The 144179-nt window shown below is 39.1% G+C and overlaps 2 long non-coding RNA genes across 2 annotated transcripts; both read left to right on the forward strand.

The window, feature by feature from the left end:
- Positions 1 to 10881: 10881 nt before the first annotated feature.
- On the forward strand, positions 10882 to 69791 carry LOC121662354. Its single transcript, XR_006015260.1, has 4 exons — positions 10882 to 10941; positions 60330 to 60464; positions 63413 to 63607; positions 68135 to 69791. It is a non-coding gene; the product is annotated as an uncharacterized LOC121662354 (long non-coding RNA).
- Positions 12635 to 16540, forward strand: LOC121662355. The gene is made up of 2 exons (XR_006015261.1): positions 12635 to 12714; positions 14531 to 16540. It is a non-coding gene; the product is annotated as an uncharacterized LOC121662355 (long non-coding RNA).
- Positions 69792 to 144179: the final 74388 nt, after the last annotated feature.

Below are 144179 nucleotides of genomic sequence, written 5' to 3' on the forward strand. Positions count from 1 at the left end.
TGATTTGAACCACCTGTCTGAACAACACAGCTTCACAAGGTGGTGGTGTCCAAATTTGAGATACCAGTTTCAAGTTCAAATGCATATATTCCGAATTCTTTATAGGTCTTTATTGTTAAACCTGGTTTTCTGTAATTGGGAAAGATTGAAAACTAGCTGGGTCTGGGAGGAGTCATTCAGACATGAAGCTTGGTTCTGCCATGGTTAGCCCAAGAAATAAGCTGTCTTGGACTGTAAAAAATTTTGAGGGAAAAATCCTCTATTCAGATACCCTGGCTTACTCGCTGAAGTTCTCAGTAAATCAGCCTTTCTCTGCAGTTTCTGGTCAGATTTTGTATGCAAAGGTGTGCTTCCAAGATATTCACATGAAAGCCAATGGCTTTCTGAACCTGGTTTTCAAACACATTGCATCCCATCTTTCTTGAAAAAACAATTGCTCGACAAGTGTAGCACCACTGTCTCCTCTTCCTACACCTGTTGAAAACACCTTTTCAGTGCTGTTTCATTTGGTTTGTTCTTTTTTTTTTTTTTTTTTTTTTTTGGTTTTTTTTTTTGTTTCTACCTATAAATTCTTATCTCTGCTTGTTTGATCAACTTTCAGTGAAAATAGGCATAGTCTTTGGGGACTCACTAGACAATTCAGGAACTTGAGTCTTTACCTCTGAGAATCCCATCTGACATAGCACACAATAGATACTACCACAGCAATGAAAGACTCCAAGCTTCTCCTACAGTAGTCTGAGGTATTTTTCATGCATTTGAAAATGACTAGAAGACAATTTACAATTTTTAAACCAAAATTGTCATACCTGATTTCCCCTTATCCTGGAGTTTTGCTGTCACAGCGTTAAGAAATAAATCAGTGGTATAGCTTAGATGGGTTTGATCAATGACAGGGAAATAATTAGAGCACTTCACTGCAGCACCAAATGTGATGAGCGTATCATCTGGATGTGGATGCAGTTATAGGCAGGATCTGGTATGAAAGCCCCAGTCCAAGTCCTGTGCTTGTGCTCTCCCTTCTGTACCTCAAAATGTCTTGACTCAATTTCAGATTAGATCTGCTATCTGGGTTTTTTGTATTATCACAGATGAAATACTTAGCAAAAGCTTTTTCATCAGCTTCTGATAGTCATCCCTCCCCAAGCCACCAGGAGCTGCTGGAGCTTTTGCTAAGCTTGTCTCTGCTGCAACTTTCTTTTCACTCAGCTGTATATCTTGCAGCATGCCTGCAACTTCTTATCTAAAAACAAGGTATTGTCAGTAAAAAAGATGGACCAGGATGGTTAAATCTTGTGAAGATTTTATTACATCTGCATCTGCAGCTTGCAGTTGATAGAACTGAGGATTTGTTTTTGATTTGAAAAAGGTAGTAAGTTAGAAGACTCTACCACTTTTTTCCTATCACTGATAAAATCGTGATTGTTTTGTCTTGAACTCATTTCTATGGCTTTTAGAAGACTAACATAGTATATTGTCCCCAAAAGGAATGAGCTCAACAAACATAATCAGTTAAAATCAAATAGAAAAGAAAGTCTAATAAAAAGAGGCTGCTTTCAGCCTTCCTGTGAAGAAAGGCTGTATCTTAACCCCTCTGATCAAAAGTTTTCAGCCCAAAGGCCATGTCTTCCTTATGTAGTGATGCTCAGCTCCTGCGTTGGGCTATTATTTTTACCTTTTACTGTTTGGATATACTCTTTATTCTCATCAGGTGTCAGCATTTTATTGCCTGCATTTATATATTTATTGGAGATAGCACAACTATAAAAAAGTTGACAGAAGAGATTTTAAAGGTTATATTTAGTTTAGTACCTGAGAAACATTCTTCAGACTTTCTCTGAAGTCACTGATCCCCAAATCACCTCAACATTTCACACTGCTGTTCATCATATAGTCCACAGCGGTGTATAATTCTGTCTGCGCCTGCTTAATAATAGGGACTTAAGAAGATACCATTTTGGTAGTCTTCTTTCCTCTCTGAATTACTACCTATTTGTTTGGGGCTTTTTTTTGAAATGCATAAGCTTACATAATCTTCCTTCCCCATGCTTTTTGTCAGTGTTTTCATTTTATATGAAAATACGAAATGCAGCTGTGAGTACCACTTTGACATCAGGCTATTTCTTTTTTTAGTGTCTAGCTGTTATTTCCTACTGTCCCCTTTTTTTCTTAACAGCTGTCTCCTAAAATAACAATATCCTTTATTCAGCTACTTGTGCATGGTCTGCATGATAGCTGTTTTTCAATTTCTGTAATAATAATATGCCTGACTGGTGCCTTCCTAATCTTCACAGCATTATTTTTCAAGAAAATATTTTCTATTATGTGTGAAATGTGTGAAGATTTCCTTCTGAAGACGTTTCATTTGTAAATGAGTTTCTGTTTAGTGTGTTTTTCTTGTCTCTGTTCCATTTCCTACCATCAACAGCATAGATTGTAGATGTATTTGTTTGTGTCTTATGTTATCCCTGAAAAGTTAACTGCAGTAAAAGTGGTCGTGGTTGTTGTTGTTGTGGTTGTGTTTGCTTTTTTTTTCAGTTGAAGCATTTTAAAGTATCTGAAGCATTGTAGGTCACAGAAGGAAAAGATGGTGCTGGCAATCTCATTTGATTGATAATTCTGTATTTATCTCCAATGCCTTTTAATCCATTTATCTTTAAAAGATTATGTCACCAACATCATGTTGAAGAAAGAATGCCAAACATCTGATTACACAGCAGAGTTAAAGGTGCTTTTGATATCTAAATTTAATTTATTTCTGGAAGTGATATAGATTTGCCATAATTTTGCAGAAAAAACAGAATTGAAGTTTTCTGCTAGGAACAGAGCTTCAACTTTAAATATGTCAGTAAAACCTAAGAGATGGATGTAGGTGCCTAACAGCAGTATTTGGGATCTGGATTTTTTGATTCCTTTTTCTTGGATAATTTTCAACTTTTCCTTCTACCAACGCCCATTCTCCCTAAGTCTCTTAATGCCTCTTTCTGTGGGGCCAGAAAGGATCCTAAACACCTGTCATGCACTTTTCCTTGAGGTATTTCTGGTCCTTGATTGGCAATGGCTTTTGAAATTGTTTGACAGTTATGCTGCAAACTCACTGGCCAATGCTAAATCTCTCTACACTAACTTTGAGGAAGTGTATCATGACTGCTGGAGAACATGTGCTTAACTTGATAGTGACCTGAGACAGACTAGACCATTCACTCTAAATACTGGGCCATTTTAAAGATGCAGTATGGAGCAGAGAACATGAATGGTCCCTCTTTCTCTTTTCTCCTCTTCATTATGTGAGGCTTATGTATTAACTACCCCAAAGGATGCCTTGGCCACAGGTTTTCATTTTGATATCATAGGTGTCTTATGTCCAGCCCCTAACATCAAGACTCTGCTGTTGGATTTTCTTGCTAAATTTCATCTAAATAGAATTAATATTCTTACTTTCTAGTTTTACCTTTCTCCCCTCCCAGTTTATTTTCATCAATATTGTATTTATACTGATTTTTACAAAGTTCAGATCTGTACAGTTATTTCAGTTGTCAGCAGTATCTGTTAGTTCATTACTTCAACTATGAGTATGCGGTATAATCTAAAGCCTTGGAATTTATCCTAAATGTCATGTTGCATCCTTGGGTTCATTCACAAAAATGAATTGAAAACAAATTTAGTTGTGATCATGACTCCTGTCCTTGAATCGTAATATAAGCCTCAAAAAGATCATCTGATCCAAATTTTCATGGATAAGGGAGCCTAGAGGAGATTACATAGCACCCTGTCCAATTGCATCTTGAAGGCCTGATGTAATGGGGACTCCAGGACATCCCTGGGGATATTGTTCCCTGAAGTGAAGGATTTTTCTCAGTGCAAATAAATTATGTCTTAGGTTGAAATGAAACCTGTACCCATTGCACCTTTTCGTGTCTCTTTCTTTGTAAAGAGGAGGCTTATGCTGTCTTTTTAATGTCCTTTAAATACTGAAAGACCCTGATGAGGTTCCCACTGTGTTTCCTCTTCTCCAGGAAGATGAGACCTGAATCCTTCAATCTTTCTTCACAGGCCAGGTTCTCCAGCCCTTTGGTTATCTTCATGGCCCTACTTTCGAACTATCTCCAGTCTGTCTACATCTTTCTTGAATTGTGGGGGCCAGAACTGAACACAGCACTCCAGATGTGGCATGATAAGCGCTAAGATTAGGATGATCATGTTTCTGTCTCTGCTAATAATGCCCCTGCAGATGCATCCCAGGATCTGATTTGTCTTTGCTACCGCTACTCTGCTGACCCATGTTCACCTTGTTGTCCACCAGGGCCCCCAGCATGGCTGCTGTGTCTCCCCAGCCACACGGATCCAAGTCGGTACTGGGCTCTTTGGTTATCCTGACCCTGGTGCAGGGATTTGCTCTTGCTTTTGTTAGATTTCATGCAGTTCTTTTCTTGCTAGCCTGCTGTATTACTTTCAGCCCGAGCAGATCTCTCTGTAAGATGCCTCTCCTGATATGGCCATCTCAACACCCAGTTTTGCACCATCATATATAGTGAGGATGCTTTCAATCCCATCATCCAAGTCATTCATGAAGATGACGAAGATGTTGAACAGTGTGGTACCCACTACTGATCCGTGGGGAACTGCACATGACAGGCTGCCAACATGAGAAAAAATCCAGTATTATTTCTCAACCTATACTTCTAGAAGTCCATATCTAGCAGAGTTGGTGTGTTGTTTTGGTGTTTTTTAACCCCCCTAGCATATTTTAAATATACTCAGTAAGTAAAATAGAGTATAGCTTTTGCTGGTAGAAGGCAAGAGAGGGGAGGACAGATCTCCTCCTATGATCTCTCAGCAATTTTGAAGGTGGGAATAGTTGAGAGGATTAAAACTCAGTGTTATTTTCTTTCAATTATTGGCTGGACAGAAGTATTGATGTAAGATCAAGATTAAGGAAATTTAGTGTGATTTCCCAATAAATCTCTGTAAAGAGAGTGGGTGTTTTGATTGGCTGCTGTATTGTCTTACTTTATTTTTCAGACCAATGTGAGGATACAAACTCAAGTAATGCAAATTCTTGGGCCAAATATTTCAGTTGAAGGAGAAATGGAGAGTCCCTCTGCTCTCCTTTCCCTCCCACATGTCCTGTGTGCCCAGGCGGGGCTAGGAGAGGGAGTGTAAGGGCCTGCAAAGCTTTTGAACAAGCAGACAAGTGACATCCTCAGAAGTATCCTGGCACCGTGGCAGTGTGTGTGGGAGAGATGGTAGGGAGCAGGGAAGTGGTCCAGAGGTGCTTCCACTTTTTCTGTGAAGAACCTTGGGTAACTCACAAACAGAATTATTGGTTATCTGCTTGTGACTGGGAGGCAGTATTGCTCATGTGGTAGTTCATTCAGCACACAGTTCATTCTCCTGCCAGTTAAGGGGTATAATAAACTACTTCATTCCCTCCCTCCCACAGAATTACAGAATAGTTTAAGTTGGAAAGGTCCTCTAGAGGTCCTCTAAGACCATTAAGTCCACCAATAAACCATGTTCATCTACACATCTTTAAAATACCTCCAGGGATGGTGACTCAACCACTTCCCTGGACAGCCTCTTCCAGGATTTGACAACCCTTCTGGCAAAGAATTTTTTCCTAATATCTGATATAAAACTCCTCTGGTGCAACTTGAGGCCATTTCGTCTTGTCCTGTTGCTTGTTACCTGGGAGACCAATCCCCACCTGGCTACACCTTCCTTTCACAGAGTTGTACAGAGTGATAGGGTCACCCCTGAGCCTCCTTTTCTCCAGGCTAAACAATCCCTGCTCCCTCAGCTGCTCCTCGTAAGATCTGTGCTCCAGACTCAGGGCACTTTGAAAAGATCCCTGGAGCATTTCCCATCTGAGCTGCCCCAGCTCTCTCAGCCTCTCCTCATATAACCATCTGAGTGGCCCTGCACTGGACACTTGCTTCAGCATGCCCACTTTCCTCTTGAACTGGGGAGGCCAGAACTGGACACAGCACTCCCGATGTGATCTCACCAGTGCTGAGTAAGGGGAAGGGTCTCTCACTGGACCAGATGGTGATGCTTTTCCTAATTTCCTAACCCATAAGGATGCAGGTCTTCCTTGCTCTTAGGGTGCATTAGAATTGTTGTTTCATAATTGAAAAGCAGGAAGGCCTGCCCAGTAGTCAGTCTTCTGACCAGCTGTTGAGAAAGCTGTTCCATGGAGTTGAAAGCATATTCTCCTACATGAGCTGATTTTCAAATGCACTAGTGCTTACAGTCTTTCATCTTCCTGTCAGGACATTGTACACAGCACAGAAAGCAGCTCAGCAAGCAGAATATAAGCTCCAGGTGGCAAAGCCTGAATAATGAGTTAAATATAACTTTATGAAGTAGCTCTAGTGGCCATGGCAAATAGTACTCTTATGTTTGGGTTTTTTTACTTACTTGCTTACTTTTTTGTTTTTACTTTTACTTACTGTCAATAAGACAAAATGCAAAGAAAGAGAACCATACATGTGGAAGCAGATTGCTTTTCCTGGCAAGTGATAAACTTAGAATTCTTCTCTATAACTGAGCCATGCCCACACAGATGCATCATCATTTCTTATTTTTGCATCTTTCCATTGCCAATAGGAAGTATAAAAGTGCTGCTGTACAAATGCCTCTGTCCTCACACACTTCTCGGGCAGCAGAAGTATAGGTATTCTAACATTGCATCCACTGTAACTCAAGATATAACCAATCTCTTCTCTGTTTCTAGATGTGGTAATTATGACATACAGGAAATAAAAAAATTCTCAAATCTCGTCCTATTTGGATTACTGAGTAGCAGGAAGGGCGTAGTAGAATTTTTAAGATGTGTTTTAACATAAATAATATTTAATATAAAAAAGAATAAGAAAACTGAGAAAAAAATAAGGGAAAAAATAACATTTAGGAGAAAAAAATGTAGAGGACTGTCATAACAAAAGACCTGAAAAAAAATTATAATTAATTTTTGCTGGTGAAATGATGGTTGTGTATGAACTTGATTTGTCCTAATGTATTCCAGCCTTGTCTGAGCAACTAAGAGTATGATGGCATTATATGGAAATGTGGCTAAATACAGAGCCTTTTTTTCAAAGGTTTAGTTTGTGTTATAGCATTATAAAAACAATTGTTTTTATATTTGTTTTCCTTGTGGACTGACTGAGTAGTCCTTAAATGCCATCCTTTAACTCAGTTCTCAGATCAGAGGGACTGATTTAAGATGAGGGATGGATCTGTGCTTGGAAGATATGACGAGCCCACCATGGGAAAAGCCTTTCAGAGCACCAGCCAGGGAAAGGATAAACCAGACAATAGCAGAATTTAGAGTCAGCTGTCAGCTTACTGATGACAGCATATGGGAAACTAATAACACAGAGCTGAAACACAACCTTCAGCAAAGCCTGGTCTACTCTTAGTTTCGGAGTTCAAGTTGTGAGAACATGGATTGTCTATGGACAAAAATAAATGACTTAGACTTTAAACCTGAGAAGAATTTTCTCCTTCACTGGCCTCTGATGAATTAAAGGATCTTGGAAGCTCAGTTCCAAGGAAATGGTGATTGCTGTAACCTGTATGTTTGCATTTTAAAAGGAGTAGCCCCAGAAGAGTCCATGCCAGAGTCGTTCTTCCTTACCTGTGAGGTATAGAAAAAAGTGCCACATTGTTTCTAGCGTCAGTTTTCTTCTGCATTAAGGGAAGATGAGCTGATGAAAGTGGGAATAGAGAACTGGTTACAGATTGCTATGAAAGGACACATTTTGGAAATCACAGCTTGGATGTAAAAATGGTTGAAGACTAAAGGGTTTCCCTGATACTAAGAACCATGTTTGTGGAAGGAACATATCACCAAGCATTACCAATTTCATATAGATCATGTGTGTCATGGGTTTATAAGTTTAGTTTAGATTAGCCAGAGAACACAATGAGCAATTATGCTTCCTCTATGCCAGTTTCATGCTGTCTTTGAGAAAATGCATGATGCTGATCGCATAGAGCATATTGTATGAAAATACCTTGAATAAATATAAAATAGCGGAATGTATTAGAAAGGCGCAGTATTTTTAATTCTCTGTTGGCAGCCTTAAATATGGATTTGTAGTGTTCGAAAACTCTGGTGTGTGAGCAGACGCAGATTAGCAGATGGAGCTGAGGGACAGGGGATACACGTTGGGATATTTGGCAGCTTAAGCCTAGTGATAAAAAATATTCATTTATTTATATATTATAAATGAATAGAAAGTTATTTGAAACAGTCTTTTGAAACCCTGTTGCACACAAAGCACTGAAAACCAGGATAACAGTACTATGTAGCACTTTAAAAAAAGTTTATTTCAACATGAACTCTTTTCTTATCTCTAAAAGCCCACTTATCCTGAATACATAACTAAGACAGAAAACCCAAAGAAAATTACATAATAAGAAGAAAATAAATTGAATTATTTTGAAGAGCAGTTCTTGTTACTATCTTTCTCTTTCATCTTTTAAATTCTCTGTGACTTAACCTCATTTCTCAACTTCTGATTTGTCTGATTCTTGCCTGACATTACAATGAAGTGGACAGAGTGTGCATCAAATACCAATTTTAACTTTAGCTGTTCTTTATGTAAGAAAGGATCTTTTTGTAGGAGCGGTACAGAAGCTTGGCAGGAGCTCAGACATAATATCCGCGGCTCCAAAGAGAGGCTTAGGCTTCGTATTGCCAAGTCCTTGAGGCAGAAACATTGTCCCAATTTGTGCCCACCCAAGAGTGGTGGAGGCTCCTTCTGTGCTGGAAGCAATTTGAGTTTGCCTCTAGGAGTATTAGTCCATGTATAGGTTTTCAAAGAAGATGATCTTTCTGAATATCTAATAAACCTAATTTTTTTCTTGTCTGAATTAGTATTTCTGTTCTATGTTTAATGCCATGTACCTGCCCATATGTGGGCACAGAAGTGTAGGAACTGTATTTTTGCCATAGTGTTCTGCAATAGTTTCAGTTTATGTTCCTGTATCTTCAGTTAGTTCCTCCCTTGTCCTGATGTCCTTGTAACAAAAAAAATTCCATATTTTACAGAAAGAGAAAGAAATATTTTAATTCTTCAAGAATGCACAGTCTCTTACTGAATCCCTAAATGAAGCAAAAAATGATTCTAATTAAAATTAGCTGAGTTACTGAAAATTATGAATTATTTTTGATTGCCTTGTTTTTCATTAACTTTTTCCTCAAACTACAAGTCATTGTGCAACTTAGGACGATCTGGTCAGTGCTCAGTGAGCTCCCTTTCTGCTTCCTCTAACAGGTAGCCCAGCAGTTTGGTCAAGGATGACTGTGAGAAAGAAGCTACAATTCTACAACCATGTGAAAATGACAAGGACCCTGTGACATTGTATCACAGGACAGAGAACAGCAGTTGAGGACACAGGCAACGATCAGCATGGGGTGAAGTTTGAAAGGAAAGCATGCAGCAGTGGGTAGCAGTCTCAGAAGAATTTAGGATCTTTAAGCAGATCCTTTGTAGATAACACTAAATGAATTAATGCTTAATGTCCTGTATAGTTTATTTGTTATGATTTCCTTTATAGCTTAGCAATTATAAAGCATTTAATTAGTTATTTGCTACATCATTAGACCTCATGTCAAATGACCAAGTACAGAAATAAAACATTAGCTTCATTTTACACTTCTGATGCATTAAATAGAAATGGTGTCACTACAAAGCATAATTTCTGTGCAATGATTATATCCCCTTCAAAAAAATAGTTTGAAGTCTCAAAACCTTTGTGAGATACCTTCAGGAAAGTAAAGATAAGTTTTAAAAATAGGTGCAAAGCTAATTAAGAGTTAAATGCTGTGGGAGTAAAAGGTCAGTTCTGTCTTCAAAAGTTCAATAGCAGGACACCATATGGCTCTGTACTTAGGCTATTTATTGTGTCTCTAGACATATTAGTAACCTCAGTCAGTCTGAAGATTAAAACAGGGGTCTAGTATGACCAAGTGGCACATTTTGAGGAATTATCCCTGTCTCTGTGCAGAAGCCAGCCAGCACCTGGTATGAGTGAGTAATGAACAGAAGTGTCCCTCAGGTCTGGGCGAGTGCCATCACATCGGCACATGAGAGCTTTGCAGTTGCTTGGGTGGGACACGAGAAGGCCAAAACTGGGTCACTGGTGAGAACCAGCCACATTTTTTGAAACCAGTACTAAAATAAGTGCAAGTATTTACTGTGGGCATAAAACAGCACGTAAAAAGTGCAAAGATAAAATGCAATAGAAGGTGCAAAACAACACATATAGTTGGTAAGCCTTGGTACTTTTAAAGATGACTGTGAATTCAGTTTTGAAGACAAGGCAGCTTTTTGCATCTCTGTTTTCCACATGGATTTTACATAAGAAATGTCTAAGCTTTATGTTAGTAATATTTAGCAAAGAGACTATTCAATGCTTACCTGTATTTTGTCTTTTTAAATGAGCAAATTATATTTTCAAAAAACAATCTTTTATACAAGGTTGTGTAATACAAGATACAAGATAAACATTGACCACATTTTAAGGTAAAATTTCTGAAGTCCTCATATTTTTATTTACTTCTTATTCAGGTTGCCTCCTGAATTACAGAAAGTATAGAAAATAGAAGATACCAGGAAAATACTCCTCTCCAAAGCTTTATTTCTCTTTTTTTGCAAAGGTATTGAATGAATTCTGCAAAGACCTTGTCAAGTTCCCAGTATATTACATGTTAGTCAATCTATAGTTCTTCCTGCCCCCCATGTAACTTCTTCATGAAATCTCTGGTGCTCCTCAGGCAATGAGAAAGGTGACAGTAAGTTCAGCTCAATAAAATCTGCAGCTCTTCTTATTGCCGCACACTAAGGAAATTGAAAAATATCTGTCTTTCAGATGTGTCCTGGTTCCATTTCCTGTTCATTGTCCTGGGGTCTGCAGTGAGCATTTTTGCATGTGAGTAATTCTCTCTTTTTTGTATACTTTTATTGTTAATATTGTTGCTGGTACTATTCATTGTCTTATCTCATTGCTGTTTCCAGTAAATTGTTCTTCTCATCTCAACACATGATATTCACCTTTTTTGCCACCAATTCTCCTCTCTGGCCACCTATGTCTAGGTGGGAATTGAAGAGGGAGAAGGGGGAGCGAGAAAGTAGCAGTGTGGTTTGGAGATTCTCAGTGGGAGAACTAAATTGGGGAGTACCATTCCTAAATGATGACACTGCAAAGAATAATATTATCTTAAAGTTATTTAAACTGTGTTTAAAAATTCCAAGGAAAGTCGCATTTATTAGAAAGTCAACTGAATAGTTACTGTTTAGGATTAACAACACACCAGTCAGACACGAACTGTTAAACTGAGTTTTGTATTTCCTCTTAAACTTGACTGGTGTCGTAATTCCTTCGTGATTAAATTAATTTCACATTTGCATAAAATTAGTAGAAGATCCAAAGCTGTTTCTACTTTCTCTTTCTTTGCAATTTTTGAAATACAAAATATTTTTAATCTTGGTTATTTGTAAATGATTTTTAAAAAAATTTAGTGTCAGCTGGCAAGCTGACTGTGAAAAGTCAAGTGTTCAATAAAGTGTTTAACTAATGCAAGAGGAACAAGTCAGGCTGCAATAACTTTTCAAATGCCTGCTTCCACAGAAAAAGGGAGAAAACCCAAGATATTTACTGTCAAAACAATTGAGGTTTTTTTGAAAGATCACTGAAAATTAAATGTTCCTAGGTTCCTGATGCCTTTCTTCTCTTGCCCTTATATATGTGAATGCCTCAGCTATCCCCATGAAATCCATGCGCTGTGATACCTGTCCTTGGATAACTAATCATGTCATCAGTAACACTGGGAGAATAGTCAGCAATTTCCCACAAAGTCTAGATGGTCACATTGAGTTGATGGAGGTGAGCTTTTGGGCAACTCGGACATTTCCTCTCTCTCTCAAATGCATTTCAACAGCCTAAACAGCAAGTGTAGCATTGGCTGTGAATAAGCACTTCAGGGATGTCAGGCAGTAATTATAGGCATCCTAGGTGGTAAACTTTATAATTTGCCTCTGCATAATTTAATTTGCCCAACAATATCCTTTGCCATATCCTTTGTCTTTCCATCTTTCCATCTTTTGCGACTGTTACAGTTTGCACATTGCAGGGCTCTTACCTAGTGGCAAGTAAAACCCAGCATGTTTACATAGTGTATTTGCTGCTCCTTCAGTGGTTAGCCCTGTTAAAACCAGTTGTTCACTCATCGAATCACACATGTGTCTGCAGCCCCTGCTTCTTCTTTGGGGAATCACTAAATGCCTTGGTGATGGTAACCTTTGAGGGCTGGGCATACCCAAGCATTAAGGAGCTCTTCTCTGATGCCAGCTGAATGGCCTGTGCAGCTTAATGTGTTCTTAAACTCATCAAAGCGCCTGAAAATGGCCTGCTGTTTTAAAACAGGAATCTGTTGCTTGACACTGGCCTTTCAGTAGTAGGGATGTTAGTACAGTGTTTGGAAACAGAAATGTACATTAAATGTGTAACTGTGGACCATATACATTTGTACCAAATATAAATAGTAGCAAGGACTTGAATTCTGAACTGAAACTCATCTTAATTACATCTTAATATGCATCAAAGACATGTCAACATAGACTGTCATTTCTCTTTCACCATATGTTCCAATGCTTGTGGGGAGCACCCTGCCTTGTTGTCATATGCCCATCTCAGTATCTCTGGGTTTGTGTTGGTGCTCACATGTGTTACTGCATTCCCAAATCCTTTGTCCTTTTTCCATCTCCAGCTATTCTTTCCCTGTTGTCCTTGTAAACCCTCTGTGGATATCTTACCCACAGCAGCTCCCAGGCAGGTGCTTGGTGGTACAAAGGTGAGCTTGGCAGTTTCAGCGTGGCTGGATCATCTGACCTCACCTCCAAGCAGAATTACCACTACTGTCAAATCATAGTCCATGCTGTTCAGTAAGGGTCTCTCTTGCATGCATTATGTAAGAATATTTCCCAGCTGAGCACTTTCCAGTGAATTAAGATGTATTGTATAATCATAGCTAAATAATTCTAAATGTGTACTTTTGGGGGGTTATTTCATAATAGGTTAAAAACATACTAGATGAAGCATGAGGAACATGTACAATGGTAATTTTAAACAAAACAGAGACCTTCTTTTGCATGATTTATCATCCATTACTTTTGTCTAGACTTTTTTACAGTGGAAACTTAAAACACTTTTTACTTTAACCAGTAAAAATTCTTGGGTTAGTACATTAATGATTTCTGGGCAAATTTAATATTAAAAGCAAAGTCTGTGAAGTGTAGCTTAAAATATCTGAAGCTAAGATTCAAAAAGAGAGATCTTATCTGTGAGGTGTCTGTGTGGGGGTATGTGTGTGTGTTTGTGCAAGCCTGCCAGCACAAATGATTCAGGCTCGTTCAAGAATGTGCAAAATATTAAGAACAAAGAAAGGGCTGAGGAAAGATTTGTCAGTGGTGATAAATCAGAAGGACATGTATTCCTTTATTGAAAGGAAATAATTCAAAATGGCAAGAACTGACCTCCAGCTTTCAGTCCAAACCTAAAGAATTAGTCCTAAAATACCAGCACAAGGAAATGTAATTATAAAGAACCACCGCAGATGCTACAGAGACTTTTGCAGAGTGCTGAACACTCTCCAGGCAGAAAAAAAATTTACATCAGAAGAAAATGAGACGAGAGATGGAGAGAAAGTTGTGTCTTGCAGAGAGGGTCCCTGTAGGCTGCTGTGCAAATGTAAGGCAACAGATAAAAAATTCACTCTTTCTTGGAATCATTAATTTGTTTACTGAAATGAACTTTTGGCTCTTAGTTCTTGTGAAATTTTAGTAGCAGAACTGCCTTTTAATTCTTTTTAGACAGAGCCTTGAAAGGCCTTCAAGAAGTTCAAGAACTTCTTGCCTCAAAGCAATGTACAGCAGTTCTCAAAAGAGGTGTGTTGCCAGCTGTCTTCATACAGCAGAATGGTAGCATAAAAACATTCACTGATTGACGGTTGCAGATCTGAGAATAAAGTGAGAATAAGTTTTATTCATGTTTAAAATGCCAAATTCTTTGTGTTAGTAAAAAATTGTTTTCCTCAGGTGTCTATTTTTGTACATTCTTTTGTTCTGAGGACAATGATGTTGAAATAGAAGAGGTCTAACCTAGGGGTTAAAAGACTGGCAGTGCTCTGTGTTAACTTTACTGTGTATCCCTGAGTAAGTCACCTAGGCCTCTAGTCTAGAAAATGCTTGCCAATGGTCTGGGGCAGAACTCAGTTTTTGGAAAAGGAATAATGCAGAGAGAGGAAATCTTCTCTTAGGCAGGCAAACCTCAGATTATCATCCTCAAATGATGCCTAGATTTAGGAAGCCTTTTTAAAAGGAGGAAACCCCAGTTGTTCTAGCATTCTTCCAAGTACTTTCTTGTTGAGAGGGGTTAAGTGCACTATGGCAGCACACTGTTAGCAAGGGAGATTTCTTCCTGTTTGCAGTAAAGTTACATGTCCGTTTCTTGGCCTTTGCAGGAGCTTGCACAGCAGGAAGCAGCTGAGAATTGGCAGGAAGCACTCCTTTGGACAATTCACTGAGGTCAGGAAATCCATTACAGTGTTTTGAGGAGCAGTATGAAATGGTATGCATAGTAAGCTGTGGAACAAGAATGTTAACTCCAGCAGGATTAAAATAAACTGAGTTTGAGAAGATGGGTGTTCTTAACCTCAGTATTTATTTCAAGAGCAGGAGCCTTGTAAGAACTGTATGATTTGGATTACATGCATCATTCCTTCTCTTTAGCATTGTGCATGTTCTTCCATGCTATTCCTGATCTTCAGCACCATGCTCTGCAGCAGTAGGAGTGCAGGACATGCTGCAGAGTCCACTGGTATTTTATCCTGAAAATCAGTCAGGGATGTCATGAGTCAAAGTATCAGTTAATTTCTTCCTAAAATGGATGTACTCCCTCAAGCCTAGGAAAACACAGCCTTTCTACAAGCTACCTTCAAACTGAAATGAAATGTCTTTCAGATGTGATGGTGCCTGTTTTTATATCTGGACCCATGTGGCAGGCAGATACAAGGGGAACAGAGGAAGACCATGAGGTGTGGCACCACAAGAAATCTACCATGTGCTGTGGGATCTCCTGTTTTTTCTCTAATATACACATATGGAACAGTTTCTCACTCTCCACTGTAAACCTCTCAGAACGGCTGCCAGCAGGGAAAAGCAAATGTAATCTGGTTCTGGTTTTGTACTCCCCTGCACTGCCCCTGTTCCCTTGTCAGAGACTGCACCTGAGTAGTCAATGAAGAAATGTTCAGAGTCCTGGGGCTGTCTCTGTTCTTTTCCTCACTCAGTTTGCTAACTCAGCAGCAAGTCTATTTTAACAGAATCACAGAGACCCACAACAATCATCAAGTCCAAGTTCTGGTGAGTTTTGGGCTTCTTTATGCTAGGAATCTCCGAATGTTTCGTGTACTTTTCTATTTACTGATGGATTTAAAGGAAGATGGGGAGAGAGGGTTCAGTTGGGATTCCCAGGGTGTTTGAAGTCTGTGCTATGGATCTTGTGCAGTAGCCCTGGGAAAATGTTGACAAGGCAGGGGAAAGCAAGCTCTTATTCTCTGCTTTATCTCAATGCCCATTGCTGCTGCTCTTATTCTTTTAAAAAAGAAAGGTATTTTACCCACACCGAAATGACCTTTCTGCCTGACCCTTGTTATAATCTGTGTCATATGAGACTTCCTAATGCTAGGAAGGCCTGGAAATGAAAAGTCTCATAATTCCTTTGCCTCTGTCCACAGCTCTGCTTCATGGTCTTCCTTTAGACTTTCTTCATCACCTGTAGTCTCAATATTTCAAGGAAAATAATTAATGCTACTGGTAAAAAATGTAAAGTTCCTCTTCTTACTCTTTTCTGACTTCATATTTTATACATGTCTCCTGTATTGTTCAAAGAGCGATGTCAGAAAGAGGTTCAGGGTGGATTGTGTTGTTTCCTAGCTGTCTGAGCCAACACAATAAAGCTAAATCCTCTGAAGCATTCAGCATCATCAGTCTTTGGGTATGTGTATAGGAATTCCATATGAGTGGTTAGCTTTATAAATATATGGCAAAACCCTGTCCTTCAAGAAAGACCTCTGCCACCCAGCATCTCATTTGGTTTCAGAAAGAAAATATAGAGTGAAAACCAAATTTCAAGCTGACCGTTTCCCGTCCTTTTGGGAAAAGTCAAATGTTTAATTGTATGAAACATATTTGATGTACACTGGAGTTTTCCAGATTGCTTTGGGTTTTGTGAGACAGAGCTTGTGCTTCAGACTTCTCATTTCTTTCATGCTCTTCTGAAACATTAGAATATAGGATTAAAAAAATTTATATTACTTTTTTTTTAAATGTTCCTGTAAATGAAGTTATAAACTCTAGCAAGTGGAAGAGCAAATTGTGAAAAGAAATATAAAGCACAATATAAACATATTGTGTATAATGGAATAATAAACATAACCCTAAGCCTTACATTAAAAACCAAAATGAAGTAAGAAGTGATTTGTTGTCTGGTGATTTTGTGGACCTGTTCGGCATTTGTGTCAGAAGAGAATTCAGCTGATGAAGTGCAGCATAAGCATTAGGCATTACTTATTAGGTGGAATTTTCCAAAACCTAGTGAAACATAATCTGCATTTTAAGGAGATTAGTCTAGAGCTAGAAATATTCAAGTATAGCTGCAGAGGAAAAACTACCACTTCACCTATTTTTACTTACAATCATTTTTTTTCCTCAGAATTGTTATTTAAACACTGCTTAGACATCTGTAATGCTAAACTAAAAGTCCAAATGTTTAACCAGTGATGTCATAATGAGTTTTCAGTGAAAAGTTGAGTACATCAGTATATAAGTAGGTTTTCAAACCACTGAGTTAATATAGTCAGATCTTTTTAAAGAAGAGCCATGTCATCCATTTTCTTTACAGAAAATACCTATGCTTATTATAGGCAATATTACTATATCATTGAGATAAGGGACAAAAAATAATGTTATAGTGAGAATACACAGGGAAAAGATGTCCGAAGGAAAGAAGGATGGTGGAATTATTGCCTGTAGTTCTCTATTTATTCTTTTGCATACCATCCGGCTCAGATAATCCTAACTCCATTGTTTACAGTGCTAGTAGTTGTAATATCTGTGCTGTGTCACAGCTTCTGCATATTCATAGGCCTGGAAATCCTTTCCAATCAGTTGAGGGACTTAGGTGACATGGGAGGTGTTTTCATACTGCTTATGGGTGCGTAGCCATTATTTACAGTTCCTTTGGTGTGATATGGCTGCTTTTTAGAAACCAGGAAGAATTTGCTCAAAGGAGCTGTAGAAATAAAGAGTACACATAAATCTCAGCCTGAGATGTGTTAGTTGCTATTGAGGGACTCAAAGCAAAGTGGATTAGCAAGCACTTAGTAGTAAGCATGTGCCCATGGCCTGACAACCTTCACATTTAAGATTGTATTTAGGGATTATTGCCTGTATTAACAACAGAAGAAGAAGACAGTTTTAAACAATGTCCAGAATGTGTTAGATGTGATTGTTCCCAGGTCTACTTTATCCTTGATGAAAATGACTCTTTTGACTGCCTTGCCATTTTATCAGGGCAGATTTTGTACCTGTCAGAAGGCAACCTGAATGTCTGGGATTAGCAGCAGACAGGATCTGGGTGAAGTGCTTCCTTTGCTCCTATGGGAAATATGGTGGCTTGTGGCATGTCTTACCATCACAGGGAGAAAACATGATGTTTTTAATGTTTTAAATCCTCTGATGTGGTGAATTACTTCAGTGACTGGAATTCAGAGGTCCTAGCCATGGTTGAGAGGTGGTTTGGATGATAAAGCTGGTGCTGTCTACTGTGAAAGTACTTCAAATAGGAACATTCTTTTAAGCTCAGTCATTCCTTGGGCTTGAACCAATTTTAAAGAGGGAAAAGGAGAAGTTTTTCCATGGCTGCACTGGGAGCAAGATCAATACTCTGAACTCTGCAGACCTTTCAATTCTTTCTGTTTCCTTCAAGCTTTTTTCCCCACCCCACTTTTCCTTTTTTCTAAGTTGCATATAAAAACAAATTTTGGGACACTTCAGTGAAAAAATCTTAGAACCACACAAAGCAAATTTGGCTCTAATGTTCATTTATCCCAATAGATGAAAAACTTCATTTATAATCAGGAAGCAATTTGCATGCATGAGGAAATTCAGGATTATGCTGGTAGAGGGGGTACTTTTCTTTCAAGTCTGCTATACTGTTTTTCTAATCAATTGTTTTAGCCTTTAATCAATCACTTTTGATTTAATTGACACTGACTGCAATCCTTTTGCTCTTTGCTCTGATGCAGTTGTAGCTAGCACAAGTCTGACTGTATTTAGAGTGGGCCCATTCATTTGTTTTCCAGGAATGCAAAGCCTTATCCAAAGCCCTCAACTTTTCTTTAAATTCTCTCACTGAATATTATGCAGGAGTTAGAAACACCGGGACATTAATTTCATGGCCAGCAGGTCATTTGTTTAATTAAAAAAGTAAATATCTACCATTTGTGCTGCTGCATCTGCTGGCTGTGGATATGAGTATATCTAATATTTAAATTAGTTGTGAAAATGAGACTAGTTAATTTTAAGTATTAATCTCTGACTAATACCTCGCAAGTCTCAAGAGAAAAGGTACCATTCTGCCTTACATTGCTTAAGAAAGTAAGGTAAAGTGCAGCAAGGCAAGTTGTTTTGATTTAAAAATACTGTAATTTATTTTATCCTGACTTTGAAAATGACCGAAGCAGCATTTGGCTGTACCATGGGAGTGTGGTGTGCATCTTTAGCAGTTGTTTAACATTAAAGCCCTTCTGACAAATATCTAAGTCTCCTGCATAGCTTATTGAAATTCTGATCTTCTGAGTTATATTTGAGCTTATTGTCCAGCATCTATGGCTTTCAAAGCTGTTAAGGCTGAAAATTGATGATAGTAATGCTGAGCTCTTGTACTTTTCATAAAAAGTGTCTCTTCAGTTCATTGATAAAGAACAATTAGCACTGAGGTGCTAAACGATTTATCCACCCAGTATCACCTGAGAAGTCACGAGCAGAACCTAAGAGAGAAGAGGCTCAATTCACTTTTTCTAACCACCATACTTCACTTGACTTCTTGCATCTGTAGCCATCCATCACTGTGTCAAATTTGTATCGGTATGGTAAGGAGTCTGAAAACACAAAAAAGCATTCAAAACCAATGTCGGAAATCAGTTTTGTGGCTTTGCCACACTTTTTTTCCTACACTTCATTTTTGTTAGTGAAGTCAAAGGTTATTTACTTGAAGCAAATATTGTTCCTCTGGATTTTTTTCCCAGCTGTCTTCCTCCTCTTTTGCATGATACTTTCTCTGCTTTTGACATCAAACTTTTTCGTTGGAGCCAATTAAGAAGTTCTCACCTTTGTTGCCTGAGAGGTTAAAATCGCAGTTGATGTCCCCCAGTATGGTACCTCACCCAGAATTGTATCTTGAGGGTGTTTACTTTCTATCAAGTTTAGATGAGAGTAAAAATCATCATGATTTTTGAGTTTTACAGCAGACAGTATCAGCGGTGATGCCTCCTTTCCAGCTTTTCTTTCCTCTTACTTTCCTTTAATCTCCTAACTTGGCATTCTTCTCTCTGAGAGGCTTGATCTCATTATTTATCTCTGTGTGGGCTGGCTTTCCACAATGACATTTTAGTAAAGCTCTTATATTTGTCCAGCTGGTGTTATTGCTCCAGGTGCTTCTGAGCAAAGGAGCAAACATTAACATTCTGGGTTACTTGCTCTCAGTTCTGCTACCTGTGTTCCAGAGTCTTCAAGGAAGCCAGCAATGTGCATCTTCTCTGGAGAGGGCAACAGTGACCAGGTTTAAAAACAGAGACAGGAATTTTGTGGGACTTTCAAGGACCTGGTATGAGTTAAAGAACTGCACTGACTCTGAAGCTTCCATAAAACCCAATGCCAGCATTTTGTACAAGGTCTTTTTTAATGCAGAGGAGGCTTAAGTGTGGTGTTACATGATGGGTGTACCGAGGCATTTCATGCATGTGATACATGTGTGAAGGTAATTTGAGTCACGCAGTGAAGAGATACCCTAGTGCTTCCCTAGTGCCAGGTAGACTGTGTAATGTAGCAGAGCATGCTGCAAGGGAGCACATCTTGACTTTGCCAGAGCCTTTGTGGTCCCTGCCGGAACAGATGTCACAGAGGGCTACGCCAGCTATATACATGATGGGGGATTCAGGTTCCACATAGAAACAGTGAAAAAAAGGAGGAACTTTTAGGTGGGAATGAAGAGGACTCATTATTTTGTTTTGTAATGTATCAGCTGAACTCAAACAAAGGGTTAATTTTCTTGTAGTCTATAAAAATAGCAAAATGTGGTTTAATTTCTAAATGACATCATTTTGATAATGGAATTTTACGCTGTCAAGTACTTGAAGGGTTAAAGATCCTTTTTCTTTCCACATTGAAGGATTTTGCTGTTTGAAACCAAATCGAAGACTGCTCTAGTAGTTCCATTTTTTATTTATGTATTTGTATTTGTTGATATATTTACTGTTCACTGTACTCCTGAAGTGGAGAATGCTCTGAGTATCGATGAGGAAACCAGGACATGAGAGGAATCTAACTTCATGGTATTCCTTTTCCCTTTCTTAAAGACTTCTTTCCCAAAATATACTGCCTTGTGTTCAGCAGAGTTTTCATTGTGTTTTGGCAAAACCTCACTTTTTCAATTATTCTGCAGTCTGTGGCAAAGCCCTATTTTAAAAACATTTCTATGTGTCAGTAAATAGCACAAAAAAGATAGTTAATACTGACCTTTTTGTGCCTCCTTACCCCTTCAGTCTGGAGCAGACTCTGTGATTGTGAAGTTTTTACCACTGAAACTCTTAAGTAAGTTGCAGCCAGCATACTACCCTCAATTTTCTGGGAAATATCTTTAGCTGGATGTGTGTGCTTCTGTTTCTTTCTCAAATCCTTCCTTTTATTGTGTTTAAATGAAGGAAGAAATTGAGACCCAAAGAAAAAAAAGAAAAAAGGAGGATTTTGCTAGGTAGAGAGTAATCATCTGCGTAAGAATCACTGCTGTACAAAATGTAAGTGGAGCTATGGACAAAGCAGATGTTGTGAAGATAGAGAAATAATAATTTGGAAAAATTTTCTTTTCCTGACCCTTATGCCTCCTCTTCTTGTCATTTTTCTCTCCCAGAGGTTGTTGACATAAGTCCTGAGGATCTGATGAACTGTTAATAGTGCTTGCTTTAAAGTCATGAAAATGTATCACAGTAAAGATGGGGTGAACAGTAATATTAAAAGTACATAAGATAAGCAAAATTCTGAACAGAATGAACTTTAAAAACTTTCTCCAAACTACTGATGAGTTCCTTAAAATGCTGTAATTGTGAGAGATAGGATAGTATATCCTTCAGTTTATAGCACATCTGACATCAAGCAAGGTTGGCTTCATGTGCTATTTTTCACAAAGAGTCACTGAATTTTGCATGCAATCTTTCATTGCAAAATATTCAGACAATTTTTTCCTGCCAGCAGTATCAGAAACTGAATGAAGTGTTTCTTCCACTGATCTTTGTTTATTCCTGGCTTAAGAGGTCCGCCATTATGGAAATTGCACTTAATTTTCATGGTTTTGGCTCTTGGAGCTTGTTTTGGACAAAGCCTTCTAGGCTCTGCTTAGGTAATATATTACCACAAATGTCATATCCCAAAGCATGTCAGTATGTCAAAACAGAGGTACCCACAGGAGTGAGGTTAGGCGTGTGCCTCAGTAGTTTACCAAGTGGGAATCATGACATCAGTGAAGGTAAATGAGGCTGCAGGGAAGATCAGGTCTCTACTGGCAGCATTTTGTGCTGATTGTATGTTCTGTTGTTTGAGGACAAAGCTAAGTTCTACAAAAATGAAGAGAATAATTTAAAGGGAAGACAAATCCCAAGAACAGATTGAAAACTAGGTTTTTCTTTTCCTATTTTATTTTCCCCAGACCTTTACTAGTTTATTGGAGAAGAATAAAAAGAGGGGAACATTCAAATGTTTGAACTCTCTCTGGTAATAAAAATTTTAAACATCACAAGCACATTTTATGTCTGTCCACTCAGAGGGCAGGTAAATATGTTTTAGAATTTCATACCCTACTTTGCTGCTCCAGTTTATGTTCTAGTTCCTGTGCTACCTAACAGTCTATTATAACTTGTTTTATTACTTGGTGACTTTTGTTGTATAGCTTGAAATTATATATAGCACTTGAAAAAGAAATGCATTAACCATGCAGTGTAAGTCCTTGTTTCTTTTACTTCTTTTGCTTTTTACAGTATATGGCAGACTTTTGCTTCTGCTATTCAAAATCATACAGAACTGAAATACTGATGAAGAGGAGATTATCCAGTTCCAACAGTAGATAGCGAGGGTTTAAATTCTTATACCCAATCCTAGTCCTAGCGTGACTTTTGCATTCCAGAATGAAATGTTAAAGTTTTTGGGAGCTATGGCACTCAACACCTCCCTGCCATTGGTCTTTTGGCAAGCACGATGGTGTTTTAAAGAACTTCCTCTTGTCCTACTCAGATTTTCACAGTTTTCTCACCGTTATTATGATTATTTCCCAACGTCTTTGAATTAAACAAGTATTTCACAGGAAAATAGCTACTGTAAATTTTATTTGAAACTGTTTTTTTTAAATACTTGCTCCTAATAACTGGGTCTGCTGCTGCGCTATCATAGTGAACCCACTTGTTGCCCTCTTGTGTCCTGGAAGTGGTCCTGGGGCAGGTCAGTGCCATGCAGGAGCCACAGGGATCCTTGAAGGCAGGAACCAGGGTGAAGTGTTTTCTGGGTGAAGTGTTTTCTTAATTCACTGGACACAGCCCAAAGGAGTATATTGGGGTGACATTACTCTGGCCTCATGTGGTTGTTGTCTATAGTTTTCCTGAGTAAGCATCAGCCCTGGACAATGTCAGCCAGCTCCCCATAGCTTCCCCAAAATGCTGATCTTTGCTGCCTGGAGTTGCTGTGATGAAGGAAAGAGAAGCAGTGCGTGAGTCTTCTGTGTATTTCCTTCTTCACCATCAAATACCACAGCCGAGTGTCTCTATACTTACAGTTTCAACCCAGTAGACTTAAACACATAAAGGACAACAGCTTCTTTGTCAAGTTAAAAGTCCAGCAACTGGAAGGGCTCACTTGAAGGTGCTGCTACTGCTTTTTGGGTCTGCGTGGTCTACCTGCAATCCTCCAGAATGAAAAAAAGTTGGACTTCTTCTTATGAATTTAGTTCTTAGAAAAATCTACTTTGTCTCCAGGCCAACAGAATTACATAAAATTACACTGTAAATATAATTTTTTTTCTCATAACAATAAGTTTTGATAATTTTAGACAAATACCCAAACCAAGCTGGTATGCTCCATCACTAAAAAAAGCAAAAGAGCGAGGGAGACATCGATGTAGGGATATACACATTTAATCTGATATCATTAGATTAGTGATCTTTAACTGGAGTAGAAAACTCAGCAAGTCAGCATAGACATTTTCTCATTTGGTTTTAAGAGATGCTGTTCGATTTCACTTTATCTTAATTGACTGAATGATGCTTAAGATGGTCTAAGTATCAAAAAGGGGCTGAAATGAGAATTCTGGCAAATATAGCTACTTTGGTATAAATCTCTTTGTGGACCCATTTGCTTCTTGGTCAAAGTTTAAAAAACCCAATTTACTAAAAGTCAATAGCAAACTGCCAGGATTAATTTTTTGTTCTTATTTATTTTTTTGCTCTTGAAGGCTTATAAAACCTATTTGCTCTTGCTGATATTCCATCTGGATTAAGCCTTCTATATTTAGAACCTTAAAAAGCATTATTTTTTTATTTTATTTTTATGTCTCAAAATAAATTGCACAAAGTTCAAACAGGGTGCTAAAAGTTATTTTAGTTCTTCACTGGTTCAGAAATTGTCTAAAAATATGCTTGACTTTGTCTGGAGGGCTATAGAATTTAATGTTGCTGTTGAACTTTTGCGTCTCCAAACTGAATATTTTTTGTTCTTCAAAGTAAAGCGCTGCAGACCTGAACTCTGTGCAGTTAAATGCTGCTGATTCATTGTGCTTACATATTTTTACATAAATAAGAGTGACTGCACACATCAAAACAGTTCTTGCTATATTGCTGTATACTGTGTACAGATTATGTTATTTTGTATTTGAGGTTAAACTCTGGGGTTTTATCTTCTAACTATCAAATCCTATTCTTGAATTTCATCAACAAATTTTATGTGCATTCAAATGCAATTATAAATTAATTTTCTCCACAGCTTTCATGTTCTCAAAGAGAACAATTTGCCAATTTTCTGCATTCAGTTCTTGAAGTCAGTTTGTGTCACCAGATGCTTTGCCATGGTCCTTGAAATTTGGATGCAAAGTAAATAGAAAAGCAAATTCTTAAATATCTCCCACCCCCACAATTCATGTTTTACAAAGAGGTGGAACTACTTCTTTCTGTGAGCCATATCTGGTTCATATTTTCAGACCACTGCTGCTGAAGAACAAAAATACTGCTAGAAAAAAATGTAGTATAATTGAATTTTAAATGGAGAATACACACATAATCAAGAAATAGTTTAGATAGCAAAGTAATTTTCTGAGTTTATGCACGAGTCTATGCATTATTTCTACAGGACTTGCTGTCCATAACTAACCATTGGATATAACTCAAATGAAGCTGAATAACTGTGGAGGATAATTTAGTTTTTTTAGACTCAGATACTGTGTTCTTTACCCATCTGCTCAGAAGTAAATGTCATATCTTCTCTAAAAGCCTTTCCCTGCCTGTTATTTAAACCTGTCAATTTGTCCGATCTGCTCTGGTGTTTTGTTTTCCCTTGACCAAGTGAGGACATGCTGTAACTGCACTGATGTTCCTTCTTGTGTGACAGCTACCTTTAACTCATAGAGCTTGTGATGCAACTGAATCCTCAAGTGGACAGTACTGATATAATTTGGTAATATCCTATGGTTCAATAAATACTTCCATTTTGTCATTATGCCAAGTGTGGTAAGTAGGATATCTCCAATGAGAGAAGTCTCCTGAAAAAGTGTCTGGATGTTCTGATGGAGTTTTCAGAATTTGCTGAACCACTTTTGATGAAGCACTTTGTTAGCTGTGCCTGACAAAGAAATGAATATACTAATCATCCCAGAGACAAACCTTTCCCTAATGGAATTGTACGGTCACTACAGGGTCCTTATGGAATTTCTCAAAAATCACAGCCTTAACTCCAAATTCGGGGTGGGAGTGGTGGTAGTAAAAAGGTACTGTTTTACTTCAAAAGGCTGTCAGTAAACTTTTGTGGCCATATGTTAACTGGTAAGGGACTTCAGCAGCTGTGCAGGTCGCTGTGTGGGTGAAAGCAAGAAGGTGAAAGTACGCACTGTGGTATTGCATGTATAATTGAAACATGTCTCATCTGGGACTACACTGACAAGAGATGGATGTCACAATATCGAAAGATTTCAAGAATTTATCTGTTTTTTGCTGATTTTTTGTGCCAAATTTTTAAGTAAAATTAATCTTTCACTTCAGTCTTTAAATCAAAACAATGGAGTTTTACTAAAAAAAACCAACCCCAACTGCATTAAAAAAAACCATTTAATATCTTCCAGATTATGCTTGATTTGATTTGCTTTACTTTCCTCAACTTTTTAGTTGACAGAAAAAGGCAAAAGATAAGTTATTCACGTGCTTTTCGTTGCAAATGTATTTTTCTGTATATGCTGTAATGGAGGCATGTTTCAGCTGAGATAATCCTGCCTGTCAAGTGCAGGGATTTCAGCAGTTAAGGACTCTTAAGTGCATTACCACTCAGTCCTTACAAGCCAAGTTATCTCCAGGTTTCTGGGGGCAGGAGATGGTTATGTGAATTAGAAACAGGAAACGAATATATTTCTGTGTATGCTGTGAGATCTGTGATTTCTGCTATCACCAAAACCTTGCAGGAGTAAATTTCCTTGTAATTCCCTACAGGTTTATCTGTAACTCATATGCATTGGTCTGACCTCTCCCAGTCTAAATTATCCTTCCTAGTGTCCTTCCAAGTGTTAAATACTACCTTCTGCTTATTGGTGTTATCTCACTAGGTTTGTCTTTAGCTTAAACAACAGACACTTATGCAAAATAAGCTCACTGGCACTGGAGGAAAAAGTTTAAAAGAGGACTGGGTTTAGGGGTAAGACTTCCCAATAGTTTCAATACCAAGCCTGCAGTCTGGTGTCACTAACTGCCTTATCCAAGATCATCGAGGCACAGCATCATAACAGCACAGTAGCTGCACTACAACAGTGGGCCTGGAGATAAGTGGAATTGAAATATTCCAAAAACCTGAGTACAGTGGCAATTCGTTCTGCTTCCAAAACTGCCTCTGCTGCTCTGGGCTCTGGTTAGGCAGGAGTGTTCCTTCCTGACTAATCCCTATTGCTTCCCTTCAGTTCAGTTTTTTAAGAAAAGCAAGGAGATGTAATGTGGTAAAGAGATGGCTGTGGCTGGGTGCTGCGGAGGGCTGGTGACCTCCTGACATCCGTGCACCTGGTCTTGAGGCATGAACTGGTCCTTATGGTCCTTCACACAGCATTCTCTTTGGCTTTGTCTCTTTAAAACATGTGCTCAGATGTTACAGACCAAACCCAAACCAAAAAGGTCGAGTAGTAATTCAAAGCTGATTCAACTTCACTAAGAATTTTCCAGTCTCTCTACTTTTTTTTCTTTCTTTTCTCCTTTTTTTTTTGTTTTTCTTTTTTTTTTTTTTTGCCTTTTTTTTTTTTTTTTTTGGCCTTACTGATTTTAAGGAGTTTTGAGTCAAGGCCATAAGGCCTTTGATTAATGGATGCCAGAATTTTGATACTGCACTATGCATCAACTATTGCTTAATCATGCCAGACCTTGCAAGCTATCTAAACTTAGAGCTCAAAAATCAGCTCTCCAGTAATAGCAGTAATGCTCTTTAATTTTATTGTCCCCTGTTAATGTGCTGTCCAGAACTTGCTCATGGCATTTCCACAACCAGCTACACGTTGAATATATATAGCTGAATTGGTGCTGAGTCTTGTCAGAATGGGAAAGATAACCTGTTCTGTATATTGTCGGCTGTCTTGGCTGTTCCGAGTGTGAGGGTGGCTGTCCTTAGCATATGACCAGATTGTCAGTTATGTTAAAATGTGCAACTGCTTTGCTATAGTTGTATAAGCCCATTTCTTTCCTTGTTCCGTTTTGTTCCATTCACCCAGGATCCATCATCCCTGCCTGTGTCTTTTTGTGTGTGTCTTGCTGTCACTTGATCTGGTGCACTTTGTTTATTCGTTGTCTTGGTACAAATTAAAATGACACTCTCGCTGTCTCCAAGCTGACCTACATGATTATTTGTTTCAGATCTCAGCAAATTTGCTCTGTCTAAAAAAAGTTATCTCTGTGATTTGCTATGTAAGTGAAAAGATAAGGGCTGTTTTTAATTTCGTACTGCCCACTGTCCTACCTGATCACTTGCTTTGAATATAGTCAAATGCTTTCTGTGCCCTTGATAGCTTTTATAGTCAAGACTCAGCCAAAAAGGCTGAAAGGGTTGGGTTACTTGTTTAGAGGTACTTTAGCACTGCACTGTGCTTTGTCATGTTGATGTGAATGGACTTGCTCTGAAATACTTCTAGGCAATCCAGTCGTTTTATGTAACTTGCAGAGGTGCATGGGGGGATGAAACATCCTCCAAAATGACATCCATTATTTTGAATATGTCTGTACAGTTGTGACTAGAGCTTCTGGAGTAAACTTTTGTGACTTGGTTTTGTATCCTTGATGTAACAAGAATTCAATATTTTCTTTTCTTTTTTTTCACCGCTCAGTAGTTAAATTGCTGGTGAGGAGTGATAATGACCTGATACCAATGCACTTAGGTGTGAGCCACAGGATTTTGGGATGGAGCAAGGAACATTGCAAAGTGATATGTATTTCTGAAAGGCAGATCCAGAGCTAAAGAAAGCAACACTAAAATATATTCAAAAGACTTGCAAATACTTAATATATATTTCCTCAGTATATAAGACGCTATCAGTGGATTATGACAGACTTTATCAAGAGAGTTTTTATCCCCATAGAGACGGTGCCTTCTGTTTGCTTTTGAGTATGCCTTTTATTTGCTTATCAGTAGATTACTTCAAATCACTTTGAACACTAAAACGTTAATTTTCTAGTTCAGAATAATAATGTCCTGGTTTCAGACAAATTTGGAGGAAACGTTCAAAATGAGCTTCCTCTGATAGAAGGTAGGTTTCAGCAGCCCATCCCCCACCAGGTTTGGAAAGAAATTCCTTGGAGGAACGTGAAAAAAACCTGTTTATTTAAAAAGCAGGGTGCACGCAGACACCAAAAAGAATGAATAATATTAAATAATAAAACCCCTCACTGTGGAGAAAACCTGGTTGGATTCAGAGTCCTTTGTGTATGTGTGACTCTCTCCAGAGCTGGGGTGAGGTGTGGGCCCCTCTGGACCGTGCTGTAGGGTCTCCTGGTGCTGTTCTGGTGTTGCTGAACTGTTCCAGAAGGAAAAAAGAAGAAGCCACCATCCCAGGAAAATTCCTTGCTTCAGCTAACGAACAAGAAGCTAGCTAAAAAGCAAGAGAATGCAACTCCCTTCCCTGCTGTGGAGAGCCAAGATATGGGGAGGAGCGTGAGCGAGTTATCTGTGTTTTGAACATAGCTGCCAAAGGAATTCCTCCGGCTCCCCCTCCTCTCCTGGACCTAGCTTTAAAGGCAGAGAACTCATAGCTGGCATAGGGCAGACAACAGGGAATACAGTATCATATAGTCACCCCAGGACAAATAAGAAAAAGGATTTTTTGATATTTTATATTTCATTTAACAGCTATTCCATTGACTTTAGCAAAGACAAAGCCTTGATCTTGGATGTAGACCTACTGACATAGTGAATTTTTCCAAATTAGAACATGATTAGAAAAAAAGGCCTTCTAGTGAATAGCAGGCCTCATAAACTCCTGAAAAATGCTTTAGACTCTATCCCTTTGTCTGTCCAGGATTAGATTTTGGCTGGCTAATCCTCTCCTTGATAAGTATCTGCTAACTATACTGCAAACAAGCCAGTGGTCTAACTTGATAGACAATTTTCTGGTAGAGGTTTCACAGTTTTCATGAGTGCCTTCAGAGGCTCTCTCCCAAACACATTTTTTGTGCCAACCATCTAACTAATGCCTATGTCACGTCAATAACACCTATTTTAATTTCTGTAGGGTAGAAACCTGCATGACCTTTAACACACAACAAACCCTCACTGATGCAGTGTAGAGCGCATTTACGTCTGACCCAACGTATGTTACAAGGAGATGAGATTATTTGTTAACTTTCATGGATGTAGCATTCAATTCCTAGTAAACTCTTTTGCTGCTTATTGACCACCACTGTCAATACACCGTCTACAGCCTGAGTGAATCATTCATCCAAACGGTGATTTTCTTCCAGTGCCAGAACCCCATCTGATAGGACTAAGTGTTGCCTGTGGGGCCATGCCAATTTCCAATTTATAGCCATAGGTTGTTTTTTAGGTAAAGTATCCTCTAAAAGAGAAGACACAAGCAAAACTGGGAAATGACTGTACACCTTTTTTTCTAGAAGATAACCTTTTTCTTGGAAAAAACTCAAGTCCTCCCAGTGAGAGAGAGATTTATTATTTTGGCTGTCTTGTCCAGGAAACTGGCCTGCACCATTATGCCTGGGACTATGTCTAGGCTGTAATCTGTACTTGTGACTCCACAGTCTCAGCTATTTGAAGAACTTAAATTTAGCAGGATATTACAAGACAGACATCTGATTGTGGTGGACACAAGAGACATTCAGAGGAAAAGCACGCTTGATTTGCGTCTGGAACAGGTCACTGTGCTGGGACTTCCCAAGTCCTTCTTTAAAAATTTCATACCAACACACAGTCCTTGCTCTTTCTGCTGCACTCTCATGTTTCTCATTGATTTAGGACCCTCTTTTGTCATCTTTGGTATGTTCTTGTTATTACTGACAGCAATTTTCTTATATTTATATTTCCAGCTTTGAAGCTGATGAGGGAGAACAGCAAGGAGGAGGGAGGTGTCTATGGATACAAGAAGGCAGAAATGTAAAAGAATGATGAAAAAAATAAATAACATTGCAGCCTTTTCTTTTCTGAACTGGAAAGTCAGAATATCCCAGATATGTTTGGGCTGAATTACCCCACATATTGAGATATGGATATGTGGGTCATTATCTGTACAATTATGTATTTCCTTATGATGTAATCCTTGAAGATTTTTTAAAATTTCAGAAATAAAAATGTAATGTGCTCCAGAGATTACTACTTCACATCTCTCTACCTCCAGGCATGAGAAAGCAAAATTATTCTTTTTTCATGAAATAACTGATGCTGTTGTATTTGCCTTCCATGGCTCATTAATATGAACTTGTTTGGTCTCAGTAATTTTCTCTTGACACAGTGCAGCAAAATACACACAGCTTCACTATGGATGAAAAGACTCTCCAGAAAAGTAAGAGAAAGCTAAAACAAGAAGCCCAATTTGACATTATAAAAGCAGGCATGTGTCTGTTCTCCCCAAAACACTTCATTAAAGAGCTGAGTGTACTGTCTGGGAAGGATAGAGAGAAACACATTTTGTAAGATACAGCAGTACATCTTGCATCTTCACTGCAGGTATCTGGTGCTCAATTGGCGATCCAATTGCTATCATATAACTAAAGGGCACTAGACTTTTCCCTGGCCTTCTTATTTATCTGGAAATACTTGAAGTAAAGGGGAAAGCTACTGCATTTTAATACTATTTTGATTGTACTGTAATCTGTAGATTTCTGTCATGTTAAGATCTTTCCAGAGAACGTGCTTCTGGCCAGCATTCTGGTGGTTTTCATGCCAGAAATAATGTCTGCAAACAAGAGAAATTCTCTGATGCTCTGTGAACTAGTATAAAATATTGACTTGATAATTTTTAGGTTCTTCAATGCTGTTTTGTATGTGTGCTGATACCACTCAGTATTTAGTTTGATTGCAATGCCTGAATTAATTTATATCCATATTTTCTGCAAAATACTATGGGAAACTGAATCAGTAACAAGCTGGTTGAGACTAATTTTTAAGATACTTCGGTGAAAAATTTCTTGGGTGTTAGTTGTGTGCTTGTTCTGGAACTGGATAGTAATGGGAATCTGTAATAACCAGTTACCTATTTTAATCATATAATCTCATCAGTGACACAGTGACTAATTCAGGTGGTGGCCCTTATGAAATCTTTTGACAGTGTCAATAAATTCACTGGCATAAATTCACATTAGGGAAACCAAGACAAAATTACCAGATGTGAATGGGTCTCATTTTTGGCAGACTTTGCATATGAATCTGTACTACAAAGTCTGACTCACTTTTCTAGGTCCTGGAGAGACGTAGCAACTGAAGGATGAGACAAACTGGTAAAACGAAGAGCTCAAATTAGTGCTCTGCAAGCTGTTGCTGGTGTGTGGAAATATGAAAAATTCTCTTTTCAGAATAGACAGTCTTTTTCAGGAATTAAAAAGTATTTTTAAATTTAGGGAAAAATCCCATATTTCTAGGCAGTAATGCTTTATACAGCTTATCTGTGCTCTGCTGTGGGATGTCCTCATCATCAAAAAGAAAGCTAATCCTGTATCATCTATGGAGTTAAAAATGGTGCATTTTAATTTGAATTGTTGGCCATGAAAACTTCATCTATGCATAAGAGGGGCAAAAATTTAGTAGCATCATGAAAGAAAGAGACTTCTTTAACATCCCGACAAGTGTCTATAGCTATTACCATTAAATGGTGTAATTTATATTATTTAAATATAATTTTTTATAACCTTTTTTATTTACCTATTTTGTTCCAGAACCAGGAAAATAACCTTATCTTTTAGAAACTGATCAAATAAATCCTGACCTACTCAAGCATGTTTTACAACTGTTCCGGATGTTTGATGTTCATTGAGAGGAAACATTAGGAGAAGTAGTGCAAACAAATTAAGTTGAAATTGCTGAATGAAAATTGAACCTTGCTTGTTGTTTACCTGGGAAAGAAAGAATGATATGAAGCAGTGATTACAGTTGCACTGGTCAATTCTGGATTTGTTGCAGTTAATAGTAACTTTTGTAGAGAATTTTGTATGAGAGAGATGAAGCAGAAATTTCCCTCCTCTGAGTTGAATTTGTTCAGTTGCCAAGGTACAGTTGGGCTTTCCTTCAGAACAAAGACGACCAAGGTCAATGTTTGGAAATCACTGTGTTGTACTATGATGGTTGAAAAGGCATTTTATGGGACCACATATTTTTGGAGATACAAAGTCAACAGCCAAGAGAATTAGAGGAATTAGGAAGCAGTAGAAACACTCTGACAGACAGTATCTTCTTGCTCTATGCTGTGTTGTGCATAGCACATAATTTACCACTTCTGAGCACCATTGCAACATAAGATTTCTTTTAGTAAGACATGTAGTTATCATCATAGATACTGGATGGTAAGGTAATGTAATATCTTCCTACAAGAGGTCATCAATTGGCTAAAACTTGGTGAAGTTTTCTTACTGTAAAGAATATTATGTAAATCTCTATTAATCTAACAGCACAAAGAGGAGGTCTCTCTGTCATCTCAATTTCTTTGCATACCTTGGTTTCTTTAGAAATAGCCACTGAGATCAACTTCCTAATTTACAGCTTATGGTTTTGGGGCCTGCAGGAGACTTTAGAGTGGTAACAATAGTGAAAGACGAGAAAATAATTAGTTTTAAAATGGGACACATAAAAAAACAACAAAAGAAACATTGATAATCCACAGCCATAAAGGCTCCAATTGGACTTCTTCACATCTTGTCAAAATCAACTCTTGTTCCTGTGTTTAAAAAGAGTACCCTTCATTCAAAGTTGCCAGTGTAGGTATAGGAGGCTTCTGTGATTGTGACATGCCTCAAGTATCTGTGTGTAGGCCTAGAAGCAAAGACACGTAGATGGATAAGCACCTAAGCTTTTTGAGCAATGAAGTCAAACTGTGGTCTGATTGTATGAACATTATGTGCAGTTTGGTTTCTCTTAGATCCAAATGAAAAGTACAGCCCTAGAAATGTCAGGAACCTCTCCTTCTCTGTGAAATACACAATCACATTTAATAGCGGGAAAGTCACGGCTATAAAACCAGAAACATTACTTTAGAATTTGAATAACTTTATTTTAGTTTGTCAGATAACATCCCTGTCATGTTCCACTCATTTGCCCATGCTCATCAGGGAAAGGGAGATGAGCATTTTTTTCTCACATCTTTTAATAGAATTAATTGAATTTAAAAGAATCAATTTGATTAAAGTCCTGAGTGTGACTAATCACCAAGAGTGATGAGGTAAAAAACCTAGAAAGTGGCCACTATTGCTGGGGGTCAATGAATCAAATTTATGTGTTCCTATGTCATCAAACTCAGGTGTGCTTGAAGGTGGATCCAGCTCTTATATTTGAACCTTCTCTAATACTTCTGTTCTTGTGCCATTTTTATCAATAGGCAGTGTATGAGCACTGTGTTCACCATAGAAAAAGGAATTTTTCGACAGATTTTAACAGCTTTTATAGGATCTACTGCTGGTTGGAATCATCTCATAAAACAATGGATGAAAGCCAATCTAATTAATTAGTCTGCAACTGTGCTGTCCAGGACTTTGTGTCAGTATTTGTTGAGTGGCAGGAAATCTGGGCTTCAGTATGGACAGGTGTACTGTAGCTGTAAACTTCCTCAGGCCGGTAATAGTTAAAGGGTTCAGATGTCCATCTATGGCACCTAAGGTGAAGACTCTGCATTCTCAATGTGGTTTGTAGGAAAGTCAAAAAGGATGAAAAAATCAAAAAATATGTCTGAAATTTTCCTGGCAGCTTTTTGAAAAATTATTCAAAAACTATATGGGTTTTTGAATCCACGAAGTACGCTCATCAAGACTTCACTGCAGATGCCCTGAGTTAGTTCAAGGCATGCCAATAGACCAGGCAAAATGGATTTTGCTTTTTCAAATCCCTAGCTTGCCTCCTGTGAAACAAATTTAGTTTTGTAGCTGCAGAATGCCTTCCCTAGGCCTCCTTTTACTGCATGTAAGGTGGTGATGCAAGCAGACAGAGATGCAAGAAGTGAACATCTTTCATTACATCCTGGAACATCTGCCACTGAAAAGACTTGCTGAAGGTATAGCAGTGAAGACAAAAGTTCTCACTTCTTCATGGTGAGAGGAAATTTATACCCATGTCTTTTTCTGGCCTGCCTCTGCATCCCTGAAGGCACATTTGTGAGATATCTACATGATCCCCTTCTGCAAGGACCCATCCTTGGATGGGATGGTGTATTTCTGCAGCAGGAGCACAGTGGATGTTATTTACCCCACTCCTAAGATGGCTTCACGGCCACTCTTAGTGGAGCTGCCGTTTGCACCTTTCACTGTGTTCCTCTACAAGGAAGCAGGAGGGGATCAGCCAGGGCGCTGTCTATGGCTCCTTGAAATGTGGGAGTCTTACCTATTCCTATGCTTCCTTCCCTTTGTCTTCCCCAGCCATCCACTGTTGTTCTGTTAGGGGTGTGAAAAGTTAAATCTCTGTCTGTTTCCTGTAACAGCTTTTTATGTATGTGACATACAGAGCCATGATGGATTCCTTTGTGAACCTGCTTGTGCTGCCAGTCTCCATCAGCCCCCCCAGCTGCCAGTTTCAAAAGATGACAAAAACCTCCAAATCCCAAAGCCCTGACTGCCAGGATGGGGACTCCAGCTCCTCTCTCCCGCACATTTTCTGTCTTTGGGGTATAGAGGCCACACACTTAAAATTTCTCCTACTCCTTTTTAGCCAGAATTTCCAAGAAGGTGAAAGGAAAATGCCACACTAACAGGGCACAAGAGAAGGAATGAGATCTAGGGTGTATTTTACTTGGAATCTATTTGGCTATCCAAGTCATCTTTGCTTGTGCTTAAAATTGACATTACAAACATACTATTGGGGGCACTTATTATTTGCAATCACATCTTGGAGGAGTCTGTTTTTAAAATGGATCTGCAAGATCCATTTAGCCATTGTTGGTATGGAAAAATAATTGCACTCATACATTATGAGTCACATTAGCTTCAGTAGGAAAGACAGCCCCTTCTCTGTGTAGCACATTACTCTGTGCTGCATGTAAGGGCTCCTCCTTTACTGCTACAGCTGGAAAAGTTCTTCTCAAGGTCAAAGGCAAAAGTATATCCAGCACAGGCATGGCTAGTCATTTGTCATTTCCTACTTCATTAATCAGGAACATGCTGTTAGAAATCTACAGAACTGTCAGTTTTGGAATGTAACATTTTTTGTAGTCTCTCATTTGACTATTGAAATTTACTTTTCAGTGAAATTGTCTGAGATAAGAGAAGTGAATATTATAAAAGTACAAGCCTGTGCAAAAATCCGAACAGCAGTCAAATACACTTAAAGTAAACAGTAACTGCTTCACACTACAGGATTTATTTACTGCTTTGCTAAACTAGCATTCCATATCTCAAGCAATTTCCCCTTGAGTTACCTGCTCTTTTACCCACTACATTTAATGGAGGAATACCCACCAAAATCAATGAGAAAAGGATCACAAGCACAGTATGCAAAGAACTCTGTAATTAAACAAACACATAAACAAACCTGCCATCTCCAGTCAGTCCTAGGCTTCAAGCAACTAGCACTTGGAGATGTTTATTTTTGCTTATGACAGTATGATGAGTTTAAAAATTTTTAATCTCCTTTTCACTTCAGTCTGTGATAGCATTTGCTGGCAGAGGAATTCCTACAATGAAGACAATTATGTTTGGTTTTGGTTTTTAATATGCATTTTCTAGTAGAAGTGTGTATGTCCTAGAGAGCACAGCTGGACAGTGTATCCTGCTCTGAGCCAGCTCAAGGCTTCCTTGGGGTGCAAAGCAAGCTGGGAGCCCACCGGAGGCTGGACTGCACCTCTGCAGCCACTCATCACAGGTGTTCTAGGATGGACAAACAGAGGAGCAGCTCTGCATAATGAGTCTTCTGCTCTCAGGAGAGAGAAACATCCTCCCTTTCACAGGACTAGCCAGTCTGCCTCACTCTTTGGCATCAAAGTAGGAGGTGGGTCTATTTGATGCCCCTCAGTAATTAACTCCTCTGAGGTAAACTGTTTGCCTTACTGGACCCTAGATTTGGCCCATTTCAGATAGCTGGCTTTGTGGCAAAGTAATAAAATTCATAATTAATCTCACTTAATTTGCCAGCTTTCCTTTTTTTGGGGGCTGCAGCAAAAGAAGCTTTCAGCACAAGGTTCCTAATGGGAAGAGCAGGATCTTATATGAACCATTAAAAGAACAGAGTGCACAGTAGCACAAACATTATAAGAATAAGAACATTGTATCACGCTTCTAGCTAATTTGAAGATCACAATTTGCTCAGTTAATACTTAATACTTATTTAATGTACTTGCTAATGTCTGAGGCTTTATGTAAGTTCAAGTAAAAAAGTGTAAGAAAATAATAAATTAAGGTCCACCTTGTACAGCTGAAAGTTCAAGAAATTTTGAACTCAGTCTTGATACTTGAGAAAGCCCTCTGTGGATATGTGTCATCATGTCCTATACCACACACAAAGTGTGACTAGCTTCCCAACCATAAATTATACTATCAGTCTTTTTTTTCATGAAGATGGCTTCAGCTCTTTCTTCACAAGCACTGTACTGCACTGATATCTTCTGCAGTAGTGTGTGTGCTCTGGACACAATCTCTTAAAATATCTGCAGTCATTTTTCTAAGCTGATGGGCATGGGGTGCTATGTTGTCTCACCAGACAGATTTTTTTCTAAAGTAGACCAAAAAGATGGACATGTCTGTAATTCTGTATTAACTAACAATAGGTCTTGAACTCACACCTCTTTATTAAAGATACGTCTCTAAGATCCAGTTAATTATTCAATGTAGACCTAAGCTCTGTCAGGGTGTAAGCCTGTTAAATAAGTAAAAGCTCACTGGTTTTGAGGGCTTTTATGTCAGCACTGCTTTATGTCTTTTGCTGTACCTGCAGAGCAGGTCAAACATTGATGCTGAAAGCTGAAGATGATGGCCCCATTTCATGTGCGGTTTATCTCAGGGCATGTTGCAATTTCAAGGCAAAACACTTGAGCTTAGGCCTCTTGAAGAGATGTTTACCTAGATCTTTACCTTGTCTTACAAGGGCTTAATGAATTTCTGTGTTTTCTCAGCAGCTTGTATCTGTAAAGACAGTCATTTAGTGCATTTAATGATGCCTGATCCCACAGTAACCTTGGTAAGGTCTGGAGCTTCTGGAGCTTCAGGCACTGCCACTTCCCTGAGACGATTCATGTAGCAATCACTTTTGTCTTTCCATTTTTTTGACAATCCTCAGCTCATTGTGACTTCTGGCTCTGCCATCTGCCCTGAGTCAGGGACACTGGCACAGGAATGAAAGTGCTTTAAATTGTAGGACTGCTCAACAGCTTTCAACTCTGCCAAGACTGAAGTGAATTTTAGGCTTTATTTTGGCTTGATGCTAAAGGGCATTTTGGATCAAGTTCTTACTTTATAAGAAGTGTGTCCTACGGTCCTGTTCATGCAGCCTGCTGCTTGGTTTGCCAGCCAGGACTCATTTGTCACCCTGTGACTGCAAGTGGATGACAAGCAGTCTTAAAACCCTGCTTCTGTGTTACAGCAGCTTTGCAGGAACCATGTATCCTAGCAAAAAAATAAATAATTTAGACAGACACATATGGATTCATGTGTCTGTTATATAACCACTGTGAAACTCTTCTGCTGGGCACTACAAAGTAATAAAATATGCCAAAACCCATTTCTTTTTAGTTTAAAAAAGCCTCTCAAACCACAGTTTCACTGGAAAATTCTTGACTAGTTGTATCACAGACCAAGCTTGGCTTCCTCGGCCTCAGTGGTCCTTAAAGCAAGTAAGAAATGGTCCTCAAAGCATCCTGTGTTAGTGGAGAATCATGAGTGCCTTTTCCTATTCTCAAGTTCTCTAATATCCCTTACAACAGGAGGGAAGCAGACATCAGTGTAAGTCTCTGAGTGTTGTTCAGATATTTGCTTCTGACAGGGAAATGCTCCGTTGGGAATCTTTACATGTAAGTGGATTGTAAACTATTTGTATATTTGCACGGGCCACATATTTTAACCCATGATCTTGGTCATAACATCTCTGCTGGTGAATGTATATGCAGAAAGAAAAATTTGCCTTCAGACCAATGAAAAGTCACTTATAAACCCCAGAAAGCCACTAATAATCCAAATGTGCACATATGTGTACTCTAAATGGATATTGGTGGAATGGGAGACAGGCCTTGCATATCTTTCTTCATCAGATTTCCTGACTGGATTAAAGATCAAGCCCTGCTTACCTGTTATTAACAGAAGTAACTGTCTGAGCAGTTAATTTCTTCTCTGGAAAATGGTGGTGTTGCATTGGAAGTTTTTTATTTCTTAGATAAATACAAAGGAAAATGAAAAATTTCTTGGAGGCTGCTTCAGTTTACTGTATATATAGAACCTTAAATACAGAAAAGCTAAGGAATAAATTCTCTTTGTCCCTAGCAAATCAGAGAGTCACTGGGAGGTAGAAAGCATGTAGCAGTGTCGTTCTGTGCCCTTGCTAAATGGGACTGAAATGAACTACTTTATTTTGGTGCAGAGAGTTATTGATTACTACCTGTGCTTTCCACCCATTTGGCTGGTGGCCTACAGGAAATGTGAGCAAAAATGAAGAATTGAAAACATGTCCTAGTGCAAGGGCTAAACACACATCTCTGTACAGCCTTGGCTTGTGCAAATGACCACAATGAAAACTGGAAAGACAGGAAGCAAGGAGGCTCCTGTCTCATCAGTGCCAAAAACTGCCAATATCGAGAGTGATCCTGTGGGTCATCTGTGTTGCACGGGGGTTGTGAGCATCCCTCTGCTTTCCCTGGAGTTAGCCTTCTCACAGAGAGCTCTCTGTACGAGCCAAGAGGGTAAACATTTTGTGCGTATGTCTGGGTGTGTGCTGTGGACATAGAGAGCCATTAGCTCTTCAGGTATGAAACTGATCTTCCTTGCATAACTTATTTTAGAGAAAATCATTCATTTTTAGGCTCATCCCAAAAAGTTTTGATGATTGACTATGATGATATCTCTTCATTCAACATAAGGTATAGTCCTCCCATTTAAAGACAACACCATGTGTGAAATTTTGCAGAGTGAGGGTCATTGCATAAAGCAAAATCAAAAAGAGAGTTCATATTATGTCTTCATCTCCCTTCCCATTACATAATCCAGCACGTTGCAGCCAAGTGTCCCGGTGAGTCACTGTCCAGTAACTAATCTCTGCTATGTGAAAGGCATTCAAAACCACGGAATTGAAGCACTCCAGAGAATACTATATTAGCTGGAAATTTTAAGTTTAAAAGGTGCCGGTTGTTTTGTTTCTCTTACAGCTGCTACTTTAAAAATACTTCTAAGTGGAAAATGGAAACTTGCTAATATGAGGACTAGGGAAAAGGGGGATAGACTATTCCTCTGTAAGTTAAAATGTTTGTTGGACAACAAGTGCAGGGACACTTGTAATGCACAAATACATTAAATGCCTCTAGAAAATTAACCCCTTATTAGGCAAAGAAGAAAATGTTATCCCTATGTAATTATTAGAAACTTGTCCAAACAGGTGAAAATATCACCTAGGTAGTTTTATTGCATTTATGGCTTTCTTAATAATTTTTTTAAGGAGTGGACATGGAAACTCTTTGAATTACCAAAGCTCAAAGCAAGATAGCCTATCAGATTTTCAGATTTATGCTGTGATTCTCTTGGATGTATTTCAGATAGGCTATAAATCTGTCTTGTCTGCAGGCCCTCTCTGCCAGGTGAAAGAGGTCCTGCATGTTCCTATTCCTAGTTCCTAAGTGCAGGAATACCTTGGCAGCACATCTGAGTTATGCCCTGAGTTTATTGCTCTAGAGGTAACCTCTGCTGTTTGTGTGGATCACCAGAGATGCAACATAAATGTTTTTGTGAGAACTGGGTCTGTCTGCAGAGGTTGTTCGAATATCCTGGGGAATCTAGATCCATCCTTACGAATATATCCTCTGCCTCCTTCCTTAATTACGAGTATCACCCTTTGTTTCTTTTTGGTTTCCTTTGCCCTCCTCAGGCATGGCTGAGGAGAGCTGTATGCTTTTCCACAATCACCTGGAGTCCGAGAGGTTTTTGTTCACCACATAGGTTTCAGCTGGATGGCTCATTGTAGCACAGGCCACCCCCTCTGCCCTCACCCCCTCAACATGAGCCTGGTGCCACCTGTGCCTTCCTGTGGTGCCTTCCAAAATGGTCAGCTCCCTGTCTACTCCTTTTCAAGCAAACTAAGAGCAGTAATGAACAATAATATGTTTAGTTTAAAAATCATATGAACAGCTTTCTAACTACCAGTGTGTGTCCTGAGAGTGCTAGAACAGATTGCATTGTACTTGGGTTTATGTTTTTTTTAACTCATATCCTTAGTTTCATGAACCTTGGCTCTAGCTTTCCCTGCTATTTCCGTAGCTCCTCCTTAGTACTATTACCAGTATTTCTGGCACCACATTTGCACATTTTCCTGCAGTCACTTGGACATGCATGAATTGATTTGCTTGCCAGCTACTGGAAAGGTTCCTCTGACCTCCCAGTGTGTGTTGTTGCCATCGCCTTTGCCCGCATGGTGGTGTTGCATACTCTGTTACATAGTGCCGTAATCCTTTACAGCTGTATTACTCTGCAAATGCTGGGCATTTCCTTGGCCTGTGCTGCTTGCCAGAGTGTGTGTAGGCCCACATGATATGTTTATACGTTTGTCTAACACGAGCTCCACATTCTGTTCTGCCTGAGGGTTCTGTTTCATTTTGTTTTGTTTTGTTTTAATGGACATTGTTAAAACAGAAACATAAATTTCAGCAGCATAACATTATCAGTCCTCCCATTGCACATCTTAGGGTACCATTTATGTGATGCCAGCCTCAGTAGCAAAGTCAGTTTAAAGTTTTGTGATACAAATATTCGGATGTTTTAAGAAAAAAAAGGAGTTACTCCTTACATTAATTCTTTTAATGATACTGTCCTGGTGCATGCTCTTACTCTGCCCAGGCTGTTTTTAATATGCTTAGCCTAACACCATGTCCTGGTCAAAGCCTACAATTTTGACACTAGTTTACTTCATCCTTTGCCTGAGCTCAGGCTTTGAGCACTGTTCCTCAGCTAAGCACAAACACTTATAGTTGGCTTCTGTAAAAAAGAATTCAAGGTACAGTTCAGTGAAGTTGTGGACAAGTCTCCAGAGAAAAGGAGTGGAAACTTCTTGTGCCAGATTTATTCTTTGAGACAGCAATTCAGGAAATGATGTCTTCTGTCTGGACTGGGCAACTTCTGTTGGTTAGCAAATCTTTTTACTTTATGAAAGAATAGTTTCCTTTCAGGAGCCTCTGTCACCTTCAGAGTGCAGCAAAATCCTGTCTTCTCCTAGTCTAAACAAGAGTTGCACAGGGAACCCAGTCAGTGTTTGTAGCTCTAACTTACCTCTTCAACCCTGGATCATGTAGCACAGGCTCTTCTGACTTTCACATTTTTTCTCTCTCCATCAAAGAAAATGTTACTATTTATTTCTTTTTTTCTCTTTCTCTCTCTCTTTCTCTCTCTTGTTCCCTTGTTCTCTTTCTCTCTCTTTCTTTCTCTTTCTCTCTTTCTTTCCCTCTCTTTCTCTTTCTTTCTTCCTTCTTTCTTTTTCTTTCCCTCTCTTTCTCATTGTAAGGGCAGCTAACCACTCTCTGGGGCTGCCTGGGGTTTTAACATCAACTGTTTTCCAGCCATTGGTTTCCAGCTGCTGTTGTTGCACACAGTCACTTGGAGACTGCACGAAATGCTGATGTCTTCTCCAGAGTGCACTTTCAGTGATGCTGTTCTTCCTTTATGTAGCATGTTAATTAGTTTTCCTCACACCATGTCCTGTCCAGAGGCAGTTGGAAGCAGAGTTTGACATTGCTTTGCTTCCTTTTCTTTGCTTTTATTTTCCTCCTGTCCAAATGCAGAGTCAGCACAGCAACCAGCTTCATCTAGCTGCTCCAGGTACTTCAAGATACAGTTCTTTAAGACAGCAAAAAGTAATTTCTTGGAGGCAGCTGAGACCTTCTTAAGGAATGCATGCCTTTATTATCACTTCCTCCTGTGAAATTTTCAAAATACTTCCACTTCAACTCTCACTCCCAGCCAAATATGCAAGCGAACAAAATTCACTCATTGGCTGTGCATGCTCATGTTCCCATGGAAGTATGGAGTGTGTGCTTGCTTTCTGTGCCATGAAAGTGTCACCTGGCCCTACCGGTGATGATTTTAGCTGGGCCAGGGACTCTGCACAGGAATATAAATAGTCTAATGCAGGAAGTTGGCTGCTCTAAACTGTAGGTGTAGCTCAATGCTTAAAAGTAAATCTGAGAGATAGTATGACTTATGATAACTTATTATAGTTAAGATTTCAGAATTTGTCTCCCAAGTAATAGTTGAACACAATAAAAATTTTGTCTTGAGGGTAGTCTGTGCTGTTCAGGACAAATGGAAAACAGAATCTAGGCTTATTTATAAATAGGATGTGAATCCTCTGACGGAATTCCTCTGAAAGTAGAGATGAACATGCTAAACCTTTTCCAGAGATTTCTACTGGTCCTAATCTATCAGGTACGGTTCAGCCCTTGCCTTTTGTTGCTCTGCTTAGTATTGCCTCCCAAAGCATGCATGAGTAGGAGTGCATGAAAATATGAGCTGTACGGCAAATCAAGGAAAAACTTGTTTCATGTGCTTCCACTGTTGTTTTTATTTTCCTCTCATTTCCCTGGGGAAATGGGCCCTATATTTAGAAAGGAATAAGAATAATTGTCTGAGAAAGTTCTCTTGCCTCCCTTTGTCCCTTACCATCAGGAGCAGGATGGAATCTGTGCTGTGGCCTGGCTCCGGTCCCTGGTAACAAAGCAAAGCCTTGGGTGGCAAGCCAAGAGAGCCTGTGAGAGAAGCAACATGAAAGGCAGAAAAATACATGCTCTTGTGGGTGTCTTTGCATCCATTTTTTCTGCAGAGTTGTGACACCTTGGTGTGAACATCTCTGAGCACTGTTACAATTCCTCTGATTACGAGAAGGAACCTGACAGAAGGTGGGGTGTAGTTTGGCTCCCAGGGTAAACTTGCCTCACAGTGAAGAGGGGTGGCAAGGAGCTACCTCCAGAGGCAATGGCTCACACCTTGCAGTTCCAGGGGTGTTTGCTCCCACTCCAGCCCTGACAATCTGCTCTCCAATGCCCTGTTGGTCATGAATGCCTGGATAGAGTTCCTCTTCCTCCTGGCACTCAGCATTTCATCTACACCCCTCTCCCTTGTTCACACCTTGGGGAGAAGCATCACTCCCTTTTGGATGTAGAGACACACCCTAACTATCATCTGGGTACCGAGGTCCTATGGGAGCTCAGCTGGAAGAAGTCTGGGCACTGCATTTCTGCTTGTAATTTCATAGAAATTGAAATCTGCTGTAGGCTTGATGAGGCTTGAATCAGGCTGTGAAAGTGCCGAGCACTTTGAAATTGATAAAGGAATCTGATTGTCTTAAATACATAACATTCCATTACTGATGTTGGTCTTGCTGTTGTTTTGGGGTTTTTTGCAGAAATTAAGTCTCAAGAGAAAACCAGACCTCATGGGTAAAGCATCATTAGTGCTGTGTTCTCTCAGCTTGTAGCCTCTTCATCTTTCCTATTCTTAAGTCATTTGTATGACTGTCACATTCCTGCAGCTCTTTTTTCTTTATTGTGTTTTCATGTTGGCTAATAGCTTATGCTATTGTCTTCCTTGAGAGTGTCCAAAAAAGTTGGAACTGAAGTAAATATTTTTGGGCTCTCTCTCTGGAAGATCATCCAAGTACACATCCTTTATTAAGAGCTTCTTCCTTTGGGTTACAGGACCTTGGGACTTTCCTCATGGAAGGGCAGGCATTTAATTCCTTGGGTCTATCTTCAATCACTTGACAATTTCTTGTATAACATGAGAGATGCTTTTTGCTTGCATGAGGAGCAGTTATGAATAGATCTGCCTTCTCCCTCCTGCAAGCTACACCCTTTCTATCCCCAGAGGCAGGCTGTATGCCCTTAGACAATTCAGTAGCAGATCACTCATTTTGTCCCCTCTCCAACAGGATTTTGGTGATTCAGACATTAGCAGTATCTGCACAGCAGGGAGACTGGGCAGAGTGGAAACCTTACACAAGCTTTAATCATGAGAATTTGTGAGGTCTGCTATCCTTACATGTTTATGTAGGAACATCAGCATTTCCTATATCAGCGCACAGCATAGAAATTTGTCAGCTGATTTTTCTCTCTCAGAGTTGAGAGAAGGGGAAATTGTTTGTTTGTTGCACAACACAGCTACTCTCCTTCCTTGGATCATATTAATAAAGTTTGATTCTGATTCTAATGGTGTTTTGCTCACAAAGCTCTTTTTCAGTATCATGCAATGTATTTCTTCAGTCATCTCAATCTAATGATAAGCATCAAGGTAGAGGGCTTCTGCTAGTCTGAGTTTTCTATTAAAAATTGAGAAGACATTGATACCGATATGGGAGTACAATTGGATGTGGGAACAGTATACAGCCTGTGTGAGGCTACGTGCTATGCTGGCACCTGGGTACAAAAATGAAGGGTGAAAGTGTCTTTGGTGCTCTGCAGGTGTCTGGCACAAACGAATGAGGAAATCTAAACTTTTCTCGTGACCTCTCTAACATGACTGGGAAACAGAGTCCTGTTAGGTTCTCTGGTTAAATGCCGCACCACCACTGTACCATGTTGCTGTAATATCTCTTCACTCCTGTCTCTTTCAGGAGGACACAGACGAATGGGTAGGCCAAAGGACTTTCTTATTGGTGAGAAGAATTGATGCGCCATGTATTGCTTTCATTCATTTTCTTCCATGAGCTGATTTATCTTAGCATTTCCTCTCTGCTGCTTTCAATGTAGCAGTGAAGTAGGCCCAGATTTGCTCTTCTTTATGGCTAGCTGGCAGCTGCTCAAATTCTCTTTGGTGAGTGAAGTATTTAAACCAAGACATAAACCAGCAAAATTGGTGCTTGACTCTTTTCCTGTTGATAAATGAGAGAGAAGTTCAGAAGTTCAACAACTGTCATCTGGTTAGGAAAACTCTATGTATTGAGACCAGTTAAGCTGTGCTGGTTGCTCACCTCCATTTAGCCACATGTGATACTCAGACAAAGGTACTGTAGACAAATCCCTCCTGGTGCAGCTCTTGCCTGTTCTCATCCTTTGCTGTCTGGCCACAAACCCTCAGCCCTAGCTGAGAAAAGATATAACGAAATTAAATGTAAAATACAACTTTCTGATTATTCAAATGCACCCATTTAAATTACATTAAAGTTCTTGAATTTGCATTTCTGATACCAGGTACAGAATCAGCTGTCACCTGTTCATGCATATGGAAAGCTTCCGCTTATGTGTTATCTGTCAGCAATTTTGTTCTGTTTGATTTTAGCATCTAAAACTGGCCCACAGTTAAAAACTGGTCTGGCTGAGTAAACTCAGCCTGTTGTAGTACATCTACAAGGTGAGCTTTGCTAATAAACCAAGTTTTAAATTATTTGGTGGGGCATGGAGTAGGAACATAGCTAGTAGTCTTCCCAAAACCTGCTTTTGGATCTTATTAGAGATGTCATGGGCCCTAAAGCTAGAGGACTGGAGTTTAACACCCCACAGCTTCTAGTGTTCTTATGCATTCACTTCTACTCGAGATTGACCAGCGTGTGACACAACTCTCAAAACCACTGAATAGACAGCAAAGTGTTGGGGCGGTCTCAGATATGTGAATAAAACTATCAAAATGGTGCCAGCCAGATTACTAGAATTTTGTAGAAAATTATTTTCAGCTCTGTAAATTACGCTTCTGCTTGGAAAAAAAAATAGTGGTTTCAATAACTCAGTTTCCTAACAGGGTCAAATCTCTGTATTATGGTAGGTACATCAGCTATGGATTTACATGTCAGAATTCAGTATGGTAAAATCTGGCAAGCTGAGTTGTCTACTTACTCCTAATATTCTGATAAACACCACAACATTTCTTGGGCTGCTGACACCTGCAAATACTAATGATGTTTGCAGAGAATGTAAGATAAGTTCTGGTACCAGAATTGCTCATTGTACTGAGCACTCCAGAGTGATGAGCCTGTATGGTTTTGTTTTGCAGAAGAGGCTGTCTTGGAAAAGATGAATAAAATACTTCTGTAGAAAAATCTTCTGAGACAAAATCATTCTTAATATTTTCAATCCTCTGGAGCATTTTGTTTTACAGAAGAAAATTAAAATAGCTAGTGACACTTTAAATGCTGCCATTCAATGGAATGAAACAATACCAAATAGTTGAGTATTAAATATATTAAAGTGTTATGGCATATCAAGATTATATTTTTTAATTTGTAAAACATTAAAACTTTTATGTTATTGTACATATTTTATTAACTTTAACTGAATAAAATATGAAATTTACTTCAGTTGCATAAATAACTCTGGAGATGAAATAATCAAATCAGGACCCAAGGCAATTATATTTAATCAGGTTAGAGTATTATGTGACACAGAAAGCAAAATTCAGTTCATCACTAGTTGTACCAAAGAATGGGTAAAAGGAAACAACTGACTTTTGATCTTCCTTACAGCATTCAGCTGTGCTATGATTCAGACATTTATTTATTTTGATACATTTAGTGTCAACCTGTGCTGTGCTGGTATTCTAGGAATCAGTCTGCAGATGGGTCCATCATTATTCATTTATGCAAAAACTTTCTGGTAAGGTAGCTTAACTGACTGAGCACTGGAAGCCAAGGACAGCCTGGGTAATAAGTACTGAGAGTGTAGGAGTACCTTCCTGAGGCCATGCTCTCTTAGTCTCCTTATAATTTTGAGTAAGTTGCATGAATGAGTGTTGTGCTTTGCTTTTGATTCTGTTGGAAGTGCTGGCCAGCTGTTTAGTGGAGGTTAAAAACTGCTGCTATTACCTTGGAATGCAAAGTGAAAAGCTCTTTTTGAAGGTTAAATTATACAGCCAAAGAAATACTTTTAGTTCCTTCATTTTGAAACAGGACTCAGCTTAAGATATGACTAGTTATAAGAAATTTGCCTAGAAGTAAGACTCTTTCCTCGATCTTCATGCTTGGACCTTGCTTTTGAGATGTTCACATCCCTCTCTCTGTGATGCTATGATGCCATACATACCACAGCACACAATACAAGTAATACAAATCAAGCAATCAAACTATAGAATACAGCATGCACAATACCTAAAATATAGTACCTAAAGTACAATCCTAAAATGTAATAGCTACATATACCAAAAGAAAAAAACAACTATACACAATACACTACATAACAGCCCCCCAGAATGAACAATAAACACCATAGAATGGATAAAGGCAATAAAAATATAGAACACAATGCATTAAAAGATATAGAACACAATGCAATCCATGTAGTATCGACAACAAAAATAATAGCCATGATGCATGCAGTATGTACTGGACAAAAGATACAATACAATACTGTACTTTAATAAGACCAAGTACAAGGTGCTGTACCTTGGTCAGGGCAACCCTTGCCATCAACACAGGCTGGGCAATGAACAGACGGAGAGCAGCCCTTCTGAGAAGGACTTAGGGGCGCTGGTGGGTGGGACATGGCCCAGCCATGTGCACTCACAGCCCAGAGAGCCAAACGTGTCCTGGGCTGCATCCAAAGCAGCGTGGGCAGCAGGGGAGGGAGGGGATTCTGCCCCTCTGCTCTGCTCTGGTGAGACCCCACCTGGAACACTGCATCCAGCTCTGGGGTCCCAGCACAGGACAGACATCAAGCTCTTGGAACAAGTCCAGGGGAAAACAACTACTTTGATTAGAGAGATGGACAACCCCTCCTGTGAGGAAAGGTTGAGAGAACTGGGGTTTCTGAGCCTGGAAAGGAGAAGGATTTGGTGTGACCTGAGTGCAGCCTTCCAGTACCTGAAAGGAGCCTACAAGAAAGACAGAGAGGGACTTCTTACAAGGGTATGAAGTAATAGGAGAAGGTGGAATGGCTTTCAAATGAGAGTCAGTTTACAGTAGATATTAGGAAGAAATTCTTTACTGTGAGGGTGGAGAGGCACTGGCAGAAGTTGCCCAGAGGGGTTGTGGATCCCCCATCCCTGGGAGCGTTCAAGGCCAGGTTAGATGGGGCTTTGAGCAACCCGGCCTAGTGAAAGCTGTCCCTGTCCACAGCAGGGGATTTGGAAATATATGAACTTTAAGGGCCCTTCAAACTCAAACCATCGTATGACTTTATGATACTGTACCATACAGAAAACACCAGACTTTACAACAGTTGAATGCAAGGCATTCCAAAACGCAGTATTTTACAAATAACATAATTGGAACACTTTCCATACACACGCACACACACACACACCATGGAAAGGTTTTTTTGTAGGAACCCAGAGTGCCGAGAATATTTCTCTGTTTTTAAGGGTTCTTACCCCCCTGACCAATACTGTTTTAGCTTCAAACCTTGGAAAAAATTACCAACAGTCGGACAACAACTAGAAAATACAGTGGTGTGAATTAGGTGATAGACTACTATGTAAGATTGTCACAGGGTGAAAAATTTAGAGGTTTTAGGCTTCTCTTTGTAGTAAATAGATAAGAGTAAAAAATATCAAAATGGAGGATTGCTGTTCTCTAAACCTTCTTCTTCTTCTTCTATTACTCCATATTCTGCAGTAAAAGTGGTTTGGAATGACTAGATAGAAAATGCCGCAGTTCCTAGTTGTGTTACTGAATAATTGGCAAGAAAGTGAAAATAATGTACATTTTTAGTAACTATTGGTTAAAATATCTTTAAAAGGCTGTGTAAATCTTGATAATGAGTCTCACTCCTACTTTTCTTCCTTCTGTGCTGTACCTGGGTCATGCTAGTGGCTCTGTTCCTCTGATAAGACTTAATAAACAACTATCTGGAAGCATTGAAACTAAAAGAGACGTCTCAGTTTATCTCTCAAACTCCTTGCAAGGTCTTTCAGTAAATTCTCTCCCATCAGGAGAGACTTGATTTATGGCATGGCAAAGTGTCAGTTCTTATTGGAGGCAACAGGGGCAAATGGTGATGGACACCAGCACTGTGCCATTGCGTAGATCTGGAACAGCAGCAGGGCCAACTGGTTGCCTGTGCTCAGCAGTGGTGGTTCCCAAGAGGTGCTCTGTGTGTGACCCTGCTGGGAGGTGATGTTGCACAGTGCCAGAGCTGTGATGGGGGGTGCTCTACAATGCAAAACATTGAACAATATGAAATTGCAATACCAAACCAATGACAGTACCGTATAAGTCATATAACAAATAAATGCATAAAATAGAGTGAAAAAACCTATACAACAAATTCTGTATGACACAGTATTACTGTACAAATTGCAAAAGGATCTACAATACAACACTATATGCAAAATACAAAATACAAAACACAAAATACAAAATACAAAGCACAGTCCAAAACATAATGCGTAAAACACAATACATGCAATACAAGAGGCAAAATAGAATGCAGTGTGAAAAAAAATCCCAATACAACACAACACATCACAGTGCATCCATAAGTAACATACAGTGCACAATGTGATATAAACAATTCCATAAAACATGTAGCACAATACAAAAGAGAAGACAAATTGAGACACTGTACACCACAATACCAAAGAAACTGCTGCACAAAACACAACACCGAATGCAGTAAAATACATACAGTTCAATAGAATATGTGCCTGGGGTTGATCAAAATTTAAAGTGCATTGTGAAGGGCATCGTCCAAGTGCCTCCTTTTAAGATACTCTCAGGCATGGGGTATAAACCAACTCTCTAGGATGTTCCAGTGTTTGACCACCCTCTTGGTCAGGAAGTGCTTCCAAATGTCACAAGCCAGTTCCTCGCCTAACAGAATGTGCACCTGATCATCTCACAGATGGACAACTTATCCAGAAGGATGCCGTAAGGAACAGTATCAAAGGAGTTAGAAAAATCCAGAAAAGCTGTGTCCAGCCTGCCCCTTCACTCACAAGGCAGATGGTCTTATCCCAGATTAGTGAGACAGGGCTTTTCCTTTGTGAACTCATGCTGAGTGTGCCTGATGATTGCATTTCCTGTCTGTCAGAACCACACAGTACAATTTTTATAAGTTTTCCAGGCACTGAGGTTAGACTAACAGATCTGGATTTTCCCAAGTCTTCCCAGTAACACAGTGTGGAAATGGTTCAAAATTGTGTCAGCAGAGGTTCAGACTTGACATTTGGAACATTTCTTTTGCATTTTAGAATTTATTATTTTCTTGACATTTTATCATCTTTTCATCTCTTTTATATATTATTATGATTTTGTATTTTCTGATTGCTATGGAGATATTTAATACTCCAGCTTTCAGGGCTGCATAAAACAAATTCCATGCAAATCATGCAATATGTCTTCACTATGTCTACATAAATATTTTATTTTTTTAAAATACATTAAATATACCCCACAGCATGTATGGTAATGGATATCAGTATCATATTGGGCTGTGTCTTGTATGGTATTTATCATCTTAGTTTCTTAGTCCTATTGTGTGCGTAGTATTCTATATATTGAGTAGTATTTTGTACTTTATTTGTATTGTATGGCATGATACTGTTTGTATGGATGTATTGCAGGTGTCGCATTGTACTGCATGGTATGGGGTTGTGTTATATCGCACATATTGTGTGTTGCACTGCATTTCATGTCATGGTACATGTGTACGAAATTGTACTGTGTGCACGGCATTGTCTGTTATTCACTGGACTGCAAGGTGTTTTGTTTTGTGTGCTGTGACTCACGGGGCATGTGTTCCATGAGTATCAGCATGGTACTCTCTTGGATGGTGTTGTAAGGCTCGGTATTGGATGGTGTTGTATCGTATGGAGTTGCATGTCTTGTACGTTACGCGTGTATTGCATTGAATAGTACTTGTGATATTGGTACTGGTACTGGTACTGGTACTGGTATTGGTATAGGTATAGGTATTCAGCTGAACCTCCGTCTCCTGAACGGACCAAACCACTGGGTTACTTTTCTTCCCATACCCCAGAACTGCAGTGATAAAATAAGACATAGGCTAATGCATGCCCATCTGTTGTACTCTCCACCATTAACACTCAGCAAAGAAAAACTAGGCATCATATAGCTGTTTCAAATAGTCACATACTGCTTTTACACCCCACTATCATAAATTAGTCATCCTTTGTAGTGACTTCTGAATGCCATTAGTCCCATATTCAATAGAATGAACTGATACTGTGCTGCCCCCCATCCCCACCCCCTTTCTCCCCACCCCATAAATTTTGTGCTCTGCTCACTTTATTCTGTCTAGTATTTAATTTATATTTATACCATCTGGATTAGACTGCCTACTGGAGACACTGATACAATGAGAACAAAGTTCTTTTTAATGTCAATGCTCTTTAACTAAATCTTCTCAGAACTTGGATTGTATAATAAAGGCTAATGGGGAGACCGTGTTCCGGAGTGTCTTAAAGCAGTATTTAAAAGCCTGTTCCATTTCTTTGTTCCATTTTTGAATAATAACAAGCTCCTACAAAAACAAAATGTCTGCCACATAAATCTTGCTATGGAGTTACTGGCACCAAAGAGTGAAATGAAAGTGATAGAAATTGATTTAAGATGGCTGTGACTTTCACAGACCATACATATTTCACATGTGTTTTATGGCATAAATATAGCTAGTATGCAGATTTTTGAGAAGTTGGTGTTACTTGATTTTTGTAGTGTGAGTGTGTGTTCAGCTCTTGGTCATCATTCATTGTCCCAGAACAGCTTTCTGTTTCTGGGACTTATTAATTTTAAACAACATATATGTAATGTTCTGGCTGTGCCTTTTTCTTTTTGAAAGCTGGATTTCAGAGGTGTGTAGTCAAAGATTTTTCCCAGCTTCTTTTGAACTGTCTTGGGCCTTGGAAAATCAACTTCTTACCTCAATTTTGCGAAAATTCAGTTGCTAAAAAAATTCCAAAGGAAGTGTTGTTTGCAATTTTATGGCTGCCTTACTACCGTTTATGAACACAATATGTAGTGCATTCCTCTGTTCAGTCATGGCTGTCTTTGTTGAAGCAGTATCTGAAAACACCATGTGCCGATAAAGTGCAAGCAGTATTTTTAAAGCATGTGGGGGCTAGTACATACCTGCCAAATTTCTAAGTCTCCAGCATGAGAAAAGGAGATCTTGGTTAACTAGTGGATAAAACAACAGTATTTTGTGGTGATGTGGAAGTTCAACAACCTAGAGTGAAATTCCATGGTCTCACATCTTCATGAACAGAAAGCAAAGGCCTCTATGAATTCTAGCTGACTGAAATGTATGTAGCTTGCTTCTTCCTTATGTGAAATCTGTCAGCTGTAAGCTGTGTTCACTCATGAAGTCCAGCTTACTTAGATTTATTACTCCTTTCTATTAGTAATTTAACTGGCTAGTTAAGCTTGGTTTAGGACTTCAGTAAGTGCAGAACTTAGCTGAGGAGAAATGCATTTCTCAAAAAGGTATTGCTGCTATCCTTTCATTGTGGCATAGTTGAGACTGAAGGCCAGTTTACAGATCACATAAGGTTGTTAGATTACAGTATGAAGTTTTAAGTGGACTACTATAGGTCTAAGACAGGAAAACAGATCTGAGAAGCTCAGTTAATTCTTATTACAGAGGAAGCTGAGAGGCGACTTGTACTAATGCAGAAAAGCAATATTAGGGAACTTATAAGACAAAGGAATAGTGGAATTCAGTGGCTAGAAGCTGAAATTTGGCAATTTCAATGTTAAAATAAGAAGCAAATGTCTAGCAGGATAATTAAACATTTAAAGAGCCTATCAGAAGATAGTGAATTTGCTATTATTTTACAGCTTTATAAAAGACGACCTATCTACAACATTAAATTGGATTCTGCAGCTTGAATATGTGGCTCAGACTTTGTTAGTAAATCCTGAAATCACATTTAAACATAAATTATGTATATTCAGATCACTACTTCAGTAAACTGATATATCTACACATAAAAGTAATTTTGGGCTTCATACAAATATTAATAGTATCTCAACATTTAGGCAAGTCAAGGTCAAAACATTTAGATAGCAATAAGCAAGCAATAGAAGTGCATATACAGTGCATTACAGCATGGAAATTACCTTCTAGGGAAAAAAATTTTATGGTGTGCTATCTATACTCTAAATATGCTGAAACTCAGAAGAGCAATCTTGTTCATTAATGGCAGTTGCAGGTTGTGCAGGTATTGGACAAGAGGCCTTCTAGACAGGAATGTCTCTGGCAGCTCTCAGTTCTGTATAAAAATAAAAAAGAAGAACTAGTGGAGTGATGGATTATAATAGGCTCCTGGATACTTTCCTCCATATTTTCCTGGATATTTTTTTCATTGCCCCTGTTTAGGATTAGGATTTGTGAAGAGAAGAGAAAAAAGCAATCCCCAAGTTTTGGGGATGTATGTGGTCTGGTAGGACAAAGAAACACAGAATATTTCTTCTTAGCTAACACTTTTGCTGTGATCTCTGCTAGTCACAAGGAAAATTTTCATAATTAATAATTTTAATAATAATACTTAATACAATATTCATAATTCTTTCCAAAGTTTCTTCCAAACGTGTTTGCTTTCTTTGCTTCTGATTCTGTAGTTTTGCTTGGTATTTTGGGAATCTTGCATTCAGGAAAACCAGGGAGGGGACATAGGAGGGAAAAGACCACAATAATAAGATATAATTAGGAAGTTCTTGGCCTGATTGTGTCATGAAAAGAATAATTGCTCTGGAGAGTAACAGTTCAAACACTGCAACTTACTCAGCAAAGAGAAAAGGTGAAGTGTTTATCTTGTGCATATACTGTAAAGAAGGTGGTGAACTCTGGATCTGTAGACAACATGCATGTCATCATTTGCTGTGGCAGTGTATTTTGTGTGAATCTGCTAGACTTCCAAAGCTTCAGCAAGCTGCTAAGGACTCTTTACAATAGAACTGCTTCTATTTAAATACCAATTATCTAATGTAATTTAAATGGGACATAGAACACACAGCTTCTGCTTCTTTTGCTCTACTTGATTCTGTGGCTATTACATACACACTGTATAGTCCACAATGATTGCTTGATAAACTTATTAAGTTATCAGCAGGGCACATTTGCAGGGCATATTCACTCTAGATGTTATTGTTCAATTCAAATAAAGGTGAAATGGTTTTTCCAGGGTAAAACCTAGAACCTGTTTCCCACAGAAGTTTAAATAATGATAGCATGCTATAGCAAACATAGAATATGCCAGATGGGAAAGTAGGATACAGAAATCCAAAGAACAGGCAAAATTAGACCGTGGTGCTGTGTTTGGGCTAGCAAATAAAGGTGCTATTAAAACACTGGGATATAATAAACAATAGAAGTGGAAGCTGATGCAACTCAACTGAGTGGATTAACTGCTACTAAATTCAGGGCTATGCAGGCAGAATAATCCTGGAATAGGTTGTTCTGGTTTGGAATTAAAGGAATTATCTGCAGATTGTTCTTTGTTCTCCTCAGTTCTCCCATGTACTTAACTGAATCTCTCTGGGGAATGTGTTGTTATGGCAACCTGCAAGTTAATCTTGATGTTTCAAACTTAGAAGTTATGTTACTATTAAAATAAAGTTCAGGTAATATATGAATACAATTTTGTTCCCTAAACATAATTATAGATTTCTTTTTAGATCAGGGAAGTATTGTGTTCCAAAGAGAAAAGTCAGGTACACAATACTATTGTCAATTATGTGTACACAACTTTGCCACTGCTGTAAGAATGGGAGATTTAGGTGGAAGGTGTGCAGGGAGGGTTCTTAAATGAGAAGGAAGAGAGTAAGGAAAGCCTTGGAGACTATGAAAAATGAAGACTAATGCTGCTGAATGAGGCTACCCAATCTAACACTGCTGCTCCCAAATTCACACCCTTTGGTATTGTCTTTTCTTGCTGGAGACAACCTTGCCTAAAAGCCAGGATGTCTGATCCTGTCACAGGTAAAAGTAAGCAAGGGGCTCATGCAGTTTATCTATGCTGCACATGTGTAGGCTTTGAATTTACAGGGCTGTCTCCTCCTCCCAAGATCTCATTGCATCACTCTTTATTGTTGCAACCTGCAGAGGTTTCTCTCTGGAATAAGGCCTCCATCATGGTGTAGGTCTCTATATAAAAGCAGAGGCAATCATCACCTTGGCCTGAGTTTTCTAGTGCATGTGCTAATGACATTCCTGAATGAATAAAATCTTGTATTTATTATTGTTGGGCTTAAAATCTTGTCTATGTGCAAAGAGATAGTACACCTTCTGTAAAGCCAAGAGTGTATTTTTAATGCAATTGAGAGTCTAATGATTGGGTGTGAGGGGGAGAGGAATAAAAACAAGTTAAGCCCAAATTATTAATTTTGTGCAATTTTTCTCAGTGATTTCCTTTCTCCTGGAAGTAAGGTTGGTAATTTCATCCTGGTGGTGGAATGTTGTGACGAGTCATCAGTATGTAGATCCTTCACTATTAATAATATGATGTTTCTGTGATCTTTTTCTCTAACTTTCACTTGAGATATTTTTTCTTTCACGAAATCACAGAATCATTTAAGTTGGAATAGACTTCCAAGACCATTGTGTCCAACCTTTGACTGATTACCCTCCATACCACCTTGTCTACTAGACCATGGCACTAGGTGCCATGTCCAGTCATTCCTTGAATACCTCCAGGGATGGTGGGTGACTCCGCCACCTCCCTGGGCAGCCCATTCTGACGTGACCACCCTTTCAATGAAGAAGTTCTTGCTATGTCCAACCTGAACCTTCCCTGGTGTATCTTGATGCCATTTCCTCTCATCTTGTTGCTTGTTACATGGGAGAAGGGACTGACCCTTTGCTTGCTGACCTGCATTTTCAGCTTAGCTATTTTTTCATTGGTCTGCAACCATTATGTCTGAATGTACACTTTTATGGTGCTCATTCCAGAATTCTTTGTTCTCTTTATAACACTAAACCCAGTTTTGTCTGGGTCCAAGGTATTTCTTTTGGTGACTGTTGGCAAGTTGCTTATACCCAAGAGGTACGAGTGCCAAGGCTCTGCCCTATGTTTTCTCATTCCGTGCCTGTGAACTCTGCACCACTTCCTGTGTCTCCACTTCTGAAGCCTCCTCCTATTGTACCAGGTCTTTATTCCTATACACAATCTCATTATGCTAGAGCCATAAATTTCACATTTTATTGAAAATAAGGATTTGTTACTTCTACTTGCATGACGTTACGGCTGTCCTGTATGAAGAAAGTAAAATAAAACAGCAAACTTGCTGGAGGAAGACTGGCAATCCTCAGTCCTGAGGACTTATAAATTAAGTACAAGATTTCTGACCTGTAGCCAGCAATGACAACATTATATTACACAGACACACGGTTTTAGAATGCTTGAATTATTGCACTAAAAGTCTATAGAAAACAGTTCCTCCTGTTCATCTGCAAGTTTATTACCACTAGCATTTCAGTCTTGAAGCTGTTATCTCATGATTCCATGATTCTGGGAACTGGTCATCCTTTTTTTTGGAATTTGTCTGGTGTGTTCTTGAGTCTATACAAAATACTTAGTCTTCCTGGAAATATTTATTCTTAGGCTTTTTCTCTCTTCACCTGCTCAGAAGAACAATTTTTACTTTGCTATTTCATTAAAAAACATTGCTCACTCTCACAAACTATGTCCAGTGGTTTTTCTAGTCATACAGGAATACAGCAAACACTGATGCTTTGAAGACTTCAGATCTGCTGAAAAAAAAGTTACAATATGATATGTTCTTACAGCATAAGTTGCTCATTTTCCATTAAATCCTCTGACAGCTGAAGTTAGCCAACTATTTTGGTGCAGGCTGTGCTTTGCACCCAGTTTTCCTTTCCATGGGGACAATGAAAATTCATGCTTCTTTCCTTCACTGAAAGAAATCTGTTGGATTTTTGCATCAATTTCCAGGACAGGAATACATTTTTGTCACGCAACAGGAATGATTTATGTAGGTCTGTTTTTAGAGCTGGACTGTTCATGCTTGAAGAGGAGTGGGCCTGCTGCATCTCTACTCTGTCAATAAAGAACCTTGTTTTGAGTATTCTTCCAAATATTTGTGCAAAAGAATAAAGCCTCTTTTCCCACTTGTGATAAATTAAAAAGAATGCTTGATAATTTGCTGATTTAGTTCCCCAGTGAACCTGCCATGTGCTACATGGATTTTTCACACTAGCCCTTGGACTACGTTGTGTCTTGCCTTTAGGAGACTCTTCATGTTATTCATATCTGCTCTAACAGGATTTGGCAAGTTATATTTCACGTACACACTTCATGATTAGGAGGAATTGACGTATGGAAGTAAGAATGAACTACAAAAGAAGATCTTATTCTTGTACCCCAGGTGTGTGCTTTGAGAAAGCTTTGAAACTGTTCATCACTGTAGGTTCAAAGATTCAGTTTGTGCTTCTCAGCTTATTTCATCAAAATTTCCACCTATTAGATTGCGGAAGAGGAAACTAAAACACCAACATGAAAGAAGCTTCAAGTTGCATCTGTCACATTAAAGAGACTTTGTTAAAATAGTGGGAAAGCATCCCACAGGGGACTTGTTGGATTTATCCAGGAAAGGATAGCTTTCCTCTGCCTGTGGAGAGGATGATTAGCAAGCCATGAGCACATGGAGGCAGTGAGAATTCATTAGATCCAGGCCCCGAGTAAACAGGATTCTGCAAGATTAGATCTCAATTTGTGGCATACAGTGATATTAGCTGGTTATGTGATAAACTTGGGCAAACTCAGTTTTTAAAGCTCCCTGTATGTGATTTCTTAATTTTTTCCTTTTTAAAAGATCTTGGCACACACACTCACCCCACTGTTTTGCCATTCTTGTATGTGTCCTTGGTGGAAGTGCAGCTATATGTAACTGCATTTTCATCTTCGGGGTTATACTTCCTTAAATATAGCAGCTAACCCTCCTCTCTGAGGGAAACTAACTTGGCCTGCAAAATGCCTGTCTCCTATGTAACTGCACTTCCATATGTCAGAGGGATTTCACCCCTTTCTATTTTGCAACCAACTAATTGCTACATTTTCTTGGTATTGTTTACCTGAACTAGTTTTCCCAAACCCAATGTTTAAGGGTTCCTTTTCTGTGTATTTATCTCTGGACAAATTTTCTGATTCTCTCATGTGTAAGAGAAAGATGTCTTAAGAAAAAGGAAAACCCAGCATTTCTTAACTTGGCCAAATTTGAGTCCAAGCATGTATGGTTTAGCTGATTTTCAAGGCTGCCTTCAGTAACTTATAATGGGCAGTAGCTTCGCAACAAAAGGGGCTATTAATTCTTCTGTTAGTAAGTTACTGTGGTTAAGCATGAAATGCAATGAATCCAGTGCTGATATTATAGAACTATTGTTATTTTTAAATACCACGAGAACCAACTGTGAAGTTCTCCCACTAGCTTTGACAGGAATTGAACCATGTTTCCAGCATGCTGACTGGCAGAGAGGCAAGATAAATTGTTTGGTGAGTTTGACGGCTTAAGTTTTCAGAGGTTACTGTAGACATCAGATCGGTATCACAAAAATTTTTGTTTCTGGAATTAGAAGTGTAAAGAAAAGTACTAAGAAAGATACTGATTTTTTATCTGACATTTGGGGAAAGTTGAAAAAAATCATGTCTCATGATGTTGCTTAGAAATTGTTCTGTATTTGCTCACAGGACTGCATGGACCATCTGACACCATCTTAAGCCCAGGGCAGCCTCTAAGAGCTGAACAGTCCTCAAAACTGGCTTTGCCAAGAGGCCTGCCAGCTTTTGTATGCACCAAGAGAGGATTCAGAATGCAAACCAGCTTGTTTGTTCTTTTTTTTTCTCCTCCAAAGCACTTCTGTGTCCAATGACTTACAGGCAGCCTTGCATGACTCCTGCGCTGGGGCAGAACTCCTCCCTCCTACAGTTCCTGGAGAGAATGCTTTACCACAGAGACAACAATCAAACAATACATTATTTATGGATCTTGATATGTGAATTTGGGGGTTTTGAAGAAAGTAAAGGTTTTGAAGCAGGATCAGTTTCATTTCTCTTCTCACCCTTAGTCTTTGTCTCCTTCTATGCTTGAGTCAGACCTGAGCTCCAGCTCACTCTACACAGTGTCAGTGAGTCACAGAATCATGGAATATTCTGAGCTGGCAGTGACCCATGTGGATCATCACCTCTGACTCTTAAGCATAAGGCCCATACAGTGATCAAACCCACAACCTGGATGTTATTAGCACTGTGCTCTGACCAGCTGGGGTTGGTTCAGTCTTCATGCCTAAGATGATAAATTGGATGCTGTAACATATCCAGCCTTAATAGCTAAATTCTTCATCCCTTGCACGTCCAGTTAATTAAAGAATTGTTTTAAGATTTAGATTGCTAGTTCACTGCTTCCAGGACTATGTGAAATGTTAGGACTGCTCCAGGCTGAACTTTCTCTGGGTACTGAGCAAAAGCCACTTTTTCATGACTGTTTAGTCTATTTAAGGATATATGCACAGGTCTACAGCAGAAGTGATGCAAAACTCAAGCTTGATAGACTTAGTATTATTTAGGAGACCCTTCTCAGTTTTGCCTTGCTCCAACAGCTCTTATATCTGGGGATGTACTGGGTTTATTTAGGGAGGAAAAAAATAAAGACTCAGAAGTTTCTTTTGCAGAATCCTCCTCATGCCCTGGCATTTTGACTAACATTAAAGTCAGCAGGGCTGCATCTTGGTTATTTACTGGGACAGGTCATATATTCACTCTGAATTGCTTTAGTATGAAATTTAGATCTTGATCCTGATTGAAAGGGGGATTATCTATAAAACTGACTGCCATATATAATGATGAATAAACTAAAACTGCATATATTAATAAAAAAATTAACAATAAATTCACCTAAAACAGCAGGAGGAAGATTTTGCTTATGACAAAATTATAAGGAAACATTTGTGATTGCAGAGAATGAGGCTCATTTTATGTCTGGAAATACCTGGATATTTTCTAGATATCTCCTAGCCATGGCCGAAGAGTATCAATCTCAAAGTGACATCTACTGCAGAGCATTTGTAATGTATGAAGAAGTATTTGTTGTTGGAGAAGCAGAAGCAGGCTAACGTGAGAGCTGTGAAGACGTTTAAAGGTGAGGTAACAAATGGGTGTCTCTGGATAAACACTTGAAATGGAAAGATTAAGCAAGCAGTCAGCCAGTAAAAACCTGCAAAACTGTATCTTTCATTTGAATGTCTGGAAGAAAGTCAGTTTGGGAAATGATAATACTTCTGCATTCCAATAATGACTGTGCTATGTAGTTATATATGGTGGTGCTGCTAGGATAAAACTGATGCAAGATATTCAGCACTGTGCACTAGGTATGTAAAATGCACTGCTGTGCTGACCATTAGGAAGCACATTTTGGCTGAATCTGAGAAACAAGTAAACAGTAATACCAGGTTAGACACATGTTCACTCAGCTCAGGTTTTGCTCTGATTTTGACTAACGCAGCCCACGCTAAGGCCTGATGTGTGCTCAAAGCAGCACCATTAGGTCAAAGTGAGAGCACCAGGTAAGCAGGACAGGAGCCATTGCACAGCCACGACCGCCTACAGCTTGCTGGCCAGACAGAATTTGTTGGTCTGGTTTATTAACACTAGAAAAGTCTGTGGGTAGACATATTCATCAAAGGTAAGGTGCTCCATGTGATAAGAGCAGTAACCATAATGACTGCTTCTACACGGTTAAAAGGGAGAAGATTTCATTTTAGTGAAACTTTTTTCATAAACCAGTAGCTGCAGACATGGTCATCTGGGGGATGATACCTTGTCACTGTAACCCAGCTTAATCTTTAGCCTAAATCCAGTCCGTACTTCCAGTAATGAATCTCCTAAAGCACAAAGCAAGGTCTCATCTCACAAGCTATCCTCCTTGAGAAGAATTTCATGGCCTAATCATCCTCAAAGCCAGTGCTGAGACCTCTGTGTACAGCTAGCCAGTGCTATGTCTAGATGCCTTCATTTAACTATAACAATTTAATTATTTGGGGAACATATGGCATTTAAAGCTGAAAGAAAATGGGTAAGATGTGCATATATTCCTTGTTGGTGACTCTAATAAATCGTTGATACAGACACAAGAATAGCACAAGCCAGGGGATAACTGCTGCTCAAAGTCCTCATTACACATGTTGCCAAAAGTCTGACTGGACCTGGGAGAAGTCGCATGCCACCATTTCTCAAGCTGTGTTGTTCTACTACATCTATGTCTCTTCCAGGGCCAGGCTTGCTCTCCCAATTTAAGAAGGCTCTGACTAAACAGGTTCTGCTCTCCCATGCTTTCTTTTCCCATGATGGGTTTTCCGTTTAACATGCTAAGGGCTGAGAATGTTTTTATATAGACAGATAAAAATACAAATATATTTTTATATCTATATAAAAATTGTATATAGATATAAAAATATAAATTGTTTATATGTATAAATTATTTTTTGAATATGTTGAGGACATCTTGAAAGAAGTTGCACGCCTATATTTAGAAAGCTGAAATAAAACTTAAATGAGTATTTTTGATCATCCACTCCAAAATTTTCTCCTACAAAAAGACTTTCTACTTGTCACTGAAGGTTACTGTTATCCTACATTCATAATACAGAAATGGAAATAATAATAAAAAATTTACATAGTTCCCTGAGGTTTTGCACTAGAAACAAGAAGGGCTTTTTATGGCAGTGGAGGCAGCTCTGCTTGGGTTTGCAATAGCTACTTTGAAGAAAAAAAAAAGGAAAATGAGAAAAGTAGCAGACAAAGAACAAGGGAATATCAATGAGGGTGAAGTAATGCCAGAAGTAGCTAGGGATTACTTGAGACTGAACTGAAGTGATAGGCAAGTATTTGTGTGACAGACTTTCTGGTTAAATTATGAACTTTTGGACCCTCAAGGATTAAAGTTTGGACACCGACTATATAACCTTGATGCATTATATTGGTTGTACCCAAGAAATTATTGATGTCAGTGACTGCTGTAGATCTCTCAGTCACAGAAAGGATTTGTGCAAAAACCTATGGAGCTAAATTTCTCTTCTCTGGAAACGAAAGGAAGGCAGGATGTTAAACTGACATCTACCGAAAATGTTAAACTGACATCTACTGCTTTTTAGTAGGCATTTATCTAGAAGAAAATTAGACCATGTGTGGGAACAGGCATGGATAAGGGCCAGTTTCTTTCATTCTGGAGAGAATTAAAAAGAATCTGCCCTTATACCTGTGGTCCATTTACATACATGTGGCACATTCAGGAAAATTTTGGTTGAGTCAGTTGAAGTGGGATTCAGGTTATGTCACTTCTAAATTAGAGCCTTAAGATGTGATTTAAAAATTGGTTCTCTGCTTACAGAAATAGAGAATTTGTGAATATTTTGCAGACAAGAGAGAGGTCAGCTGTCTGGAAGAACGTGGGCTGGCAGCCTCATTGCTGCAGAGCCTTGTTACTCTGTCCCAGGAGCCTCTGCCAACCTCCTCTTGTGCCACAGCTGCTCTGCAGTAAAAAGAAGCCCAATCAAGGGCTTAGCTGCTCACAGAGATCATGAGTTACCTTCTGCTGTTCTCGTTGCAATAGGCTGGAATCTCAGTCCAAATGCTTCTTCATTACTGTGTCAAGACATGTAATTAATTATTCATTAACTTTTCATTCATGTAAAATTGGTTAACACTTGAAGACTGTTTAGATGGGCTACTCATTCTGGCTTCTGTGCTATGCCTTGGGGAAGAGAAGTAGGTGTTTATCAAACAGAATGACTGTGTATGCTTCAAAAGGAGGTTTCACAAAAACAGGTTCATTGTCTCTATGCGGATGATCTGCTCTCTGAGGAGTTGTCCACTTTGACATGACTTTGCAGTGAGGCACTGCTAGCTGGGGAAAAAAATTCATGCTGTAAGGAAAGCATTTGAAAGCTTTTCAAGATAAAAATACAGATGGAACACATATCCTCTGAAGACATTTGTAAGGTATGAGAAATGCAAACTTAAAGTGTGCAATTGTTTCAGGAGTTCAGAAGATGCTGTGGTTACTCTTGTGATTTTTTTTCTTCCTTTTAGCTAGCTCTGTAGAGCAGCCCATCCAAACTTATCCTGCTGAGCATCTGCTTGTGAAACAAGTCCCTGACTAAATGCCATGAAGGGAGTTGCAGACTTGAGACTACAATTTTTACTGTTTTTAGCCCTTGTGAAGGCTGCCTGCTCTGCTGTGGGTGACATCTGGAAGCACCAGACCAATTGTTATCATATTTAGAGGTGAGTACTGGGTCCTCTGTGCTTTAACAGTACAGCCCAAAATCTCTTCTTCCAGCTGGATGATTATTCTCTAATGAGAGAGATTATCCTTATTGCTACATTAGGATGGAAACATTAGGCCTCATGTTTGCAGAGAACATGTGGGAATGAGCAGGAACTTCACATTATATGTAGACGCCTTGTTTTCCCAGCTCCTTAACAGAACAACCTCTTTGTTCTGTCAGTCTGGAAAGTCTGATGTGGCTGATTTAGAGCAGAAAGAACAGAGTAAAGTTTGAAGGATAAAACCAGAAAAAAACCCCAGATGAGTCAACTGCAGGAATGGACGCATATTCTTTGTCACATCGTCTCTAAACTGTGGTTGTTTAGCCTGGAGAAGACTCAGAGGTGACCTTATCACTCTCTACAACTGCCTGAAAGGTGGTTGTAGTCAGGTGGGGTTGGTGTCTTTTTCCAGGCAACAACTGACAGAACACGAGGACACAGTCTCAAGCTGCACCAAGGGAAATTTAGGTTGGATGTTAGGAAAAAGTTTTTTACTGAAAGTGATAAAGTTCTGGAATTGTCTGCCCAGGGAGGTGGTGGAGTCACCATCCCCGGATGTGTTTAAAAAAAGACTGGATGTGGCAGTCAGTGCCATGGTTTAGTTGAGGTGGTGTTAGGGTTGGACTCAGTGATCTTGAAGGTCTCTTCCAGCCTGGTGATTCTGTGTGTGTGATCTCTTTGCATCTCACATTGCCACGTTTTACTTCTCAGCACCATTACCTTCAGGTTGAATCAATGCAGTGTGATTTCGATCAGGATCTTTTTTACTCATGAGTTCAAGACTTGTTCCTTGACTTTCGTGGACTAAAGAACTGAACTTTGCAAAAGCTGTTGTGAAAACTTAGAAGAAAAATAACTGACAGATAAAAAACCTCTTCCAGTCTAAGTTCTCCATTTTGCCTTTTTCAGTATGTTTCTTTAATTACATTCTGCCAGCTCCTTGGACCATGAGAACTACTGATTTTTAAATGCAAGAAATATTTCACAGACAAAAATTCTATTAAGATTTCTGGACATACCAGACCAAGAGCCAAACAGTCCTTTAATTTAGCATTAGGAATTTGTTATAAAAGCCATGACCATGGTGAACTTGTCCGGTATTAATGAGAATATCCTGTGTTCCCACAGGAGACCCACTGCAATTCAGCAATAATTAATGTACCATTGCAGCAAAGTGTCAATGAGAGGTCATACTTTTTAGTGCTTGTCTTTTCAAAACAACTAAGCAATTAATTACTGTTCTCTAACCTCCTGCTCAGTTAAATATCTTTCTGACAAAAAAAAAAAAGATATTTCTTTATATCCTGTCATTCCTGTCAAATTACCTACCCATTCTCTAAGAATGAACATTTTTCCTGGTATCACAAAAGTCTCATGTGGAAGAAGGTAATTGGAATTAACACACAAATAATTCAGCCTGCAAATTTTGCTGTTAGCAGGTCTTTGGTGGTCGTAATCTAAAATAGCTGTCATTTACAAATGGCAGATATTAGTAAGCCTGTGATGCTGCAGAATACTTTCTATGTATTCTTGTGTGCAGTTCTGCAAGAACTTGCTTTTGAATGAATGTTTCTTTTTCTTTAGTTTTGTAACATGTTTTACATAAATGTTTTAAGCCAATTATTTATTATGAGTTTTATCTTAAGCTGATCACTCCAGTTTCTACAGTCAGACAGGATGAGAGTGTTCCTAAATGGGCATAAACAGCCACTCTTCACTTTAGTGTAGAGAAATTTGGAAGTGACAGTACAAATCTAACCACCATTTTTTATTCACAGTTTTTGTCTTTGGGGTACGTTTTTTGCATACCCTGAGAAATGTGGATTTGTCACCTGCCATGCATATTTTGTTGCATACCACATAGCTGCAGCTGGAGGAGAAACTTTCTTGCAGCTCAATCAGAACTTTAAAATTATGCAAATTCCCACCAGGAGCAATGTGGAGTGTTGCTGTGGTGGAGCAGGATCAAGCTGCCAAAGAAAAAGCTTCTGTTTTCAAAAAAACTGAGGCAGAAGGTATTGGCCAGGAGAGAAGACTGCTTTGCACAAGAGCAGTGGATCTGTTGGAAAGCTGCTGATGGAGCAATAACCTCAGCTCTCGAACAGTTTATCCACTGAAGTAATTTTATGGTTGCTTAGCATTTAATCAGTTAAAATGACTAACCTGTGGAGGAAATCTGAGGTCACTAGACCATGGTATTCTATAAATGGTCTTGGCACACCTTGTAATTTATCCCAAAAAGAAATGCACTTTTTATAGAGAAATGCCTCCTTTGTGGCAATACATTCACAGGTTTACCTTTGTCTTCAAGGGTATTTTAGCATGGGTCCTTTTTCTCTTTTGGCATTTTTTCCCATTTCATGTTTGAAATGTGTATCTGTCTGGAACAGAAAGCCAAAAATTATCTGTCACTGGAGAGGTTTGGTGCAGTAAATGATTATGGAGGCCCAGATCTTCTTCTAGGCAAGTTATTATGGTTGAGGAAGACTCTTCAGTATGAAGAATCTATAACTAATAATAAATTTTACTAAGCCACAGCTCAAATTTGAGAGTGAAATAGGATTCCCATGAAAATTTTTTCCCTGCAGCACTTTTTCTGCCTGAGTAAATGCTGTCTCCTGTCTTCTCTGTTTCTGTCTCTGGCAAGGACATTTGTGCAGCTGGATACCTGAACCGCGTGCAGTACCCAGCATTCATATGGATATCTAACTGGGGGAGAATGGACAGAACATGCTCTGCAGAGACATGCAAATATTTACTTGAACCATCAATGTGCTAGATTTTATTACCAGAATAAAGTCTATATGTGTAGGATACCTGAGTCACCAGCAGTAAGAATGCAATTTGCCTAAAGTGAAAATATTTGTAAAACTGTGCTAATTGGATATGAACATACTGATGTTTTTAAAATATATTTAAATTTATTGATGCATGGAGAACAGACTCTTTCTCCAGAGCATCCAGAATAACCAGAGACTTAGACACACGTCTTAGGTTTAAGCTTGTCAATTTTGGTCTTCACACTGGGTTACCTGTGCTTGGGGTACTGATATTTGAAGTATATAATTGATTTACCTGCTCATTTTCTCTTTGAAGCAGCAAGTAGTAGGGACAGGACACCTAGCTTTTCATCTGTCTTTCCTGTATTTGTGGGTTTGTGTGGCCAGGTGTTGGTAGCAGGGTCTAAAGGAGTGTCTTCCATAAGCTGCTGCAAGAAGCTTCCTCCATGTCTGGCACAGCCAGTGCCAGCCGGCTCCAGGACAGACGTCCTGCTGGGAAAGGCTGAGGCAATCAGAAATTGTGCTAATGCTTCTGTGATAACATATTTAAGGAAAAGGAAAGGTATTGCACAGGTGTAATTGCAGCCAGAGAAGACCAAAGTGAGAATATGTGAGAGGAACAGCCTTGCAGATGCCAAGGTCAGTGGAGAAGGAGAGACAGGAGCTGCTCCAGGCACCAGAGCTGAGATTCCCCTGCAGCCCTGGTGCAGTCCATGGTGAGGCAGCTGTGCCCTGCAGCCCCTGGAGGTTCATGAGGTTGCAGACATCCACCTGCAGCCCATGGAGAAGCCCCATGCTGGAGCAGGTGGATGCCTGAGAGGAGGCTGAGACTCCATGGGAGGCCTGTGCTGGGATCTGCAGACCCATGGAGAGAGGGGCCCATGCTGGAGCAGATCTCCTGGCAGGTTCTTTTCTGTGTCAGAGTTAACCAATGTTTTGATCTGGTCACAGAATGAGCATATAATCTACTATTACAGCACTTTGTATAATTTCTAAATTTTGTTCATCTTGTTTCTCAGATTTCTGTATTTTAGTATTTGATTTTTAGAAACTGTTAACTTTCCAACATTATTTTGGTTTATTTTTAAAAGGCGCATCCTAAAATATATTAGAACACTGGTTTCATATTAAATATTACCTTATTTATTGTACCTGTCAGGTCAGTGACACAGCTTAGACTAAGAAAAGATTCAGCTGAAGGAAAAGGACAAGAAGTCTGCCTCAAGATTTTTAGTTCTCGAAGGATACCAGACAATCACATTTCTTTCCCCAGCTGCTTAAGTTAGAATCTGTCTGATCAGCGTGCAAACCAGGAGGGAAAGGCTGAATGGATAGATGTTTTGGACAGCCCCTTCCAGGCTGGCTGAATTCTAGATTTGTTTACTCAAAATATGAAGTAATGGTTGCAGTTATTTGTACAACGAGTCATAAATCTCAAAATGTATGTGCCATCTCAGTACAAGTGGTACAGTATACTTGTGATGAGGTTTGCCCTTCCACCTTGTCCTGTTTATCAGTATTGACTGCAGATGCAGATGCCTGAATCTTGCTGCTTTTCACAGTTCAGGAGTGCCCAGAGCAGCTTGTAGACTGTTTTGTTTCAATGAGGTAAAATGGCATGGATTCTGTTATGCTAACAAAACAGTAGGAATAGTTACATCTGTCATAGTTAATACAATGTCTCACTTGCCTGTCTTCACAGGACCCAGATTTGTAAATCTGCCTTCTCAAGGGATGTAAAACCACCACTTGCAACAGCAGGTGCTGGACATGTGCAAACCTTGTTGATGCTCAGTAAGGTGCCTTCATGGACAATAATGTAGCAGCCACACTTGACAAGCCTTAAGCCCCGTTATGGGCATTTATATACCATGTATTCAAAATCTGTTGTTCTGCACAATGCATAAATGTTGCTATTTGTTTCTGCTGCTCTGCCAGTAAGAGTTTTTTTTACATATAGGTTTATTTTCCAGTTTAAATGAGTTTTCATCTGTCTTTTAGGGCTTTTGCCATAATGTTTTGTGGTTCTATTGGAAAGAAATTACTTTCTTCAGCAAATACCTGTTTCCCTGATGTTTTTGCTCAACCATAGTTAATTTTACACAACAGAGATATTTTTCTAAATGACATGTGAATTCTGGATCTTTCTGACCATTTATTTTCTGACAGAAGGTGATTGCAACTTGCAGAAACTGGTCTGCAAGAGGCTAAGATTAGGCAGACACCAACATCTCTCCTGATTACTATCCCTGCTTATCAGGGACACACAGTGTCTTAACCATCATGTAGCACCTCAGCCAACAGTCTGACTATGATGATCTTGTTTCAAAGGGAAAGCATTTCTGAATACTATTAACTTGGACTTCTTCATATTTTTAACAACCCAAGAAAAAGGAAGGGAACTATTTAGCTGATAGTAAAATTGGAATTGAACACCTTTAATTACAATGCTGTAAAACAAAGATGACATGATATGAGACTTCTGATTTTCTCTTTGTATTTCTTTGAACTTTTCTGGTTTTGCCTGATAGCTCACTGCTCAGCTGCTGGAGTTGCAATATGGAGATCTGCACATAAAATTGTACTAAATGGAAATTATGTTTTCATATATTCTCTTTCATATACTGAGCTCATGAATTTTACATATGCATGAAGAGTGGAGAAGTGGAGAGTACCTGAAGAATATAAAGTACTTCAGATACATCCATAGTTGCAAACACGAGAACTGTAGGACTGTTTACTGCTGATAAAACAAACAAAGCAAATGTGTTTGGCTTTCATGAACTGTTACCTTGATGACTGTATTTTGAATAGCAGTGGATGGCTCTCAGGTAGCTCTGAACTCAGATAAAAAGCAAACTTCTGTATATGGAACAAATCTGAAACTTTTTTTAGTTAATTATCTAATCATGAGTTGTTAGAGGGAGGAGAATGGGCTGTAGGCTTGCAGCTGATGGCAAACATTTTATCTAATTTTTTTTTCTACATTTTTGGTGGTTTAGGTAGGCTTAGAGACAATATGTGAAATTTAAAAAGCTTTCAAGGTTCAAAATTCTTAATATGTAGGAGTTTCACAGGGAACTGTGCTAATCAAGCCCACTTGCTCCCTTTACCTTACACCTTTTTCTTAGGAGCAGTTTCTCAAAAAATGCAGGTAATAAGTTTATGCAAATACTAATAAATTAGATAATCATGTTGGCATCACTTATAATCAATAAAGGAATGTTTGCAAGGGTGTCATGGGTTAGCAAGCATAGTCCCGGACATGATGTTCTGGCAAAGGGGCGCTTACAGCTTCCTCTGTGACCTGACAGAACCTATCAGCTGGCCAGTTTGAATATGGACAATTCTTTAAGCCACTTAAAGTTGTGACCACGTCTGTGATGCACACTTAAGAATAGAAACCCTGAGGCAGAGGCTCTCTCTCATTTCTGGCGCTGGGACAGGTGGCTGCGGGCCCCGTGTGGGGGCCAGTGGGCCCTGCCCAGGCCCTGCTCAGGCCAGGTCGGGCCGGGCCACGGCCATCCTGGAGCCGATGGGCCCTGTTCCACCCACGGAACCCCCCCACAGCCCTGCTGTGGGCAGCCGGAGCGGCTCGGCTCCCCCACCCCACCTCCACTGCAATAAGCCACATTCCAGCTGCAAGGCCTAGGTGAGATTAACCCTTTTAGTGCTGTGAAGAGCTGAAAACCTGAGGGAAGAGAAAGAGGAGATGCTTAAAGCCAAAATTCTGTTGTAAAGCTATGATATATCAGAGTATCCTGTTGGAGAATGGTTAGAGGATCAGGGACATGGATCATTGATAAAGGGTACAAATCAATAACAGAACTGTACAAGCAAAAGCCTGCACAAGAAAATGCCTCCATGAGAAAATGCCTGTGTGAGAAACAGGCCTGAGAACCAAAAGGGAGTTTTAAGGAGGTACAGTCGTGTGCTGATAAGATGTACTGACCATGAGAAGGGAGGAAGATCTTTGATCTCTCAAGTCAAAACATAAATAATAGAAGCTTACCAAATGTAGTCTTTTATCTAACCCAATTATGTAGAAGTAAGAATGCGTTTTCGTAAGTTTAAACTAATTAAAGAACTGATAAGCATGTACTTTCACACTATATAAGTGCCTCTGTATTGCTAATAAATGAAGCTTGCTTTATCAATCACATTGATTGTCTGCATGTCTTCCCCCACCAAAAGTCAGCAGTATCCGTTATAATTTCATGACGATATGGGGGGTGGAGTGTTCAATTCAACTCGTGAGCAAAAGCACCTGCGCTGAGATAGGCAGAATCTGACGCAGCTGTAATTTCATGAGAAGTTGAACAGGGAAAGATGGAAGCGATGAGGACTTTTGCTCCAAATGGGAAAGGAGAAAACCTCAGTTCCTAGAGATGCTCCCAAAGATTTCTTAGAGACGAAATGCTCCCAGAGATGGGTGGAAAGAACTTTCGTTTCTGAACAGCTCAACCTTAAAATTGTACCCCAAAAAACTTCAAGAGCGGACCCTCAAAAGCAGTTGTGGGAAAAGCTGCAAGTTGTGGGAAGGGACTCACATGCGAGCAGAGAGACTCCTCCTCCTAAATGGACTGAACAAAGTTATTTGGAAGTGGGCGGCTGTCTTGTTATGATAATGTGTTCATAGCATGTGCAAGAGAGACTCCTCTTCCTAAATGGACTGAACAAGGTTATTATGGCAGTGGTAAACAGACTGAACATCTCAAGGGTTGTCTTTTTACATTGTCAGTGCGAGAAGGGAGGAAGGTGGGGGGAGGAGAAGAGTTCTGAAGGTGTGGTATGATTTTTTTTTCTTTCTTCTTTTAGGTCTGTTAATAAACTTCTTTATATTCTTTCAAGTTTGGTGCCTGCTTTGCGTTTCTCCTAATTCTTATCTCACAGAAGATAAACAGTAATGAGTATTTTGGATGAAACCACTACATGAAATTGGTGTTTCTGCCCGGTTACAAACCCAACCCGCTACAAAGGGACAGAGCTTCAATCTTCTCTCAGTATGTCTGCTGGAGAAACTCTTAATTTGTTCATCTGTCAGAGGAACTAAAAAATCCTCTTCCTAAGAAGCCCAGGTGTGTTGTGGACTGGAACCTGGTCTCGGTGGGAGTGGTTGTGCTTGAGAGGGGTACAAATGCTTCAGCTCTCTGGGGCTGATTGCTAACTGCCTCCGGGGGTACATTAGTGGAATTAAGCACATCTCAGAACTATTTCAGTTCCTTTTTCACCTATGTCTAGCGATATTTTAAGCTTTTTGTAACTGAAATGGGAAATAGTTAAGAATTTTTCAAAGTGTCTTCTTTTTCTGTTTTTCCTTACAGCTCTCACTTCAGATAAACTAGTATTTTTAACTGAGTTTATTGTCCTGCTGGTTTGCTTTTTGGCATTTTCTTACACTGCTGTGAAGTCTCTAGCTTTAAGTGGTAATTTGTAACAGAAATACGGAGTTAACTATCAATTTCCATCTATATGAAGTTCAAGTGTTAATGATCATTGTATGTGCACAGAAAAAGTGTGAGTTTTTTGCATCTCAAAATATGATTAGTACTCATTTTTTTTTCAACAATTGGCAATGAAACGTAGTTTGAAATTTCAGGTGCCATGAAAAATGCATACGCCAACTTTTAGAGAATTACCTTTGATTTAACCTACTTGAAAATTTTGCTGTGCTGTAATGTAGTTAACAGAATTATTAAAAGATAAGTAATCAAGTCACTTATGAAATACTTGAAAACAGTTAGGGAGGACTAGGGAGAATGGGTTTCAATAGAAGCTGGAGGTTTCTGGCAATTCTGTTTGCATTTACCACACAGTCCATGCTAGCCATGAATTTGTATTTTTCATTGAGAAATATTTCTTCACACATTTTTTTACTTCAGAATTTACACCCATCACAGTTGTCAAGATTTTCAGCATTCCAGTGCACATCTGTCTCAAGATTCAGAGGCTAGACTTCAATGCACAGAATGTATGATGCTCCATTCTTGCTGCAGCCGCAAGACTAGAACATTTATGGTTGCACTTTAACGGCTAGTTGCAGGTTGATTGTGAATGCCCAGTGCACCACCTAGTAAGGAAAATAGCAGAATAAAAGTATTTTTGCAAATCCATTTTTTCGAACTCTGCTGCTCTGTAAACTTTTAAACTCTGCTGCTTTCGCAGCAAAACAGTCCCTTGAATTGAAGATGGAATTCTTGAGTGAACTGCATTTCCTACCTGCAGTACTTTATATAAACCTAGTTGTCCCTTTGGTTGTGGAAGATACTGATGCAGAAGTTGAGAGATTCTGATTTCCTTCAGACTCCTGACATCAGACAATCAGCTTAGATTTTGTGATTCTGTAACTAGGTCAGCCTGAAAAAACATAGTATTGATTCTTCCTGGGTGGACAGACTAATATGTGAATGTTTGACTCAGGAAAGTTAAATTAAAACCTCTGTGCAAAGGAAGACCTTCCTTGCAGAATGGTGGATATAGATGTTGTGTGGTGGCTTTGAGTTTTCAAGTAAGATGCTGTAACTGATAGAGTGTGTCCCAAGAAGCCCAGCAGCCATTATGTTACTTCAGCAATCTGGTCATGTTGAAGCATATCAATATTATGTGCAATGCTGCTCTGGAAAGACATTGTTTAAGATTATGAATTTGCCATTACATTTCTATTCAGAATAGACAGAAAGGTCCTGCTGCTTTGTGGAATGGGAACTGTGTGTTGATAATCAGGAACAGCGATGTGCATGCAAGCAGTGTGCAGGGGAATGGTGGTGAGTGGTTCGGAGTACTACTGAAGATCCAAAGGCTTCTGTTCCCTCACCTACATGTTTATGGTAAAGTACATATAAATTGGATATGTTTTGAATAAGCTAATAAACAGTCTCTGCCTTGAAAACTGAAATATGTATTTCTATATGAATTTGTGGTGGTGACAGTAACTGATTAAAAATGCAATGTGCAATGTGCTGCAAGTCTTGAGGAAGAAAATATATGCAAACAATTAAAAAGAATGAATTGTGATTAGTCACAGCCTATGTGAAATGGAGCTCATAAACTTTCTGTGTCTTAGTTTGCTATCTGCTTTTGAAATGCATTCCCTTCTTCTCCCAGAAAAAAACCATGAAATATTCATCACTAAAGAGGCAGTATGAAGGCAACAAGGAGGTATGACGAAAGGTGCAACTGGTAGCACTATTGCTGCGGGGAAGAAAATAAAAAGACTGATATAAAGTGAGAATGGAGTTAATTCCCTTATCTTCTGAGGTGATGGCCTGCTGCAAAAGATGGTATTTGTTCTATGAAATATTAAATAAGTCTCCTCTCCAGCAAGATCGCAGTATCTGTAAAGAGGAATGAGAGGTAGAAAGCTCTGATAGTTTGCTCTAGGAGCTTGTTAATTGTGGTCTGATTATCTGAAAATCCTTCTTCAGGATTGCTGGAAAGTCCCAGAGGTGCACTTGTTACTGGTACTTTATACAGGAGCTGGTTTTTCTTTTCTTTTTTTTTCCTTTTGAGTGGTATCAAGTCTATGACAGAGGACAAACTTCAAAGAATAAACAGGCAAAACAGTACTTTAAATGCGGTTAAGCCAATGAGCTGAGCTAAATGGGTCCAGATATTTCTTAGATATTTTGTAGGAACATACAGTTGTCTAAAACGTGCCTCTACTTCTGTTGTGTGTGATACAGCATATATTAGTGATCCATTGCTTATATCATTGACACTGATCACAGGGTGGAAAAGTGACTCATGGCCAGTACTGAGAAAAAGTGTTTCAGTGGAAGAGTGTCCATCTGGCAAGGCTTGCCAGCTCTCAGTTTGCCCCTTCTTAGCAAACTTAAAAAACCAGTTACATTAAAACCGTCAACATATGATGTGTATCAGCAGAAGCTTCTTTCAGGGCTCAAAGTGAGATACATAAAATATTGTCTCTCTTCCTTTCCTCCTCTCACCTTCCTGCCTGTAACACAAGTGAAGCTTCAGCAGCATTCTCTTCTGCTGTGGCTATGTTCAGTACTGCTGCTATAAAAAGAAAACTGAAGCTTGGTTTGGTTAACCTGGGTAGCTTTATATGCTGGAATTGGTGAACCTAATTCCCACTGGCATCAGAAGCCAGGAGGGGTTACTGATATCATTTTACGGCTGGAGGAAAAGAGACAGGAAGGTTGAAATACTTTATTCATGGCCAAAAATGAGTCAGAGAAGAGATGAAAGCCCTTGGATGCTCCTATCCTCCTTAAGGCTAGTTACAGAATTATTTTTGTTAGCCAAAGTCTTCAAACCTCTGCCTTTTTTCCTTCCATCGTAGATGAAGTATACTCCAAGACCTCAATTCCTAATGGCTGGACTGAGAAGGATCCACAGGATAACGCAGACTCAGTTTGAATTCCTGCATCCTCTTTTGAGGCAAGATCCTGAATAAATCACACTGCTGATCCCTCCCTTTGTATTTTCTTTTTTCTTCTCCCTTTTGTATGAAATTAGACCAGTCTATCTGACTTTCTCACATTCAAACAACTGAGCCAGAAGCTTGAGTTTATATCCCTGCCCCCGATCGAATAGATATGAGTGTTGACTTCTACATCACTTTCCAAGAGATTTCTCAGGTGAAAGGTTATTCTGAAGTGCAGCAACTGCCTGTGAAAATGTTTTGAAGGATTTCCTTTCTTGTGTGCTCCAGTGAGGTTTTCAGCAGAGTGAAGCACTAGAAAAGACTTCTGGAAGGAGCAGATGGACCACAAAATTCATCTGTTTCAGAGTTCTAGTCTTCAAGTAAGAATACACTCCAATACTAGATTTTTACAAGCATGCTTTTAGAAACACACCTAATTTTGAAAAAAAAAGCAAAAATGTGGCTATTGCTATTCTTTCTGGCCACAAAGTTTTTTAAAAAAAAACAAGTTGTGTAGTTTACATCTGAGTCTTCTTTTAATTTTTTTTGCTTTGAATTTTTTTTTAAACAACACTGTTGTGTCTCCAGTGTGGTTTTTTTATGTGATTAAATGATAATGAAAATGTCTGTAGGGTTAAAATGTCCTTTTTGAATACCTTTGAAATTGAATGTATTTAAGCAGCAATTTAATATGCACTGAAATTTTGAAAACATTTATTTGAATCTTTGTAGAGCTGTGATTTAACACCGACCTAGTAGAACTCTGTGACTGCATCTGCTTGGTGTGTTTCGTGCTGCAGGGCATTTTGACAGGATTGTTGCACATCACAGTGCCTTTCAGAGAACTCTGCAAAGAGAGACAGTATACTGTCCTCTCCAGAAAACCAGAGACCTCCAACTTAAAAATGGAAAAAGAGAAAAATTGTTGATGTTGCATTAATGTGGCACAGTAGCAACAGCAACTTCACACAGCAACCTGCATAAGATAGAGAAGAATGAGACAATTTAGCAGGAAATATGACAGCTGGTGACACACAAACCTTTATAATGGATTTTAGGAATGGATTAGAAGTTTTAGTTCTAACATGTACACAGATTTACTTAACTTTCTACTCTTGTTTACATGAGCAAGACACTCCTCCAGCCTAATAGCTATAGAACCACAGGATAGTTTAAGAAGGAAATGACGACTACACCACATTTGGCCCTCGCTCCTGCTCAAAGTACATCTGGCTAGATGAAGCTAAACTCTGCTTTCCTTTTGTCAGAATGTGTGCTATTATTTTCCTTTTCCTGTGTCTATAGGCTCCTTTTATTCCTTCTGGAAAACCTGTGATGTGTGAACAAGGAGCAAGTTGTGATCTTCCTTGTCCTCATCCCCCACGTCAGCTAACCAGAGCCTAAAGATTGTATCATTTACCTGCCAGACTACAGATGTAGCTCTAAAGAGACAGGAAAAGCGTACTCATATGTAGAGGCTGAGGAAAGCCCAAGCTCCTTTAGCTTCCTACATTATCTTAATTTGTACATGAAAGACTCGCTTCCAAAAAAATCCCATTTCCAAAGGAACAGAAGAATTCAATTGCTCTTCTGCAGCAGAATTGTCTTAAAAGATAGAACATCTTTTATATGGAGACAGTTGGGATGATGTTTCATTTTCTTGTCTATTTATACATTACCTTTTCTTCACAATAATATATAAGATGCAATAATATCTAAGAGAGTATAGGATATATGTTAAAGAATGGTAACATACAACTTTGTAATATTGTATAAAGAAGCATTCCTCACAGAACACACCAGGTTTTCTCATTTTGGAACTACCTCAGATAAAAAATGAGATTACAAGCATTTTATCTGCAGCTTGATATGGCAAACTTTCTTTGCAGACTGAAGAAGCTTTATTTGTTTTCTACATTCTTTTCTCTAGTTCTGACCTAATTAGCAGAGAAGTACAGTCTTTCATCAGCAGTTGTCAAGGTTAAATCTCTAATATAAGTAGCAAGCTTCCAGTGCTCAGCTATGCTTCACTTCTCTTTCTAGTATGAAACTTAGTACTGTTCCAGCTCAGACCAGGACTGGAACAGGAAACCAAGTCTGATTACTTGGCAAAATAGCCAATAATAAAACAACAATGAAAAAACCAACACAACCAAAATCATTGACTGCATACGCAGAGTTAATTTTTTTGATATTTGTATTTACCAACCAAATACCAATTTCTATGTGAATACTTGAAATTTTAATATTCTATATGTCTTAAAAGTTAAAATTAGTATTGTCAAAATTCCTTGTACAAATATGTCCAAAATCAGCTTTTAATAATTTCCCAGGGACCTCACACACACACACACAAAAAAAAAAAAAAAGCATATTGAATAGCAAATTCTTAGAAATCAGTTTCTGGTTGCCGAGCTCTGTTTCCATTCATTAACTTTTAATCCATTCTGTCTAACCAGCAGGATCTAAAATTGGCTAGGTAAATGAGAAAGGGATGATGCAATTGAAAAGCCATTAATACTGGGCTTGGCTGCTACAGCCCAGATGCAGGATACTGGGGTGCACAGCAGTGTGAGGAACTCCCCAAGGTGCAGTTTCTATTTGCAATCATGGCTTGTCACAGCTTCCTCCTGGTTCCTAGGATTTTCTTTTAAAAGTGCTGTCAACTAAATTGGATCAGCTGAGGATGTGGGCACACCTAGACAGTTGTTGACTAAGTCAGAGTGGAAAGCATTAGCTCTTTGATGAAGTAGGAAATACAGCATCTGAGGAACCACTGAGATAGTTTTTCCATAATCTGTTATTTGACCTGAAATCAGGAGGAATTTTTGTTGAGTGCTTCAAACAATTTCTTGAAAGGCTGACAATATTTGCCAGTAAGTAATTTCTTTTTTCTTTTTTTCTTTTTTTTTTTTTTTTTTTGAAGTAGTGGCGGCCTAGATGCTAAAAGAGGAGCTAGTTACAGACTCACACTTTTGCAGATAATATTTCCAGTAAATTGCTGTATTTTTATTCATCCCTGCTTTAATAAACTAAATTCTCAAGCAGTCCCTTCTGGCAATAAACCAGATGGAAACAATAATTTGCATATCTCAGGAGAACAACACACAAACTATTCAGAAATAGAGGGGGAACCACAGAATATTATACATAAATTACTGTATTTTAGCATGTAGTAGACACCAATTGTTTAATTTTATTTAGCTATCTTTTTATTGATTTCTATTTCAAGCTACCTTAAAGTAGTACAGATACTTAGGCAATTTTAGAATGAATGGAAATGTACTATATGATGATTCTTGGTAGATTGAAATATAACTAAATTTAGTTGTTTATTAAATTTAAATTGCTCTGACTTATCAACTAAAAAAGTAAAATAACACGATTAAGTTTTCAAAATACACGATTACAATTATTGGTAATTAGTTCAGCTGTTCATCTTTCCAAATGAGACAATTATTCATAGAATCATAGAATGATTTGCATTGGAAGGGACCTTGAAGATCGTCTAGCTCCAACCTCCCTGACATGGACAGGGATACCTTCCACTAGACCAGGTTTTTCACAGTCCCATCCAGCCTGATCATGAAAACCTCCAGGGATGGGGTATCTACAGCTTCTCTGAGCAACCTGTCCCAGTGCCTCACCATGCTTACAGTAAAGAATTGCTTGCTAATATGTGCTGTAAACCTACTCTCTTTGAGAGTTTAAAGCTATCCCTCCTTGTCCTGTCACTACATGCTCTTGTAAAAGGTCTCTCTCTGTCTTTTTGTAGGCTCCCTTCAGAAGGAAAGCTGCATTTAAGTCACTCTGAAGCCTTCTCTTTTCCAGGCTCAACAAATGCAATTCCCTCAGCCTTTTCTCACTGGAGAGGTGCTCCATCCCTCTAAACAGATTGGTGTCCCTCCTCTGTACCCACTCCTACAGGTCCACGTCCTTCCTGTGCTGGGACCCCAGAGCTGGATGCAGTGTTCCAGGTGGGGTCTCACCAGAGCAGAGCAGAGGGGCAGAATCCCCTCCCTCCCCTGCTGCCCACGCTGCTTTGGATGCAGCCCAGGACACGTTTGGCTCTCTGGGCTGTGAGTGCCCATGGCTGGGTCATGTCCAGCCTCTCACCCACCAGCACCCCCAAGGCCTTCTCCCCAGGGCTGCTCTCCATCTGTTCATCCCTCAGCCTGTGCTGCTACCGGAGCTTGCTCTGACCCAGGTGCAGCACCTTGCACTTGGTCTTGTTAAACATCATGATATTCCTATGGCCCCACTTCTTGAGCCTGTCCAGGTCCCTCTGGATGCCATTCCATCCGTCAGGTGTGTCAACCTGACGGATGGAATGAGGGATTGAGTGCACCACTCAGCTTGGTGTCATCTAAAAATTTACTGAGGGTGCACTCAATCCCTTCATCCATGTCATTGATGAAGTTATTAAATAGCACTGGTCCCAGTATGGGTGCCACTTGTCACTGATGTCTATTAGGACTTTAAGCCATTGACCGGTATCCTGTGGATGCAAAATCTGAGTTGATTTATTTTGCAACTTAGAAATACATCTGTCCACAGAATGTGAACTCGATAAAACAGTCTTAACAGGTATTAAGAAGAAGTATTCTAGCTCCAGATTTCACTAAATAAAATCTAAATTAGTCATAGCTGTAGTGTCTGACACTTATTTTCTTTAGACTTTATACCTTAGAAAAGTGAAATTTCTCTCAGTCACGAGTTTGATTTACCTTTAAAGTGAGCTTAGGGATAGTGATTGTAATCTGATGACTAATTACGAGGTTTTAGATGTCTTTGTCTAATTCAAATATGACCAAGACTGACAGCTACAAAAAATCTCAGCTATCATGGGCAGGCTCTTTCATTTTTGTTTGTTTGTTTGTTTGTTCATTTGGCTTGGGGGTAGGTAGGATTCTTGTTTTGTTATGGTTTTGGGGTTTATTTTATCTTTTTTTTTTTTCCCCTTTTACAGCATGAAACATAATGAAGGCATTCTTAGTCTTTGTGCAGAAAGGAAAGCTATACCATAGTATAGGTGCATGTATAGGCACTTGGTTGCAAGGAGGTGGCCTGAAATCAAGCTGAAAGACACCTTTCTCAGTCTGAGTGAGCCATTCTAGCACAGTGGGAGGCACCTGGTAGTAGCTGAATACTGCAAAGCAAGGAAACCTTGTGGTATTTCCTCTGTAAACTAATAGTTTCTCAGCAGAAACGCTTCACTGTGTTCAAATAATCATTTATATGAGAGCTGAAATGTATGTTCCGTGAGACTGCTGCAATGGTGGGGTTGTCTGGGGATATTTTGTGCAGGTAGGGTGGTTTACAATTTGGACAGACACGTGTTCTAGTTCTGTGAATGCTCTTGTAAGAGAAGACTTGTTTTTAGCAAATCTTTGAAACGAAGACTACAGAGCAGTGTTTGCATGGGTGAATACCACAAGGTTTTGACCCTTACATTCGCCATTTAGCAATATACTTTAATAAGGAGTAGAGGAAAGGAAGAAACTGCATGTAGAACATTTATACCTAATCCTCATACAAGTTCTGATGTTTGGCCCTATTTCAGTCTGTTTTGACCATTTTGTTTTCCAAACCAATGCTGAGTGGTTGTAAATTATACTGTATATCAATAGCTGCCAGCAGGAGTACCGGAATCACAGGAACCATCTTTTCTCTTGACCCTGCGCCACAACACCCTGAAACTGCTGGGAGGGAGGGAAGGTACAGACCCGTGATGTGCGCTTCTCCCTCACCTCTGCATAACCAACCAGGAGTGATTGTGGTAGCTGCATCTGGCTTAAGTTGGACTTGTGAGACCCCACCTGGAACACTGCACCCAGCTCTGGGGTCCCCAGCACAGACTGGACATTGACCTGCTGGAGCAAGCCTGGAGGAGGCCACCAATGTGTTTAGAGGGATGAAGCACCTCTTCTAAGAGAAAAGGCTGAGAGAATTGCACTTTTTGAGCCTGGAAAAGAGAAGGCTTCAGTGTGACCTAACTGCAGCCTTCCAGTACCTGAAGGGAGCCTACAAGAAAGACAGAGAGACATGGTTTACAAGAGCATATAGTGACAGGACAAGTGGCAATGGCTTTGAACTCTCAAAGAGATATGTTTACAGTAGATACTAGGAAGCAATTCTTTACTGTGAGGGTGGTGAGGCACTGGGACAGGTTGCCCAGAGAAGTTGTGAATACCCCGTCTCTGGAGGTGTTCAAGGCCAGGTTGGATTGAGTTTTTTGCAACTTGGTATAGTGGAAGGTATCCCTGTCCATGGCAGAGAGTTGGAACTAGATGATATTTAAGGTCCTTTTCAACCCAGGCCCCTATGATTCTGGGAGTACAGAAAACAATACAAGCTAAAGGATATAAATTTTCCTCAGCAGCTGAGGGCTAGATGAGCATGTGCCAAAAAAATTACATCTGGCATGCAAATATAAGTCAATCACATTACTCCATAAATAGTGGGCAGGCCAGGGCCCATTGAAATCTACATGGCAGCGATCTGCATGCCAGGATAGCCCCTTGAGTAGGGGTGCCTTTCACAGTTACTCCTTGTAGCTGAGACATTCCTTGCTGCAATAGATTCTTGGTAAGTAATTAACAGCATGCTAAACTTTGAAATTTTAGCTGAGTGATCTAAAGCATTATGTATCTAATTCTTTAGATATAAATCATCAACCACATCTAGGACTAAGTCTGGATATAGCCTCACATAAACTGAAACAGGAATTTAGAATGCAAGGGGGTCCTTTCTGAACCTCATGACTCAATGGGAGGGTCTCATTGGGAATTTTGCCTGACCCATTCCTCTATACAGCAAATGTTCAAATGTACCTTGGCATCAAATGTTAAATCACTGCTGCAGTTACTGTTGCATTTTGTTAAATCACTGGTTCATATCAATAAACATACTCCTCTCTTAAAAGTGAAACTCATTCTATCACAGGGGCAAAAGACTGGCCAAAACACATCTGTCTTTTCCTTTTTACAGAGATCTTGTCTAAGCAGTACTTTCTAGGCTGAACTGAAAGATGTCGTGGTATAAAACCCTTCCAGTCCTTTTTGTTGATCTCAAAGGCACAGTATTGAACACTTGGTACTGTGTTCACTTGTTTGATGTATACGCATACTTATCTTCTGTTTTTGTGATTATGTCTGATCTTCTAATACCACAGTCTGTAATGTGAATGTCCATGCATATATGCTGCTTATTTTCTTATCTTTTCTCCAAGAGACTTTCCTCTATATACAGTGTATTGTTTTGTGAAAGTAGAATTTAAAGGACATGGGTGTCTTTGTTTCCTGCTGCAGTAAAGCTGTCATGAACCTGAGATTAACCTGAAACTTCAAAACCAGTTTTCATTGAGCTGCCTTAGCCAGACAATTTTGCATTTTCAGAGGTAGAATATTATACAGAACTTGCTAGATGTTCAGCAAGGAGTTTTCTCAGAGGCATGTACTGCATATGAGTTGAATCTGTCTCTTAATACTTTTAAAATTCTCTTTAAATTGACCAATGGGCTGGAAAGATATAAGGAAAATATAAAGACAATTTCACAGGAGGTAGTATGTATACAGGGTATGTGTCTATGTGAGAAAGGAAGACTGTATCTTTCAGGAAAAAGAAATAAATCATGGAGTGGGGTGATGCAGAGGTCCTCTTACACAGACAATCTCTCCTGCCTTGATATATTAGTGTTTTTGAATGTAAACTACATGCTTTGGGATTTGGCTTATTTATACCAACTGGAAAAGACAGTTTCCATTTTGTTGCTAAATAGCTTAATACCAAACAGGGCTTTGCAGGTGCATGTGTGAACAGACTGAACTAGGAGCAGTTTTAGAGTTCTCTTAGATCACTTGCTTCCTGCATGTTGTACTAAGTATACTAAAGAGACAGCTCACGCACTGTGGGAACAAGAGATGCACAGTCACCAGTAGATCACAGCTGCTACAGAGCATTCAGAGAATGACATTTATTACAGTGATTTGTGTAATGTGTTCTCTTACCTCATTATTGGTGCCCAGTGAATCTCCATTTCCATGGAATCACAAAACAGGTAATGTTACAAGAGACCACAGTGGGTCATCTGCTCTAACTTTCCTGTTCAAGCAGGGTCACCCTGGAGCACCCTACACAGGATTGCAACCAGGTGGTACTTGAATATGTCCAGGAAGACTCTACAACTTCTCTGGACAATCTGTCCAGTGCTCGCTCACCTGCACAGTAAAGAAGTTCTTCCTCGTGTTCAGGTGGAACTTCCTGTGCACTAGTTTCTGCCCATTGCATCTTGTCCTGTTCCTGGGCACCACTGAGAAGTGCCTGTCTCCATCCTCTTGGCACCTTCTCTTCAAATACTTGTAGATATTGATAAGATGTCCCCTTCTCTGCCCACCTCTCCAGCCTGTTGAAGTCTGTCAGAGGGGCTGCACAGGCCTCTGCTGGATCAGCCACTGCTCCCAGCTTTTCTAAGAAGGCGTCTGCCCCTTCATCCAAGTTACTGATGAATAAGTAAAAGAATACTGGGCCCAGTATGGAACCTTTGGGGACACTACCAGTGAGAGGCCTCCAACTATATCCTGTGCCACTGACAGACCCTCTGGAACTTTGCTGTCCAGTCAGTTCCAAATCCACCTTACTGCCCACTCATCCAGTACCCACTTCCTGAGTTTGCCTATGAGGATGTTATGAGGGAGATTTGCTTGCGTTCGCAGTGAGGCCTTTCGATGAAACGAGGACAAGACAAGAGCTCTGTGAGATCTGCTTCCCTTCAGAATGAGTTACGGCTTTGGGATCAGGGAGTTATCTGCAAGGGGCACCTGTGAGTCTGTGACTTGGAGAATAGATCTCCATGGCACAAAGGCTGAGGATGCAGGCTGGCCTGACTGTCCTACATTCATAGCAGAAATAGGAGATGTGCTTGTGGCAACACATACAGAATTTGGGACTGTTTTGTATTTCTTTTACCAGGTTTTTCTGATTTTTCTCTTGTTTGTTTGAAACCTGGGCTAATGACATGAGAAAATTCTCTTGTTTGTGGAGTCAGTTTGTCTCCTTGTTCTGGTCAGCATGTACACAAGAGAGTGAGGAACAGCATCATGTGACATTTGGACGCTCCGATGGTTGTGAATGTGTGTCCTGGTGATACTAAACTGTAGAAATGTCAGATACCTTGCTCCATTTCTGAAAGTTTCCACTGTCTTGGCAATGTTAGGCAAGAAGGAGGAATTGATCCCTCTGACTGAGGCAGTGCCAGGGACTGAAACTGGAGGGGGCAGTCCCCAGGCACCCTGCCCCCCATGGCAGTGCTGCAGAGATGCCTGGCAAGGAAAACTGCAGGCTGGTTGGGTGGGTGCCATGGGCCAACTGGGCTGCTGGCCAGCCCAGGATGAACAGGGCACAGAGCAGAATGGCTCTGAGCAACTCTACTTAGAGTAATGCTTGTTTCTGATGGCCACTGAGTTCCTGCAGCCTGTCATATCCAGGACACAGACAGGGCTCTGTAGTGTGGAAGATACCCCACCGAGCTCTATGAGCTCTCTGAGCAGAATGAAAATACTTTAATGCCACATATTTTTTGCCACCCCTGCAAAGTACTTGGGTTCAGCAATGCATATCAGCTCACTCATTCATAACGTTTTTTTAAGTAAACTTTCCTAATTGTAATGCATGTGGTATTTGGATATATTAGGATCAGCCAAAAGTATCTGCCTTTTCCTGAAGTTGTGTATTTTTTTCCTTCTATTAGAAGTTAAATTCTCTTTTCAATTTCTAAGTGGGCAATAGTGCCAGATTCTTTATAGCTGGCAAGCAGCTGAAATATTTAATTACTTTTTCTTTCCCAGATCATTAAAAAGTCCAGAAATATGTTCTAAAGTGTCAGCCTTGGCCTGTTTAATTTTTCAAGCAGCTTTCTCCTATATAGATTGTGTCTCCATGTGAATGAAGTGATGTCATCTAACTTCTTGAAAAACTCACACAAGAGTATAAAAGTTTATTATCAATTCCACAAGTCAAACAGTGCATTTAGCTCCACACACTTTAAAGTAACCCCACAACGGTCCTGTAAAAGAGGTTAGAAGCCACTTCTTCTAAGCTCATTCCTATTTTAACATATCTTGCTTCCATACTAGATATACCTGAAGATGATTCTTAGTTCCAAGCTGTATATATGACAGTACAGTTTATAGAAGGTACATAGGCATAACTCTTGGCAATTAAGACAACACCCAGGCCTGATTGTCAAGTCTGAGAAAAACTGGATGCAGTCAGGCTTCATCCCTATCCTTATAACTAGGCTAAACACAGTGTTCCTGTGAAAGAGATCAAATAATGTGGATGCTTTTTAAAAACACTTTACTACTTAAGTCAATGCTAGGACATTTTTAAAAACATTGACGTCAAAGTCAGGAATTGATTTGTACTTTGCTGGTCAGATTTTGAAAAATGTGCTAACATAAGATGGTGGAACTCAGTAGCATCTCCACAAGGTAACTGAAGTAATTTAGAAAGAATATGCACTACTTTTACTGTTGCACTTAAATGAATAGAACAGTGTTGCAAAGAACAGTAAAGATATGGGAAAAAACCCAGTGAATTTTGTGAACTGAAGTCTTTCCCCATGTGAGTTCTGTCAGAAATAAAGATTAACTCTAATGGCCAGTTCTGCACTGAAATTTTAAGTCATTGGTAGCATTAAAAAAAGAAAAAGTGACAGCATTTACCTAAATTGTTGATCTATCTAATAGTGGCAGCCAATTAAGCTTTGTGCTTTAGAGGAGAACTGTTTTGCAGAAGGCAGATAGCACTCTTCCATTTCTTTGCATAGGTTGTGAAATCATCTGCTCTTAAAAGTGCTCATATTGGTTTTTTTTAAAGCTGCTGTGGAGTGAAAGTTCACAGGCATTTTAACACATTTATTTAATTATGCTCTAGTAAGGAAAAAGTAAGATTTCAAGCTCTATCAGAACAAATCACATAAGGTAAGGAAAAAGTTTGTGAGCACAGGCTATAGAATAGGAAAATGATTAAGGTAACTCCTGAGGCTAACCCATTATTTCAGCATCACCATTTGGTTAAAAAAAAATAGTCCTTCAGGACTCTGTTCTCCCTCTTAGCAAGTATCTGATAAAATTCTCCCTCTTGAATGACCAGATGGATGGGTTTTTAGATTTTTCTCTGTCACACATACTCCTCCCTAAGAGCCATCAAACTGAGGTGAGGTAGAGACTCTGGTGCTTACTTTGAGGTCATGGGTCTTGCCTACCTTGTCTAGTTCTGTTTAATCACCCATCTCCAGAAAACAGGGGGCTTCTAGGAATAAATGAGTAACTATTCCTGAACCAAAGATACCTCAGATGAAATTGACACCAGTTCTTTCCTAAAAGGAGCTACCTGGACTGCATGACTATCTAAAATCATGCTTACACTTCATGTGAACATTATCTGCTGTGAAATTTAAAAAATTCTCTTCCGATCTGCTGGAGCATGTCCAAGGAAGAGCAAAACAGTTGATGAAGGATCTAGAGCACAAGTCCTGTGGGGAGTGTCTGAGGGAGCTGGGGCTGTTTAGCCTGGAGAAAAGGAGGCTCAGTGATGACCTTATGACTCTCTACAACTGTCTGAAAGGAGGGTGTAGCCAGGTCGGGGTCAGTCTCTTATCCCAGGCAACAAGAGGAAGTGGCTTCAGATTTCACCAGGGAAGGTTTAGATTAGACAGAAAGGGTGATCAAACATTTGAACAGGTTTCCCAGGGAAGCAGTGGAATTGCCATCCCTGGAAGGTAGATGGAGTGCTTCAGGACATGGTTTGGTGGCACACGTGTCAGTGTTAGGTTAATGCCTGGGCTCCATGATCTTAGAGGTCTTTTCCAAACTTAATGATTTCATGATTCGATAATCGCACAGAAATTATCACCAGAGTGTTTATTTCTGCCCTTTTGATGTTTTCTATTCCCCTCTGAATTAAAAGAGGAAAAAATATATGAAGTACTTCAATGCTATGACTACATAACTAGAAAAAGTCATGATCTTCCAAATTTACTTACTTCTCTTTGAAAGATGTGTGCTGTGGCAGCCATGCTGCAATACTCTTTGGAAGGCTGCATTTTTGAGCATAAAGTATGATCTGGTTTGTTATGGGTTAACCCAGTAGGCAGCTTGGGCCCACAGAGCTACTCACTCACTTCCTACAGCAGGACAGGGAAGAGGTTCAGAAAGGCAGAAGTAAGAAAACTTGTGATTGAGATAAAGACAGTTTAATATGTGGAGGGGAGAAAGGAAACAAAATATAACAAAATTCAAGTGATGCAAGAGCAATCACACACCACCAGCTGCCTGGTGACCAGGGTCACCAGGGTGACACTGGAAAACATCCCTTCGGTTTAATCGCTGAGCATGATGTTATATATAACCATGAGATATCCTTTCATCACTTGGGATCAGCTGTCCCATCTACATCCTCTACCACCCTCTTGCCTGCCCTCAGTCTACTTGCCTGGAGGGGAGAGAGAGAGAGAGTGGGAAACAGAGAAGGACTTGTCACTCTAAGGCACTGTTCAGCGATAGCTAGATAAAGGGTCTGTTATCAGTACTGTTCAGAGTGGTGACATATGCAGGATCTAGCACCATACAAGGTGATACGAAGAAAATCAACTCCACCGCAGAGAGACCCAGTACCTAATTAAAAACTCTACTTTCTTCAGTTGGGGATCTTTCCCCAACCAGGGGATTTTTCGCCATTCAGTTGCTAATGTAAATGATTTAAGTATTTTCCTTTGCTCTGTTTTTTGTAGAAGGTGTAACTAAATTCAGTGCAGAGCTGTAACTGAAATTGTCCTGACACCCCTCAGCTAGGAGAGGTTGCATTACAACAAAGACAAAAACTATCTCTTTCTCTATGTGGCAACCAGTGCCAAGTTACTTGTTTTCAGAAGAATAGTTTGCTTTTCCTACTATTTCTTTTCACATTGCTTTGGGGAAGTTTCTTGTTGGGCCTATGTACATTTTCAAAGCAGTCTCTGTCTGATTTTCAGCAAAGACCTATGTATCACTGCTTAAAAGCATTTGAATGACTAGCAATCTCCCACTGAAACCTGTGAGACACTGGCACTTGGGTATCTCTGAAGATCTGAGCTTTGGAAGCTTAATAAGCAAACTTTCAAAGACTCGTGAAATGAATAGGAGTTGTGTTACATTTCAGTGGGATTTGAACTTTCAAACTCAGAAATTACTTGCAGGATTTTTGAAAATGCTATCCTGGCTTCACTGAAAAGTAATTGATCTGATCTAGCTGAACTGTGACACTGTTTGAGGTCCTTGTCACTGCAGCTGATATTCTGGATAATATTAATTCATGGATTTAAAAAAATAATAAAAATGGTAAAGATTGTTGCCTAACCATGAAGGTCAATGCCTAAAGAACTTTCTAATACACTAAGGTATATTATCTCCATTTATTCCCAAAATTACCTCTGCAGACACTATCAAAAGCCAAATAGAGACTTACGTGTATCTCTACGGGCTTAATTATCTTTATGTACTCTTTAATTTGGCATCATGATGCAATACCTACAGCTTTACTTTCCCTGCTTAAAAACTGTTCCTAATGTTACTGCTGCATCACAGATCTTTTTTGAGAAAACTCCACAAAATTAAAAGGAAGAAACTGTTTTAAAATTCTATGTAATGCAGAAGTTGTGCTCCTTGTTTTAATTTTAGTTGCGTAATCTGTAATTCTAAGAAAAAAGAAATACCTAAATAATATGGGTACTGCTCTATGTAAATATTGTCCTAAGTGTCTCTAAAATATATGTGTTCAAATAAATGAGGAAAAATTACAGGTATAAAATAATTCCACAAGGGTCACAGATGTTTTACCTGGCCCACAAAGAAAAAGGCTTCTTTCTGAGCTCCAACAGACATTCCTTACTGCAGCGCACAGAGCTTCACATATAATAACACAAAAGTTTCATATCTGGAAAGAAACAATGTTGCACACTATACACTCATATAGATACTCCCAAGGATTAAAGTATTAGCCTCTGCAAAAACATGTTTGTCCTTGTTTTAGGAAGACTAAATGGTCTGGTGCTCTCAAGTCCAACCAGGGGAAGGATTCTAGAATTGAATTGGAAGCAAACTTATGGCAGGGAAACTTGATAACTCCAGCTACTGTAGGGAGAAAAAAAAATGGAAGAAAAAAAGAAATCTCTCTCTCTCTTTCCCAGTCTTTCCCTACTTCTTTCTCTCCTCTCCCAGTAGGACAATATGCTTGTCATCCATCCCTTTCTTTCAAGGTCCTATTCTACCTGCACCTATACAAAAAGGAAAAGGAATGAATTTAGAAATTATTTTGTTGGAATAGAATTGTACCATACTAATGCCATGTACAGGACTTTGAAAGCTCTTGCAGGTTAGAGATACCCAGAACCAAGGAGCTAAAAGATGATCCTCAAAAATAGCTTATTTTTTATTTTAGATCTGTGCTTGGCACAGAAGAAGAATGTCAAAACCAAAACAACTCATTATTTTTTCTGCTTTCCTATTTCTGTTTCGTTCCAGATTATCTAGAAAAGAGAGGTACATGATTTCTGATGTAATCTAAGAGTACCAGTATGACAGGGTATGTATGATTGGTACTGAATTTAATTTTTTTATCTATAACACTCTCCACAGCAAAAGAGTGGATTACAAAAAGCACAGATTTCTTACAGAGAAATCCACTCAAAATGTCCCAGGTAACAGACAAAATCTGCAAGAAGGAAAATCCTGATTAAACACACATAAGATATTTTCCATGAGTATGACAAAATGCTTGAAGAGGGGCCCAGAGATTCTTCATCCTTTGAGATATCCAGAATGTGACTGGTCACAGCCCATCTAACTGGAACTGGTCTGAGCGAGGTGTTTGAAGCAGATGACCTCCAGATGTCCCTTCCAATGTATGCTGTTCTGTGATTCTGTGGTCACCTTAATAGAATAAAAAAAACCAAACCAACAAACCAAATTATTTTGGTCCTTAAGTTATTTGGGGTCTTTTGATTTATTTAGACAGTGGTTTCCTAATATCCATGTTTTTATATGCTTCTATTCTGGTTTTGCTTTGGCCATATGTGTTTTGATGCAGATTCGCTGGATGTCAAGTTTATAAGTAATCTGTGAATGATTGCTTGCATATTCCTATTTCTCGTGCTCAGAAAAAAAATTATCCTGTAAATGTCATAGATAATTCTTTCTAAATTACTTCTGCTATAATTTAGTTTCTTCAGCTCAGCAAGTGTCTAGAAGCAGATTATTATTTCTTCAATTAATTTGTTACTCTTCATTCAAAAATATTTTAGTTTTCCTTCTACTGCCTGTGTTTTGATAGTCAGCAGCGGGGTTTTAAATGTTCTATACTGGATATTCAGGTTACAAATCTGTTGATGAGAAAAATGACAAACTATTGTACTGACCTTTAACATGACAGGTGTGAACTGGGAGTTGCAGACCTGAAAAGGGATGGATGCTTTTTAGAAAGGCTGGAAATTACTGTTACACTTGCAAAGGTTAAGTTTTCATGTAGTAGCACTGTAGCAGACTGGAAGGAATAGTAAACACAGGCTACTATGAGTGAGTCTCTGTGAAATTCAGGGACTGTGGAGGGTTGGCTTGATGTGTCATCTGTTTTCTTATGTCATGTTTACCTATCTATGACTGCAACCTTTCTACTGCACAAATAACATCCAGATCTTTGGAAAGCAGTTTGTGTTTGTGTTGTGTGTGTGTTGCCTGTCTGACAGGCAAAGGCTAATCACCATATTCTCCTGGCAAAGCCTGCTGACCTGCAGTAGATATAATAATTAATTGAAAATGTTATATGTCTTCGTTTTGGAGACAAAACTTCGGGAGGAAACACTCTGGGATGAGTGTCTCCTCCGAAGGGAAAAGGGCCTCCCCTTTTCCTCCACCAATAAGACAAGTGAGTCACAGCAAATGAAAGTGTAAAAAACAAACAGTTTATTAACACACAAACAAAACAGGGCAGAACAGGAGGAAAAAAACCCCTCAAAATACAACAAATTCCTGGAGAGGGAGCAGACATACAGGCTCGGACCAGCTGGGGCCACCTCACGGGCCCGCCAGGGCCACCCGCAGGCTCCCCAGACCGGCGAGGAGGGAAGGGAGGCAGTGAGGCAAGGGGAAGAGGAAGGGGAAGGGAAAGGGGAAGGGAAAAAAAAAGAACAAGAGAAACCAACAGAACCTTTTTCCAGAGAGCCAGAACACAAAAGAAACCCAAAGATCAACCCAGCACTCCCGGCGCACTCCCTCCCGAGCCCCGCCGAGCCCCAGAGCCCCCGAGCCGCCGGGCTGAGCCCTTGAACCGACCCGCACTCGGTCCCGTGGCTCCGCCCCCACCCCCGGCTCCATCTTAAAGGCACAGCGTCCTTGGGCATTGAGCGGACGGTTAAGGAATAGAGCGGCCTCGTAACATCACCCCAGGACATATATGACAACAATTCTCCTGGGCTCATGGGTCTGTCTAAAGTAATTTAAAATAGATTTTTGTGAGAAAATGAACTAGTAACTCAAATGATAAAAATCATAATGAAGTAGTGCAGGTGGGGCATTGCTATTGCTTTTAGCCTGTGTAAGTTCTTGTGATGGAAATGAATCAAAGTAGCATTCATCTAAATCCATCGTCTTTTAAGTAAAACAGATCCACTGCTCAAGTGACTACAGGATATTGGGCTATTTAAACCATCTTCTGATAGTTTGTGAGAAACATTTTGGAAAGTCCCATCTCACATCTGTGTTTAGGTTTACACTGTTACATGCATTAAATGCTAATCCCTTGCTAATTCTTCAGTGGAAAACCATAGATACATTTGTGATTTAGCACTCACCTATGAGGTAAGGAGCTGTGGAGAGGCCTATCCATTTCATCCTTGGCCTGCAGAGCACACTAGTGTATGTCTACAAGAAGTGGGAATGATGATAAGGCCAGAGAATCCCACCTCTGGGAAAACATAAAATAACCAGCATTCCTACTCTATCTGAGAAGACTGATATCACTGTCAAGATACAGGAACGTTTATGGAGCAAATTCACAGTGTGCAGCCAGTAGTAGTCTTCCCTTCTAGGAGCAGTAAGAGCTTGTTGTCTGCAGTGGCTCATATGGCTTCAACAGACAAATCCTATCTTACTTAGCTTTAACCTGGACAAATTATCATAAGCAGGTCAGTTTTCATTATGTAAGTTTTTGTATTTTTACAGTGGTATGATAGTATTGATGTGGACCTGCTACTAAATGCAGAGGGGATCCTGTTAACAGGACACAGAGAAGGTAGAGTTACTGAACACCTCTGGATTGGTCTTCATTGACAGGATCAGCCCTCAGGAATCCTTGATTCAGGAGACCAGGGTAAAGGAATTTTGGAAGGGACACCTTCTCTTTTTCAGGGGGAGTTGGGTTCACCTTGAGAGAACATCTAGGCAAACACGACACCTAAAAATCCATGGGTCCTGATGGATGCATCCAGGAGTGCTGAGATGCTGCTCATGATCCTATTTGAAAGGTTGTGGGGATCCAGAGGGGTGCTTGAGGACTGAAATTAAGCAAATGTCACTCCAATCTTCAAAAAAGACAAGGGCACTATCAGCTAGTCAGCCTCACCTAAATCCCTGGAAAGGTAAAGGAGTGTTTCACTCTGGAGGCCATCAATATCCACATGGATGATAAGAAGGTTATCAGAAGCAGTCAGCATGGATTCACCAAAATAAATAATTCTTGACCAATCTGATTGCCTTCTACAATGACACAACTACCTGGATGGACGAGGGGAGAGCAGTGGATATTGTCCACCTTGACTTCAGGAAGGCTTTTGACGCTGTCTCACCAAACATCCTCATAGGCAAACTTGGGAAGTGTGAATTGGGTGAGTGGACAGCGAGGTGTAATAAGAACTGGCTGAACAGCAGTCTCAGAGGGCCATAATCAGTGGCAGAGGGTCTAGTTGGAGGCCTGTCACTAGTGGTGTCCCCCAGGGTTCCATACTGGGTCCAGTGTTGTTCAATGTATTCATCAATGACTTGGATGAAGGGGCAGATGCCTCGTCAGCAGATTCCCTAATGACAAAAAGTCCAGAGGAGTGGCCAATACCCCAGAGGGCTGTGCAGCCCTTTAGAAGAATCTTGAGAGGCTGGAGGGATGGGCAGAGAAGAGCCATCTGAAATTCAACAGAGGCAAGTGCAGGGTCCTGCACCTGGGGAGGAGCAACCCCAGGCCCCAGCACAGGCTGCAGGTGACCTGCTGGAAAGCAGCTCTGGGGAGAAGGACCAGGGGGTCCTGGTGGACCACAAGCTGTCCATGAGCCAGCAGTGTCCTGGGGGCCAAGAAGGCCAATGGGATCCTGGGGTGCAGTAGGTAGAGCAGTGCCAGGAGGCTGAGTGAGGTGATCCTGACGCTCTACTCAGCTCTGGTGAGGCACATCTGGAGTGCTGTGTCCAGGTCTGGGCTCCTCAGTGCAAGAGAGACAGGGAGCTCCTGGAGCAGGGCCAGTGGATGACAAAGATGATCAAGTGACTGGACCATCTTTCTCATGAGGAAAGGCTGAGGGAGTTGGGCCTGTTCAGTCTTGAGAAGAGAAAAGTGAGAGGGGATCTCATCAGTGTCTATAAGGGACATCTGAAGGGAGCGTGTAAAGAAGATGAAACCAGGGTTTGCTCAGTGGTGCCAAGCAACAGGACAAGAAAGTGGTGCACAGGAAGTTTCACCTGAACATGAGGAAGAACTTTACTGTATGAATGACTGAGGACCGGAATAGGTTGCCCAGAGAGGTTGTGGAGTCTCCCTCACTGGAGATGTTCAAGAAACATCTGGAGACAATCCTGTGCCATGGGCTCTGGGATGACCCTGTTTGAGCAGGGAGGTTGGACCAGATGACCCACTGTGGTCCCTTCCAACCTTACATATTCTGTGACTCTGTGATTCTGTGGTATGGGGGCTAGCCCAGGAAGAAGGCCTAGCAGTGAATATGGTTTTAAATTTTTTTTCCAATAGGATCATTTTATATCCAGTATACAGAGGACGTATTAACAGCTCAAGTCTCTGTTGAAATAAACAATAAAGGGAACCCCTTTGTTTTTTTATTTTGCTGCAGAAATTACAGTGATAAATATGATACTACTTGCTGAAAAAATAAACTAGTCTTGCCAATACCAAAAACATTCCCCCCTTCCTCAAAACACCTAAAAAAAAAAAAAAAAGAAAAAAAGGCACTTAAATTTGCTTTACTTTTAAATTGTTTCAAATAATTGATACCATCAAAAACTTAATTGACCAAACATTTTGTGAGTTATCTACAGAGGTTTTTTTCAGAAATATTTCACCTCATTGTCAAAAGATGATGTCCTGAAATATAAAAGTACAGTAACAAATCATCTTGGTAGGAAACTGAAGGCAACAGCACCAAGGGTAGGAGAAGCCAGGAAGTCTGGCACAGAAAGTCATTGTGCAAGAAAACATTTGAAGAACCTAAGACTCAACAGATCTCAAATGCTTAGTTGATTTGCATACATCAGACATGTTTAAGATTACCTTTTTATAAATCAAATGAGTAGCAAATTCAATTTGATATGGTTGGAAGCATTTAATCTGCAAATAAAAACCCCTCATTTTGCAAATCCCTCAAGAATTAAACTCTTCAGGCCAGAACAAGTTGTATTTGGCAAGGGTGTTGAAGATGTGTTTCTTTCAATCTGGGGAGAGAAGCCTGTTGAGAGAGCATTATCATCACGAAATAAACCATGAAACAGAGAGATACAAAGTTGCTTCAAAGACAATGCTTCTGTTTCAATAAGGGCTCTGATCTGCTGTTTGAAGGAAATTGGGATTTACAGGTGATTTTGACTCTGTCACAGTTTGGATCAGGACCCATGAAGCAGAGATGCAAGGTTTATTTACTGTCGGTTTGCCTCTCTTACCTTTTAAGAAAGGTAACCAGAAATCTAGGTTTCCTCTTGATATTTTTTGCTGCTCCTGTCCTTCTTCAAAAAAACCCCCCAGTTCTTTCATCACTCAGAAGGAAATTGTCTACACCAGAGAGAATAATTCACTTCACCTGGAGAGAATCAAGCTGATGACAACCTTTTAAAACTGTGAGACCAAGCAAAATTATAGGGTAATCACATAGACTTCTCACTTAATCATAACTTCTGTCTACTTTTCAAACTGAGTCTAAAATAATTTAAGCATGGGGCTGTCACCTATGAAACATGTTTTATTTAGACACAAATTTTATCTGTATTTTTCCTACTGCTATACTAAGTCATGTATATATATAAACTAAGTAAATAATGCCAAGAACTTACGTGAAAGTTACAGTAACCCCTCTCTTTTGGCTAAGTAAATGGACTAGTTTTATGTGTTGTGGTAGTCACATCCAGGAAGAAGAAACATAGCATTCAAAGACATAACTTTCTTTCTTAAAGCATCTGTTAAGTACTGTGCACAAAAATACTCTGGAGCAGAGAGGCTGGAGAGATGCAAGGAACTTTTTTCAAAGAAGAGATTTATGTCATATCCTAAGATTTCAGTACTGTAAACTACTGCAATTAGGTTGTGCCCAGTTCGAAACCAAATGGCAGGAGCTTGCTAAATTTGAATATATCTTGGTTTAGCATAAGAACTTAAATGAAAAACTAAGGTTTGCAGATTTTTAATTGTATGTGATCTTAATTCTTTATTCTAGTGGTGTGTGATGAACAAATCTTTACCTTTATAAACTGCCTCTGTTACACAGAAAAAAACTTGGAGCTTTTCTTACATCAATTCTAAAGCACAATTTTTATCTTAGAACATTGCAGCTGACTAGCTTTAGAAAGCCCAGTGGAGTGGATGAATGAAATATTCCTACCTCACAACAAAATCTTGCATCTGGAGAAAACAAGGAGGAGTGAAGAAACCAGTTTGGGCACTGAGTTCTCCATATAGCATCTTATTTGACAATATATTAAAGATTTTAGCTGAAATTAGTATGTGCAAGAAAGGGAAGTTAATAGAGTAGAAAGAAAAGAGAAAATAATTACAATTGTCCTCCTTTGTTACTGCTCTCCGTTTAACAACTCTGTCTAATCCTTCCTTGAAAAATTTTTGTATTATCAGAGACACAGAAATATGCTGCTCTTTCAGAAGCTTATGTGTGGAAAGAAACCTAGTTTAAATTATCTCAAACCAATTTCTGTTTTACTTACAGCACCTAACAGAACTAACAAATCCTGCATCTCCCCAGCAATATATCCTGCATACCTTCTTTTTGGCATAAGACTGAGAAAGTTCCGAGTGTACCATGTCAGTTCTGTGACTGTCACAAGGAATACTCTGAAAGTGATATGTGAAGGGAAAACTCAATACTAGAAACAGGAGCACAGGAAATGCAGCAGATCACAGAAGTGACAGTGAAGGGCTGATCTGAACTGTTTTTGCTTGCTATGCAGGAATCCTACCCTTTGCGAATGCCTGAGGTGTTCTCTCAACAGCAGCACTGAACACTGTCCCAGGTAACATGTATCCCAGGATAGTTCTCTTTCTGAACCACTCACAGCCATCCCACTTAAGGGATCATTCTGATACTCAGACCAACAGGCTATCATAGCCATCGTTGTGTCTTTAAACCAGGGAACTGCTGTAGTAGGTGGAAAATAGTCATCACAGCAGATTGCCTTCACTGGCAGCCCAGGCTTTCCAACATCCATTAATTATTACCTGGGTTGTGGTTTTGTTTTATTTAAAGAAAGAAACAAAAACGCCATTAGTCTGTGTGGTTTTTCAGCTGTGAAGAAGACTTTGCTTATAAGATACCATGATTTTAAGCACTTCTTCATTTTTCAAATCCATATATGATGGCCAGGTGTCTTGCACCAGGATTTATATCAGTTTTTTTGGTTTTCTGTCTCAGAAATGAAAATACTGTTTTAAAAAATAATTTGATGTCGATGCTTGATCAATACCTCAAGATAAAACCCATCAGTGAAAAGAAATAAATCCTTAAAATAAGTTGGATTACCCATCCCTTCAACAAAGAGACAGGAAGATTCCTGTTTATGTACCCCAGGTGTGGTAATTCTGGAAGAGATGAGCATTTTGTTACCACCATCTTACCGCTGATCAAACTACAGTTCCAAAGCTGAGCGTGGTGTCTTCAAAGCAGTCACTGTACAACTCAGCCAAGTGCAAAGAATACACATATTTTACACTGATAGAGAAAATCCCACCGCATGTCAATGCACATAAAATTATGGTGGTTCTATTTATAATGCTACACAAAATACTTGCTGCAACTGAAGGCAAAAGTGAACAAAGAGGGTTCTAAACTCAGTGCACACCTACTTGGATATGTGGCAACTTTCTGATGTGCTGTTTTCCATTCCTTTAATACAGCCATCTAGATGCTCTGAAGACCAGGTTTCTCTTCACATGCCATGTTAATTTCTGAGGAACAAGGAGGTACAGAGTTTAAAGAAAACAAAAAGAGGTCAAGTCATCTTCTTTGACCATTTCTTGCCCTTCTTTGCCTATCACCATCCCTACGAGTAAATATAAAATACCACATAATAGTCTGGTTTGGGATAAAAGATAATTTTTAGATATCATTGAGAAAAGAAGCAAGACAGAGGGATAGCAAATCTGTGAATATTTGCAAAAATAACAAGACCAGAAAGGTGTAACTAAAACATGTAACTAAGGAAAAAATATATGTCTGAGCAGCAAAATCCTGAGAGAAATATTTCAAAGGAAGTAATAAAAACTCCACCTGCAAATGACATTTCACAGGTAAAATGCAGAAGACTAACTTACCTGTTTTGTCAAGTGGATCTGCACTCTCCGGTCCCTATTCACTGAGTCTTCATGGTTAATCTACAACTATCTGAATAAAATAGTAACTTTAAATGTGAAAAATGTAATTTTAAATGTAAAATTTTATTTTAAAAGGCTCTTGTCTGAGCTTTCAACTGAACTGTTTTAGCCAGATTTCCTCTTTTTGCTTTCAGCTATAGCAGTTGTCATCAAGGTTGCTAATGAGACCTTCTTGCCAGAGTAAGGTCCTGTTTTCTGCATGCTTCCTTTCAGATTTCCATTCTCTTTTTTCCTTCTCATAGGGTGTCCTTCACTTTTTACTTCCAGAGGTGTTACCCTGCTAATTCCACCAACAGAATTGACATAAAAGTCTTTCCTTGCTCTATCCACCTCCATTGATATTCTCCAGATCTCTCAGTTCTTTTTCTTCCTTATCTGTGATCATCCCCTGGGATTTCATCATCTGCTCCAGCGCTTCAGCTGCTACATGCTCTAAAATGTACTGCTTTGCAAGTAACAGAGTAATCTTTCATCTGGAAAACTGCTTAATCCCACTGTTTATCTTGGGTTACATATAGATGTTGCCATCATTACAGTTAATTAAGAAAAAATTACCCATTATTTGTAACTCATAAGATGTCCAGAAAAGTTTTATTACTCTGCTTCTAACTGCACCTCACTTCTGCTTCCCACCTTCTTCTCTCCCTCTCTCCACTCCCTCCTCCCCACACTCCATTCTCAGGATGAATTATGAGTTAATGACTTCTCATAAACCAAATATCTGTTACATTTGCAATGTAAGTTTTTTTTTTTTTAACCACTATAACAACTATTATCACAGAAACAATTCTATTTAAATGCACTTACAAAAGTAACTTAAACAGAATGCAAACCATTATCTTTAGTAAATGCTTGTTTTATGGGAAATGAACACTGTGTTTTAACCTTTGATTTTTGAATACGACCTTCACTGATGTTTACATTATTTAAATATAATCTGGCAAATTGTTATGTTTGTGTGGCAGCTTGGATGTTTGGTAGAATTACTGTGTCTGGCACAGAACTAATAATTGTTAAACAGGTTGTTGAACCAATGAAAAAAAGCTGGTAACGCCTCTACAGTTTGCATATTTAAAGGCAGCACAAGCACTGGAAGTTCCCCTTTTGTTCCTGCTGTGAGAAAGGACCACTCACAATTTAAATTTTGAACAATTTATTAAATTGTTAACACAATGATCAGAGGCTTAGATTGGCTATGTGCCTTTACACAAAGCGAAGTGCAGCGCTGGGTGTGGCTTCAGATAACGTGTAGCCAGACAGCCTCAAGGGCTTTGCGACCACATTTTATACCCCAAAGAGCCCGCCCATCACCTCTCCTATACCCTCCCCTTAGGATTGAGATGACTGGCTGGTGTTTGAGCCAGTTCATTCGATCGGCTGGTGGCTTGCTTCCTGTTGTCTAGGGTCTTGTCATAGGTGCGGTCTTCACCCAATGATCCTCTTGCCTGTGCCTCTTTATGCGGGAGTCTCTTCTAAATGCCTCCTTCAATTACATCACTAATATTCTGGAACATTCCGGGCTCCTCCATTATTAAAATCTGTTATTTATGTGAACTATAACTATTACTAACCTCAGTTTTAGGGAAGACAAGGATATTAACTTGACATAACAACTGTTCAGAATGTCCAAGTACCTTATCCCATAACAATCAAACAGCAACTATTAGCATTACATAGTAACCTCAACTCATTTCATTAACTAATTACCCTATATGAAAGCCAATTCTATCAATCTGTTTTGAACACTGCTTTCCTGCCAAGGGGTAAGGAGGGAGGGGGGCCTCTGGGCCCCATCCCAGAGCAGGCCCGGGCCCGCCCTGACGAAGCGGCGTGGACCAAGCCACCGAGAAAAACATTGCCCTGGAGCAATGAGTAGCCGTGTGGCTGGAAACCTCCCCTCCAGCTGAGCCAGGGCTGTGCAGCCAAGATTTCATCTGGAGCTGCCTCAGCCCACACAGAACTGGTGGGGCTGGCAGGGCCTCCCCCCAGCCGGCACAGCTCGCACCAAACTGAGAAAAACACCATGCAGACAGCAATGAGAAATGTGGCAAGTATTTTTCCCCGAATCAGAGTCCAGACAAGACCAAATTTCTTCCAGGTCAGAGAGAAAGGAAAAGTAAGATCCCGTGGGATAAAGCCAACATGGCTTCCAAGGTCAGCTGTGAAAGAAGGGAAAGAGGGCGGAGGCACTTCCAGTGCCGGAGCTTAAATTCTCCTTGTCAGCCATGGTGAGGACTGTAATATTACAAACTGTTTCTCCATAATTCATTAAAGTACATTGGGGGGATGCAGAAATCCACGCACAGCTTGTGAAAAAGTGCTCAATGGCAGAGCCCATAGCTGTCGTGAGAGCCTTTTAGAGATTGAAGAAGAGAGCCTTTGCTTTTAGGCTGGAGTAGCTCATCCTTAAAAGACAAAATCCCATGAACCACTTATGGCCTATGTTGTCAGCTGTGAGAAGACTGCTAAACAGTGGGAGAGATTTTTTCACTGCAGAAGATTCGGGCAGGGCTGCTGCCTGTGAAAGTTTGAACCACATTGCAGCAGAAGAAACTGTTTCCCTTAAACATAGAGTCTTAAGAAATGCAGCACTGACCAAAACCCCACGTGTTGTTTCCCTTGTGCGGATTCATGGGAAAAAGAGAGGTACTGGGAGAGAAAGATGTTTGAAAGTTACTTTAATTTCTTATTATTTCTTTTTACTTTTAATTCAGTTAGTAATAAATCTTCTTTATACATAACTGTTCAAGTGTGGACCTGTTTTGCCTTGAAGTTTTTTCTGTTTTCCTCAATAATCCTTATTTCATCTTATGATAAATGGAGTTTTGGTTTCCCCTTCTCTGCTCAACTATCACAGAAGCAAATAAATAAATAGATTTCGTGGGGCTGGTGCCTAACCAGCATCAAACCATGACAGTTTGTTATTGTCCACAAGAAATACTTTCCAGTATAAAATGAGAGGTTCTTTTAGACAAATGTAATAATTTTAATTGTAGGAAGATGTGAAGAGTATTTTCAGGATGTGGTCTAAATGAAATTAAAAGGACTGTAACTCATCCAATATACATCAAAAGTAACATGGCACTGATAATTTACACCATATAGTAATTCATTTGTAAACATTTTAAAAACAGGTGGTGACTCACAGACAACTCTGTTCTTCACTGGTGAAAGAATTCATTAATCAAAAGGTGTCCTTATAATTGTTCAGCTGCTTAAAACTTTCCAAGGCAATGCTAACCCTACTTAATGAGTCCAACTATTATTTTTCAGGAAACTTGACATCTTCACTCCTTTAGAGCTGAGCATAAAAATAAACTGATGTAAAGCAGCATCCAAGGATATGATATATGAATTAAACATCTCAGTATTTCAGTAACCTTTTCAGAAAGGTTACATTTGATCCATACAGACGGAAGCCCTTTTAAAGTCTCATGTCTAGTCTTCTGAGAAACAGTAACCCCAAATGTGTCATTTCCAATTTTTGATTTTATCCTCTTTCTCCTATCAATATATAAACACTATCTCTCTTCCTCAGCAGAGGAAGCACTCAACAACTTTGACATAAAAATTGCTTAACATAAAAATAAGCCAGAGGCTAGGTCCAGAACTTGTTTGACAGCTTATACACATTTAGCAAGTAAAGCTATTAATTAGAATGGCAGTATTTGTCAAATGAGAAATGATAGTAGTCTCGGACAGAAATTATTTGCTGGAGTTTTTTTCAATTAATTCGTAAGTGGGCCAAAAGTTGCATATAAACTTTCTAATATGTGAGAAGTGGATCCCCACTGCAAATGATCAAAGAAATCAGAGCTGACAAGCTTTATCTGTGTGGTACCTCATTGTAAAATCAAATGGTGAGTTTTGAGGCTCATAGTAATTCCTGCTCCTTATTACTGGGGAAAAAAATTAAAAATCCTGCTGGATAACATATAATTGCCAAGTTTTAGTTATTTTGTTTATTTTTGTTTTAGTTTTTTTTTGGTGTGCATGATTTTTTTGTTTTGTTTGTGTATTTTAGGGTTTTGTTTACTTGTTTGTTTTTTAATCATAGAATCATAAAATGTTTTGGGTTGGAAGGAACTGTAACAAGCATCCAGTTTCACTTTCCTGCCATAGTCAGGGGGACCTTTCACTAGACCAGGTTTCTTAGAGCCCCACCAAACTTGGCCTTAAACACTTCCAGGGATGCGGCATTCACAGCTTCTCTGGAAACCTGTGCCAGTGCTTCACCACCCTCACAATGAAGAAATTCTTCCCAATATCTAATCTAAATCTATCCTCCCTCAGTTTAAGGCCCTTCCCCCTTCTCCTATCACTCCATGCCTTTGTGAAAACTCCCTCTCCAGCTCTTGTAGGCACCTTTCTGGTACCAGAAAATGTTGTAAGGACTCCCTTCTGTAGCAGAAATTACTTTGGTTTTAAGCTTGCTTTTCTTCTTTTTTAAATTGGAAGTTTAAAAAGATAAATAATTATCACTTAACTATGCTAAGGTAAAATCCTTTATTTTAAGTGGGACAGTTATTACTCTCTTTCTGAGACTTTTTTCTCTATGTTTTTACCTAAATAATAGAAACGTCAAAGCTAAACTGTCAGTACTTCTACTGGAATTTAAGAGAAATGGCTAATCTTTATTCGGTTATGTCAACCATTGGAAGAATTGGGAATTAAATTGCTTAATTTAAAGAATAGTGCTGCATTTTAACAAAATATTTCAGCTAAATAGAGGAAAGATACAAGTTGTATATGTGAAACTGAAATTAGAGCTTTGTTTACAACCACCTTTGGATTTTGAAGAGTCATTGCACCTGTAGCTACGATTTTTTGCATTACTGAAGAATTTTGATCATAGCCCCCCCATCTCCTTTTCTGATGCCAGCATGAATAACAGGAACTGTTGCTTTCTCTCAATGGCAAAAATTTCCTGAGAACAGCTAATCTCATAAACTGACCTAGGATAATAGTATTTTGATATTTCCTGATCTCTTGAAGTGTTCTTAATCCTCTTTTAAAATTTGTTAGCAAAATATTCAGCTGTAATTTAACATCATTGACTCCACACCTGAAAATCAGTGGTTATCTGGCTTGGATTGCAAGCATAACTGTAGCCTAACAGTCTGAAAAAAAAGCTGAAGCTCTGTAGGGTGCAAATTATTCCCCTTAATACCATGGAAGTGGAAATTCCTAAAACATGAAAATTGCTACTGGCGAGTTAACAAATTCCAGCCCAGGTTTAAGGAAGAGCAGATGATGTAATTATGTTACAGACTCTAGGGGAGCAAGACAGCGGAAATAAAGGACAGTGAGAATACTGGGAGTTTTGGGGCCCTCTGAATGGTCTGTGTGCCCAAGCCAGGTCAAGCAATGCCACCCATCTGGTGCCTTCTGCTGCAGCCTGAGATGACTGTTGTGGGGTCAGGACAGAGGGCTGTAATTTTCCCATTTGTAAACTGTTTACAGAAATCAACATTCCTCTTAAACTTTAGCAAATACTGTTTTTATTTTCACATGAGACCTTTCAAGGACTGCTTAGGACTTGGCAGGATTATATTGTTTGGATCAGAAATTTAGAAGGCTGTGGGATGTGAGGACTACTTCAGGTACTGTTTTATTATGTGACAGTAACAGCTGCTTTAGAACAGGTTCACAAGAATTACTTCTGGTAAAACTTGAATATCTAATTTTATTATTTTCTTAATGTAGCTGTCTAGTAGATTTACTATGTACTCTATTAGGCTACTTAGGAGTAAAGATGAATGAAGATAAGGTCTGCAATTTCCAAAGGCATGGTAGAGCCCATTGGGCTTTCCTTTTAATAATATGTATGTATTTCTTGCTCATTATCAGTATGCCTCAGAGTTTCAGTCAGTGTTCACAGAACTTCTGTTCCCTGCCTGTTTAAAATGTTATCTGTTCTTCTTCGCTGGTATGGCAGAATAACACAGTAAAAAGCAGGAATGACTCCAGGGTCATGATACAGAGTTTGAACACTCAGGACATGGAGGTGAGAGTGAACAGCATTCCCCAGGGGTGGGAAAGTTGCAGATTCAAATGATAGGTCAGGAGTGAGACAATTCCTACAGCACAACAGAACAGTGATTTCCATGGCAACAGGCTGTGGGCAGGGAGGGTGACTCAGAGGCAGAGATAATCCCGAAGGACTGACAGTTACTGATGATTGCTCTTTTCACACTCCTGAAACCGCTTCTGGTGTCGATGGAGAAGAGGATGAAAAGATTCTGTGGAAACTGAATCAGAAGGGGGAGAAGCCAATATTGGGCTGAATTCTTTCAGGCTGGGAAAATTAATCACAGTGTCAAAAGGTTCAGATTTTCCACTGAGCAGTTGCAGTGATTTTCTGCTTTCCACAACAGAGTGCCCTTAAAATTAGTAGCCTTCTATCTGGAAAAGTAAGCAATGACTCTCTGGCTGTGTGGTTAGATGAGGATATAGCTACTGTTAAATGATATCTGGGCAGATGACTGGATAAGATGGAGTGAGGGGCGCAATTGGGTCAATCTGGTGATCCGTTTCATTGGTGCATTGATATTCAGTGACCCTTAAAGTCAGAAAGGGTTCATCTATGAATTAAGAAGACGATTCTAGGCTGCTTCTATATATTCCATGTGGATAGCTACATGCCTGTTCCAGAAGTGAAGGTTCAGGTTTTTATATCCAGACTGATTCCCTGCAAATGAACAGTTTTTCTGATTAAGAGCTGAGATTTTTCATTTCTGCTTTAAAAATGAATGTGACTAATGAATTGGATAAAGAGAATAATTAAATGACTACTCATGCAGTCACCTAGACTGAAGACTCCCTAGAGACAGAAGAGCCATGTATGTTTGCGTGCATGCATGTTGCACATCTATGCGTGCCTGTGCATATGCAGTGGTTGGCACAGCAGTATTCTGGCTCAGGTTCTTATCACAGAAAAAAATTAATGAGTGATAATGGCAACAAAAGTGCCGACAACTGCAGATTATGTGACAGGTTTAAATGATAACTGGGTTTTTTTGCACACCCTCTTAACTGGCTTGCATTTCATTTTTTCCCTAAAAGGTTCTATTAGGTGTGCAGGTTGATGTACATCTTTGAGTATGCAATTTCAATCCCATGTTTTGAAAAACAACCCAATAAAGGAAGTAAACATAAAATACTAACATTTTCTCTCTGTTTCTAAATGACACAAATTGTGGTGTAGAAAAATTATTTTTTCAGAAGCAAAGGGAACAATTTGAATGGACTTTGTTGTCAGTCAGCATGACAAGAGGGAAAACATATTCTTTTTAAGTTTTAACCCTCATGTACAAGACACAACTTAATTGATTGAAACATCCTGTGCTGGTTTCAGCTGGGGTAGAGTTCGTTTTCTTCACAGTGGCTGGTATGAGTGCTGAATACAGGGCTGATAATATGTTTTTTGTTATTGCTGAGCAGGGCTTACACAGAGTCAGGGCCTTTTCTGCTTTTTGCACTGCCACAATGGGGAGGAAGTTGGGGGTGCATAGGAGGCTGGGAGGAGACACAGCCAGGACAGGTGACCCAACTGACCAAAGGGATATTCCAGACTGTATGGCATCATGCCCAGTATATGTGGGGAAAGGAAAAGGGAGGACATTTGGTGATGTCATCTGTCTTCCCAAGTCACTGTAGCATGTGATGGGGCCCTGCTCTCACCGAGATGGCTGAACACCTGCCTGTGCATGGGAAGGGGTAAATTAATTCCTTATTTTGATTTGCATGCATACATGGCTTTTCCTATGCCTATTAAACTGCCTTTATCTCAACCCACAAGTTTTCTGCCTTTTACCCTTCTGATTCTGTCCGTGATCCTGCTGGTCTGGAAGTGAGCAATTAGCTGCATGGCGCTTGGTTGCTCACTGGGGTTAAACCATGACACATCTGCACTTCAATGACTGCACTACAAGTCTTTGCACTAACTTTAAATTTTCCTGCCATTTTAAATTTGCATTTTCATGAGGATAGCCATACTTATGCCAGATGTTAAAAAAATACAGACATATGTTATAAATCTTGTTATGAGTAAATTGAGCAGATCTCTGTAAACTTTTGTGTATGTAATAAATTTTAAAAGAACATAGTGATAAATGCTCTCTAACTGGTAAGCTTCTGAGCAGAGAAAGACATCTACAGATGGCATTGCCCCTTTAGGAGGTGATACATGTTCATTTTTTGGTGCCAAAATCAACCCTGCAAATCACAGAATCATAGAGAATTGTCCTGGGTTGGTGTCTTAGGTTACATTGTAAGATGTAACCAAAAGTATGTATTCTGTCACTATCTGTTAAAACCAGGTGGGGCAATGTTCTTTATCTCTTCCAGGACACATCCCTGATAACTCCCTCTGGAGAGATATCTTCTGTTAATGAGCCATCTAGGTTTACTGCGTGACTCAAAATTACATCATCCCATTGTGAGATGCTCTGCCCAGGGGGAGGAACCAAGCGTTCCTACCTGGATGTCATCTGATGTTTGGAACGCCACAGGCAGCCCTTACCTACTGGATTCCCAGAGGACAAGAGCTACATAACCACCACTGGACCTTCAGAGGAAGACCAGACCCTTCTACAGGATCACCACTTCAACAGAACTGTATTTATCCCCTCAAGAGGACTGCAGCCACCATTTAATCAGACTGCTACCACCATCCTGCCTGGCAGGGTGTCAGGTCGTATCCTGACTCTGTCAGTATTTCTGTAGTATTGCCTTTATTTTAATTTTCCTATTAAATTGTTGTTCTGACTTAGAATCTCTCACTGGTTTGCTTTCAAACTAGTACAACTGGAAGGGATCTTAGGGGTCATCTAGTTCCAGTCCCCCTGCTATGGGCAGGGACACTTTCCACTAGACCAGGTTGATCAGAGCCCCATCCAATCTGGCCCTGAATACTTTGAGGAAAAGGTCAGCCACAATTTCTCTGGACAACCTGTTCCAGTGCCTCTCTGCCTTCACAGTAACAATTTCCTTCCTAATATTTACTGTAACTGGCTGTAGGTTTAAAGTCATTACCCCTTATACTATCACTACATGTTCTTGTAAAGAGTGTCTCTCCATCTTTCTGGTATGCTCCCTTCAAGTACTTCTCTTTTCCAGGCTCAACAGCCCCAGTTCTGCTTTCCTCACAGGAGAGTTGTCCTGTCCCACCATCTTCGTTACGTCCTCTGTACCCACTCCTACAGGTCGATATCCTTCCTGTGCTGGGACCCCAGAGCTGGATGCAGTGTTCCAGGTGGGGTCTCACCAGGGCAGAGCAGAGGGGCAGAATCCCCTCCCTCCCCTGCTGCCCACGCTGCTTTGGATGCAGCCCAGGACACGTTTGGCTCTCTGGGCTGTGAGTGCCCATGGCTGGGTCATGTCCAGCCTCTCACCCACCAGCACCCCCAAGTCCTTCTCCCCAGGGCTGCTCTCCATCTGTTCATCCCCCAGCCTGTGCTGCTACCGGAGCTTGCTCTGACCTGGGTGCAGCACCTTGCACTTGGTCTTTTTAAACCACATGAGATTCCCATGGAATTTTAACAGCTTGTCGATCTTGTCCAGGCCCTTCTGAGTGTGTGGATATCCCACCTGGTAGGGATAGAAAACAAACTGTTGTATAACTACTTTGCCAGGCACATACTTGAGATTCCAGTGGAAACTGCAAATCGCACATCAGGCAATACCTCCTGGGTAGTCGCCAGTGGAGTTCTGGGGACAAGCTATTGAGCTTGGAAAGAAAAGAAAGGTAGCTGGAAGCAAAATTTAAACTATTAGAGAAGTAAAGTTCAGAACATCATGCACAGTGTGTAGTGAAATGTTTCCGGGTCCTGTCAGAGAGCTGCATTCCAACCATGGTGCAGAAATAAAGTGCTACAGGAAATTATGATGGGAGGAGTTCTTAGTGGACTGCTAGTGATTCAAGCTTGAGATCCATGAAAATTTGTCTGTGAAATAATACTATCTTGTTTCTGAATTTCTGGCTCATCTAAAGATGTCAAACATAAAATAGGTACTTTCTTAATATTGGTTTCCTATGTAAGTAATTGTATAGGACAGTTGTAGTTGTCACTGAAAGGCAAGTGGTTGAAATTGTCAGGGAGGCAATTTCTCTCTAAAAATGTTGTGATGGCACAGAGTTCTTAACTAGTGTATGAGACATTCAGAAAATTAACTTTTTTCTCTATTTTACTTCAAGAGAAGAAGTAAATAGTAAATTTCACTGCTATACCTAGCATAGTTTCAAATAACATAACTTTTGTTGAGGAAAGAAAAGTAAAAAGCGCTATCAAGAATAATTTATATGGGAAAAGTTACTCTCTCATTGTGACATGAATGGCAAAACCCAGGCTTTCTCACTAGTACTAGTTGTTAAAAAAATTCACTTTCTAGGTTCAGAAAACACTTCAAGATTCATGCTATTTGTGCAGGACAGTAACACCATAGATCAGATTTTTAGTGCAAATGCTAATGAATGAGTACTTATTTACTAGAAGTATTTATCATTTTGTAAGAGTAATTCTGAAAGTGAAAATAATTACATGAAAAAATTCTAATGGAAGAGATGAAAATATACTCTTAAAATTAAGACCTTTTGGTTGGTTGGTTGGGGTTTTTTTTGTGGGTTTTTTTGTTTAGTTGGTTGGTCAATTTTCGGGATTTTTTTTTCTTGTGCCTTCAGTGCTTGAGTAGAAGAGATCGAACTCACTGTCTTCATGCACATGCATTTTTAGAGTCACTTAACTTATTTTTCTCACAGATTTTCTTGCATATATAAATGAATAAATAAATATTAAAAAGTTCAGGTTAAAAGCTTACTGGAGACTGGAAGAATTCTGCAATAAATGAGGCTTAGATGAAAAAGTGGTACAAAGGGAAGGATTGAGCCATACTGGGGTGCAATAGAAGAGGTTTAAAGTGGTATGCTGGGAAAACTGGTAGACAAACGTTTTGCATTGACAAAACATCAGCACATTTTCCTCAAAATTTGTCATGCGCACTTCCTAAGGCATTGCATAGGAACTTATTTTGTGTGAATTTTTAAATATGGTATTTAGTTTTTCAAAATTACAGTCTTCAGAATTGTTTTGGTTTGTTCATGTGTGTGTGTGAGAGAGAAACATCAGAAATTTTCCTGTCTTTATTTGGATGAAGAATTATGTAATTGAGGATTTACTCATATAACATGTTAAATTCAAGTCAGAAGACTCTGTACACATCAGAGCTCCTCTTCTGTTTAAATTGTTACTTAAACCTGCCCTTGGTGCCTCCCGCCCCATGCAGATAATTTCTCTAGAGCTACCCTGCATATATGTGTGATGTTAATAGAATTGCTTAAAGTCTGACTAGTCTATTTAAAGCAGTCTGTTTTTAACTGCATTCCTAGGTAATTTTTTTGAGCTTTTCTGATTCCGCTGCTGCCACTCAAATTTGGACAACAGGATTTTTCAAACATACCAGTACCCAGCTCCCACTTCTGAAGCTGTCAAATACCGATTCAAGCAGTGAAAACCCCAAAAGTATTACCAGAGCTTTTTGCTTTCAAACCATTGTTAGGTAAATGAAAAATACCCAGAACAATGCAAAAGATGAGAATTTATTCTGTATTGATATAGGCAAACAAATCACAGTAAATAAGGTACTCTAAGCTGTACCTTTTTAAAATAAAAAAATGTCTAAAAAGTGAGTATAATTCCCCTTTTGCCTCCATCTCTTCTGTTCTAGTGGCTTAGATAGAGCTTAGTGGCTGTCAGGCCGGCCTTCCTACACTGCTGATGGCATGGCTGAAAACCTTCTAAACTCTTTTCAGTCAGTATGGTGATGCTACAGCCAAATTCCAAATTCATAATTTAGGGACTTGCAAGTCTCTTTGCAAACATTCATAGTGAGTTTGCTAGATACTGTTATTCCTTTATGCAGAGGTCCAAAGATTGTAAGACTATTTCCAATTAATGGAATTCTATTTTTAGGATCCTGTACTAGTTCTCATATGCAACATATAAAGGGTTGGTTTGTACATCACTGTCTTTAATTCGTTTAATTTAATTTGTTTCATTGCACTTATTTATCTTATGATTTATACAATTTTTTAAAGCATTCTTTTCAATCGGTGTTCAAATAAAATGTCTTTCCTAAACCAGACCCTCTTAATACAGAAATAGTCATAGTGACATTCTCTTTTGGTTTTTGTACAGTTCATTACACAAGTCTCCTCTGGTATGCAAATATCTGCAATGGAAACAACAAAAACCCCATGTAGCATAGCTAATACTACGTAATGCAAGAATGCAGACAGCAGGTGCTAATGCCTCAGAACTGTTCTAATATTACACCTATTCCCTACTTTCCTCAGTCTCATGTTTAATGCTTAGAGTAGGCTGGCAGTGACTGTGCTGTAATTATATTTTTAGTTTCAACCCATAAGCTCTTCGGAACTCTAAGATACTGTCTTTTAAGCTCTGTGTGTGCACACAGCATTATTGAGACCTGTTTTCATTATATATGACATGTAAAATCCTGAAATGTTAAAGGCATTGTGAACCCAAAAGCTGCAGCTACATCACTTAAGACCTCAGTATGTGTTGCCAAGAAAGGGTATTCTTCCTCTGTTTCCATTTCCCACTCCTTCCACAGGATCAAACATTTTGCCTTGTGCTGTGGCTAACATTGTGTGGCTTCGTGACCAGATGGATCAGTGACCTGAACGGACAGAAACTATCTTTTTAGAAAGGAGACAAGACAAAGTAATTGATCTGCCTTGACACTGAGCCTAATGAATCCTGGAGCTGGTATTAGAGAGAAGACAAGGATGTGTGGGCCAAAACAGTGAGCAAGGTAAAAAACAGTAATCAGAAGAAGCTCATGGAAAACTATATTCTGAAATTCTCTCTTCTCACTTTTGCAGACTGGATATCCTGGGCTGCTGTACAGGACAATTTCAGGGTTTGTAATTCCACTCTGTTGTTATAGTTGTCTTGCCATAAAAGTGACCCCAAGTCAAACTAAGAGGCAAGAAGCATCACCAAAGAAGCAATTAAGCCAAGGCGTAGAGATCATCTCCCAAACTCTCTGGGAGATTTCTCATGCAGTGCTTTTGCCAGGCATTACTATAGCAACTGATAAGAATATTGATTACAGCAAAATTCCCTTTCTTCTTCCAAATGTTGGAGGCAGATTATTAGTGTTTTGGTTTTGGGGTTTTTTTTCCTCCACTCTTGAGGGCAGTGCTATATCACAAATAATGCTGCAGATTTATGCTAAAAGAAGCTGTTAACACTGAGCTCCTCCTCTGATTGTGAATGCTAGTCCTTAGGACTTGCAGGAAATACGAAAATGAGATTGGTTTCCAGTTGCTTTGTGAATCAGCCAAAGTAAAGGACAGTTTATTTTAGTCAAGTAAAACATTTAGAAAACATAATACATAGACATTTTGTGATAATGATGGTAGACCACTAAATGTTCTTAATTATGCATATTATGTAGATGGAACATTGCTGTTTTCCCCAGGAAAACTACTTATTTTTGTGGAGAAATAAAGAGAGGTTTGTGGCAAGTTTATGCGTATGATATAGTGAAAGATTATGATCTATAATATTTTGTCTTTCTAATTTTTTCAGGTGCGCATTTAACACAGGTATGAGCATGCCTTTGCAGATTATTGATTTTGATGTTCAGCATTTGTTGGTACTTGAACATGATTTCAAAAGTGGTGGACAATTTTGGAAGCTGTAGCTGATAATGTCGGAGAGGTATTTTGTTTTTCTGTGTACGGTTTTTTTCCTTTTGATATATGTGCCTTTTCCTAAGTATCTTATTTTATTTCACGTTTGAAGGACATTCTTTAACTCCAAGTTATATACCTTTTTAATGCCCTCTGCTGCCAGATCTTTCCTGAATCCCCAGCTTTAATGGCTTTAATGGCAACAGGAAGAGGTGTGTTACCAATTTTCTTCCCTGTGACCAGGGAAGCTGACATTGAGGGAGCTAATAGGAATATTGCCTTGTAGATTTCCCCTACCTTTTTCCTTCTGAACTTGATTATCACTGTTTGCCCTTACTGGCATTGACATACTCCTGCAGGTATCACTTTGTTGCTTCTGATCCTTTCCTGAAAGTTCTGGATGCTGGCTGTGATGTGTTTGAGAAAAAAATGCAAAATTCTGGTGATAATTAGGAGCCCTCTTGGGTGTGGCTGTCTGGGAAATGCATGCTGTGTCTGCTTTATGTTTTGAGCTATCATAAATCTTGTATGAGACGAGGTGCTTTATGAATTAACAGGTATTTTTGCATCAGGGAAGGATATTTCCCTTTGACCAGTATTGCAGCAAAAAGGACAATGGACAAGTGAGAAATATCGCTTTAACAATATGTAAAACTATTTCAGAAGCTTTTAGATAAGGACTTGATTGTCCTTATCTAAAAGGATAACTACAAAAAAAACCCAAAATGCCTTCTCCTCTCATTGAAATTACTTTATCTGTTTCCTAGTGTAAAAAAAAAAAAAAAAAAAAAAGGCTGACAGGATAAATAAAGAACAGAAAACAAACTACTATTTTTCACAGGAAAATAAGTTTAAGGGGTAGATTCAGGACTGTGCAGAGAAATAACTTCTTCTCATTTGTGTGCTGGCAGAACTTCATATGAAACCAAAGGGGCATTAAAAAATGTTTGGTTTTACTTCTTTGTTCTTACTGGCGCTTGAGTGGAAGTTAGAATTTTCCTTCTGTGTTTTCCTGCTTTGCAATGGGATTTCTTTACCCACTCTCTCTTCTGTTAGAAAGTTTTTCACCAAGATGTTTAACAACTTGATCCTTACCTTCAGTAAAGCCCAGAACTATTGCTATGTTTTAGATGTTTCTGATTTTTTTTCTCAACAACCCCACTGCTACTGTGCTGAAGTAGCTTGATCTCATACACTATAAGATTTGTATGATGTGGAAGATGTGGAATATATACAGATAGAATTAAAACTGAAAGAAAACATTGGCAGTTTGTGGCTTGTTTATATCACAGGATTGCTATTGCAAGCAGCAAACACTCTGCAACTGTTTCCATACAGAAGTAACCACACTAACACATACTAACAGTATGCGACTAAACAGGCGATAGAAGGCACTTTCCGATTGTTGTTGTTGATGACTATACCAAAAAGAGCTCAGCAGAACAAGTTTTTAGGCAGTGCTTTTTTTTCCCCTGCCCCAAAAGGGCCAGTGTGTCGTCTCTCACTTTTAGTCTCTCTATCAATGATTGTCTCTCTCTAATTATTTTTACAAGCTTAACAAATATAAGATGAAACTTGCAAAGAAGATTAAAACAGAATGTCAAGTTACTAAACTTACAGATAATTTTATTTGGTTTACTTTAATCTAGCTTGAAGGTAGTACAAGCATTGCAATCAGTAGATGGCCCAGTAGCAATCAGCAATCGTATAATTTCAGTCTCTTTGTGTGGAAGTTGATTTGTTTGAAATGGAAGCAGTTCTTAAAGTTTTATAAATGTATTTTAGATGTAGCTAACATACATTTTACATCAGTGATTGTTTTTTCTCCAAGAGAACTGATTCAATAAATAGTTTGTTTAAATAATGGAAATTATAATCATGTCTGGCATATAAGAAATATACAGATTGTTGCATGTTAATTGTGTAAATGGCTCTTTCAAATTTTAACAAAATTATTTTTTGTATTGTTCAATTTGGTTCATAAAAAGTGACATTTAATGACATTCAAACAAATAGTAAAGTGCTATTACAGTATGTACACTTGAATGTACACATTGCATATGACCACATTGTTCATTTCTACAACTGCTAATTTGCTTCTGGTGACCTAAATTTAAATGTGATGTGCCTCCAACAGTAAGTAAAGGAAACCCAGATGAAAATCTAAGACCAGATCAGTAAATAAAAGTTTTGCTATTGATTTTAAATGGGGCAAGGACTAAATCTAAGAATTTACTGCAGCTAAATGAAACCTGAATTTGACCTAGAAGGACTATGTAAGCATGTCAAGTGGTATGAAAATCCCTAGGGAAAGGAATCATGACAGTAACATTAAAAGAAGTTTGAACTTCGAAAAATTAGAATTCTTTCTACCATCCTTCTCTCATGATTGTAAGACATGTGCTTAAAGAATAAGGAAAAGATCTCATTTAAAAAAATTTGAGATTGATTTATGCTCTTTAAATATTCTGCTAAACTTGTGATCTCATCTCCTAATCAGACATATCTTCAAAAATCTGGAAGATGCTGTTAAGTTTGTAAAATCTATAAGAACCAGAGGCTATTAGGAGTAGGTCTCTAAATCTGCTGAGTGATAATTAATTCCACTGCATTATTTTTATTACCACTGCATTGTACATAAAAGCCCACTGTCAAAGCCTAGCTTTGTTTCAGATGCAAACATCTCTTCAACATGCATCCTTTTTGTCTTGGTTATTAGCATGCCTACATGAGTATTCAAAAATGTGTGAGTTCTGCCACTTAATCCACTAAAATGAAACATAAATATTGTAGTGCAATTAAGCTGTGTAAAATTTCTCCTTCTCTTTCCTGGACTTAATCTTATTGACATGTTGTTGAGTATTACTGACATGTGCCAAGGAGTGGGTAGTGGGGGCTCTGTGGGAGCTCCTCCTTCAGTCTCAAGGTCTGCCTGTGCAGAAAAATGTTAGATAAGAAGCAATGTCAAAGTAGTTGCTCTGCATATATGTGATTTCAGCAGGTTCACAACAGTTCAATCTGTAATACACGGAGCAGAACTACAACTACTGTCTAGAAATTACTCCTCTAGCACACAGTATCGATGTCAGGATACTAGCAATTTTTTTCTGAAATCCATTCCTGTTTGGTCTTACTGCTTTTTATTGTGGTGTAAGCACAAGTGTTTTCTCTTTTCTGAGAAATATAAAGAACTTGAATGTAACTTCGTCTCCTTGTTTATCTAGAGGGATGACTTGGGTTTGGAAGTAGAGCCTGTGCTGTGTGTCTACTTCTGACTTTGTCAGGAAGTCAGAATCCTAGAATCATTGAATCATTGGGTAGGAAGGGACCTTAACAACAATGTAGTTCCACCGTGCCTGTCATGGTCAGGGACACTTTCCACTAGACCAGGCTGCTCATAGTCACATCCAACATAGCCTTGAACACTCTTAGGGACAGGGCATCCACAACTTCTCTGGGCAGTGCTCAAGTGCCTCACCACCCTCACAGTAAAAAATTTCTTCCTAATACCTAATCTAAACCTACTCTTTGTTCATTTAAATATATTACCCTTTGTCCTGTCACTTCATGCCCTGGTAAAAAACCCCTCCTTATCTTTCCTGTAGTCCCCCTATGAGCACTGAAAAGCTACTCTAAGGTCTCCCTGGAGCCTTCCCTCCTCCAGGCTGAACAACCCCAACTTTCCCAGCCTGTTCTCAAATGGTAGGTGTTCTGATCATATTCTTGGCCCGGCTCCGGACCCACTTGAGCAAGTGTGTATATTTTTTATGCCGGAGACTGCAGAGCTGAACACATTGCTCCAGGTGGGATGCATCCGGGACATGGTTTGCCTTCTGAGGTGAGGGTGCACATTACCAGCTCATATTCATTTTTGCATCCACCAGCTATCCCAAATCCTTCACCTCAGGGCTGCACTCTATTCATTCTCTGCCCAGCCTGTATTTGTGGTCGGGATTGTCCCTGACCCAACTGCAGGACCTTGCACTTGACCTGGTTTAACTTAGTTTCTCACAGGGCCACCTCTCAAGCCTGTCCAGCTCCCCTGGATGGCGTCCCTTCTCTCCAGCGTGTCAGCTACACCATGCAGCCTGGTGTCATCAGAAATCTTGCTGGGGTTGCACTCAATCCTCTTGTCCATGTCAATGAGAATGATATTAAATAATATTGGTCCCAATGCAGGCCTCTGAGGGACACCACTTATCATTTGTGATAAGTGTCCATACCTGGGCACAGAACTATTGACCACACTTCTAGGAGTCAGATCAGCCAGCCAATTCCTTATCCACTGGGTGCTCTACCTGTCAAAGCCATGTTAAGGATGTTGTGAAGGACAGTGTGAAATGCTTAGCACAGTTCAAGGCTGAGGACATCGGTCACACTTCCCTCATCCACAAATGCTCTAACCCCACTCTAGAAGGCCACCAAATTTGTCAGGCACATTTTGCCCTTAGTGAAGCTGTGCTGACTGTTAGCAACAGCCAGTGACAGAATTCCACCAGGGCATGACCACTGCAGCCCAGACTACCTACAGTGCTGACCTTTCACATAAGTTTTTCTGCATCAGTGAGTGACAGATCCAGCAAAGTATCTTCTTTGATCGGAGTCTCCGTCACCCATTCTAGAAAGCTATCCCTAATGGAGTTGTTTGCTGGACTACCTGCAATTTTTTGGGCCACTTTTCCAGATGTTACAGTCGGTTTAAATCCCCTACCAGGCTCAGGACCTGCAAGCAAGAGGATTCCTGAAGCTGACAAAGGGACTCCTCATCTACCTCCTTTTCTTGATCAGATGGCCTGTAGTAGACACCACCAACAAAACTTCCTCTGTTGAGCTGTTGTCTAATTTTCACCCATGAGTTCTCAACCCTTACGTTCAAAGAGTTCCATGTGATGATGAAACTCATTATTGACACAGTAGGCTGCTTTCCCACTTCTCCTTCCTTAGATTCTTTCTCATGAGGAAGATTTACAGTGGTTTCTTTTGATGTGTAGAAGCTAGTAGTGAAGGAGACCTAGGCCAAGTTGCTGCTATTTTTAACCCACTTCCCAGCTGTACATTCTCTCTCATTCCACAAGTTGCTAATTCCCCTATAGCTGTAGTACTACTGTTCCTGCTCCTTTTAGCTTAATCTGGTGGGACAAGAATGGACTTCAGACTCCAACAAGGAGATGTTACTGCTTCTGTAACATGAAATTTTACTCTGCACTGACTGCCCTGTTTTTATTAAGCTTCAAAAAAAGGGCAAAATTTATTAATGATGTTTTCAAAATCTGTAATTTTTTGTTTAATTGATGAGTAGTGTATTATGCTTAGTCTCTACAGCTTCACTGATAAGATAGTCTATACTTCCCTTCTTGTGCCCTTCAACCAGTCAACTTTATAAGGTACGGAGAAATATAAAAACAGGGATTTAAATGTACGAATAAGAAAATGATTTGCTAGTTTCCCCTTCATTAAACTTCATAAAACCTATTTCCATGAGGAATATTTTTATGTGCTAAGAAAAAAAGGCTAAGAAAGAAAGGCTATTGTCTTTACTGTTTTACACCTGTTTTTATGATATACTTTTCCCTATCCCAAATTAACCACCAATTAATTAAGATCATTAGGGAGCTTATATGCAAGTTCACACCATCATTTCATGTCATGTTATTACAGCATTAATTTATTTTTGTGAAGAAAACCGAGAATAATGTAATCAAGAAGCTGCTGGACAGCCTTGATGGCTAACAGCAGCAACTGCAACAGAGGAAGGCTGGCTCTGTGGACAAGTAACCCATTGCCTATTCTGTGAAAAACCCGATGCCTGTACTTTTTTCAGGGAGTTGCATTCAAAAGATATAGCAACATATTTCAATAAGAATTGCAAGGATGTGAATACAGATTATTGATAACTGAGGGTCATTTTCCTTTTTTTTTACTTTTTCCTCCTCTAAGCTGTAAAATATGTGAACATATATGTAAAAAAATATAAATATAAATTATCACTGGGGAAATGAATGTTAAACCTTTGAAAGCTGCATTTCTAATAAAGCCAAAAGTATCCATTAGAAGATGATCTTAAATATTATCAGAGTATAGATTAAGGTATTTGAAATTTCCTGTGACCGGTCGTGAGGTTATTTTATTATTAGCCAAGTTATTCTTCATTGCAATTTACTCTTACCAGAAAACAAGTTGCTCTATTTTATTGAAAATAATGCCTGCAATGGGAAATGCAGTTAATAAAAAAGTTACTACAACAACTGGTTTGAAATTAGATTAGTTAACAAGACTCAAACTGCCCACATGAATTCACTGGGAGAATATCCCTCTAAGAAAATTGCTGGCCTTGAATAATGTTACTTGTACAATTTGCCATTTCCCCCCCACTTTCTAATAATGTGAAATGGATGGACATAATGGTACATTCATCCATCTGGGGTTTTCTCTGCATAGAAAGTAATTTGTCTAGCACTCATAAATTAGGTTCTTTCTGGTACCTAAATTGTATTTCTTTTCTCCCTTTCTACTTATAAACACTCCCTTAGTGAAATGAATCCACCAGTTTTATTCATGTTTGAACCTGTCTCTTTATTTTTTTGTGCTTCTATGATTCTGATAAAGCTAGAAGTGCTGAAACAGCTTTTTAGTAATGTGTATCCAGTCTTCAAGTGCAGAAAAAAGCCCAGTATGGCTGATTGCCTTAACAAAAGACTCATTTCAAATCTCTGATCAGTTGTGGGGTTTTTTTCTCTCTCCCACTCTTCCCCAAATCAAAAGCTATTTAATAAGTGAGGTATTTTTTTTCCCATTTCAGTTTGAGTGCTTTGAGGCTGTGCACTGGCAGGAGTTATGAATCCATGAAGTTTTATTCCGGCATTTTGCATTGTTCATTGTTGTGAATCCATATTGGTATTTCTAGCCTTGGGGTCTAAGAATCAATTTCCTAGTACTCCAGAAGCTTCCTAAGAACGTATGCTTGTTCTTTTCTTGTTTCTCAGTCTACCTCCCTGCGTTGAGGTATGTTACTCCTACCTTTCTCTTAAAAGGCACTTTTCCTGAAGACATATAGCTAAAAGTAATGCTGGTCAATACCCTGCTGGTTATTTACCACAGTACAGATTAGTCAAATTATCCAATTGGAATCAACTTTTATAATGATATGGCTGGAATATGTTACTTAAGAGTTGTAGTTCCTTCTTGCCATGTAACAGTTATTTGATTGCTATTCATATGTAACCATCTTACCTATACAGATGCCTTCTTCATTCTGTATGTCTCTGCAAGTGCCTTCAAAGTCATAAAGGCAAGTACGTAATGTAAGCCCTCGTTGCATCTGCTTAGACATAAAGTATGTTCAAAAAGGCCTGTGGGACGAGGTGACACATGAGCAAACCACAGGCTGTGTTGATTGTTATGGGTGTAGATTTTAGGCTGGAGGCCAGATATTCTTATCTTGGCTGCAGAGGAATGTCAACACAATTTCTTCCTCTAAATGCAGAGGACAAGAATTTCTAAGACTATTCCATAAAGCTGTGACTCTTTAGCCTGGAGAAGAGAAGGTTTGTGGCAGGAGTTTAGAGTAATATAAATAGTAGTATAAATCTCTGAAGGGAGGGTGAGAAGAAGATGCAGTGACACACTTTCCAGTGGGACCCAGTGACAAGATCACAAGTGGGCACAAACTGATAGACAGGAGGTTCTGTATGAACACTGTTTTACTGTCAGGTTTACTAAGCGCTAGCATGGTTTGCCAGAGAGGTGGTGAAATCTGCATCCTTGAAGACACCCAGAAGCTGCCTGGACACAGTCTTAGGTAGCCTGCTCTAGATGCTCCTGCTTTAGCAGGAATCGGTTCTCCAGAGGCCTCAATCATTTTGTGAGTCTTTGAGTTCACTTTAGAGTTAACGAATCAGTAGGAAAATTCTCTTTTGGGAGCTGCTCAACTTACAAAATTATCTTTGAGTGCAGAGATATTCATCAGGTTAGCTTATTCTGATTGTCTTTTGACGTGAAATATTAAGACACCAAAATTGCCTCTGTTGTTTCATGACAGCTGGTCTCCCAAATACTTCTGGAACACCAGCAGCCAAGTGGGTAAACATATGTACCAAGTAGGTGTTTACAGTGGTCACAAAGATGCTTTGGGCTTTGAATGCAAGCCTTAGGATTGAATAAAAACATGGCTGTGGTAAGTCTGCCTTCAGCACCCCTTAGCATGTTACAGGCATGTGTTGAGTGAAAGACAGAATGGAAAGAGCTGTGCCATAGTGTCATAGGTTAGCAAGCATAGTCCCGGAAGGGACGTCCTTGCTAAGGGGTGCTTACAGTTTCCTCTGGGAACTGATAGAACCTATCAGCTGGCCAGTTTGAATATGGACAATTCTCTAAGCCACTTAAAGTTGTGATCACCTCTGTGATCCACATTTAAGAATAGGTAAACTCCCCCTCCAAGCTCTCTCTCGTTTCCGGCGCTGGGACAGGTGGCTGCAGGGCCCGAGCAGGGCCCAGTGGGCCCGGCCAGGCCCTGCTTGGGCCAGGCCAGGCCGGGCCACGGCCATCCTGAAGCCAATGGACCTGTTCCAGCCGTGGAACCCCCCCACTGCCTTGCCGTGGGCAGCCGGAGCAGCTCGGCTCTCCCCCCTCTCCACTGCGATAAGAGAAATTCAACATTCCAGCTGTAAAGCTGCAAGGCCGAGGTGAGAGTAACCCTTTTATTGCTGTGAAGAGCTGAAAACCTGAGGGAAGAGAGAGAGGAGATGCTTAAAGCTGAAATTCTGTTGTGAAGCTATGATATATCAGAGTATCCTGTTGTAATTTCATGAAGATATGGGGGGTGGAGTGTTCAATTCGTGAGCAAAAGCACCTGCACTGAGATAGGCAGATGCTGACGCAGCTGTAATTTCATGAGAAGTTTGGACAGGGAGAGATGAACCAGATGAGGACTTTTGCTCCGAACGGGAAAGGAGAAAAACCTCAGTCCGTAGAGATGCTCCCAGAGATAGTCCTAAAGATGAAGATGATGAAGACCCTTTGCTCCCAGGGAAGGAGAAGGGCCTCTGTTTTTGTTTCTGAACGGCTCAACCTTAAAAATTGTACCCCAAAAAACTTCAAGAGTGGACCCTCGAAGGCAGTTGCGGGAAAAGCTGCAAGTCGGGGGAAAGGACTCACACGCAGGCAGAGAGACTCCTCTTCCTAAATGGACTGAACGATATTTGGAAGTGGGCGGCTGTCTCGTTGTGATAATGTTTTCATAGCATGAGCAAGAAGAGACTTCTCTTTCTAAATGGACTGAACAAGGTTATTATGGAAGTGGTAAACAGACTGAACATCTTAAGGGTTGTCTTTTCACATCGTCAGTGGGAGAAGGGAGGAAGGTGGGGGGAGGAGGAGAGTTCTGAAGGTGGTATTTTTTTTTTTTTTCTTCTTTTAGGTCTGTTAATAAACTTCTTTATATTCTTTCAAGTTTGGTGCCTGTTTTGCATTTCTCCTAATTCTTATCTCACAGCAGATAAACAGTAATGAGTATTTTGGACCAAACCACTACACATAGGTCTCCAGATCGCTCTGTTTAACTGAGAGACTGCTTGTGGCTACTTACTCCACACCAATTTAAAACACAAACAGTTTATGATGGTATAAATAATCATTGGTATTACCCTTTGAGAACTTTATGAGTAAATTTATCCTTCCCTCACCCTTAACTTTGGTGACTATATAATCATGTCTGTTTAATATCTATGGACTTGAAATCACGCAAATCAAGAAAATCAGTGGTGACAGATGCTCTTAGAAGTTTCCAAACAAAAAGAACCCGAGACAGAAGTAGTAAGTTAAAGCATTTATTGCTAGAAGTTAGTAATGAATTTATTCAAGACAATGAATAAATACCACAAACATTTGATTATAATTCTTGGTGAAAGATTCGATACAAATCCAGCATAAAAATGCACAGCAGATGCAGCTATTTTATTAATTTTGTCAGCTCATGAAGTTCTTTGTCTCGTGCTAAATGCTTTGCAAAAACATATAACACTAATGCTATTGTGACACGCCTTGAAATGTGGAAGTTGTCAAAACAAATTCCTCTAGTTGGAGAAAGCATCAGTGTAAGAGTAAAAGAATAAATAAATTTATTTTCTGTCTTGAAACTGTCAGGAACCTTCTCTTTCTGCTGGTCAGGTCAGTTGGCACAAATGTTTTTCTGACAGGTTGACTTTAATTGCTTGTACATAACCTCCTGATCAAATCTTATTTGCATGAATGAACAAGGCTATAAGGAATTAAAAATGAATACACTTTAGGCATAAAGTGCAGCATTTGAAGTTTAAGGTAGTACAGCTTAATTCTTTTTGTCCCATGCAACTCAAAGTTCAAAGAATTTCAAAGTCTGCTGAGATACCAAATGGGAAATGACGTTACAGCAACATGAAGAGTAGGAGAAAAAACCCAAAGAGGTGATATTTCTGTTCAGATGAACAGTAGTGAATGGTTGTTTAAATAAAAATCGGCAATAAAGTTTGAAAATAGCATCATATCTGAAACAAACATTTTATGCCACCTCCTTCCCCAGGTGTGAATGACACCTTAGAGTCCATATCTCCTGTATGTTTATCTGCCATGCTCTTTTTTTAGCAGCTATGTAAACCCATTACTAACAGGAATTATGCTGGTTGGTCAGAAGAGTTGCAGGGAATAGCTGATGCATGCAAGAATTCTTCTTGATATAATCTTGGTTATCATGCATTTTAAATTGTAATCTGGTTTGAACAGGAGCAAAGAATTTAATATTTATATAAAGAAAAGATGCACAAGACAATGTCAGAAAAGAGACATTTTCCATTATAGTTGATATCCTGTATCAATTTTAATTACCAGAAGAAATGAATTTCTGTCAAATGAAGACATTTAACAGCTAAATACTTCCAGTGGTTCTTGACCAACTTTTGAATTAAACAAGCCGTGTGTAGAAAATAAATCATGTGCAGGTTTTTGTTGTTGTTGTTGATTGGTTTGGGGTTTGTGTTTGGGGCTTTTTGCCTGTTTGTTTGTTTGGGTTTTTTATCTGAAGTATTTCAGCCACATTCAAAATGTTTAATTAAAGAACTAGAACAGTAATATGTAGTACAGTAGTATATATATTATTTTACAGATCGCAAGTATTTCAGATGATTCTTTCATAGGCAAGAGATAATACAGTAACTGACCCAAATCCTCTTAAGTTGTTTATGGGATGCTGCTTTTTCCCAGGTAATTCTGAACTTGGAATTATTGGAATCTGCAATCAAATTATTGGAATTATCAAATTATCAAATTATGCAATTATCTTTCAAATACTATTGGGAGCTATATATGTGTTGGTTTTTCAGGAGGATATATACTATATTGAATCCTGAGGAGAGACAAATATGTCTATCAAGTACAGAAAAAGATTCTGCATCTGCAAATTTGTTTAAAATGGATTATAATTGCATTGGAGAAATTTAAATATACTGATAGCAGGTTTTTGTGGTGTGCCATTCCTTATAGTAGAAAAGGGAGGCCGGACATAGATTCAGGAGATTTTTTAAACTGTTATGCAGTCCCTTTTTTTTTTCCTAGATGTTTGAGTCTTCCTTTTAAATTGTTAATGGTATAAATGAAAAAAAAATGCACCAACTGTAATTCTAGCCAAATGATTCCACTGTCCTAAATTTCTACTGTCATTTAGCTGTTTGAAGTCTCTGTTGGGGTTGGTTTTTTCATGTGTAAATAATTTACATAAAAAATATTTTATATTAAGACAGGATTCCTGTTCTTGCAGATCCTAAATATAACACTCAAATAACTTTTTCGTCTTCCTCATTTCTTTCATTCTTTTCACTTATCTGATCATGTAGTTCTTTGCTCAACTGTCATCCAATACATGGATTTTGGCAGTGTCATTTCTGATCTCTGTTGACAGTACTTAAATTTCTCTCCTTCTGAATTTCTTATTTCAGGATTGTTGCTTATGCCCAGAAGAAGACGATCTCTGGAATTTCATACTGAATGTGCTTTGCCATGGCATGGTGAGACCAGCCAAAAGAGGAGGAGGAGAAAACATTAAGTGCTAATGAAATGAAAGCAGCAAGAGGAAGATGACTCAATGAGTTAGATAATATACTTGCTCACATGTCATTAGATTCTTTATCTCTCTTTGGCAGAATTGTTTGCAAAAATAAAAACAAGAAAAAGCCAAACAGAAAGAAAGGGACAGGGAAAAAAAGAGGAAAATAGTGGAAAAAAGCCTCCCATAGTAGATTACTGGGCAAGTTACCTCTAGTAAAGTATTACCACAAAGAAGTTGTTCTGGATCTGAGGATGGCCTTAGCAAGCTGAGCAGTGTGAACATATTGGACATTATTGGTAGTGTTTACTTTTTTTCTCCTCTGAAGGGAGGCACTGTTCTTTTTTCCCTCAGTGGCATGTGATTTTATCCATTTATTGAGAACTACTTTGAGGAACTAGGTCTGAAAGGCACACTGATTTTTGACTCATGCTGTGACGTGGTTGACCTTTTGAGTATTGTTTGTAGTGGAGTTTGCTCCTATGCAGGCCTTTTGGCATTTGAAACCTGTGGGGAATTGGAGAGGAGCCTAAGAACCACAGAAGGGGTAATATTTCTCAAGGATCCAGCTATCTCTGCAGCTCACATCAGCGTAGTTGGGACTTTCTCCTGCTATATTTCTGTACAGTTGGCAGGAATGAACAGCAATGTGTGTTTGAGACAGGAGTTGGAAATTATTTGCCTAATTCTGTTCAATATGTAACTGTTTTTTAAAAAGCCCTTTTCATGCCAATTTGTACAATGCACTGTTGCTTTAAACTAGTCTCATCAAAGTAAATATGCCTTCACAGCTGGAGCCTGATACTGGATCTTCCCTAGACTGCTGCTTTCTGTAGTTTTTATGAAGTTACGAAAACAACAATTTATAGGTCAAAGATGGCAGGAAACACAAGAAAATGCAGAGCTCTCAGACTTGGCAGGAGGCGAGAAAGTTTAAATGATACAGGCTGCTCTCCTGTAATAGCTATAAAGTAAATTGACGAGTGTTTCTGAATAAGCAGCCGCTGGTTACTTGGTTCAGCTCTGAGATGGGGGGGTTTCACCTGACATGGAGATTGCTTTGGCTGCTCCTGTGCCAGGACCCCACTGCTAGGGGCTGACACTGCTCCTTGAGTACATTTCTCTCTTCTTTCAAATGGTTTGTAAAACTAGAGAAACAACATTCTCTGGGAAGGAAGGAAGAAAGGAAGGAAGAGCAAGAAGTAATGAATTTTCCAGTTCTCTGGTAGAAGATGTGCCTGTGGTCACACATTAGTGCATCAGACAGAAAAATTGTAATGCTCTACCTTCTCTCTGTTTAAATAGTAAAAACAAGCAAATGAGAAAAAAGCGTAAATAAACCACTGTGACCTAATACTCCACCCACAATGTGTAGTCAAACTGCAAAGCAGTGATGGCAAGGCTTCACAAGTTCAGCAGTTTGTGTCTGTCTGATCAGAGAGGGGTGTAATGTGTTGAAACTAGTATTTCTTTCCAAATCTCTGTGCTTAAGGCACAAATCTTTCAAGATGAAAGGGTTTCTTTTTCTGTACGATACATATTTGTGCTGCAGTGAGACAGCAGCAAGAGAAGATATGTATCAACTTCGCTGCAATACTCAGGTTTTTGAATTTGTGGCACTGTGGTTCACAGAGCTAGTAAGGGGAAACATGGACAAACGAATTTGAAACAATTTAAAGAGAAAGTCATATGGGCATAGGAAGTTTGAGGTTCATTTTCCATGTGCTAGCAGAGCTGCATAGGAAATTTAATACCTATATCTATCTTTATCTCACATGTACTCTAAAAAACTTAGCTGTCTGTAGCATGTTCTTGGATTATCACTTCTGGTTTTCGTTTGGTGGTTTTTGGTTAGTCACAAGACTCTTCAAATCAGAGTACTGTCTCAAGAATGCATTTTTGCTATTACCAAAATAGTCCTAAACACCAGAAATAATTCTGTTCCACTTCATATTCAAAATAACTCTACTTCTACTCGTTAAAGCCATGCATAGATTCTGCACTGTCCTAGGACTAAAAAAAATGCTATAAGATACAAATGCAATTTTAAATTAAAGCAATTCAAAACAGTCAAATTGTTGAAATATTTCCAGAGGCGGACAGCCAGGATGGTGAGAAGTCTCAACGGCGAGACTTATGAGGAGTGGCTGAGGCCATTTGGTTTCTTTGGCTTGACAAAGCGAAAACTGAGAGATGACCCCCTGGCAGTTTACAGCTTCCAATGGGGGAGGAGGGGAGAGGGGGAAATGCTTACCTCCTCTCTGTGCTGACCAAAGATAGAACACAATGAAATGGAATAAAAATGCATTGGGGGAAGTTGAAAATTAATTTTAGGACAAGGTTCACTGAGAGAGATGTTGGTTCATATAACAAGTTCCCCAGGGAAGTAGTCATGGCACCAACCTTGTCAAAATGTCTTCAGGGAGCATCTGGATGATGTTCTTAGTCACATGATTTAGTTTGAGGTAGTTCTACAAGGAGCAGGGCGTCGACTTGATGATCCTTATCATTTCCTTCCGATTTGAAGTATTCTGTGATGCTATGGTCCTATTTGTGGCAACTTCCACAGCTTATTTTGGAAGGAGGAAACACCAGACCAAACCAAATGCTTTGCTATATCCCTGGTTCCCATTCACTCTCTCTTCTGTTCTGATTCATTAAAATGTGCACTCCTTCTAATCCTGAATATTTCTACTAATAATTAAGTTATTCACCTACACTTACTTGATAGGTGTTATATTTTTCTGTTACTCCCTTTTCAAGCTCTGTATAGGTAGTCAACCAAGGTATGTATGGTGTACATATGGCATTAGCCAACCCTAGATTGATTTTCGTGCAGCCCATGTCAACTATGCTATTTCTACGAGGCACATGGGCATGGACAGATACAAAACAAACCACTTGGTCTAGATGTAACCTGATAATTCATGTTTAACATCATGACCGAAATGTAAGTCTGTGGTTTAAAAATGGTAAGTTCCAATAAAGTGCTACCACTGGCACTCGCTTCCACTCCTCACAGTAGGAAGTCCTAAAGCCAAAGATCACAGGAACAGTATACAGGAAACAGCAATGAGATAAGACAACAAACAGTGACAGCAACAATATTGACAAAAAATCATACAAAGAGAGGGTGATTTACATACAAAGTACTCACCAAGCCTGGGACAATAAAAACAATGGTGGCTAGATTTCCCTACCCCACCACACCTTTTTTCTCGACTGAAAGCCATGCACTTTAAGGCCTTTAAATCTGTATAAGGCTTTCTCTTCATTCTTTGACCGATTTCTAATGCCTCTGATTTACCTCCAGTATTTCAGTATATCTTTTTTAAAAACAAGAACATCTAAAATCCCTACAGGACTCCAAGCCTATCTTAATGTCACTACCCTACTCAGAACATAATATGAAACATAGTTACTAGTTGAAAGCTTTAGAGGGACTCAAAAGACTTCAGACTTAAATGCAAGTTTGAACTTAATGAGCAATCTAGTATATGATTTTTTTATTAAGTATGATGTGCTACGGAAGGTAGTAGCAAATGTATTCCATGTCATGCAAAATCTCTATACCCCTTCAGAAAGCATATGTTATTCCAGCTTCAAAAGCCGGTAACATTTAAATTCATTGCTATTGAGTTTTTCCTTCTGTCACTATGAGTTTTATCTCTGAAGAATACTGCTCCTTATGGATAGATTTCAAGTTCTTATTCTCCTGGACATATTTCTTATCTTCTGTTTTCATTAAAGTATTATGTTAGTTATATAATGAGTGATTTTTCTCATTTAAATGAGTTGATTTTCCTTAGTTCTAGTTCTTTTTCATTTTTGATTGATTGTTTCACTGACAACTACTGTCAAGTCCACTGGCCTTGCTTCTGTATAGGAGGGCAGGGAGGAAGGGGATGGGTTAGCATACAGCTTTCCTTGACAATGGAAGCTCACTCTACTGTGGAATTTATTATATAGACACAGCACAGTTCTCCTCCTCCGGAAAAGCATTATATGTAAGCAACGAAACATTGTGTAAAAATGCCAATTTCCTAGAATACTCTCATTCTCCTTCCAAGGGGTAACATAATTAATTCTTAATGATTTTTTCTTTTTTTATCAAATCCTGTCTTTTACAGATTATCTGAAGGCAATTTTTGTATAGCTGGTTTACACATCCCCTACAGCTTTGTGCTGAAAAAGTTTAAATGCTTCATTTTAGGAGACTATGGTCAATTGTGGTCAGTTATCCATTTTTCATAGTGTCTTTTGGTATTTTGAGGCCTTAATTAATAATGTTAAACTGTATTTATTTTATGGTTTTCTGTGACACCACCACACTAAGAACACATTAATGGTTTTAAATAAATAGAAAACGACTTGACCAAAAGGCACATTTGTTAAAGTTACACAAGTTTACTTTTGACTTTGTTCCAGATCGAAGCAAGAATCTCTATCAAAGTAAGGGGAGGGAGGGGGAAATGAAGCTGAAAACACACTATTCCCAGCTAAATATTCCACAGGACTCTTGATCTAGTTCAGGAGTCTGTAAATAAAGGTACTGCCACAGTAGTATCAGTACTGTGTTGGGTGCCCAATAACCAGCTGTGTATAGATTTAATTGAAAAAATCTCAGTGTCACGACAGATGCTCAGTTGGAGGTCAACACATTGAAGAGATTCACGGTGTTGTGGAAAAGTTCAATAAGACCCTATCACGTGATCTCTCCATGAATGATTAATGACCAGTCATCTGAATAAGCCAAAACTTTGTTGCCTGGAGCACAGCTGACCAAGGTTAGGTTTTTGAACAGATAAATGTGGATGGCGAGCAAATTTTTCGAGGGTTATCTTTGACAAAATAGTTTATATAAGTATTTTATCTGAATCTGCCCCAACCTGCACTTCTTTGCTACTGGAATTTACCTTGTAATGTTCCTCAAGTGGTAGGCTCTCATTCCTTTTACTTATAGTCATGGTATAATTAAGCTTTCATGTTTCTTCTGGGTTTATGAATACTTCTTTATATATGAGTAGTTGCATATTAAGTAAGTATTCTCAAACTTGCAGTTATGTCTATTCTCTTCTTGTAGGCTCTGTAGTTGTTCCTTGGCTGATCAGATGATCTCCTTCTGCTTTTCAGGTTTTTTTTCTGTGAAAAAAACCCCAGTGTTTTACTTTGGCACAATGGACTTTCTATTCCTTGTGGAGGGACATTGTGCCTTTTCAACTCAGTCATGGACTTGAAAGATAAGACTATGGTGTAGGCTCTTCATGATGGTCTGAATTCAAGAAAATGAAATGAGACAAAAAACTCCAACATACAACACCCCCTATTTCCAGAATTTCAGCCAGGTTGAAGCTCAGAGATCAGAGACACCAACTGAACTACAATTAACAGTTTTCCTTTGACTTAAGGTTTGTATAATTTAATACTTTCAAGGGTAGAAAATCACATTTATTCATTTACAAGGGAAAGATGAATTAGTTTTCAACTCTACCAGATTTTCCATGTGAATTGGCTTTAAAAATGCACATGCATTTGATACCAACCAAATCACATGCCAACATACTTTCTGTTTTTATCTACTGTTATCTAATACATGGATTGGATCAAATCAATACTTATTATTTACCACAAACTTAGCTAAAGTCACAGGAGGAGTCTATGCCTTGAGTACCTCTGAATAGTGAAGGGATCTTTTCAATGCTGTTGGAACAGTCATAGCACAGTTCAATTTTCTGTACTTCCCATTGAAGGTCACACTGAAAAAGACAGACCAGAAATGCTTAGCACAGCCACTGCATCCTGTAGCACAAGCTTGTCACACTAATTGACTAACCCTCTACAAACACATACCCTCTGCGCACCTTTCCTTGTTTAATGAGAGAGTGATGCTTTTCCCAGTGAAAGCTGTGCAACCCGAATGTTATAATTTGGAAGACGGTCCTAATCTCCAGTGATTATTTCTTGGCTGCCTTTTCCTATGCGGTATGAACCACCACTGCTGTACTCCCTCTCAAATACTCTCAGGCAGCTTTTTAGATAAGACAGTTCAAACAATCATGCTTATGTGGCCTGCCAACACAATTCCAGCTGCACATGAAAGCAGGGAGGAATCAACCTGACTGGTTGATTCCTTGCTGGTAAACTCAGCTTTTGCCAGCTGAAAATCTATCCCAGCACACTTCAAATCCTGCTGTACCTTCCAATAAGCAGAAGGACATTTTTATCACACTGAAAGTTTTTCTGCTGCACCACTAATAAAATCAAAAGTAGTAACACAATTTTGAGGGAAGGAGCATCTATGAAAAGCACGATAGATGAGGGAATCAATGGGACATTAACATACAAATACATAATTGTATGTTTACTTGCTGATTCATTATCCATCATTTTTTTGGGGAAAAAACCCAAAACAAACCAGTTTAATTCATAATATTATTCAATTAAAATAATCCATGATAGTGCTCAGAGTTTTCAGATTCAAGATGAACTCTATATAAGCTCTCCATGCACACATGTACATTCCTAAGAATAACACATATTTATATGATGAAACTACAATCTTTGGATTTGATTGTAGCAAAGAAAAACGGTCTGTCTGCTGATTTTATACCCTCTCCTTACCATCAAACTTCCTGATTAGAACCATTTTGACAACTGATTAACAACTTGAAGAACACAAAGAGGAGGTAGCAAAAAATCTTATTATCATTTTCAGGTAACAGTTAGGTATTCTGTTGTAAAAATAAATTCTGACACGAGGCATGGAATGCACAGCAATTTATCAAGTTATTAAAAAGAAAATACTAAATACTCATCTCCTAATTAAAAATTAATCTCATAGTCACTTAGATAAAGTACTATTTTCAGCATACTGACAAACTCAGCATTTTTAAAGAGGTTAAAAAAATGTTAAAAGAAATTAAGAATACATGGGTTATTTACTAACTATACATAAAGCTAGGTCACAGATTATGCAGGAATATGTCTGAAGGACTGTTTCTGCTCCATTTTTATCTCATGCTCTTAACTTAATTGGTGTGCTTTGCTTATCTTTTGTTAGATGGTTGTTGTGGTGGGATTTTCTCTACCTGTCATTCCTTTGTTATATAAAATCTGTAGCATATTTCACTAGGACAGCATTTGAAAGGCAAAATAGCTGAGCAATGGCAGCTTCTTCTATTGTGCATCAGGGTATAGCTGAAGTCTGTAATGTTGTTAAACACCCCCTTGAAGTAAAGAAATAATGATGTCTTTTTCTGTTTCTGTTCCAATATCGACATCTTTTTGACAACAGACTTTATTTTCATTCTTTTTGTCATGTCCTCATCATCATTGATAATGTAACATCTCATAAAATCAAATAATATTTTTCATCAGGAAAAATAAGTACAATTTGCATAGCTGCACAAGAAGAAAATGCCTCCAATTTCTTGGGGGGCAAGGGTGGGGGCAGTGAAAGTCTGATCTCATAGAGACAAAAAGACTGCAGAAACTTATCTATAGTAGGATTAGCTTGGAACATGGATAAAAGTGGTTTTTTACATTGCATCTTGCCTCGATGAATAGCACTGACACTAATGGCATTAATAGTGACAATAGAGTAACAGGTCATATAACTTTTGTACAAGCTGTTTGAATTAATATGCAGAGACTTTTCAAAAAAGTTTTAGTTTTTTTACAATGTGATTACAGTAATGACCAGTGCTTGTACAGGGAAGGGAAGGGCAGTAGAAGTCTTTGAGTGGTTTGTTTTATGAAAATGACCTACTGGTATCAGACATTAATATTAACAAAGAAAAGTAATGCTTGCCACTGAATTCTGTTCACAAAAACTGTGTTTAAATTTTTTTTTTAAAGTTAGTGAAGTTGTTTCCATTTCACGAATCCAAGAAAAGAGACAAAAATTAACCAAGTGATTTGACCAAAATGCCTGAAGAAGTCCACAGGACTACTGAAAGGCAGTGACACATTCAAGGACTATTACCTTGGTGCTTCTCCATATGGGTTTTGGGAGAGAGAGAAGTAAGAATTATGCCTCCAGGTATTAGATCCCTAGGACATCTTCAGTAACAGTTTTTATTTTGAAAAATATAGTAACATCCACTCTTTTGAAACTTTTTCTCACCAGTCATATTTAACTTATTTAATATTTAATTTAACAATTTGATTTTATTTAATTAACATATTTAACTTACATAATTCAGAGCATAAGCACAGAAACCATCTAGCTGAGTTAGAAAGAACAGTCCAGACGGAAGGAGAAAGAGAACACTAAAACTCAATCTGAGAACAGACATTGCCCCTGAGTGAAAGCACCTCTTCTTGCGCTTATGAAAGGACCGTGCCAAAGTTAGTTGTCTGCCTACTAAAACCAGATCAGCAGCCAGCTAAACTCACTGTTTCATGGGTTCTCTTTTATGGAGCTGTTGTTTCAGAATGAATAGAATTCCCTCTGAAAGTTGTCTGGTCATTGATTAATGCTTTCTTTGCCTCAAATGAAAGCACAAAAAGACATGACACAAGCTTTGAAAGAAAGTATCTTTACGTGTAGGCTAGCAACCCATAAGGGAAGTAATCATAGGACATGCAAAGAACAGTTAATTTGTGAGAAAGAGATATGATTTTGTTAATTTCTAAACATGCAGTTATACCTCTTTTCCATAACCTGAAGTTACTGAGAGTTACTGAACTGGAAGCCAGGGACTAAAATAATCAGCCTCTGCCCTCCCAGCAGTAGTTCAGGATGGTGAGTCAAAGGCAGGCAAGTGCCAGTGCTCTTTTGTCCTTTTAAATTTCAGCCTTGACACTGAGTTCGCTGAGGTCCCACCTCATCTCTTTCCCTTGAAATCACCTCTCAGAAAATTTGTGCATGCACACTTTCCTTGCCAGACAAAGTTAAAAAACATAGCTTCATTGATCCACACAGAAAACATGTTCTTTTTTCATTTTAAAACCCTTCCTGACCAGTGTGGTTTCAATTCTAAACATACAGCTGGTAGCATTCCCAGTGGCAGTGGATTACTTTCAGCATTTGGAAGTGAAATCCACCTGGGAGGTCTAAGGGGAGTCTGTGAGCTCTGATACCCTGACTTCAAGCTTTAGAAATTTTATTTGCTGTTACCAGAGTAGTCGAGGACCAGTTTACTGTAAGTGACCACTGGATTTGTAGCTTTCAGCCCTCAGTGAGTAAATTATGAATTTCTACACTTGGCAGGTTATTTTGGAATATTTCCATTTACTTTTGTCTATTCTAAAATACCAATTTAACGTAATGTCTAAAAAGATAAGTGAGTGCATTGCCTTCTTAAATATACCCAGGCGTTAGCCTCCACATTTAAATTAAATTGGTGCTAAAAACCAAATTGACCTAGAAGGGTGTATTAGGATTTCTAAAGAAATATGTGCTAAATTACTTCAGGGAGCTGAATTTGTAACTCAGCTCAAACAGTAATTTTCTCTATTGGCAGTGGCATAGAGAGACGCCCTCTTCCCTTGTAACATACGCTCTTCTGGATGACCTCTGGCAAGTTCCGCTGCATCATGTGAGTGCTGCAAAAGACAGTGACAGCCATAAATAAGCAAACAAATCCCTGAAGGGATTTTATTTTAAAACTTTCTTTCTGCAGATTAACAGAGTTGGAGATACTGATACACACATTGAATATTCCTTGAGAATTATACATCAGTGCCATGATTATTTACACACAAGAATCTATCAGAATTTCAATTATTTTGTTGTGAATGAAAACAGAAAATACACAAAGTATTTCTTGGTCAACCAGTGAGATATTTTTCGGGATCACTTCATTTTGCAGTGAAGCAATTTCACAAGCTTGTCTGCATTAGTGTTTTTATGGCTTCCAGACTACAGCAAAACATCAGCCTGCAGTTTTGCTGAACATTTCTTGGAATTTCTTGATCATCAGTAATGCTTCCAGACCCAGAAGCAGATAATGATCTAAATGACAGGTACTGATGGAAGACTCAAGAGCTATTTTGACCTTGCAATGATTTTTACCTTAATAAGTAATAAATATCATTCTACCTAATGCTATCTTTTCGAGACAATGTTGTATTTTTATTTTAAAAGCCTGCTTACATGAGTTAAAAACAAAGTGAAGCAAGATCATATTCAGAGTTTAATTTTGACTGAATTTAGCAACTTTTGTTCTGGAACAGATGAAATTATTTGATATGACACTTCACAAAATCCCATGTCAAACTCTTACCATCTATAACACTTTGTATGAATAGGTATAAATTTGGCTTGTAATTCCGTTACAGAAAGACACCTTCACTGTGTTTACAGATGTTTGCAAATTGTATTATGACAGCTGGTACTGAAGTTCATTTGGATTAGAGATTCACATGGAGAATACAGAAAATTGTAGTTCCTTTGGAAGACTAACACAGGCTCAATATTGCACAGAAATGTTACAGGGCTGAGAAACCCTGAGCAAACCTCATGCCTCTCCCTTTACCCCTTGTAAGCAACATGGCAGGATTTCTCTGTAGCTTTTGAAAGCATGTAGTGACAGGACAAGAGGGAATGGCTTTAAAGTGGAAAAGGGTAGATTTACATTATCTGTTAGGAAGAAATTAATTACTGTGAGGGTGCTGAGGCACTAGAACAGGTTGTCTGGAGAAGTTGTGGTTGCTCCATCCCTAGAGCTGTTCAAGGACATGCTGGACTGGGTTTTGAGTAACCTGGTCTAGTGAAAGGTGTCCCTGCCCATGTCAGGCAGTTGGGATGCAGTGCTCTTTAAGTTTCCTTCCAGCCCAGACCATTCTAGGATTATAGGATTTATACTAATAACCATCTGCAGTTGTAGGTTTGCAGCTGAGGAGATACAGTTAGGGGCCTCAGCTATGGAGCAGGTGTGCTACAGTCATAGCCAACACACTGGTGTTTGTTCCTGTCCTTACTTAAATGTCTTCTATATGAGAAAATTTTTATCTGCACAGTAGTATGTTGATAATTCTCACTTGATCACAGTAAGTTACAAAGTAATAACATCTATCATGCCTTCTCTGATCTCTCTCTCTCTCAGAAGTCATTTTAATCTCAAATAATATCAATGAAAGTCAAGTCTTTTTCTGCCAAGGGGACATATGTGTTCCCATTGTGGTGGTTTTAACTCAGCTGGATGAGTTGTTTCAGATATGACTTAGAGAAACACATTAAAAAGCTTCCTAATATGATTTAATTGCCTAGGAGAGAAGTACATATTAGAAGGTGTAGTGGTCATTCCTACATTAAAAAAAAATCTGTGATTCCAAGGAGTACTTACTTGTAAAACCTTTCTAAGTGCAATAAACCATTCCAGGTCCCAAACTCCTAAAATAAATTAACTGTCAGATTCCTATGATTTATGCTTCCCATTCATATTTACCAGGAACAGAAGAAATCTTAAAGAAAGATGCTTTAGTGGAATATCAGGCAATGTTTTCTGTCTTGTACAGCGTGGATGTGAAACACAATTCCAAACAAATCTGTAAAGCAATTTGTTTTATAATTTGATTGAAGAACAGAGGCTTCAAATGCATTTTAATTGGGATGCAAGTGAAATAATGGATCATTTTCTCTCCTAATGTCTGTAGCCAACTCTTCAGAGTGTATATGTATTACATGAAATTGTGGGTCACCTACTACCTCACCTGCACTGGGAAAAGATCTTCCTGTGAAGCTCTCTCAAAGAAGGTTTCAGATTAGATGCCGGTGAGGAGACCAAGAAAAGCAGTTTCTTTTTTAATAACTCAAAAAAATTAACACATAAGGAAACCGGGACCCCCCTGACATCTCTTTGCTAATTCACCCCAACAGTTTGGTACAGGGATATCAAAGGTCAGAGCAATAGAGATTTGTGACTGTTTTGCAAGGGACAAAGACCAACCCTTGGCGTGAACAAGAAAATTCATAGGTAGACTATCCCAAATACCTTACTTCTCCTTAAAAAAATCTGTCATTTGGAAGCCTAATTTTGCTGTGATTTGCAAAAGTGTAAGAACTTCGAGCCAGTGCCCACGTATTCCATTCATTCAATAGCGTGAAGCACAGAATCAGCACTCGCTGAACAAGAGCAATAACTGCACCAAACCAGTTTAGGCTTTCTCTACACATATGGTAGATCAAAGGACTTTATTGTATGTTTTGTTGCCTTTTTTTTTTTTTTTTAATTTAACTGCTGAGCAATTTTTGTTGATTTAGTGTACATGGAAAAATGTTTTCCAGTAGTTTCTTGGACTACCTAATTCTGTTTTATTTCAACATTGTATGAAAGAGTACAATAGGAACAACAATGCTGTGTTTATAAAACAGGATAATATTTTTAAGATACATTCCCTAAAAGAATATCATCATTATGCTTGAAAAAACTGAATAAACCACACATTAGACTATTTACAGGTGCACACTACTTTGTTTTCTGAACATGTTATGGACATTTTAGCATACTTTGACTTGAGAGACATAGGACTAATTTTGAATTTAAAGAGAGTTGCAGTCTCCAGACGCTTCTGAAATATCCTTTATACCTATACCTTGTGAAAGACTCTTATTTACATAGCCAGTATCATATGAATATGTGTATGTACTGCCACAGAAGAGAAAAAGTGAATCTAATACTAGCAAAAATCGATGAAAGGGGTTTTTTTTGACATCTGACTTGCTGTTTGTAAATCAATGTTAAGAAGTGTGTAAGGAAAAAGTAAAAAGCAACCAAAGGTTTCGAGAGATTTTTCTGATGGGGTTTGCAAGTAGACTTTAGTTCTTGATAAATAATAACAATATGATACATTTAAAATTTCAAATTTATTCTGTTACACATAGCCATGGAATTAAGGGATCTTCTTTTTGAGATATGAAAGAGTAATGGCTTGTGAAAATGCAGATTTGATAAAAACAATAGCTTCCTTTTTGAAATAGTTTCATTGGTTTTAACCTGGGTTTTCCTTTGCTATATCCATACATCAATATTCATGCTAAATAAAGGGGCCTATGTCTGTAATACTTTATGGTTTCCTCAGTTCCGGCTATCTTTGAAAACATTGGGGCACTTTTCACTTGCTAAAAAACACACATACAGAAATAGCCTAAGGAAGGAAATCAGAGTTAACATAGATTTCATGTATGGCAGCCAAAAAATACAGGAAGATCAACATGTACAGGAAAATTATGAGTGGGCGGAAGGGAGGGAGACAGGGCATGAAATACTTCAGTTTTCATATGCTGCTACAAAAGGTAAACAAGCAAGCAAATGTGCTCTTGTATCTGTAGAGAGATGTGTTACAGCTGGAGCACTCATCATCAGAATGTTTATATGCTGAATGGTTTTGCCTCTGTGCATGTGAAGTGTCATTATGCAGTGGAGGTATTGAGGATGTGGGATATTAATTCAGGCACCCAGAGAGAAGAAAATGCATTAGAAATTCTATTAACTGACTAATGACTTTAATTTTGATTTTGAAGAGAAATAATGCCAACTGACAAACACTGTAAAGAAAAGCTGTACCGAGCCCTGATCCTGCACAGGAAAAACATAACCCAACGTATTTCTGAAACAAAGATAATTTGAGACTCCTGACCCCCCTTTCCCCCTAAGGAAGGCCATTGAGAGAAGAACCAAATTGTGTCTTGCTTCCTTGCTGCCCCACTCCAATTACAATTTGTGCTTTTGTATTTCTCGATGGTCCTGGAGGATTATGACATAATGCCAGAAAATAAGAGCTGTCTGTTCAAGTACTCAAAGATTGGCAAGGGTCCCTGTAATCTTGATAAGATAGTTTGACTGGGTCAGATACATCTGTATCTATCTAGTTTGTATTTGTTTTTCAAGAAGTTGCCTGAGGAAGAGGGCAAGGACAGGTGGAAAATACCAGAGTATTTCACACTGTCATCACTCCTGTACTGTAAAGATTAAGGTAGTCAGGGCAAGTCACTTACTCTGCTTGGAGCTGAATTCTGCACATATGTTATGTAAGACTTGAGCTGCGTGAGGGTCTGAGGAGCTCAGGCTGCCCTCCCCGTGAAAACAGATTTTGGGCACCACCCTTGTCACAGTGAAACAAGCAGCACAGGCCACATGCTGATCTGCCACAAAAATTTCCTCTCCAAAACTGACCTACTAATTTGCTTTAAAATGCTCACAAGGATAGGTAATCTTTCACAGACTTGTTTGAAATGTACTCTTGAGCTAAGAAATAAAAAGACATTACGCTGACTTAGGTACTCTATCCACCTGTCTTAAAGAAAGACTGAAAATGTCACATATATTATCTATGCTGATCTAATACATTCAGATTTTAGAGGAATGGGATTTCAGCTCTGTTTGTGTCCTCAGAATTTCATGGTGAATAAAATGCAGCAATAGCTGCATGCTGTATGCAGTTCACCCTGAGCAGCTCTGGGCCCATTGTGCCAGCTCTGTTATACCCAGGGCTGAGATGCTGAATTCATCTCAGTACCAAAGAGTGCTGACCCTGGGCAGGCATCCCTAGCCAGTTTTTAAATAATCAGACTGGCAAGCAACTTAGTTCTGAGATCTCTACTTGCCAGCCAGCCTACAACCACTTTCCAGTAGTGATTGCTTCCACCAACTACACCACATATTTCGGACAGTCCAAAGACTAAGATGGGAATCATTTGGACAATTTGGCAACATACATATCTCACAAGGGTTAATTTTAAAGGGATGGGGGGGGGGGAGGGTCATATGCCTTTATAATTTTTTTAGATAAATCTTGAGATAAAGGAACTCTGCCAAAACTATTCCCTTCCACACATACCTCATAATCCAATCCTATCACTCAGCTGAGACAGAAGTCAGCTGTGGAGTTTAAACATCCTGCTTTGGTCTTCCCCCAGACCCGTGCATGATTTACTGCTCCAGATGGATCCTTATAACTCTGTGAGGCCTGATGAGATTAATCCAAGGGTAAAGAGCTGGCTGATGTCATCATGGGAGTTCTCCCAGTGAATTTTCAAAGTTTTGGGGAATCTAGAGGGGTCTCAGTCAACTGGAAGTTGGCAAATGTGATAATTTTCAAGGGCAAGAAGGATGACCTTGGTAACAGCTGTGTCTTTAAATCACAGGAGTTCAGGAAAGTGGCATAATTCAGGGCATATATCCCACTAACCAGACATCTCTCTACTGGCATGTAACTTTAGCTAATGATCATTACAAAATAAATTTTACAACTGTAATATTTTTACATCTTTTGAATGTGTACAAAGTCCATAGAGTACATGAATATACTTGAAGAATTAAAATTCTGATCAAGTGAACACCATGGGAAATGAGGCACTTACCATTCTTTTAGAAATACATCTTTTTTGTTTGGACTACATGGAGTTCATGCACTAAACTCTGGGATGCACCAACACTGGGATTTCAAATGTCAGATACAGCTCTTAGCAGCTCATTAGCTGTGGGATGGCATTAGATATTAGGTGGGGAACTGCTGGCACAAAATAGAATTTAACAGTTTACTAACACCTTGATGAGGGCTTTAAGGATGTCAGCGGCATTTGAAAAATGGCAGTGGCAAAAAGGAACATTTTGCACTTTCTAACTGTAGCTAAGATGCTTTGCTGGATTGAGATGTAGTTTAATGTAGCAGAGAATGGGCATAACTAAAAAGTCCATTAAAAAAATTAAAACCCATTTCTTTCAGGACATATCTAACATTTCTGGATCATCAGAACAGATTAGAGTGGTTTCTGGTTTGTTGTCATAGAGCTAGCCAGAGGGGAAGAGCTATGGTGCCTAGCCTTACCTGCAGTCCCACAAATGTGAAACATGCTCCATACATGCAAGGTAAATTCTGTTTTCACCAAGAGTATTAGGTATTTAGGGGATGGATAGATATTTTCAGACATTATATTATTACTTTTTTGCCAGGGATTAGAGAGCTGCAAAGATAAGAGCAACCAAGAAACTGTCTCCAGGAGTTCAAATATGAGTTAGGAATAGATATGTTTACCAGGGCCGAGGAAAGGACTGTGCTGGGTAGCACTCAGCACTCAGTGCGTGATGTACCCAGGCTGCAGATACTCCTGCTACAAGAATACCACAGTACAGTATGTGGCATGCTTAGAAGCAAGTGGCTTAATAGATTTTGCTGAGTGCAACAAGGGGAAATTAACCAGCAGCCTGGATGACACTTACATCCCTGGAGATCTAGTGCTTAGCTATCTGACTGAGCTACAGAAACATGAAAATGGTGGTCTCCCTGACAACACACATAAATGTGAGTTTGCCTGAAAACCTACGTCTAGTTTCAGGGCTGAGGCATGTCACTACCAACGCTGAACATTTTGTTTTAATGTATTTGACATTCAGTGCTTGCTTTTTAATAAGCAGCAGCCTCATAAGTGATGGCAGATGATCAAGACTCAGAATGCTGCAATAAGCGCAAGTAATAAGAGATCTACTGTAAATTCTAGTGGCAGAATTGACGTTTTAATAAGTATTCAAGGCCAGGTGGCATGGGCATCTGGTCTAGCGGAATGTGTCCCTGCCTATCATGGCAGGGGAGTTGTGATGAAATAATCTTTAAGGTCCATACTGTTCTATGATTCTATGATTCTTTGAACTTCTTCCTTCATTGATTAGAAATAAATACAAGCACAATCATACACCATTAAAGTCACTGGAAAGCTCAAACCTTTACTCAAACACATAGTTAGCATTACATTTTGTTTTATTTCTTGAAGATCTTTGTTCGTGCTTCTAGGAGTTCGGTTTCTTTTCTTATCCAAAGGATGTGATAGTCCTTCATCTTCCTGTCTGAAGCTGAGTTTCCTCTGACTTTTGTGAATGCTACCGTGGCGTGATGATAACTAAGAGCAATTGAAGCAGCTGGTGTATTTTTAACTTACAATCTGTACTTTGCCTCCTATCCTAGATTAATCTATGCTATTACCTTCTTTAACTGGCGAGCTTCAAGCAGCTACAGTTTAGAAAACAGCAATAAAGTGACTTGTACTACCTCTCAGGATTCTGGCTCGCAGAAGCCATCATGGAAGACTCCTATTTTAACACATTGCAAGTGCTGCTGCAGTATCTCCTTCTTCCAGACACCCACATATGTTCAAACTATCTGACAAGGTGTTGAGAGACATTCAACTAGTTTAACCACCACCACATTCAGGTGAATTAAGGTGCTAATTTCCACCACCTGTTGTTGTTGCTCTCCACAGTCTATTGTTCTTCTAGTTTAGTCTGGAAAAAGCACTGCAGACAGAAAGCTTTGACAAGTATTTAGTAAGAGGTTGTCTTTGTACTGCTCCCTCTATATCTTCAGAGGCTTCTCTGTTTCTTGCAACTGTTTTTTTCCCCAGTGCCCTGGCCACATGGCCAGAGACGACTGCACTGTACAAACAGTGTGAGGCACACGGCAAAAAGAAGGCATTCACATTTTAAAGACATCAAAAATGTTCCCAGTGACAGTCCTCAGAATGAGGTGTGCTGTACAGCAGCATCCTTCCTTCGGTGCCAACTGCAGTGAGTTTGCATAAACTAAGGTGCAGAAACTAAGCACGGTGAAAAAACCCAAACGTAATCAAGTGTTTGCAGGCATTTGGGTGACCCATTTGCAGAACAACAGAATGTAAGTACTCTATGAGACAGGCAGAATGTAACATATTATATATTAATAGAAGGGCATTCAAATATACTTGGTTCCCACATAACCTGCATACAACATAAATATATGATAGATGAAAGCTATTCAATAATTGCAAGTAATTACCACAATTACCTTCCCTGCAGACTGAGATTGCCTGCTTGAGGAAATATTTGCAAATTGATTTGGCATATTTTTTAAAAAAAATTGATTTTTCCTTCTTTTTCTCCATTTTTTGTTTTCCATAGGAAAATGTGTTTCTACTTATCTCTTTCCCTTTGAGTTTATTTGATAAGTTTGTCAATACAAGTGCACACAGCTGTAGTTGAAGAGCATCTGAGAGGCATGTCTGTGCCAATGCATGAAAAGGGGAATTAAATACATTCTGAAAAGGCAAAGTCATTGAAGCTGCCAAAGCTTTGAGTATACAAGCTTTGATTTTCAGCTCATAGTAGCAGACTAAACCGACAGGATCAGAGCACTTCTCAAGTTTGCTTTTAGTGAGGGAGAGTGGGGAGGAGAAGAGACTGGCAATGTGGATTGGAGCTAAATGGCAAGTTTTTAAGAATAAAATGCACACCTACTACCAAACTATTTAAATAATGGATTGCAAGTGCCTTTCAAATCATCTAGAATAGCAAAAGGTCTTCTAAAGGTTACATCATACTTACTGCTGAGAATTTCTATTGTCACCTTCAATGCAAATTTCTTTCTACTATTTTGTGCTGTTCAGTGTGAGCCACTCTCTCTTCTATATGTATCCAAGATAAATTAGGAGGCACTGAACTGAAGAGATCTTAGATTTCCAAAGCATGTTTCCTCAGCTGTAAAACTGAATTACAGTACTTACCTGCCTACAAAAAGACTGCTCTTCTGTGGAGTCTTCCAGACAAGATGTGATGACTGCATGGCACTGTATGCAACACTGAACTGCTACATCTTGCCACAAAAAGTTCTTAGCTGGTACAGAGGATGAACTGGATGTTATAACCGTCCATCAACTTGAGTAGTTATTTTTCATGTGAGACCATTCCCTCTCCAATCAAACTCGGGAATCTGTCTATTTATTTAAGCTGCTTTCATGGGGATTCCATGCTGCAGCTGGAAAAGTCTTTGCTGAAGGTTTTCACTATTTCAGAGGGTTTCTTTCTGCCTAAATTGGGTGTTGCAGTTAGAAGAGAGAAACTTTCTTAAAAACCAAATAATTTTTAAACACACTCACCAAACTATCTCCTCACTAGTAACTGATGCCTTTCTGATCTGTAATTTCCTTTTCCAGCAGAGTCAGTGGAGTTACATGCTTATTAGCTCATTGCATAAGCATGCTTATCTGAAAGCAACTTTAAAATGTTCCAGCGGCTGAGCAAATTTTAAAAAGGACTTTTTAATATTCTGTGTATGGGATACAGCACTATTTCAAGTTAGTAAATAGACAAGTACAAGAAGCCCCAAAAATGTGGTTATTACTCATCTCCCAGATCAAAAGTTATAGAAATTATCCATTTATTGTTACTTTTCATATTCCATTTGCAGTAACAATAGGTCATAATGAGTATGACTACAAAAGAAAGTGGTGGTTAGAAAAACATTGCTCGTTTATTTGTTAGAAGTACAACCTAACACATGATTCAGAGAATGTCTATACTATCTCCTTCTCCCTATAAGGAAATGTCAGGTTAAACCAAAGTTTTTGTTATTCCCCAAATACAAATTTGATCACCCTTGCAATCCTAACCCAAACCTCTTATTTGTCAAGTCTCCTGGAATAAAGGTCCAGTAAGTAGAATTGTGCAAAGTGCATTCAAGATTTTAAAGTAAATGAAGTAATGCCTACAGTGTGGTATAGAACTCTGCTATCAGTGCTACAGTCCATAAGTCTCTGCTTTTGCTACTGTGCATAAAGGAAATCAAGTATCCAAAAATGCATATACTTGGGACTGATCTCCCCCTGAGTCTTTCCTGGACACCCTCCCTAAAAATTTCCACCCTCGACTGAACAACCCTCTATCATCTGAACAAGCACAGCTGAGGAAGCTTCTAAAAAGTCAGTGACATATATAAATAGGCAGATAGGTAAGTAGCTACAAAATAGACACTTCAAAGCAATTTTTGAATATTTGCTCAAATATTAACTTCTTTGTTTTACAGCTTCAGTTGGTGAAACAAATCCCCACTTCTTTTGTCTAACAACAGTATTTGTAGGTACTACTTTCCTGCTATGACTAATACCTATAGTGAAAAGTAGTTTGCAGGCTATAACTAGTACAGATCAGTTAAATTTTTTTACCTTAACCATATGCTTAATTTGATAATATCAATTTGAGTTATTTTACGGTCCTTTTTTCCTTCTTTTTTCTTTCAGTTTTTTTCTTTTCTCTTTGTAGAGCTTCAGAGTTTTTCACAATTATTTAACTTTTTTTAGAGTATAATATATCCCAGTCATTTGTTGTCCTAAAATTATACATTCAGAAAGAATTCATACAAAAATAAAGTAGTAAATGAATTACTAAATGATCATATTGATCATGTCGTTATACTACAGGCTTAAATTCTGATGGTTTCTGGGTTCGAAATTTTGTTAATACTGATTAAGATTCCTGGCTGAAATAAGGAAGTAGATTGTAGTTACAGAGATCCCCAATTTAATGTATGATATCTGGAAAGCATTTAATTCCTTTGTCTATTTCTATAGTTTGTTAGACATGTTCTTAGCTATCTATTCTTATTGCCGATATAATAATTCCAATCATGCCTTACCTTTCTATAAAATCTCACTCTCTTCTCTTTACCTTGGGATTATCAAAAGAGCATAGCCTTGACATTGGACTTACATAATTTTCATCAGTTCATCTGATTAAGGAAGTATAGTTCAAACAGGTTTAATAGCTTTTAAAACATAAATAGCTTTTAGCTATAATCCTTAAATGTGAGTTCTGATAAAGACTTAGATATTACCAGACTCCTTAGAAGCTGAAACACTCACCATTTCTTCTGTAATCTACAAGGATCTGGTCTAAAGATATGTTGTAAATTTCCAGGTAAATGAAATG

This window comes from Corvus kubaryi, unplaced genomic scaffold (assembly GCF_017639235.1).
Source record: "Corvus kubaryi isolate FWS band 111438036 unplaced genomic scaffold, C.kubaryi_AGA036_p1.0 37249, whole genome shotgun sequence".
Taxonomy (NCBI): domain Eukaryota; kingdom Metazoa; phylum Chordata; class Aves; order Passeriformes; family Corvidae; genus Corvus; species Corvus kubaryi.